Consider the following 125,568-nt stretch of genomic DNA (forward strand, 5'->3'; position numbering starts at 1 on the left):
TGCGTGTGCGTGCATTTGTGTGTAAGCATGCTTTATGAAGTTAACATGAAAAAAATGGTTTGCTTTAGTGCAGAATATTGGAGAAACAAAGTATTTCAAAATGGAAGTGTGCCAATAAGTGGTCTTCTACTGCCCTCTGCTGGCCACTTTTCTTATTAATAGTCTTTTCACTTGCTATATTGTGGTAAACCATCCTATAACATGGTATATCAAGGTAAACTATGGAAACTCATGTTAGATTCATGGTAAATCATACTAGAACATGGTAAATCATGAAAAATCACATTGAAATATGGTTTATCATGGTAAATAATGCTTGCTACATAAAACTTAATGTCTTTTGATGCTTTTGTGCTTAAAGGCCTTAAAGGCCTAAACTGCTTGAACCCCGCAAAATGCTGCTTGCAGCTTTAATTATTATTATTATTATTATTCTCCCCTAAAACGCATCGTGCAGCCCAAACCGTAAGTGCTGGAGCTCTGAAACTTTGTCAGATGGTAGTACAAAAATCGAGGAGAGGTTATCAAATTATGACCCCGATTGGCCCATAGGTGGCGCTATAGCAACCAATTGCGCGAAACTGCTCATAACTCCTAGACCGTAAGTCGTACACTGAAGTGTCTTATATCATTGGAAAGCTGGTCACCTGATGAAAAAAATGTATATCTCCGATTTCATTTCCGTCATGATAGATTTTCCGTCATTTTGAATTTTGTCGAAAAACTACTTTTGCGAACTAGTCCCTGGTTTTTTGCCCGATCGGAACCAAACCAGTGCAGGAATGTTCTCTGGAGTCTGAAGATCAATAATTATCAAAAAAATGTTGAAAAAGTCTCTTTGCGGTCGCTAAGGGGCGCAAAATAAATGTTGTGGGAGGAGCCTATTTTACTAAAATGGCTATAACTCGAGAAGTAAATGAGATATCCTCAACAAACTCGGTACACATATGTATAAGTTCAATTTGAGGTCACAGTAAAAAAATCGCCACGATGGAACACTAGGTGGCGCTATAAAACGAATAAAACTAAAAAAGGGCTCTGACCAGCTGACCGTTAGTCCGATTGACTTGAAAATTGGTATGCAGTGTCTTTGTCCAAGGCCCCATGTATGTGTATGAGGACATTGGTGTATCTCAAAAAACATGGCCGCCATCGGCCAATGAAGTTTGAGCACCTATAAAACAAGGTTAACGAAGGCCGATCGGAACGAAACTCGTTGGGCATGTTTGACTCATGGCCCTAGAGGTCTGTAAGAATTTTGAAAGAAATCGGCCACTAGTTGGCGCTAACGAGTTTTATGGCTCTGTTATCACGTGGTGTTGCACACACCCCCACAATATGTATATCAATTGATAGATCTCCTCATGCTGAACAACTTTGCCTCAAGAACCATTGCTGTCAATCAAATCGTTCGTTAAATATTCACGAATATGTTAAAAACCTACTTTTGCGAACTAGTCCCTGGTTTTTTGCCCGATCGGAACCAGACCAGTCTGGGACAATTCTTTGGACTCTCTAGATCAATAATTATCAAAAAAAGTTGAACTTTGTCATTTGTTTTGCTATAACAGGGTCATTTAAAAAAGGGGGCATGACAAAATGCACCCAAAAGCCTATAAATCCTAAAGGAAAAGTCAGAACTTCACAAAAATTGATGAGCACATGTGTCATAACGTATTCAACAAGCATGCAAAGTTTCATGGAGATCGGACTATAGCTGGCGCTATAATTGTTAAAAATGTTAAAAACAATGTATACCCTATAGTAAATTGCCATTATTGAAACTTAAAACTTAATGTCTTTTGATGCTTTTGTGCTTAAAGGCCTTAAAGGCCTAAACTGCTTGAACCCCGCTAAATGCTGCTTGCAGCTTTAATTTATTTTTGTTACTGTAAAATCGTCAAATAGAAAAAACTTTATTTTTTATTGTTATTGTTATTATTATAGGAACTAATTTTAACAAAAGGGACGGATTTCTCCACTAATTCCTTCATCTTAAACTTTATAAAAAATGCTGGGTTGTTTCAACCCAAATTTGGGTCAAATATGGACAAACCCAAATGTTGGGTTAAAAATGTCATTTAAAAAAAAATACAGTTGAAAGAGAAAGTTGAAGTTGGGTTAAAATTACATTTTTAACCCAATATTTGGGTTTGTCCATATTTGACCCAAATTTAGGTTGAAACAACCCAGCATTTTTTAGAGTGTACTTAGAAGTTTATTTATTTTTATTTTTTTTCATATCAGTAAAAAATGCTGGGTTGTTATAACTCAATTTTGGGTCAAATTTGGACAAACCCAAACATTGGATTGAAAATGCAATATAAATTTTAACCCAACGGCTGGGTTAGTCCATATTTGACCCAAAATTGGGTAAAATCAACCCAGCATTTTTAGAGTGTACCCATTTTTTATTAACATCATAATTAGACAGATGTGATATCCAATCGAACTTCTCTAAGTCCATACGTGCTTCATCATAGTTGGCCTTATTGTAGTTCCATCTTATAGGTACATTATTGAACATTTGTGTATAACAATTTACCTCAACCAACAAGACACAATGATCACTTTTGCCTAAAGGGCTTAGATATTGAATTTCATCTATCATATCTTCCTCATTTGGTACAATAAGATCTAATACATGTGGTGTTTCACCCCCTTGCCACCTTGTTGGATCTAAAACATGTTGGAACAACCATACGTTTTGAATACAATCCAAAAACCTGTTATCTGATATTGGGGTTATTTCTCTTCACTTCTAATAATCTCCAATCTATATTTAGCAAATTAAAATCCCCCATGCATTAATTTGTATGAATGTTTTATCTTTGACACTTCTTCTAGTTCTATCATAGTTGCTCTCCATTCCACCTTCTGACCCCTAAATTAATCCAATAATCCCATTCCAGTTATTACTATTAATCTTAACAAAAAAATACTTTCTTGGAATTCTGAAACTGTTACTATTTATTTCTATCTTCAAAAGATTAGTGTACATAAAGCAGTAAGCCTCTACCTAGGCCTATATCGTTCTCTAGTCCTTGAAAATATATTATTGTCCTCAATGCACTGGAGTTGTATACTGTCTGTCACTTAATAGAGTTTTATTAATCATTCTGACTCTACCGTGGTAACAACAGAAATCAGCGATATTGTTAGAATCACTTTCAGTGGTTCTGTCATTAAAGTTGTTAAACTTTTTTTTTCCCCTATGGAGAAAGAAAATATGCCTTTTTACTGCACTCTATAAGCACCTAGCAACACCCTAGCAACCAGCCAGTACACTCAAGCAACCACATTCCATTCAACTCCATTTTTAACAGCTTGGGAAACTGAGGAAGATTTGACAACATTTTCACCAAGAGTTCGGTCAATGCTTATAGGTTTTACAGTGCATTGTGGGACTTTTTAGAGAGCAAGTATTTCACTGCAAAAGTAACAACTTTCACAGTCCAGTGCACTAAACTAAACTAGGGAGCTGATTAAAGGGATAGTTCACTTTGAAATTAATTTTTGATATGTTTTAGCTTACCTCAAGGGCATCCAAGTTGTAGGTGTCTTTGTTTCCACAGTATTCTCAATTTTGATATTTTTCGGTCAAACCGTTCTTGTCCGTCAGTCATATAATGGAGGTCTATGGTCACCACCTAAAAGAGCATGCACAGAGAAGTCCAGATTAAACATGATTTAATGACTTGTAAATGTAAGTACACATTGATGGCCTAAGACACGAAACGAGCGGTTTGTGTGAGAAAACGAACAGTATTTATATTGTTTTTACCTCATGTATCTACAGCCATGTCCAACTGATCTGAATCAGTTATGCAATGTCCAACTATACTACTAATGTATATCATAGAGACTTGGGCTTTAAAAAAAAATGGTGAATTGAAAGCAGTGTAAAGTCCAGGTTCAGAAAGTAAAAGTCCTCCTCAGTACTTTGTTCCAACCCCCTGTATTTGCTAATTAGCACAGTTTTTCAGCCAGGAGATAGAACTAAAAGTAAAAGTAAAAGTTAGTAAAAGTTCATGGATGGAATAAACACATGGCAGGACTTTTATTTTCTAACCACTGGACTATACACCTCTGATGCTGATTTCAAGTTACTAGCACATTTCATGAGGAAAACACAACTCCTGAAACATGCCACTAGATGTCGGTATTTAACAAGCGGTGAAAACGATCACCAAAGTCGCACAGTGAGGATGGTATGGTCGCACCTGATTCAAATTCAGCCATATCACTAGCATCTCTTTTTCCTGAGTCACATTAAATAATGGATTTATTTGTTTTATTATACACTTTTTACTGATATTTTATTTTAATTACGGTTATGTTTGTATTTATTTTATGTATTATACGTTATATTTATTATTAGACTATTTTATAGGGAGCTCGATCTCATTTATTTATTTATTTGAACATATCAAGCTCGGTGGAAATGTTAGCCAATCCTCACAATGATTCCAGTTTTTTAAAAAATCTTAAAAATTGTATTTATTTAATTACAAAATCTTGTTGAATGTATGAGTTTACCTCAAAGCGGGCCAATTTTACAACAGCCCACACAATGGAGCTGTCATCAACATCCTGCACAATCCCATTTGAACAGCCTGCCACACACCCACGTGTTTTTATGAGGAACAATTAAATTGGCCGAAACCCAAGAGACAAAGCGGCCTGAGAAATCCCTGAATCCCTCGGAAGACACTTGTATGGCTCTCTAGTGGCCGCTGGCTCACGCTCAATTCCCACTGCAGTCCGTTTGCGAATCCTACTACGAAGAAGGCGTAAGAGCCATTGGACGCCAACAACAGAACGTTGGCACTATCTAATTAATATTCATAAGCCAGGAGCGCTCCATTGGAAGGTGGCTCGCGAGCGTCAGCGATAACTAATTAATATTCATGAGCGAAGCCTTGGCTGTAGTAGGACGGTTAGTTTGTGCGCTCGCCTGCACCATTGTTTCCCCTGTCGGCTCTGTCAGAGGTGTATCTGCGGCAGAAGCCGGTTCTGCACGAATCCAGCATTCAAATCTGCGTGATGAGTGTGATTTCCTCTCGCGTGTAGAGTGTATGATGAAACAGGCGGCAGTGTGCGATCATCTGACGTGATATATCAGTATGAATGGTAAGTCGCTCGTTTATTCTCTATTGTCAGGTTTGGATGGAAGCGATAACGGACTGTGACGTGAACGGTGTCTGTTCCCATAGGTTCATAAAGCGCGTTTAAAGGTGTGTTCTTCCCCCTCACTGTTTCATCCATGGAATTAGATATCGGCATTCGATATCGATCGATATTATTTTTTTCCGATTAGTTTTATGTTCGTGTTCCAATATGCATTAGGCTACCTTAAAAAAAAAAAAAAAAACACCATATAAAGTAAATAATTATGGACATTTATAATGAACAATTATAGACACAGTTAAAATATAATAATAATAATAATATGTATCATATTCATAATCATCATCAATTAGACTATTTCACAAGTTTAATTAACAAATACTGTTATTTTCAGGTATTTTTGTGCAGGTCTATAAAGTTAGCTATTCGAAAACACAGTAACAAATAAATAAATACAATGCATGCAAAATTAATTGGCGAACGTGTTTTAGTTTTCTTTTACGTTTTATTTATTTTTATTATATTTTTATATTATATTTATTATTATTATTATTATTATTATTATTATTAAAGTATATACTATTATTAAAGTATAGACTATAGAGGTAGAAATGTCCACCAATAATAAAAAAACTCACTTAAAAATAAATAAATACATAAATACATAAATAAATAAGCAGGCCTGGAATTAAGAAGATAAGCAATTAAGATTGTGTGTGTATGTCAGTGTGTGTGTGTGTGTGTATATATATATATATATATATATATATATATTTTTTTTTTTTTTTTTCCTTCAAATATGGACAAACCCAGCCATTGGGTTACATTTTCTAAATTACATTTTGTAACCCAATGTTTGAATTTGTCCATATTTGACCCCAAATTAGGTTAAAACAACCCAGCATTTTTACAGTGTGTGTGTGTGTTTGTGTATATATATATATATATATATATATATATACACAAACACACACATATATATATATATATATATATATATATATATATCCCCCCCACAGACACACACAGTGCAAAATCATAGTACATGCAACACACAATGTATGTAAATATATATAAATATATATATATATATATATATATATATATATATGTGTGTGTGTGTGTGTGTGCATGGCATGCTTGAGGGAGCTGTATGCCAATAATGTGTGTGACCCTCTCACAACCCTGTTCTCCTGCCACTGAAAGTCAGTGAACCAGAGCGGCAGAGAGGAGGCAGGCTGCCACCGCATCTCTCCCTGAGAATGTGCAGCTGTGTCAGGCAGTGCTCTGCTTTCCCCCTCCCCTGGGAACACTCCCTCCTCCAGTAATGAGGCAGCGTTCATAAAGGGTCTGCATCAGCCCACTCTACTCACAGAGCTGGAATGGCTGCTCTTACCCATTATTGGAGGAAGAAGAAAAAAATAATAAGCAGAATGTTGGTTTTTCGAAAAACGTACACATTAAATACGGGCGCTTGTCATGCTGAACTCTTTTTTCCATGTGCAATCATGACATTATTAAAGGTTTAAATGGAAAATTCAGAATTTTAATAAACCTTCATTTATTTATTTATTTTTGTCTGCAGAAAATTAAACCCTGTTCCATTCTGCATTTAAGGTAAGAGAAAGAATTTTTTTTTTTTTTTTGTCTGTTTGTTTTGTGAATTAGCAAGCGGTTTGTGATTACCTGTGTGTATTATTTGCTTGGTTAAAAATCCGCTGTGACAGTCATGCATCAATATAATAAGCTTGCACATTTTGCAGAATCTTTCATCCAAAGCATTTGTACATTTATCCGTGGGAATCAAACCCATGACCTTGGCATCACTAGCACTATATGCTTTATCAACTGAGAACACGAAAGCTCCTGCAATGCTTTTCATTCCTGCAAAATAGGACGTCAATGTTGCTTGATTCATGAAATCAACCAATCTAGATGTTTTGATGTCTCTATAACTCAAGATTGAGCGTGCATTCAGCGGATTTGATGCTTATAATGCCTCTGCTCAGATTAATAATTGATGAGGGTCATCAGTCATTTGTGTTTCAGAGGAAATGCCCTCAAGTCACAGTTTGCAATCCATTTTGTGACACATTTTTAAGTGAAATGGGGGCAAAAATGGGGGTATGTTAACACGTTTATGTTATGTTTATGTTTATGTTAAATTGCACAATTAATGACAAGCACGTGAAATTTTGAGGTATAATTAGTTTTTTTTTTTTTTAAAAATACTAATTATACCTCAAAATTTCACGTGCTTGTCATTAATTGTGCAATTTACTCACAATTTCTAAGTGAAGAGTGTTTCTATATAAATTTTCAAAATCTAAGGAGGTGCTATTTGATCATTTGTGCATTGATTGGATTGTGAAAAGTTTGACTTTAAAAGCAGCTCTGATTCATCCTTCTGTCACGCATTGAATGCGCTGAATGAAATCCCGTCTGTTAGACTGATTGTTCGTCGCTCGTTCAGTAGAGTGAGTTTGTAGCTGGCTTGTAGTCTGGAGGGACACGCATGGCGTAACTGTGTGACACTTTAACTAATTAAAGCAGTGCGAGGTGGAGAATGTGTGATTGGGAGAAGATTGGCCCGTAGAGGCCAAGCTACGGATATTAGCGAGAGAGAGAGAGAGACTGTGGGTCTAAATGTGCCACTGCAGCTTGTTATGAACTTCCTTTGTTGCAGATCCACCAGCTTCTTTTGACATCAGGAAGAGACCAGCTGAGAGTGGCAGCGCTGCACAGCATGCGCAAACAATTGTGTGTGTACGTCCTTGCAGAGGCCTCCGTCACATCTGTTGTTCTTAAAATAAACTGATTAGGGGTTTTCTAAGGCAAGCATCGTGATTACTATTGCTTATATTTCAATTATTTCAAGTAACTTCAAATAGTGTTTGTTGGGGAAAGAGGTGCCAGTACTTTTTCCAGTGATCAGATTTAGGATTTTTGCTTGATGGATGATAAAAATGGTGCTAATTTTCTTCAAAAAATATTTTTTTTTCTGAAGGCCTAGAAAAAAAAAAAAAAAAAAATATATATATATATATATATATATATATATATATATATATATTTTTTTCAATATATTTCATATTTTTTTCAATTTATATATATATATATGCAAAAATAGACCATAAATATTGCAATTATATAATAAATAATAAATAAATAATAAATATATAAAAAAAATAGTAAAATAGTAAAAATAAATAAATAAATAGTAAAAAAATAAATAAATAAATAAAATATTAATAAATTCAATCAAATTGTCTAAAAATACTAAATTACAAAGAATAAATATTATTGAACAAAAATACATTTACTGGGATGGAGGAAATTTAATTTTTAGGTGTCCGGTCACTTTTGACCAGGAAGATAACAAGTGTGACTCCGAAACGAAGAGCACCTGAGGGTTAAAAGAGGCACCCGGGCATATAAAAACATACCCTAGAAACCACCCAGAACACCCTAGCAACGGGCTAAAAACGCAACTGTGTGGCAATGCCCATGGCAACCATTCACGACACATTAAAATTTCAGTAGTGAGTTTTGCACAGATTTTTATTCAGTTAGAGTTCCCATACACTGTAAAAATGAATATGCTTTATCTAATCAAAAAAAAAAATTGTGGCAACAGATTACAAGCAATATTATTAATTAAATTTAACAAATTAGAATTGAGTACTAAATAATCAAATTAATTCCTTAAAATTTAACCATTTAAAGTGAGTAAAACTTACAACAACAACCAAATAATCAAATTTAAGTCACCATTATGGTGATCAGATGACGGTTTTCTCCTTCAGTGATTCTGCTTGTTAACATCAGGTGTCTTAAATGTTGGCAATACAATTAATTAAGTCTTAAATGTTGGCAATAATTAAGTAAAGCCAACATATTTTTTTTTTTTGAGTGTACAAGCCATAATTAATGCATTAAAATACTTTCATAATGCATTATATAAAGGCTTTAATAAAGGTGTTACCTACATTTTTTTCATTATCATGTGACATACAAGCGACACTTTACCTTCATTCACAAATCCTCTCCCGTGGCCTCGCCCTCATGGGATAGTAAAGTGTCCATCATATGCACACGTCAGAATCTCATCGGAAGTATCCGGGGGACTTCTCTTCTGAGTACTGCGAATTCAGACATACTTCTTTTGTCACATACTGTATTGATTTGACGTCTAGAAAATACTGATTGATCAGTGAATATAAATGACTTACATTTTGGTCTGACGTTCAATCCAACACAGTATCTCTTTTTGTGTTCCAAGGAAGATGATACAGATCGCAATGACACTGTGCGGCTGTGTAAACGATGACATTCCCATGTTTTTGGGTGAACTGTTGCTTTAATCACGACTCCAGCGAAGCAAACGAGCCAGCTCTCTTGCCTACACACCTTTCACATGTTTTCAGATCATGATCCAAGAGGCTCTGTGTTCACACCACTCTTGACTGCATCTGTTTATCCTTTCAAATCTTCCCCATGGGAACATTATTTAATTACTCTATATGACACACTCAAAGGACACGGCAACATTTACAGAACGGATTTCCAGTCTGCTAGGAGGGGCTGATTACGCTGGGTCATTTGAATAACTAAATCTTCCACGCGTGTCTCTAACCCGTGCACAGATGGCAATGCTGCACAATCCCGCACATTAAAGATTCACAGGAAAGGTGGCATGCCGTTTTCCCTGATAACAGCCCAGCGCTCTGTCTCTCTCCACATGACGTCTTCACACATGCACTTACGTGCGTGCAGCCAAATCAATTTGCTTCCCTTTTGAATTGGAACGGCTGAAATTTGCATGTGCATATAAATGCGAGCGAGCAATCTATTCACGTGGACTTGTAAAACACCTTGTGAAAGGTTGGGGAAACATCGTGCCTTGGTGGAAGAGGAGAACCAGCAGAAGCATCGGTTTGATCGATGAACGTGCTCTGTGCTATAACACGCATGCACGCCTTTAGGGGAAAAAAACGATGAAAAGGAAAGAAAAAACAGAAAGCGAAAGAAAGAAAGAACACCGTAATCTGTTTCTGATATACAGAGCAAACGCAATGAGGAGAAACAAAGCTGTTTCCAGCCTGCTGGATAGAGCAATATTGTGGTAGTGAAGCGAAACATACAGGGTGGTTACTACACCCTACACCCTCAGTTCTGGGCCGTGTTTTTATAGGCAAGGGTCCATGCTTACAATTCGTGAAATCTTTCAGATGCATGGCACACTCTGCCTGGCTAACTTTCATTAGAAACATTCAGGACTGGGCTTGTTGGGCCAGTAGTTCAGATTTGTACTGGCCCAGTAAATACAATCACAATTCACCTTTGGCAATTCAGCCCCGCCCCCCTTAGTTACTGTTGCTACATCCGTCAAACTTCATCTGTGCTCTGCATGGCTTATGCTGTGACAGCTCTTCCTGCTGAAATGTTATCAAACTTTTATAAAGCAGCAAATAAAGTGTCCGATAGAAGTAGGCAAAAGGGGCTGCAATATGCGTTCGAAGGCTATATTCAAGACATACAGGCAGTGTTGTAGTCGAGACCACCTCACTCGAGTCCGAGTCGACACCGAGACCAGAGAGAGTCGAGTCCGAGTCAAGACCGAGTCCATAGAGAGTCGAGTCCGAGTCGAGTCCGAGACCAGAGACGGTCGAGTCCGAGTCGAGACCGAGACCAGTGAGGGTTGATTACCTAATTTACTTTTATTTACCTAGAGAAAACCTTTTTTTTTTTTTACTGAATTTACTTAGAGTTTAAAAATATGATCAGTTTAGGGTAAAACGGCCACATAGTAGGTGGTGTTAAAAGTAATTTTATTACAATTTGTCATGCGCAGTTGCGCACTAGAAAATCACCAATCACTGGGCGTGTCAATCAATTTAAAGAAATATTTTATTCACATACATTAATAATCATGAAAAATATTTTGAATTGAACTCGAGTGGACTCGGGAATAATTCCGAGTCCTAAAAAAAAAATGTTCGAGTACGAGTCAATTCCGAGTCCAAATGGACACGAGTCCATGACAAGACCAAGACCATTAAAATATGGTCTCGAGACCGAGACCGAGTCCGAGACGAGTCCGAGTCTCGAGTACTACAACACTGCATACAGGTGAAACGCAAGAAACAACAAGGCATCCAAAATAGAGGCAAAAGCATAACGTTAACGTTACCGGTCACAGTCAAAAAATGAACCACCGCATTTCCTACTAATCGAGACGGAGGCTGGGACTAACAATATCAGGGAGCAACACTGTCCATGCAAATCTGGGTAGGTCTCTATTCACTTCTATAATCGTTATTACAAATCAAACGGACTAACGTTACACGAGTATAACATTGTATTTATTAGCAGCGTGTGCTAGCGTATCAACAACCGGTATGAGAACTGAAATCATAACCTAAAACATTATAAAACGGTCTAACTAGTATAACTTCACAACTCTAACTTCAACTCACAGTAATGTTAGAGCAAAAAAGATGCGCTTGTTGATCTTTGCGTGGTTTAGCTGACTGAGGACGTCCACAAAGTTTAATCCAAAGACGACACTTGTTAGGATTTTACTTCGGTTTTGGGAAGGCAAAAAACGGACACCCCCCTCCAACCTCTCTGGGAAACACGTATCTGTGTTACAAATGCCCGGGGCACAACGTTTAACCATATTTTGGATAAAACAACGACGGTAATAGCCTGCTGAGACCAGAAATATGAGACGCCTGTGTTGAAAGTCAATAGAGCGCTGTGAAAAAGTGTCCGACCTCTTGGCTGCGCTGTGATTGGTCAATCTACATTATAGGGCGTGGCTTAGCCAAAGGTGAATTAAGAACAATCCTTAGGCCGGAAACTTAGCATGTGAGCAAAAACACTTATAGCTAGATGAACCTGAATATGTGTTGCCAACTTGCCATATAGAGTGTATTCGCTTAAACTGTCTGTGTCAATGGCGAGTTTTCTCAACACGTTTTTTGTGTTTTTTTCTCCAGCACAACACAAACTCCACATAAATATTAAAAAACAAAACAAAAATGTATCTGCTGAAGCTCGAGAATCGGATCGACTTAAGACGAAAACACGGATCAACATCAGCAGAGCGTTTGAATTATGGAGAGACCTCCGCTATTTTTATTGTGATAAATTACAAGTTTTCAGATATTCTGAAATAATGGTAAACTGTAATGAAATAGCAAGCTAAACTACATATATGAGACATGAAATGAATACAAAAGACTGTTCCAGGATAACAAAAAGTAGGAGCTTTAGGATGTAACTTTTATTTTATGTACCAGATCTACCGTGTAACGTCACTCATACCACTACTATCATATTGTTTATAATACACATTTCCAGACACGTTCAGTACAGTAATGTAACTTCCTACGATCTTACTGTAACACTGAAATTGAAACTAACCGTTTTTGTTATCATATTATACATTCACCTATGTTGACGTTGCTGATTGTGATTGTGAAATGCCTTATGCTAGATAACACCACAAATGTAACGTTATCATGGTACGAGCATGGAGCATTAGTTCAACGTCAAGCTGATAAAAGTAGCCTATTATTGTAACGTTGCAGTGGGAGTTTACATGAGTTTCCAGCATGTTGTGTGATGCTTTCTCCGGTGTATTGAAAGCCTTTTGTGTTCGAGCACGAGCGCTCTTGTAAAAAATGGTTGCAATCTGAAACCTTACCAATAGAGGCCGCTAAAAACTACATATAGCACCTTTAAGTGGACCATTGAAAATAGTCATTGGCCTGATTATATCATTCCTTTATACACTGAGCGTACATTTAAATATGCAAATAGAGTAGTCTGTCTTTATAACCTAGAAATCGCCTGCCTCAATTTATTTAATAGTCAGTTGATGCATTTGTTGGTGACTGAAAGACTCTTAGAGATCAATTAGAGACGAGCAGTGTTTGATGCGTCTCATCAGTGCTCGGCAGTCGGACTCTCTCTCTCTCATATTCTGAGATTCAGCCATGACTGGTTGCCATGACGCCTGTACGGAATGTTCAGTCCGTCTTGCCTATTATGAGTCTAGAGGAGAGCGCATGGGCTTTTTTCTGAGCGAGCATCGCACAATTACATGGCATACAGAGCAAACACACACAGACACAAATGAAATGATGGATAATAAGTCGCCTTGACCTGCTGGTCTTCCATGTCCCGAGCATCAAATGATTTGATGCTTTCATATAGTGTGTTTGACTTCCGTGTGATGTAGCATGCAGGTTATACTGTAGCCTCGTGCATTTCACTGTCAGCACACAGGTTTCTATGAAACATTGCTGTTGCTTATATTAAACTTTGGCAAGTAACTTGCCTTGCATTGTTTGTGTTACAGACATGGATTGTTGCTGCCTAGGCTATAAAACACCGTGGCTGTGTCCGAAATCGCCCCTTATAACCATAATTAGGGCACTATTTGAGAGAACATAGTGTCCGAATATAGCCGAAACCACCATAGTGGTCGTTATTAAATGCACTCATTCAATCCCACAATGCACTAAAAATAACGAGTGTACAACCGATACCCATAATGCACTGTAAAAAGTCTTCCCGCATTTGACCGGAAGTTTGCGTCCACAGCTGAATCATCCATCCATACATGTTCCAAACCACTGGTCCAATGTGGCTACGGTGTAATATCATACAGGCATTACTTCATTTTTACTTGATTAATAAATACATATAGTTTCCATGACAGAGTTCAAGATAAATCTTTTTCATCTTGCCAGTTTGCTAAGTTTCAAATAATTATTAAACAGCACGCACAAATTATGCAAAAGCAGAAGTCCTTCCGGCGCACTTAGTGTCCGAATTCACTCGTTTTCATTAACTTTTTCAATGCATTGCAACAAGGTCAGTAAAAAAATGTTTGCTGAAGCGAGAAAAAAAAATGACAATTCTAGTTCATTCAATAACTTAAAGAACCAATATAAAATGGTTGAATCTAATATTAAAAATAAACATAAGACGTGTGTGATTCTTATTTTTATGCTTTTTTTGTGGCATTAATTTAGCAACATGCAAAAGAACACTATTTGTGAATTATTGTCTATTGAAAATCAGCCAGATTTGCCTTAGAAAGAAATTATATATATATATATATATATATATATATATAATATGCATGTATGTATGTATGTATGTATGTATATATACTGTGAATATATACACACACATATATATATATATATATATATATATATATATATATATATACTGTATATATTAGGGCAATTAATCACACCCAAAATAAAAGTTTGTGTTTACATAATATATGTGGGTGCACTGTGTATAATTATTTTATATAAAAACACACACATGCTTTTATATATTTAAGAAATATTTTCATGTATATACTGTATATAGATTTATATTATATATAAATATAAATATTTTATATATAAATAATATTTTTATTCATAAATATACATGCATGTGTGTGTATTTATACAGTATATATATACAAAATATTTATACACAGTGCACACACACATACAGTATATTATGTAAACACAAACTTTTATTTTGGATGCGATTAATCACGATTAATCATATAAATATTATAAATATTAATCTGTATATATATATATATATATATATATATATATTATTTAATTACACATAATTAAATATTAATAAAGTAAACAACAGGAGAACATTAGAAGGACAGAGAGACAAATAACAAATAATGGGAATAATCGGATTAGATAAGCAAATGCAGAAAAAATTGAATGGTAAAAAATCATTAAACTTGAGCAATGAACCACCCAGAAACCTCATAGCAACAGCCTGGCAACCATCCAGAACACCTGACTATTGCCTTCTGAAAATGTGAAACTCTAGTTAATTATACTGCAGTGAGATCCTGCGGTAACCGAACTCGGGGATTTATCAACAGGAAGTTAGAGAGTCTCGTCACCTCTCGATCTGCATAGAGTTAATTACAGCTCTCTAAATAACAGCATTGAAATTCAATAGAGCAGCATTGAGGGCCATCATCATTAAAGGTGTGACGTATCTATCTCCATGTCTGGAAGGCCGTCCCAGGGGAAGCCAAAACACACACTGCCTTTTGTTTTCAAGCATAAAAGAGATGCATTAATAAATCTTACGCTGCCTTTTAATTATTTTGAATTATGATGGATGGATGGATGGATGGATGGATGGAAGGATGGATGGATGGATGGAAGGATGGATGGATGGAAGGATGGATGGATGGAAGGATGGATGGATGGATGGATGGATGGATGGAAGGATGGATGGATGGATGGATGGATGGAAGGATGGAAGGATGGATGGAAGGATGGATGGATGGATGGATGGAAGGATGGATGGATGGATGGATGGAAGGATGGATGGATGGAAGGATGGATGGATGGATGGATGGAAGGATGGATGGATGGATGGATGGATGGAAGGATGGAAGGATGGATGGATGGATGGATGGATGGAAGGATGGAAGGATGGATGGAAGGATGGAAGGATGGATGGATGGATGGATGGAAGGATGGATGGAAGGATGGATGGAAGGATGGATGGAAGGATGGATGGATGGATGGAAGGATGGAAGGATGGATGGAAGGATGGATGGATGGATGGATGGAAGGATGGATGGATGGATGGAAGGATGGAAGGATGGATGGAAGGATGGATGGATGGATGGATGGAAGGATGGAAGGATGGATGGAAGGATGGATGGAAGGATGGATGGATGGATGGAAGGATGGAAGGATGGATGGAAGGATGGATGGATGGATGGAAGGATGGAAGGATGGATGGATGGATGGATGGATTCACCTCTTAAAGAAGAACTATTTTCACCGGATAGCAGAATAATGTATCCTCACTCAACCCTCAGTCCCACAGACACATAAATTTAGACAGACAGGAACACAGCGGTCTGGATCTGTCCTAAACATCAACGCTAAACCACAAACTGTGATGCAGTGAAGACAGTTGTAACAACTCTTTACTAACAACTGATGGCTAATTATGATTTATAACAAATTATCTGCCATTTTTAACATCACTGGCACATCAGTCCAGATATGGCAGACAGCGCCAATTAGCATGTTAGTCATTCATATCTGATGGACTGACTGTTGCAGCTTGGTTGTCACTAGCGCAGATATTACCATATGGCAACTGTCTTGCTGTACAGTTTTCCCACTCATATTAAAATTGGTTTCCATAGTAATTGGCAGACAACAAGCAATATTAAGCATTTCTATATTGTGAGCAGTGCTAGACCGATATTTCGGTCAAAAAATTATCTATCTATCTACCTGTCCGTCCGTCTATCTATCTATCTATCTATCTATCTATCTATCTATCTATCTATCTATCTATCTATCTATCTATCTATCTATCTATCTATCTATCTATCTATGTCTGACCATCCATATCCATCTATCTATCTATCTATCTATCTATCTATCTATCTATCTATCTATCTATCTATCTATCTATCTATCTATCTATCTATCTATCTATCTATCTATCTATCTATCTATCCATCCATCCATCCATCCATCCATCCATCCATCCATCCATCCATCCATCCATCCATCTATCTATCTATCTATCTATCTATCTATCTATCTATCTATCTATCTATCTATCTGTTTATCAATCTCTTTCTGACATCCATCCATCCATCTATCTGTCTATCTATCTGTCTATCTGTCTATCTGTCTATCTATCTATCTATCTATCTATCTATCTATCTATCTATCTATCTATCTATCTATCTATCTATCTATCTATCCATCCATCCATCCATCCATCCATCCATCCATCCATCTATCTATCTATCTATCTATCTATCTATCTATCTATCTATCTATCTATCTATCTATCTATCTATCTATCTATCTATCTATCTATCTATCTGTTTATCAATCTCTTTCTGACATCCATCCTTCCATCTATCTGTCTATCTATCTGTCTATCTATCTATCTATCTATCTATCTATCTATCTATCTATCTATCTATCTATCTATCTATCTATCTATCTATCTATCTATCTATCTATCCATTTTACTTTTTTCTAATTTTTAGTTCAAACAAGGCTTCCAAACCAAAGCAAAAATGTATTTAAATGTATTTAAATTCCACATCCTTTTTGCTACCTCAATTCAAATTCAATAAAACATAGATACTGCAAGTTTTAAGTTCCCACAACAAGTAAGCAAGCAAATAAATAAACAACAGCTTCAAAAGAAAATCCACAATTAAACGTCTGGAAAGCAATGAAACACCGTGCGTGTCTCTCACGGGATCATCCGGTGAGGTAATGGCTTGAAATGGTTGTGATGTTTGACAGAATCGGGTTGCAGGCAGAAACTCAGCCGCCACTAGAAAGGGAACGTCATTTCGCTCATCACTCTAAATGCCACGTCTCTATTCACTCGGAGGGAGCCAGGCAACAACACATCTGCCTAATATCCTAGATAAGAAACTGCTGGCGTAACAGTTCTAATTAATATTGAGCAGTTCCCTCATGAGTAAATCTTCCTTTTTTTTGTGGTAAACAATGAAGCGGGCTTGTTGATGATCAGCTGTCCGGAAACTCAGACTGGTCGGGTTGTTCAGTTCTCTGGCATGAATGACGGTTTAGTCATCTTCGTGTGACACACGCTCACTGTCTCAACCCACACAGACACCCGTCTAATTTTAGACCGCGCGCACTCTGTCTGTGAGGGAGCTGCCAATCAGCGAAGAAGCCTCCGTTACAGCTCTTACAACACAGATGCGGAATAGTAATTGTGTGGCGTGTGTGGTATAACATATGTGGTCGACTCATGGGAGTTATTATCTTACCGATGGAATTTTCATCTTTCGAGTCAAGTATTAGAAACGATTCACATTGCACATTCACTGACCTCTCATCTTCTGTAGAGATGGACAGACTGGCTGCGTCTGAAATCACATAGCCTACTTCCCTACTATAGTAGGCGAAAACAGTATGTGACAAAAGTATGTCCCAATTCACAGTACTCAAGACTAGGCAAAAAGTCCCCGGATGACTTACTAGGCTACTTCTGGCGAGATTCTGAAGTGTGCTTATGATGGACACTTTACTGTCCCATGAGGCCACAGGAGAGATTTGTGAATGAAGGTAAAGTGACGTATTGCGACAATTGCGAGTTACAAAGTCAGAATTGCGAGATATAAAGTAGCAATTGTGAGTTATAAAGTCAGAATTGTGTGATATAAAGTTGCAATTGCGAGATATAAAGTCAGAATTGTGTGTTATAAAGTTGCAATTGCGGGATATAAAGTCAGAATTGTGAGATATAAAGTAGCAATTGCGAGTTATAAAGTCTGAATTGTGTGATATAAAGTTGCAATCGTGAGTTATAAAGTCGGAATTGTGAGATATAAAGTTGCAATTGCGAGTTATAAAGTCAGAATTGTGAGATATAAAGTAGCAATTGCGAGATATAAAGTCAGAATTGTGTGATGTAAAGTTGCAATTGCGAGTTATAAAGTCAGAATTGCGAGATATAAAGTTGCAATCGCAAGTTATAAAGTCAGAATTGTGTGATATAAAGTTGCAATCGCGAGTTATAAAGCCAGAATTGCGAGATATAAAGTTGCAATTGTGAGATATAAAGTCAGAATTGTGAGATATAAAATTGCAATCGCGAGTTATAAAGTCAGAATTGCGAGATATAAAGTTGCAATTGCAAGATATAAAGTCAGAATTGTGAGATATAAAGTCAGAATTGCGAGATATAAAGTTGCAATCGCGAGTTATAAAGTCAGAATTGTGAGATATGAAGTTGCAATTGTGAGATATAAAGTCAGAATTGCGAGATATAAAGTTGCAATCGCGAGTTATAAAGTCAGAATTGTGAGATATGAAGTTGCAATTGCGAGATATAAAGTCAGAATTGCGAGATATAAAGTTGCAATTGCGAGATATAAAGTCAGAATTGCGAGATATAAAGTTGCAATCGCGAGTTATAAAGTCAGAATTGCGAGATATAAAGTTGCAATTGTGAGATATAAAGTCAGAATTGCGAGATATAAAGTTGCAATTGTGAGATATAAAGTCAGAATTGTGAGATATAAAGTTGCAATCGCGAGTTATAAAGTCAGAATTGCAAGATATAAAGTTGCAATCGCGAGTTATAAAGTCAGAATTGTGAGATATAAAGTTGCAATCGCGAGTTATAAAGTCAGAATTGCGAAATATAAAGTTGAAATCGCGAGTTATAAAGTCAGAATTGCAAGATATAAATTTGCAATCGCGAGTTATAAAGTCAGAATTGCGAGATATAAAGTTACAATCGCGAGTTATAAAGTCAGAATTGCTAAATATAAAGTTGAAATCGCAAGCTATAAAGTCAGAATTGCAAGATATAAAGTTGCAATCGCGAGCTATAAAGTCAGCATTGCAAGATATAAAGTTGCTATCGTGAGTTATAAAGTCAGAATTGCGAAATATAAAGTTGAAATTGCGAGTTATAAAGTCAGAATTGCAAGATATAAATTTGCAATCGCGAGTTATAAAGTCAGAATTGCGAGATATAAAGTTACAATCGCGAGTTATAAAGTCAGAATTGCGAGATATAAAGTTACAATTGAGAGTTATAAAGTCAGAATTGCGAAATATAAAGTTGAAATCGCGAGTTATAAAGTCAGAATTGCAAGATAGTTTTATACCATGCAATTCTTTTCTTGACTTTATATCATTCAAATCATGCAATTTTTACTTTGTATCTCACAATTCACAATTGTCATTTAGTTAGCTTTTATTTCCTTTTACTACTTCAACCTAATAGTTTTAGTTTTGGTTAACGATAATAACACTAGTCTGAGGTGGTCAATGGCTGTTCAACACATCAACAGAATATGTGTTGTCAGTCCTAAATGTGCCATATATACTTACGAGAAAACCTTATGAGTGAAAACCACATTCTATAATCAAACTAACCATATATATTTAGTGTCCTCTGCATTAAAAGGTTTGAAAACACCTCTCTAATTTTGCTTGGGTTTTTCTTTTGAAGGCAGACAAAACAAAATGTTAGTGTTTCTGTGCGTCATGAATGGGAAAATTTCTTTTGTTCCACAGACATAAACAAGAGTTGCTTGATAGATCCTTCCAGACATCACACTGAAGCATTTTACATATGAAAATACCAGAAGAATCTATTCAAGAAAGTGAATGACTAATGAGACTCTCTCTCTCTGTGTGTGTGTGTACCCCCGACACCCTCAGCCTCCCAGCGCTTGTATTAAAGATGAAAGCATCGCTTGCTTTGCGAGGTTCTGTGCATCTCTGTCTGTCAGAGAGCTCGACTTCCTCCAACTTTTTCCGGTGGCATGGGGGAAATACTGACATAAATAAAATATAGTTTAATGAATAATTCAGGTGTGCATTGTGATTGACATGAGGGTGAAAGTACCTGATTATGCCAGAGACGTACGTGATTGGAATGAGCTCTCGAGCAGAGCAGAGCGGCGGAGCAGCAAAGTTCAAGCTCCTTCTCTGCATCTCTGTGAGATCGAATTACAGCCCGAGTGAGGAAATCAGACCTGCCCTGAGTTTGTGTACATTTCCAATCAGTTCCTTCCTTTCGCTCTTCTGCCATTTTCAGCATGTGGAAAATGTGCTTATTGAATTTGGCCTGTCTAGACTAGTGGATCTCAACCGACTCCCATCATCCTTCAGATCTTCAATGATGAAGGTGCTTCACTTCCCAGCAGTGTCTGAAAAACAAATAGGGCATATGAGTATAGATATCATGGTCAGTCATTATCAAAAAGAAATCCCGACATAATAAATATTTATGTATATATATTAGGGCTGTGCAAAAATTAATTGTGATTAATCGCATCCAAAATAAAAGTTTGTGTTTACATAATATATTTGTGTGTGCTGTATATAATTATTTTGTATATATTAAATACCTATGCATGCATGTATATATTTAAGAATTATTTGCACTTAAATTCTGTATATATATATATATATATAAATACATAATCTATATTATATAAATATAAATATTTTATATATGAATAACACATTTTCTTGAATATATCACTCTAAAAAATGCTGGGTTGTTTTAACCCAATTTTGGGTCAAATATGGACAAACCCGAAATGTTGGGTTAAAAATGTAATGTAAAAATTTAACCCAACAGCTGGGTTAGTCCATATTTGACCCAAAGTTGGGTTAAAACAACCCAGCATTTTTTAGAGTGATACATGCATGTGTGTGTATTTATTTATACAGAATAATTATATACAGCACACACAAATATATTATGTAAACACAGACTTTTATTTTGGATGCGAATTAATTTTTGCACAGCCCTAATATATATATATATATATATATATATATATATATATATAACTAGGGGTGTAACGGTTCACAAAATTCAGGGTTCGGTTCGATACGATACACTTGTGTCACAATTCGGTTCGATACGGTTCGGTACGTTTCCGATACAGCAAAAAGAAAGAAATGGCAAGAAAGAGAAATTTCTGTGATATCATTTTTTTAATTATATTTTTATTAAAAATAACATCATAAAGTATGATATTTTTTAACCTTGAGCAATGATGGAGCTATACTTGACTTTTCTTAGGAGCATATAAAACAAAACAGCTCCTTGATGTTTATATGTAATTTTGTACACGAATACATATTAATAAATTACATTTTGATGTTTGAAAGTCAAGGTTTTGACATAAATTCAGATATCAATGTAATTTAAACTAATAATAATAATTGATTTTCAAATATGGCGTTTATTTTTGCCTATATAGAATTTCATGTCATTTTTATTTTTTAAACAATCGATTCCTGGTGTCCACTACAGAGGTCATAGCATAACATATGAATAAAATATTTTTTTTTTCATGTGTTTGTTATGCTCTAAACAATGTGATTAAAAACTTTTCAGGGTTCAGTCTTAAAAAAAAAGTTGGCAAAACTCAAACAAATTTGAGGTAATTCATTTTTAAGTTAAGTAACTCAAAGTTTTAGTAAGCAGAACTGGCACATTTTTATTTTGTACTCAAGCTCTTAACTTGAAAAATAAGTAAACTAACTTACTTAAATTTTAACTAAGGAGAGTCACGAATACACATCACAGAACAGAGCAAGGCGACCATTTGAGCTTATAAAACTTAAACTTTGTTATTTATTCATTAAATGAGCGATCATTTCGATTGATAAGACCCTTATTCATCGGCTGGAATCATTTAAAGCCCTTTGCAGTTTGCACTGAAACTGTCTTCCGGACCTTGAACCGTTTGGTTCCCATTGAGGTCCATTATATGGAGAAAAATCCTGGAATGTTTTCATCAAAAACCTTAATTTCTTTTGAAGAAAGAAAGACATGGACATCTTGGATGACATGGGGGTGAGTAAATTATCAGCAAAAGCTTTTTTAAAAGTGAACTACTCCTTTAACATGGGAGCCAAAATAAAAACGGACACGCCACGCACTCAGCCAGTGTGTCTCCGGCCTTATCCAACCATTCATGGCAATAAAGAACCTTTACTTTAAGACTGAACCCAGAAAATTGCATATTTTTGAGAAATAAAACAACAAATCACAACATTTTTTTTGTATGATATTAAAAACCAACCAAATTCACCTAACAAACCAATATAATCTTAAATTAGTACATGTTCAATTCACACAAAACAGCAACATTGGAAATAAACCTGCACGATGCCATTTTACAGGCTCTTTAAAACGAGCACACGGGCTTATAGCAGAATTGAACACAGAAAATAACGAGTTCAAGCACAGATCCTGGATCAGACCCCATATGCTCACGATTTGGGTTCACAGCCTCAGTTTGCACATGCAGGCTGACGGAAGAACAGTGTGTTTTCCCGGCGTTGGGGAGGATGAGAAGATCAATGCGATCTGCAGCAGTGTCTGCTCCGTGTGCGGGGTACTGAATACCAGCCAGATATGTCTTCCTCCTTTCATGAGTGTGTGTGTGTGTGGATATATAGTGCCTCGGGCAACAGCAAGTTAACAAATGTACAAAGAGGGAATGAAGCCTCATTTCCATAAAGCACCAAATGTAGTAGAGCGTCTATTTAAATGGGCTTCTTTGTTTCTAATTGCGTTCTGCTTCCTTGCTTGTTGTTCTCCCAAAAACTCTCAAGTCCACCACAAACGGAGACTCACTTGCCTTTTCAAGAAAGCATCTGTGTTTTTACAGTTTAGTCGGTAAACTATCTTTTAATGACAGCTGCTCAAGCCAAATGATCTTCACAGCACAATAATCGAGACGTATTAGGCATCAGTGTGCATTTTTGTAATTGCACTATTGTAGGTCTCTGAATCACTGATTCTTCAGTGCAAATGGATCTGAAGACATAATAGCGCAATAGTCAGTGCAGTAAAATAGGAAAATAGACTGTAATCATCACAAGAGTGTACTTTATGTCTCATTATATTGCGTATAAAAAGTGTTGCGTTTATCATTTTAACTAGCACCACATGTACAGTATGTCATATGCACTCTTAGAAGAAAAGGTTCTATATAGAACCTTAAAAGGTTCTATCAGCGCTATGTATTTGGAACCCCTAAAAGGTTCTATACACTCTTAAAAAAAGGGTTCCTCTGGGTTCTATATAGAACCCTGGGGTTCCGTACTTGGCCAATAGAACATTTTACCAAAAAAAAAATGGTTCTATATAGAACCATTTTGGAGTTCCATATATGAAGCGGTGGTTCTAAATAGAACCATTTCTTCTAAGAGTGTCATAATCTTTTCCCTCCACGTTATTATAAGAGAGTGGGTCATGTTTGAACAAAGGTTAATAAATGCCAGTCACACCATATGATTCATCATGCAGAGTCTCCTCGTTGCATTAGCTGAGTGGGCCACGTCACTGCAGCTAAATTCAATTTTCAATTCACTTTTAGTGCTTCATCCTGTTCTTGACACGCACAGTTCAATCATTTACAGGAGTGATCACTGCCACCAAACACCACTGTCGTGCAAATGAACGGCCAGGACGCATTAAAGTTTTCTGTTTTCAGTCAAAACGGCGTTGTGTAAGTGGCTCCTAAATTAATAACTAATGATTTTTACAACTGAAGTGAATCAATCAAAAAACGTACTTCATCTGAACTTTATTCTAGAGCGGCTGTGCCTGTAAAACAATCTCTGTTTCGTTAATTTCCTGTGATCACTGTAAAGCTGCTTTGAAACAATCTGAATTGTTAAAAGCGCTATATAAATGAAGGTGACTTGACTTCTACAACCGACTTAACTTCTGAAAAATTGAGGAAATGACAACCGCATTTGCAGAAATACAGAATAGAATTAAACAACAAGTTGATAATGACATATTTAAGCTCATATCAGAGTTGTGTCTCTCTTCTTCTTTAATGTGCGGTGCAAGAAATCACAGTGAAAGAGGTACTGTACGTTTTCACTCATTAGTGTTGCCAGATCTTTCCAAAAAAAAAAAGTTTTGGGGATTTTATGAACTGACAAGTTAGAATCGTGTCAGTCATCGCAATCTCGAGAGTGAGTTCTGTTCCGTACACACACACACACATATATATATATATATATATATATATATATTAATTTTCTTTATTATATAAATATTGGTGCCTATTGGAGAAATATTAAAGGATTAGTTCACTTTTGAAAAAACTTTTGCTGATAATTTACTCACCCCCATGTCATCCAAGATGTCCATGTCTTTCTTTCCTCAGTCGAAAATAAATTTAGGTTTTTGATGAAAACATTCCAGGATTTTTCTCCATATAATGGACTTCAATGGGAACCGGATGGTTCAAGGTCCGAAAGATAGTGTTAATAACAGTTTCAGATGCAGCTTCAAATGTCTTTAAACGACACCAGACGATGAATAAGGGTCTTATCATGCGAAACGATCGGTTATTTCAAAGCTTATTCCAAAAATGTAACTTTTCTAAGGACAAATGCTAGCCTTGCTCTATTCTGTGAGGCGCGTTTGCAACGTCACGTAATACGTAATTACATTCAAAAGGTCACGGGCGACGTAGCCAGAACTACAGAGTCAGATTGTTTACAAGTTGAACGCATAGGTTGAACGTGAAAACTAACTCAAACGCCGTTTACAAAAAAGGAATTAAAAGGTAAAACAACGATGTCGGACGTTTTTGATTCTGTACTTCCGGCTACGTCGCCCGTGACCTTTTGAACGTAATTACGTATTACGTGACGTTGCAAACGCGCCTCACAATATATTACAAGGCTAGCATTTGTCCTTAGAAAAGTTACATTTTTGGAATAAGTTTTGAAATAACCGATCGTTTCGCATGATAAGACCCTTATTCATCGTCTGATATCGTTTAAAGACATTTGAAGCTGCGTCTGAAACTGTTATTAACTGTCTTTTGGACCCTGAACCATCCGGTTCCCATTGAAGTCCATTATATGGAGAAAAATCCTGGAATGTTTTCATCAAAAACCTTAATTTCTTTTCGACTGAGGAAAGAAAGACATGGACATCTTGGATGACATGGGGGTGAGTAAATTATCAGCAAAAGTTTTTTCAAAAGTGAACTAATCCTTTAAGTGACGTGATGTGTGAAAGTGTAAGTGACGATATTAAGAATATTTCCATTGTAACAAATAAACAAAACACACAAAGCCAACAATTAAATAAATAAATTATTTTAAAATTAAATCAACAAATTAAAGGTGCAACACTCTAAAAATATTGGGTTGTTTTATCCCAATTTTGGGTCAAATATGGAGAAACCCAAACGTTGGATTAAAATTTTTATTTAAAAAAATTGACCCAATGACTTGGTTTGTCCATATTTGACCCAAAGGGTATTTTTTTTAGAGAGTACCATGATGTATAAATATGTTTGATATTAACATTGTTTTTGCTTTATTTGTTTATGGCATTACAATAATTGAATTGTATAAAACAATATCACACTGCAAAAATGTCTTAATGGTGTTAGGCCAAAAATAGGCCTCATCATTTTCTTAAATATAGTATAATACTTTTAAAAATGACAGTAAAGACATTTATAATGTTACAAAAGTCTATTTCAACTATTTTGTTCTTTTGAACTTTCTATGCAAAGAATCCTGAAAAAAAAATTCTCACGATTAAATTTTAAAATGTATTAACAGTTCTTTTAAATTGTAATAATGTTTTCACTCTATATCTGACCAAATAAATGCAGCCTCGGTGAGCAGAAGAAACATCTTACACATTATGTGTTAGAATATAACCCACAATACACATGTGACATACTAATTTTGTATTTCACCTCAAAAACAAATGAAAGATCATACATATGCAGTACGCATTTGTTTTTAGAGGTGAAAATGGTTTTATAATCAGTAATGCCATTCCAAGTTTCGAGCATCGATTTGCATTTATGTTTATTCGAAGTTCATAGTAAATTACAGTCTCTAAACACATTCCTGAAATGAACATTTCTGTACACCTCTTTAATTTAAACAGATCTCGGACAACACGGCTCCCTCGGGGACACCACGGTAAACATCGCTGTATATTCCACAGCATAACAGCAGCGCCTCGAGTGCGTCTGCTTTGTGAATGCTGCACATGACCTTTTACAAGCATATTCTTCTTCTTTTGGCATTTTCATGCTGTGGATTCTTTGGCATGTGACTCTTCCTAACATCAGTGTGGAGTAGGGAATATATCAAGGCTGCGTTTATGTTTACTTAGCCACACACATCGGCAGAATGACATCAGCTTCGGATATATAATTATTCCAGGCTACAGTTCCTGTCTGTGAGGCTCTCAAGGTTGCTCTTTATGGCTCAGCATCACACATGATTTATAAGGTTAAACACAACCTTTGCAGCGTTTTGGGGAAGCTAAAGCTCTTCTCATAGTTTACAGTTAAACTAACAGTCAAGATGCCCTTTTAATAAAAAGGTAAACAGGAGCTGATCATATGAAAAGTAAAGTGGGAATGTCACAATCTGCAGTATTTAGGCACACAAACAATGAGGATGTCAATAATGTAATAGTATTACTAGAAAACATCCTGATTATATACTACTGAGTCAGACACATAGTGACAACCTATAGGATTTAACTCACACTTAGAAGAAAAGGTTCTATACAGAACCTATCAGCGCTATGTATTTGGAACCCCTAAAAGGTTCTATACACTCTTTAAAAAAGGGTTCCTCTGGGTTCTATATAGAACCCTGGGGTTCCGTACTTGGCCAATAGAACCTTTTACCAAAAAAAATGGTTCTATATAGAATACACTCTAAAAAATGCTGGGTTGTTTTAACCCAATTTTGGGTCAAATATGGACAAACCCGAAATGTTGGGTTAAAAATGTAATGTAAAAATTTAACCCAACGGCTGGGTTAGTCCATATTTGACCCAAAGTTGGGTTAAAACAACCCAGCATTTTTTAGAGTGTATGAAGCGGGGGATGGAACCATTTCTGGTTCTAAACAGAACCATTTCTTTTAAGAGTTTAAGTGTACATTTACACAACAACAACGTACTTTAGATGTAGAAAAAGCGATCCAAGTTCACACGGATATGAGAAAACGACTAAAAACCTGTATTCAGGTGCCAGGCCAGTAGTTGGCGATGTCACTTTGTAAAGAAACACTACAAAGTACTACAAAGCTCCCGTGAGGCTTCAACTTCGGGTCGATGGATTACCCCTTTGGTGAAAATGAACCAATACCACTGAAAATGCTACAAACCATGCAAACACAGAACGTTCCCATGAGGTTATTTTTTTGGGAACCAAACAAGAACGTTACAGGAACGTTCCATGTAGGTTATTTTTAGGTTCCATTTTTATAACGTAAGGAGAATGTTCCGGGAACGTTCCCTTAACCTTAAGGGAAAGTTCTAGGAAAATTCTGGGAACCAAAAACTAACGTTCCCAGAACCTAAATTTGTTTGCTGGGAAGTATCATTTTTCACGCTTGGACCGGACCAATGAACCGAACTACAGATGTGAAAGCACCCTTAAACAGCAAAACTGAGAAAAAGGCTGTGGTATTCCATTTTTACTAAACACTTTAATGGCCATATAATCCACTTTTGATTTTGTCAATCTGATTGTCTATGGGGTGGAAATACAAAAAGTTCTAAGCTTTTAAGCTGTCAAAAGTCCACTGGATGATGCAAATGATGTATTTCATGTCATCTGGTGGACATCTGCTGACTATCTGGATACAAGTAACTCAGAGAAGCAGAACACATAGTTCATTTACATATACTATCGACATTGCAACAATGCAAAGCAAACGCTTTAAGTGCCATCTCACTATGTTTAGGAACAGAGCCTTTGTGCTCATTCTCTCTGCACTCTTCCTCCCTCCCCCTCTGTGATTACCTCTCTCTCTCTCTCTCTCTCTCTCTCTGGCTCCAGTGAGACTGTGTGCTCACTGTACTTTGCGGTTGCCCTGGCTTTCCCTCTCGGCAGGCTGCAGTAAGTGAAAGAGAGAGAGAGAGAGAGAGAGAGAGAGAGAGAGAGAGAGAGACTCGCCTGTCATGCACTGATCTGACGCCTGCTTCTGTGTCCCGAAAACCCCTCAATGTCTGCAGCAAAACACCACATTACTGCAACATAAGCAGTATTGGGTGTAATGCATTATCAAAGAATTAATAACTGTAATTGAAATGGCAAAGTAGGGGATTACTCTTATTTTTCAGTAATTTAATAATTACAGTTGCTTTTGATGTAATTGCATTCAATATGTGTAGAACTATACAATTCAGTACACAAACTGTAGAACAATTCAATATACAACCGTTGATTTAATGTCTAATGAGAGTTAGTTGACATGTAGCTGCAAAGCTACTATCAAAATAAAGAGTTATGTTATCATGTTGACTTTGAACATGGATCTAAATTCGTACACAATGGATCTAATTTCGTGCATTGTGTAAAAAATGATCGTGATTTTAACAGTAAAAGACTAAAAATGCTACAGTGAAAAACTGTTAATTGGTTAACAGAAAGTTTCCTTACTATATACGGTAAATAGCTGTGATATGGTACATTTAATGTCATTTTACTGTAAAATACCGTTAAATTTACAGTTTTTGGAAGTGAAAAAGAATAAGTCATTGTAAATTTTACAGTGAAAAAAAATGTAAATTGGCATTCCCACAATTCCCTGCATGACACTAATCAGTTTTTTTTTTCTAATCAGTTATGTACATTAGGGTTTTATGTTACATTTAATGTTGTTAAATTAATGCTTATCGCATTTTTTTTTAATTTCATCATGTTGCCATGATGGTGTTTAATGTTTGTGTGAATGACACTGTGCAGCTTCTACAGTATATATTAGTATTAACTTCCTTGTGAAGAGGTTTGATTGATCATTTGACTCTCATTACTGCTGTGATTGTGTATTACAATGCAACAAATCAGATATTAATACTTCAAAAGGTCAGTAAATTACGGTAATATAACATGAGATAATGAAATACGGTTTATTGCTGTAAAATTAAATACGGTTAAAAGTCTGTAAAACCTAAACTGTTGCAACCGTATTTTTAACAGGAAAACTCCGGTAACCACAGCTGCCGTTTTTTGTCCTATAAATTTAACAGATTTTTTTTTTTTTTACAGTAATGGATTCACACCCTTTGTGTCCAATTAGGGGTATGATTTGCATAAGATCGTCTTCTAGCAATTGGTTAGTGATATTTAGCTGCAGGGTTAGAGGGGGGAATCATGTTGGACTGCCATGCATGACTCAGTGTGTTGAGTTTCCCAGGCTTAAGGGCAAGGAGAGGTTAGTTTGCTGCTAATGACAGGCCTCAGAACTGTAACATCCCATAAAACATTCAGAAGGGAAGCACAGATACAGAGTGAGGGTGTAGGGATTCAAAAGCCCAACATCCAAGAGAAACATTCAAAGGTTACATCCTCGAGGCAAAGACGTGCTACCTTTCTAGCGGTCACTGTATGAAGACACTAGTTGTTTTGAGCTCTCAGTGACAGACTATTGGATCTGTTCTCCGACTTCAAACGGAGCCAAGAAACGGCATGATTTGTAAAGCGCTCGTGAACTTTAATCACTGCAGCTGAGTCATTGCTATAGTCTCTGAATGAGTTGTTTGAGAATGACATATGATGTGTGTTGTTTTTTTCATCCTGTCAGTCAGGACTCGGGTTATTGTTCTTTCCGTGGAAGTTTATCAGCAACACTTCTACCAGAAAATAGCGTGCTAAAAGCTATCCAGTTATTACAAAGAGCATTTAAACTCCTCAGGCAGCAGAAATAATGACTTTTTTGGCTCCGGTCTTCCATTTTTTTCATGCCGCCGTCACAGCCAATGATTGGATTTGGAACCAGACTCTTCATTTGCATATGGCCTGAATATAGTCAGAAAATGTCTATGCATCAAAGCGCAATATATTACAATTCTCTATATTCGAATTTGCGCAAAATCACAGAATCAAGCAATACGGTCACGGTCTGTAACAGAAGATAGTGATCTGCCTACATGGCAGCAACATACAAATAACTATCATGATGCAAACATTTTTTTTTTTTACAAAAAAGGTCATGCAATTAAAGGAGTAGTTCACTTTTGAAAAAACTTTTGCTGATAGTTTACTCATCCCCATGTCATCCAAGATGTCCATGTTTTTCTTTCTTCAGTCGAAAAGAAATTAAGGTTTTTGATGAAAACATGCATTTTCTCCATATAATGGACTTCAATGGGGTCCAAACGGTTCAAGGTCCAAAAGACACTTTCAGTGCAAACTGCAAACTGTTCAAAGGGCTTTAAACGATTCCAGACGATGAATAAGGGTCTTAACAAGCGAAACGATCGCTCATTTAAAAAAATAAATAATAAAATAAAAAATAAAACTTAAACAAAGTTTACAACGCATTCTCACCCCAAGGCGTCACCTTTGACCATGCTTCAATATTTGACGTTTTAGGCGCCCTTTAGCGTCACTTACATGACGCGATCCTAATGCGTCCTCTAACTGACGCTAAAGGAAAGCGTCTGTTAGAGGACGCGGTTAGGTTTAGGTGTGGGGTGGGGGTAGGGTACACGCGATCCTAGGGCGTCATTTAACTGACGCTAAAGGGCGCCTAAAGCGTCAGATATTGAAGCATGTCCAAATGCTTCCCAAGGCGTCAGTTAGGTGACGCCTTGGGAGTGAGAATGGGCTGAAGTTTAAGTTTCATAAGCTCGCCTTGCTCTGTTCTGTGACGCGCGTTCGTGACTCTCCTGTTCGAACTCGTTCATCAAAATGAATCTTTTTCCGAGTCATTTGGTTCATTCAACGAAATATCTGAAGTTCGGTAAAAAACCTTGCACGGATAAAGCTGGTGAACGAGTGTTTCCATTCAACGGCTTTAAAGCGAATAAAAACCTGTCGCGTGCTGTTTTGCGATCAGATTGTTATATCGAATTGATTTGAGACATGTTAAGGTGTTTCCATTCATTTTCTCACCGAATTGCACAACATTGGCGAAAAAAGTTTTGCTAGACAAAATGGATCGACCACAATAACGCCTCCATCGCATAAAGCCGTATATCGATCAATATAAAATCCGATGAGACCAAACGAATTTCATATTCATATTCATGAAATTCAATCGAATTTTACTGTTTCCATAAGGCATTTTTCATTCGATATCACTTAATGCGGATTAAAACGAGTGGATGGAAACATAGCTAGTGTCTTAAAAGGCAACATAATCATGCTTTCACGTTAAGAGCACTTAAAATGCAACCCGCGTAGGCAGCTCACTAGGTTTTGGTACAGAGCCTCAGTGTGAGTATGTGTGTGGACTGCCAGTCATATGTTTTGCATCTTTACATAATGGAGCTCCTGGTATGATATCCCATAAGAAAGAGAGGGAATGCAAATTAGAAATGACTGTTATACAATAGGCAGCATTCCAAGATAAAGAGGAAACGAGAGGAAATAATTTGATTGTTCTGGTCAAATCAAGTGCTGAGCCATTCATGACTGTCTGTTCTGCTCTCTCTAATGGGTCACAGACCCGCAAGGCCATAGATTCAAGTCGGGGTAAACATTTATAGGCAGGAAGCAATAGTGTGCTACTGTAATACTGCAAAATTCCCCATCTCACAAAGGCTTTTAATGTTTAGTTTTCCACAATTCCAAAAGAAAACCTGGTCCAGGATAAATCCATCTGCGTCCAGAAACTCAGCCAGCGCTCCGATTTAAACCTTCATTAAATCCAAAACACACATAAAAGCATTGTCCTCCTGAAGCCAGCTGGTTTAAAACACACTATGAAATCCGTTATAGGTGGGATTAAGCAGTTTAAAAACGAGCGATCAGTGCTTAAATATTTTTTTATTTGAAGGATTTGTTGAATAGGTCTATCCTTGTTTTAAGCAAGTATAATTGGCAGGAATTAGATGGGCTGAAAATGAATAATTAGAGTATATTGACCTACTGTTCACCACATTTTTAATTGCTGGACTTTCCTTATGAGTTGAGAGAGTCTTAATCAGAGATTTTGTGATAATTAGAGGAGGTCCGAACGCTTCGGTGAGCAGAGGACAAGTCGTCCCGCGCCGCTTTTACCGCGGTGGCCGTCACACAACGCTGCAAGCAATAATCAAAGTGTTTTGACACAGCATTTATTCAGCCTCTAATAGCTTGAAGACCACACACTCTTGTTTTTCTGTGCCGTTTATGTGCCATCGAGTGGAAGGATTTCCTGAAGCAAGAACTGTAATGTTAACATTAATGATAACTCCACAGCTCGACTCCCAGGAGCTTTCAAGAGTAATTTAAGTGCACTCTTAATCCAAATATCTGCTTTATTTACTGATCATGTGGAGGGCTATTATACTGCCATGTTTGATGATGTTCAAGAAATGTAGAAATAACTAAAATTATTCAGAAGAAGAACTTCAACCAAACAGCTATTGTTCTCAAGTAGATTCATAATCATTAAAGTATCGTAAATACAAATACTTGTTTTGCAATTAATGAACGCAAGAAAGAATGATATGTAAATGTAAATAAATGATAAAAAGTAGTATGAAATATGAATATTTAATCGTATGAATTAATAATGTTTACAAAAACATTTTAATATGTGAAAAATGCCACACAAGGATGTCAGTGAACATTCAGTGATGGCTCAAATGAATCACTGATTTGTTGAACAGATTCAGATAAATGAATCAAACGTTCCCGCTCTAAAACTGCTTTTGCTTTAAATCAGGGAGGCTATTAAAATTCATTTTTAAAAGTTATCAAACAAGAAAGTTTTACAGAATTAGTCAAAACTTCATAGCTAAATAAAAAAAAAAATGTATGCATAATTTATGAACACAGGAAAGAATGATATTTAATCATTTTCATTTTTATGGACGTATGTAAATAAATGATAAAAAGTAGTATGAATATTTAATCGTATGAATTAATAATGTTTACAAAAACATTTTAATATGTGAAAACTGCCACACAAGGATGTCAGTGAACATTCAGTGATGGCTCAAATGAATCACTGAATCACCGATTCGTTGAACAGATTCAGATAAATGAATCAAACGTTCCCGCTCTAAAACTGCTTTTGCTTTAAATCAGGGAGGCTATTAAAATTCAGTTTTAAAAGTTATCAAACAAGAAAGTTTCACAGAATTAGTCAAAACTTCATAGCTGAATAAAAAAATGTATGTATAATTTTATGAACACAGGAAAGAATGATATTTAATAATTTTTATTTTTATGGACCGATGTAAATAAATGATAAAAAGTAGTATCAATATTTAATCGTATGAATTAATAATGTTTACAAAATAATTTTAATATGTGAAAAATGCCACACAAGGATGTCAGTGAACATTCAGTGATGACTCAAATGAATCACTGAATCACCGATTCATTGAACAGATTCAGATAAATGAATCAAACGTCCCCGCTCTAAAACTGCTTTTGCTTTAAATCAGGGAGGCTATTAAAAATTAATTTTAAAAGTTATCAAACAAGAAAGTTTCACAGAATTAGTCTAAACTTCATAGCTGAGTAAAAAATGTATGCATAATTTATGAAAAATACAGGAAAGAATGATATTTAATCTTCATCAATATGGACCGCCGATATAAATAAATGAATAATTAAAAGTAAATAAATAAATAGTATGAATATTTATTAGTATAAATGAATAAAGTTGCATATAATATAATGTCTGTGAACATTCTGTGATGGCACAAATGAATCACTGAATCAGAGTTGGGAATCGATTCATTGAAATGATACAGAAAAACACTGTTTTTGCTACTGATGTTTAAATCAGAGAAGCTATTAAAATTTATTTTTTAAAAGTCATCGGACAAGAAAGTTCTGAATATTAGACATTGTGCTTATATTGTTTAATTTAATGAGCAAAATCGTATATGACTCCATGAGTTATTACTCGTCATCTCACAACAACATAGATGTTTTTTTGACTGAAACTCTATGGAAAATAGTTTAAATATTAATCACGTGGTGATGCCTGTTTGGGGATGCCAGCTGTAACGTTTAGTGTGTTGTTTATATGTGAGATTGCTTGCGAGTCTCATCACCCGCCTTGAACGGAGTATTTATGAAGCACAAGTGCAGCACAAGTTCATTAGCACAAATCCCCACTGAGCCAGAGCGTGTGCGTTTGATTGTTTCTATTACTGTTTTTGGCTCATTTGAGGGTGCCCTCGCTCACCTCTACCGATTATGGTGCTGTGCCGGCTATCGACTGTCTCTCCGCTGTCTGTTTTCCCTCTCTCTCTCTCTCTCTCTCTCCCTCCCTCCCTCTCATGATGGTAAAAATATCTGCAGACAGCAGGAACACACAGGCACAGCTCTCTCACTCTCTCACTCTCTCTCTTCCACCCATGTGATCTCTCAGGCAGGCAGGCGTCGCTGTGCACAGTCTCCAGTCCTCAGCTAATGAGTCTTTGTGTGTTTGGAGCGAATGAGAGCGAGTGTTCGGTCTGTTGGAGACCGGGAGTGCACCTCTGCTTTACCTCTCTCGCCCCGGTCTCCTCTGTCGTTCGACTGAAATGGAGGGCCGTCTTTCAGCACATCTCATCTGGCTCTGAAAGGCTCCTCTGAGAGAAGTGTCGTGGGGAGAGGGAGGAGAGTAACGCGCCGGTGGACGCAGGTTGGTGCATTTCGAAGCGAAAGCATGACTCGTGCCCTGTTTCTGTTGTGATGTGTCACGCCTGGCCTGATGGGAAATCTGAGGTCAGCTTCCGCGAGCGCTCTCCTCTTTGACCTGCAGTCTATCGGGGACGCGCTGGCTGAGACGCCGGAGAAATGTGTCAACTGGTTGAGATTCTGCATTATTAACCAGGTAGATTTGTGTCCCAGACTAGTCGAGATGAGGAACTTGTTGTCAAGTTAACTGTTTACAGTTGCTAAGCAACATTGCAACTTGCTGCATTAATATAAAAATCGATTGATGCTCTTCACAGGTGTACCTCAGAACTGTTTTATCAAATTTAGGCTATATAATAAAAAAATATAGAAACATACACACACAAATTTATCATGTATACTTATATATTTTATATTATATATATATATATATATATATATATATATATATATATATGAAAAAGTATATTAATTAATTATTTAATTATATGAAATATAAAACTTAAATATATGTATTACCACATGTATTACCACATGACTGTATTAATATAAAAACAGGTATTACCACATAATTTTATAAATATACAAATATTTTTAATTAAATATAGATTATTTAAAAACATGTTTTACCGAAAATATATGACCTTTTTTATAGATTAAATAAAAATAATAAATATAGATTTCCCCAAATATGTATTAATCTAATATATATATATATATATATTTTAATTAAATATATGAAATATAAATACCAAATATACATCACCACAAAAGTATGTAAATACTGTATATAAAACATTTTTTATAGATTAATTAAATATAGATTATCCCAAAATATGTTTAACCAAAAATATATCACCTTTTATATAGATTAAATAAATATACTAAATATCGATTTTCTCAAAATATGTATTATTGTATTAATATATAAACACTTCGAAGTACTAATTAAATATGTAAACGATAAATGGTCGCAAAATATGTATGACCACACGATTGCATTAATACATAAAAGCATTTTTAGATTAGATTAAATGACCTTTTTATAGATGAATTAAATATGCTTACTACAATTTTCCTCAAAATATGTATTATTGTATTGATATCTAAACTTTTTATAAAAATCCTGAAATAGGTAGTTCTATTACCGCATTTATTAATATATAATAAAACCAATTTTCCAATGAGTGAGCAGCTAAAATTCAGTTAGCGTGATATAAAATTAAAAATGGTGATATAAGATTGTGGTCGTGCTGCCCAGCCCTCTATAGGGCTCCTCATAGCGCTCAGCCTCCGCTGCCAAGAAGTATTGATCTCTATAGGTTGTCAGTGCTGCATTGGCAATGCTGAAGTACATGTATATTTGTTCATGTGTGTGTCCGTGTTGAACAGAGCTCGCCCGGGGAGTGGCTGTTTTGTGTCTTCTGTTTTTTTTGCTGCAGGATTTTCACTTGTAAAATACTGCAAGGGTTCTGTGGAAAACTACAGCAGCTAAGAGAAGACAAAGGGAGAGAGAGAGAGAGAGAGAGAGAGAGGCAGAGCTAGAGATGTACTAGAGGAGAAATAACTAGCTGTGTGTTAGAGTCTGTATCTCTAGTACAGAGTCAGCTCTTGTTACCTCGGGTTAGCTGGAGATGTCATGTCAAGAAAGTTGAGCTCCTCTCGCTGTAGTCGCAGGATCTTCAACATCCACCAAGTAGCATCTTCTGCAAGAAAACAGAACAAAAACGTCACGAAATTTTGCTAGACCCGAGTGATTGTCTTTCACGGTTATTTCATCAATGAGTTCCCTCTGATTACAGATGAGGTGTTGCATGAGCGTTTATTTTCAGATCGTGAGGAGGGTGTGTGTGTGTGTGTGTGTGTGTGTGTGCTGTAGAACGCACAGAACGACTCTCAAATGTGAAATTCACTATTTGTACAAGTGTATTAGCATCTCCATGGTAACCGTTTTGGGGTATTGCAGAGCAGCGCGGCATCCGCAGAGGATGGAAAATGCGAATGGATTTTCAACAAGGGGAACTAATTATGATGATTACGAGAAAATTGACTTACATTGTGTCTCCAAAACTAGAGAAGCCATTTCCAATTATTGCGAGCCTCTTGTATATGGCCGGACCGCTGCGGGAAACAGCGGGATTCAAACAGATCCGGGGCTTAGATCAAGGGAATTTTTTGGTGTTTTCAATACGATCCAGATCTTGAAAGCAGGAAAAATCTGTAATACCTGGAGAAAGATAACAGTTAGCGTTCTCATTCATCTCAATGAATTCACATCTGCAATTCAATGCTAAATCTGATTGGCTAAGAGCGTGTTTTGGTTGGATTAAACGAACCCTGGTGCGATTGCTCTGTTAGCGCGTTTTGATACAGTAAGTGTGAACGCTGCTATCTGAACCCTGGTGCGCACCAAACTGAAAAGATGGGTCCAAACGAATTCTGATGCGGTTTGACTGGACCAAAGGCATGTAAACGAACCAAAAACAGGACATGATGTCATAGGATGAGACCCTAAACAGGACAGAATGCTCAAGCGGACCTGTTTTTTTCTCGTCACAGTTCAGTTCAGGTATCAGAACCGCGTCTCCTCAACTTGGTTTGCGTCTGTGACGGAGGGAATCCCGTCGCTGTTTTGACTCCTTTACACATTTCATCAGCTCCTCTGGTCAAAATATCATCATATGTAGATTACACGCATACAGAGCGGATTTAGCCCAGAACACAGCATCGTTTTGGATGTTCGGTTAGTACCGTCACAAAATATACATTATAAAAGCCGACCAATCAGATTGTGAACATATCCCTGTGCCTTTTGGTTCAGTTTTAAAGGGGTGATGAACTGAGAAATCAAATTTTCTAAGAGGTCATCATATTATAAGAATATCCTGTATAAGTTTCAGAACTGAAAACGTCCTTGTTAGTCCAATAAAAGCTTTTATTGACACCAGGCTCAGCAAACGACTCGTTTTTCAAAGTGGGGAACTACGGGAACGTCGAAGAGGATAAAACACCACCCCCGCAGAAGATGATCAACGCGGCCGCTTTAGCCCCGCCCACCGATTGGTGGATATTAACCCTGGTGGGAACATTGCCTATCAGAATCAAATAGTCTGAAGAAGACTACTGAGATGTTGCCACCAAAGATAGCCTGCTATAATTTTCTAACAGTGTCAGAAATTTAGCATGATCGTCTCATTGTGTGTTTGCTACTATGACCTTCATCTACTGACTAGCCAATTCAAATGCAACATGAAATGGTGTATTGATCAACGCGACGTAGCGCTAAAACTTAAAACTACTTTCCTCAAGCTCCATTTACCAAATTGACATGCTATGCAACATGACATCATGACTTTTGCGTAAACATATACGCCACTTTCGAGTCAGGTGGCGTGTCATCTCTACGCATTTTGAGCTATCCGCGTGTATCCGGGTGTATGCGTATATGTCTACGCCGTTAACGTCCGCATCATTCCGCGTGTCTGAACACGCAGTCAAATCTCCAGTCATATATGCCATTAACCCCAGTGACGGTTAAGTTTAGGGACGGGGTTGAGGTAAGTCATATATTTATATAACGTTAAGTCAACGGCGTTTATAAACACGCTGAAAGGCGATTATGCGTCTTGATAGCACGCCAAAAATGGAAATACGAATTGGCGTGTCATACACACGCTACTTCATGAGATCAGTCTGTGCCATGGCTCTTTTCCCTAGCCATGACCACATCCATATTCTCCTCAGCGCATATTCAAACCTCAATTGCCAAAAGTGCGATTCATCTTGCTCTATTTGTTTACCAATAGCGCATGCTGAAGAATGACGTTTCATTCTTCTATACTAACTTGAGTCGTAGCCTACGCTCAATAGGTGTCATCATCGTACAGTCTGCCCTACATACATGTTGTACAGTGTGATTTGCAATGATCTTATTGGATTGCTGAAATCGCAGGCATTAAAGGTAACCTAGCATGTAGCCTTGTAGTACACACTGTTTTCAGTGGATTCTGTTGCTCCAGGGGTTCAGAGTTGGTCTGTGGAGAACAGAGCCGTGTTCTGTCCTTAAGGGAGGGAGACACATTCCAAAGCGCTGCTGTGGTTTGGAGGCTCTCCAGTTGCTGTCTTCCCCACACACACACACACACACACACACAGAGAGAGGAACAATAGGCCTCAGCTGAGACCCATGGAGCCTGCAGGCCGAGGCTGGTCTTGCCCAGGGGTTAAACTGGGCCAGAACGAGCTGGAACAGCGTTTCGGTGTCATGCAAGATTTGACCCTGTCTTAACCCAAAGGAATTTTATTGTTTTTTTTTATTCAGTATTGGATTAGAAATACAGCACAATTGCTTTATGATGTGAAAATATGATAAAGATTGTCTCACACCATGCTTAACGCTGGGTTGTTGTCCTTCTAAACACCGCTTTTAACCCCATTTCACACTTGTAATTTAAATTAAGATTACCCAGGATTCGGTTTACCCGGGGTTTAGAATAACCCGGGATTTAGAATAACCTGGGGTTAACTATTTCAAGTGTGAAAAGCCCTTCTTAAAACCAAAGCTTCCAAAAGTGGGGTTTCACAGTGATGCCATATAGAAGAAGAGTTCCTCAAAGATCCTTTTAGGTAATTTTTTTTTTTTTTTTTTTTTGCATTGAATAGGTTGAATAATGCCAATAAAAAACATTTTTTAATGTTACAAAATATTTCTATGTCAAATAAATGCTGTTCTTTTGAACTTTCTATTCATAAAATATATTTTTTTTAAATCACAAAAATATTAAGCTGCACAACTATTTGATTATAACAGTTTGATAGTAATCAAACACACACAATATTAATATATATATATATATATATATATATTCTTTCTTTTTTTTTCTTGAGCATCAAATCAGCATATGATTTACTGGAGTAATGATGCTGAAAATTCAGCTTTGATCACAGGAATATATTACATTTAAAATATATTCAAATAGAATATATTTTAAATAGCTCTATTTTAAATAACTCTTCAAATAGAGTTATTTAAAATTTTAATAATATTTCAAAATATTAGCATTAGAGAAATTTTGTTATTTGTGTAATTTTTGTATATATTTTCTCCAACAACCCAAGCATACAGGCCTATGGTGAATAAAACAAATTGATAAGGAAAAAAAAAAACTGTACATAATAAATCAGCTTTTCATAATGCAGAATAATGGCGTTTCATTTAAACACATCACATTTAAACACACACATAACACTCGTGCAACATAAGCAATGACATACATCCGAGTGACTGGATGGGAAGGGCATAAAACACAACCCAGATTTTAGTGTTCCCGTACCTCTAAAATCCCAGTTCATCAGCCGCTCTGCTGGGGCTTCAGAGACACACACGATTGCTCTGTGAGACTTGCAGTGTGAAACAACACACTCCCTCCTTCAGTAATGAGGCTGCCAGCCAGTCGTCCTCTCCCTTCTGCGTGTGCGTATGTGTTTCACTCTTCTCATTTCTGGCTCAATTGTAGCTACAGAAATAAGCAGGAGACAACAGGGAAAAGATACTGTCTGCAGGTTTAGGAAATCTGTGTGAAATCTGTCCAATGATCCAACAGGTTAAACAAGAACAGGTTTATTACAGGCAAGAGCAGAAATCTACAGTACTTTTTATGGAGAAAATGAAACTGGTACTTGCCGTACCTGTGCAAAACTCACCATCACCATCACCCAACCGTGTTGGGCTTGGTTCTCTGGGCATTGCTACATGGTTTCTATTGTGTTTCACATCTAAACACACATGTGACGCACATTCTATATTAATGCATCATGTTGCTTGGCAACCATAAACATCCTTCAGGCTCATTTTAAGTGGAATGATTCAGTTTCTCTTGGGTACTTCACTTCATTGTAAAAGTGAGTGATTTTTTGAAAAAAAAAAAAAAAGTTTTTTTTTCCTACAGCCGTCTCCCGAACACGTCTTTCCAAGCCGCATTGAGTCTCATTTCTTTTCATTTTCAGTCAAGCTGTGTCCTTGTACTATGATTAATAAATTCCTGAAGCTGAGTGCAATTCTCCAAAAAAAACTCATCTCAAGTTTCCAGTTTGTTTTCTTTCCTGAAGACTCTTTATCAAACACAGACAAAAGTGACTTCCTGGAAGGTTGAGGTAGAATTCAATTAGTATTCCCCCCCCCCCCCTCTCTGCTTCCATCTGTGGTCCTGTGAGGCCTGGTGATCAATGGCAGCGAGGAGGAGAGAGGAGGATGTGTGTTCTACCGCTTATCACTAATTGAGTGCTTTGAGGATCAGAGCAAATGGAAGCTTGATATAGAGCATCAGCAGCTGACCACTTTTACAGTGGCCTGGGGTTTCAGACGAATTACATTTAAAGTTTATACGTTTTGTTTAAAGCAAAAAAAAGTGTTTAAAAATTGGAAAAAGTCTTTCATGAGGTAATGCTTATTCTGTGAAGCATATAGCGAATGATGGAATTGAGTCAGAAATGATGATACAATGTTACTTACGCCATTCATTAAACTGAAATAATACACGCATAAGATTGTATAAAATAATATAATAAAATATTTTTATTTTTATTCTTTGGATAAAATATTCTGTGAAATGCGTAATTAAATTAATATAGTAAATTTAATTATACTGTGTATATATATGAAGAGTTCAGATGCAAAAGCCTCTAAATGCCATTTGAAATTTTCTTCTTTAATGATGATTTTTTTATCAAACTTGTATATTTAAGTTCAGTAATTTCACTTAAATAACAATTAATAGGTAATCTTCATTGCCATTTAAGTGAAATCACTGAACTTAAATATACAAGCTTGATAAAAATTATCATTCTAGAAGAAAATTTCAAATGGCACTTAGAGGCATTTGCATCTGAACTCTTATTATATATATATATATATATATATATATATATATATATATATATATATTAGGGCTGTCAAACGATTAATTGCGATTAATCACATCCAAAATAAAAGTTTGTGTTATGTGGGTGCACTGTGCATAACTATATATATATATATATATATATATATATAATATATATATACACTCTAAAAAATGCTGGGTTGTTTTAACCCAATTTTGGGTAAAATGTGGACAAACCCAGCCATTGGGTAAAAAATGTAATTTAAAAATCAAACCCAATGGCTGGGTTTGTCCATATTTTACCCAAAATTGGGTTAAAACAACCCAGCATTTTTTAGAGTGTATATATATATATATATATATATATATATATATATATATAAATACACACACATGCTTGTATATATTTAAGAAATATTTCCATGCATATACTATATAGATTTATATTATATATAAATATAAATATTTTATTTATAAATATTTTTTTCTTAAATATACATGCATGTGTGTGTATTTATTTATACAAAATAATCGTGATTAATCATTTGACAGCCCAAATATATATATATATATATATATATATATATATAGAAGCTAAGAAGTGGATTTTCAAACCTCTCTGTTCCATTCCCACAAAAAAAAAAAAATCCTGTCCCGTCCCAATCCCACGAAAAAACATCTAATCCCGTCCCAATCCCAGAAGAGTGACTCCTATTCCCTCCCACTCCCGTGTTGTGTTTTTTTGACCGGAATCTGTCAGTTACAGTAAAAAAAAAAAACGGTAAAACTCGGTGGTTTGGATGAAACGCGCACTCGCAAGGTCTCTCGCTAGCTTTCCTCTTTTTTTTAAGTGTAGTTGAAATCACAATGAATTGTTGCTCGTGCATCACTAAAATAACACAATATATCATTGAAATGTTAAACATACATTTTCCTATGTAGAAAATAAATGTGATTTTTACTTGAGGAACTCTCTCTTGTCTCGTGCAGCCATGAGTGGGATTCTGAAGAGGAAGTTTGAGGAGGTGGAGGGAGCGTCGCCCTGTTCTTCCCTGAGGGAGTCGGAGGAGGAGGAGATATCGAGCACTGAGAGCGGAGACAGCAGCGACAGCGTCAACCCATCGGCCTCGCACTTCACACACTCTTCATCAGCAGCAGCATCGTCCTCATCTTCAACACACATGCTGCAGCGGACAGGTGAGACAATGAGCAAAACATTGCTGTAGGATTTCCTTTGAAACTATTTTTACTCTGAAATTAATAGTAAATTTGTAGTGACAGTAAAATGACAAATGATCCAAACATTATTACTGATTGAATATTCAAAAAGTAGCCAAGTTCAGGACATAAAAAACTACAAAAAGGCCTTGTTAGTCATTAGTAGGGTTGGGTATCGAGAATCGAGTATCGATTGGAACCGGGACTAACTTTTAGTTTTTCCCGGAATCGTTCAAAAGTTAAAATTTCGATTCCTAGTTTCGATATTCACAGTCCGCCGACCGGAAGAAGAAACCGCTGAACAACACCAACGAAGAAGCGTCTACCGGAAGTGCTGGCATAACCGTGCGAGTCGCTGACGTCGGCGGTCCAAAGTGTGGCTTCACTTTTCTAAAAATAACGAAATCTCGGCAAAATGCAAAATTTGTGACAAAAGGAGTATTTGTGACAGAAGGAGTATTTCCTTCAGAAAGGCCGTTGGTTAGCAAGGTTAGCGAAACTTTTTTGACCCTGCCTCTTAAAAGAATCGGAATCGAGAATCGTTAGGAACCGGAATCGAAACAAGGAATCGGAATCGGAATCAGAATCGTTCAAATTCAAACGATACCCAACCCTAGTCATTAGGGCTAGTAATTCTTCTTTCCCGTTCACCTTCATGTCCTTCCAAAACTCTACTGTTATTTCTTTTTCAGGACACATTTTGAACAATCACACATCATTTCATAGTGAGTGACCACATACAAAATGAAAAATATGCATAAAAGTATCATAAAAATGACTCCATGCGACTATTTTGTTACATTTTTAGGTGAACTGTTCCTTTAAAACTAATGACAACTGGCACAAAACATTGTCTTATGCTGCGTTCAAGTCCTCCTGGAAGGTGGGAAGTCGTGTTTACGACGTGAGGTGCGTTCAAGTCAGTTTCATCGGAGCGAAATGGCGGTGTACCTTCTTTTAAAGGTGCCAAATGGGATTTAAAATCAAATCATACAACATGTTCCATACCAGATGGGGGCAGTATATTACCTCCAGAAATACCTCCACGGCCACGCGCTCTCTCATGTCTTCAAACAATATGGGCGAGTGCTGTGTTGATATGTCTCCCTCGTGCATATTAATCAAATCAATTGACGCGATAGTAAAAGGTTGGAAGACCGCAGTTTCACGTGGAGCATTTGGAGATTTTCAGAGATTAGAGACTTAATGAACAACATCTCAATACTAAATTATAAGGGCCGTCTCATAGACAAGTCGGTGCATTTCGACGATATGGGAAAATTAAAGCCCAGGCTATTATTTCTAGTTATATGATATTCGATTTGTTCATATTACATTTTTATCATTAGTTTGAATTAATTTGACAGACAGCATTCCCTGATGTGGACCAAGCTAGCGTCTTTCAGAGCTGCCAACTCTCACAACACTTTTCACACACTCACGCCACACATCAATTCTGTCATGCACAGAAAAGGACACGGAGACCGATGTCAGCTCTCAGATTCTGTTCATTTTATTACGCAATTCAAACAATAAATACAGTATTGGCGCTTTACACGACAGATCCCTAGCGCACGTGAACCGATCATCTCTACTAGCTAATGGTAAAAGAACACGAACACTGTTGAAAGATACAGTATGCTACAACTTACCAAAATGTATTCCTCATGCATAATATCGACCAATCATTTTTGTTTAACTCTTCCCTGAACTAAAATGTAGTAGTGGGCTGTATTTTCCACACGACTGACGTCAGGTTCAAGTACACACAAGCTGGCGCGAGCGCGACTTACTCGTGTACTGCAGTTTGGCTGGTGGTAACGTTGCCCGCCCGCATACCGCCTCCCATGGTCGAAACTGGTATTACGACACCTGCCGGGCCGGGGCTAGTAATTTAGCATGCTAATTCAGGTTAATATCTCGGCAGCACTGTAACTTGTCCGTTTTTTAATGACATCATCAACCTTATTTCTTCTCAATCTTTTGATGCGTGTTGCTCATTTTTTGGATATTTTAACCTCAATTTTTACAGATGGCACCTTTAATGAATTAAACTAAAATGCAGCAAGGTTTGTTAACTCTGCTAATAAAAAAGCGAAGAACAAAGAATGCGCATTAGGTGTGTTTTTCTTTTTATATTTTTTTAGCTTATGAAGCTATCATTAGGTATAATTTTTTATATTACAATGATATCATATTTTGTGCAGAGAGCTTGCTTTATAAATTAAAAAGCCTTACAATGTCAATGAGTATACATTGAAATTCAATTAAAATTTACCGTCAACAGACGTTGAATGAGCGTTTCTCACTGACACGCCCCCAACTCGTAATTACGATCTATACGAGATGACTTGAACGCAGCATTATTCCATTAAAGCACTGAATTGTGGGTATACAAGAGGGAAGATGGGATATGCAGTTTCCAAGAGAATGTCCCCAGGGAAAATGCTAGCTCGAAATTGGTAGCAGAAAATAGAAAATGGTCCTTTGAAAGGAACATTCATCACTGAGATTTGATATCGATCGTCATCGTGCCGTCTGAAGGGGGCTTGAGAAAATATCCATCACCGCAATAAACGTGAAACAGCTGGCCCAATGCCGCTGACCGTTAAGAAGCGCATGAGTCGGCATTTAACTTTATAATAAGACATTCAAGAGCAGTTCACTTGAAAAGCATCGGTCATCATTTCTAGAAAGATGCATTCAAACTCTCATGTAAAATTGAAATTGCTTCTCAAGTAATTTTTTTCAACCAATCACACACAATTAATTATTTTTCAAGACTCACCTGGGAGCCCAATCACCTCAAAGTGGTAACAAATCGAGCCATGGACACTAGCCAGTGAGATTTGCATGCCGGGTCACAACTATCCGTACGGGTATAAAAATGACCGACATTATTACAAAATTCTTACATATTGTACCTTTAATTAAGGCCCAATAAACCGAGCTGTTCTGTGAGTTGTTTGAAGAAGCCAGTTTTGTCAATCATTCCTGCTCTTCAGCTTTTTGCCCCTGTTAAATTGGAGCTCTGTTTTGTTTTGTGATGCTCCTCCACTTTGATTCGGTCATTAAAAATAATTAGAAGTTTATGTGCACCAGATGTCTGCGGATGACCCACAGTGCAGCGAGTCCCAGAGGACCCCTGTTTCCTCCTTTAGAAAGCGTTGCTCTTTCAGCACAGCTTCAGAGAGAGGTTACGTCTACATTAAGATGTGAAATGTAGCTCATAATCGTAAATTACTGATGTTCAAATCAACCTGCTGAGCTGGATTCCTGGAACTATTTTCAGCAAAGGAAACATGATGAAAAGCCAGTGGCTGTTAGATGCAAACCCTTTGGTGGCATGAACGGATAATACACACGGTGATCACTAAAATGATTGCCATATTCATTTACCTTGGTATGCACATAATACGGCAATGTAAACTACTTTTCAAATGCTTGGGGTTGGTAAGATATTATAATATTTTAAAAGAAGTTCCACCAAGGCTCTAATATTGTGAAATATTATTACAATTTAAAATAACATGATTTCTATGTAAATATATTTTAAAATGTAATGTATTCCTGTGATCAAAGCTGAATTGTCACATGATCCTTCAGAAATATTTCTAATATGCTGATTCGCAGTGCTGTCACATAGACTGTATATACAGTGATGTGAATAAGTTTGGACACCCATGTTAAAATTGCCTAAAAAGAGGAATAAAAAATCATCTTTTGGATGTTGATCTTAATGCCTTAATTAGAAAAATGAGGAAAACTCCAACCTTTAAGGACACCAATTTTCTTTGTGAATGAATAATGTATCATAAATAAATAAATGTTTTTCCTTAAAATACAGGGTGCATAAGTCAGGATGTTAAATTCCCATAGAGTCAGGCAGATTTTTATTTTTAAAAGCCAGTTATTTCATGGATCCAGGATAATATGCATCCTGATAAAGTTCCCTTGGCCTTTGGAATTAAAATATCCCCCCATCATCACACACCTTCCACCACACCTTGAGATTGGCATGGGGTACTTTCCATAAGATCATCTTTCAATGCAAATCAAACCAGCCATTAGGCTAACTGAAGTAAAACTATGCCAATCTCAAGGTGTGGTGAATGGTGTGTGATGATGGGGGGATATTTTAATTCCAAAGGCCAAGGGAACTTTATCAGGATGCATATTATCCTGGATCCATGAAATAACTGGCTTTTAAAAATAAAAATCTGCCTGACTCTATGGGAATTTAACATCCTGACTTATGCACCCTGTATTTTAAGGAAAAACATTTATTTATTTATGATACATTATTCAATCACAAAGAAAATTGGTGTCCTTAAAGGTTGGAGTTTTCCTCATTTTTCTAATTAAGGCATTAAGATCAATATCCAAAAGATGAATTTTTATTCCTCTTTTTAGGCAACTTTAGCATGGGTGTCCAAACTTATTCACACCACTGTAAAAGGAGAGAGGCTCGGGAGCGCGCGTGCACGTCACATCCCAAGGATTTCGCAGAAAATCCGACCCGGAGATTTCACATAGAAATAGGAATACTGGCCTTCAGAGGTGATAGCAAAACCCGACAAGTGGATCATTGTAATGTGTGATTACAACCCCTTCACACACAGGCAATACAAAAAGGATTCATTTGAGAAGAAGCACCTTTAAGTTTTAAGGTTAAATATAACCTGGAAGTACTTTTTGTTTGTTTGTTTGTTTTTGAGAGTCACCTATCCATAGTACGTCTGAAGAAAAAAGACTTTTATCAGGACTTTTATGGCACTTTTAAGTCATTTTCTCAACCAATCGGCCTCTGCCTAATTCTTCTTCAACACTTCGCCCCTGCACTCAGTTTGCTTAGCTCTGCTGGACTTCCTGAGTCAGACTAGGTTAAGCGCAGTACACACATTCACGTGTGTGTGTGTGTGTAATGGATTCTGCTGGTGTTTCTGGGCGGGGGACCGGCAGCAGCAGATGGTTCTTATTTGTCCTGTTTGTGTCAGACATGAAGGGAGCTGTGGGAGAGAGTATCAGGGAAACTCCACTCTTGTGGAGGCCAAAACTGGGGATATTTATACAGGCTATATTTTTAAATGGCCCCCCTTTAAATGGCCCAACAATAGGAGCCATAGGGACCGTGGGACCACTAGAGGAGCAGAGGAGAATTTCTTGCTAATACAGCTGTGATACACTCCTTTACAAACTTTTCATGAATATACACTTCATAAAGCTACATTGTGTAACTCTTTTAGTTTATTCTTAGCTAAAACACAAAAATGTATGTGCTCATTAATGTACATTTACTTCGTTCAAGTGATAAAGTATTCTCGTGAGTGTATAATATGCCATTGAAAATACATACGGTCGCCATGTTGCCCCTCCATCTTGAAAGTACATTAGCCAAAGAGGGACATACCCGTTAATTCAAGCTTCGCCTTTCGCGTTTACGTCCATGGACGAGGTCGTACTGGAAGCCATGTTAATCTTGGGCTACATTGGCCACCGTAGGAGTTAAAACGAAATCGGAATTGAGAGGAACAGAAACTAATATTCACTGGATGATCATATACCTTTTCACCGCTAGATGGGGGTAAAAATCACACAGTGTAGCTTTAAAGTGATAGTAAATACATTTATAATGTAAAAAATAATTTCCAATAAAAAAATGCTGTTCGTTCGAATCTTAAGATACACTATGAAGCAGCACAACTGTTTTCAACATTGATAATAATCGGAAATAAGCAAATCCGCATATTAGAGTGATTTCTGAAGGATCATGTGACACTAGACACTGGAGTAATGATGGCGCTGAAAACTGCTAAAAAAAAAAAAAGCAATATTTATGCTTTTTTTTACTTAATATTTTAAAACAAGCAGTCTTGGGGGTAATGGATACCAAGTAATGTGAGAAGTAATCAGATTACTTTTTTCAAGTAAGTTATCAGTTACAAAAATATCAGTTACTTTTAAGTAACGAAATAAGTAACGAAAGTTATATAAATATGCATATAAATAAATCACTGTGAAATTCTGTATATTGGAAATTTGATATCGTCGACAAAATCAAATATTGTAAATATTTAATCCATCACTCAGCCCTATATCCTAGTCCTCAAATCACTGTGCTGTTAAATGAAAGATGCATATTAGTGTCTTTCAACTTGAATAACCAAAACTTACCTTTAATTGAATGTCTTTTTAGCATCCTCGATACTGAAGCGAGAGAAGCGGATGAGGACGAGGAGGGTGCACTTTGAGAAGGTGACGGTGTATTACTTCAGCCGGCGGCAGGGATTCACCAGCGTGCCCAGTCAGGGTGGCAGTACACTGGGCATGTCCAGCAGGCACAGCTGCGTGCGCCAGTACACACTGGGAGAGTTCGCCATGGAGCAGGAGAGGATCCACAGAGACATGCTCCGAGACCACTTAAAAGAGGAGAAACTCAACTCCATCCGGCTGCGGGTACGCAAAACGCATACGTTTGCTATTGCATAGATTGCTGTGTGAACGTCTTGATGAAATTTGACCTTTTGCATGCTCCTCAGTTGACGAAGAACGGCGCGGTGGAGTCCGACGAGGCCAACGCTCTCACGCTGGACGACATCTCTGACGAAGACCTGGACATTGATAACACAGAAGTGGACGAATATTTCTTCCTTCAGCCTCTGACCACTAAGAAGCGACGCACTCTTCTGCGCTCATCCGGCGTGAAGAAGCTGGACGTGGAGGAGAAACACGAGCTACGAGCCATCAGGGTGTCCAGGGAAGACTGTGGCTGTGACTGCAGACTCTTCTGTGACCCCGAGACCTGTACATGCAGCCTCGCCGGCATCAAGTGTCAGGTGTGATGAGCAAACACACACATATACACATGTTAAACACATGTTCTCACCGCTGAGGAATTTTAGTTATAGAATAATTAATAATTGAATAAATGGTTACACTTTGTTTTACTGTATTCGTGCATTTACCTAGGAAAGTGCTGGTTCATATATAAGGTAACTACATGGGTTAAGGTTAGGTTTAGGGCTAGGTTCAAATTACCTAGTTAGTACCCAGTTATTGCTATTACTTTAATAAGTACATTGTATGTACATGGGGAAAAGTACTGTAAAATAAAGTGCTTCCGAATAAATTACTATTTCAAGTTAATCAAACAAAAATCTCACACATACTCACACCATAAAATGATTAATTAAGTAAAGTATGTCTATGATTTATTGAAATTCAGTCTATTTTATTAAAAAAATATACATTTTACAATGTAAATATTATATAATGTTTATATGTGTACTATTAACATTCAAAAAGCATTATTATCATTTTTGAATAAATTAATTTCGTTAAACCATTAAGATTTTTTTGCATTGTGACATTATTTTCATTACTTTAATGAGAATCCAATTAGAATCATCACTGAAAATCAAAAGTAAAATGAATACATTATTAATGTACTACTCATATTTATACAGTGCATCTATTTTGCAATTCAATATTTTGTTTAATTAGTATAAAGACAAATACGACCATTATGTATAAACATTTTGCAATGTAAATATTCTAAAATATATAATTTGTATATTTACTGATTTATTTTTATTTTGTAATTTTTTTTTTTCAATTTTAATTAATATTTTATTTGATTTATTTGATAAATTGATTAATATAATTTAAGGTATTGATTAAGTTAATAATAATACTTTTCACAGAACGATAATTAACAAAAAGAGGTAAAACGTGCTTAATTGTCATCAAAATAATGCAAAAGAACCTTTAATTGTCATTAAAATAAGCTTCATTAAGCTTTTTTTATTATTTTCTTTTTTTAATTTTAAAGTAAACTATGACCCCAACATGTTCTTGAGACTCATTCAGTAGCACATCAGGTTTTGATTTAAATACCCCTTTAAGAGGGTCCTCCTTCCCTATAATGTAGTAAAGCAAAGCCTATGAAAGAAATCTAGCATAGCAGACTAACAAGCAAAACTGATTAAGATGTCTAAAGTTTAATGAAGGTACGCCCTGTTAAAACTGATTAACATGTTAGACAGCAGACATAGATTCAGCTGGTTACATTTTACGCGGTACATTGAGCCTTCAGAAGAGAGAGGAGCTTAATTTAGATCATTCCTGCTGTGTGAAATTCAAACCATCCAAAACTGGCCCGCGCTCAAGTGTTCTTGGATGTCCACAGGTGGACCGTATGTCATTCCCGTGTGGCTGCACAAAAGAGGGCTGCAGCAACGCAGCCGGCAGGATCGAGTTTAACCCCATCCGGGTGCGGACTCACTTTCTGCACACCATCATGAAGCTGGAACTGGAGAAGAGTCGCGAGCAGCAGCAGAATTCCGGATCCGTCTCGACGGTCGGCAACGGATTCCACGGCGACCCGAACGGTCACTGCAGCCCGATGGCGACGGGCCAGCATTCACTGGAATACGCCATCCCGGATGCAGTCCCGCAGACCACCATCATGCATCTGCAGGCTGGCGACGACATAGACGAGGCCTTGGAAGACGAGGAGGAGGAGGAAGACGAGGAGGACGAAGAGGAGGACGAAGAAGACGACGAAGATGAGGAGAACGAAGATGACGAGGATGAGAGCAGCAGTCTGTGCAGTCTGTCTGACTCCAGCACACAGAGCTTGGCCAACAGCGACTCTGAGGAGGAAGACGACGACGAGGACGAAGACAAGACGGAGGAGTTTGACGCGGGGTTGCCCAATAGCGAGGTGGCTCCGCCCACTTCCGTGATGTGTTACTCAGAGAATACGGTCGCGTCGGACAACCAAACAAACGGCAACTCCTACTTCATCAACTCCACGGCGGAGTACTACCCGATGGAAAACGCTAGCCCATCCGTACTTTTAGCCTCCGCCAACCAATCCAATGAGCCCTACGTAGGGGACACCGCCTCCTATCAAGACCGAGTCAATGACTCCAGTAGGGTCATGTCTCAGGGTCCCTTCAATGTGACCGCTGACCAATACACAGACTTCTCCCAGCAGCCCGAGCAGCCGTACGCCAATCACCACTTGGCCGTGATTGGCTGTTGCGCCCCAGAGCCGGATAAAAGCGTCCAATCCAAAGGGACCTTCCTCAGCCAATCAGGAGAGCTGAACCAGACGGAATTCCAAAACTATCTGAACAACAATACGCAGGATACAGGCTACAACGCCAACGGGAACTGTTACGTAGCTGAACAGCCAAAGGAGATGTCTCGCAATCTGCCCGACGTTTCGCTAGCGGGCAACACAAAAGGACCGACTTTACTGGACGCTTTCCCCGAACCCACTCCGGTTTAGATTAAGAAAGCAGCAAGAGTATAAAAGCAGCCTTCGATGTTTCATTCTGACAGATCTGGATCCAAAAATACGTATTTTTAACTGAACTTTGCAAACGATTGAGTGTACGATAAGCGTTAGGTTTGAAACATTCTCTACGTAAGTACGCAAACGCTTCTAGATTTCAAAAGCACAGTGGGTCTCGTTCACTAATATTTGCATGGATTATTTCGTTTTTGTATGCACAGGAGAATTTGTTTCACGAAATGCACGCCTAATTCAACCCATACACTCAACCTCATTGTAGTGAGGAGTACTCTAGATGAGCGACCCCTGGTATTAAGATGCGTTTTGGTCAATCGGCTCACAAGTAGACGAGGGAGACGCATTCCTGTGTTTACACCTGGTGTTTAATCCGTCTCTATTAGAAATCAGGAATGGTGAGAGAACATTGTGCTTGGTATGTTTTCCATCTTCAAACCAAACTTAGTTCTCTACTAGTTTAAATCCCGTTTTTAAGTCCCGTCTGACTAGCGCACTTCCCATAATGTTTATGGCTGCGTCCGAAACCACGCACTATGTAAGAAGCAGTGTTGGGAGTAACGCATTACAAAAGTAATACATTACAGTAACATTTTACTTTTTGCTGTAACGCAGTAGTGTAAGGCATTACTAATCAATTTTCAGTAATATTTTACTCGTTACATGTTCAGTGAGGCTTGTATTACAGTTGTATTACAGTGTATTGTCTGCTTTTACTTCTTAAAGGTGAAAGTTTTAAAGCAGTCTTTTAGTGCCAGTTCAGAGCGGTCGCGTCTGTAACATTGTTTTTTCCTCATAAATGTGAACACGAAAACTAAAATAAAATGAATATTTTAAGTTCTATGGAGACTTGAGAGCCAACCCTTCCTCATCCGATTTGCGCAGTGTAATTAACAGAATTACAAAAAATATATTTTACCTCCTATTTTTTTGTCACGCATGAATGTGTGTCTTTTCCCTAATATTAAAAATAAAACAGACTGATATTTGTCTAATGTCTGGAGTCCTTTAAGGAAGTAGCCTATATACGTTTCAATACATGTATTTTCTGAGAATTTTTATTTCAAGTTTTGACTGCAAATGTCATCATGTCGATAATGCTGGACTTCCCCAATTTTAAATAATTTATCCTCAACTAGTTTTGTGGTGTAGGTCTACGTATTTTATAATGTTAACTTCAAATGATACTAATAGCCTAATTTAAAGTTAAGGCAGCATTGGATATGGACGGTAAGGAGAATAACGCTGGAGTTGGAAGAGGTGTGCCGCGATTCTGTAGGTTCGTGGATCTGAGTCGTGTGGCAAATCGCGATTTCGGTTTCATATTGCATATCGTTACAGCCCAAAAGTTAAGTATTTCTTAGTTATTTTGGTGAAAGTAACTCAAAAGTAATACATGAGTAATGTAATGCATTACAATTCAGAGACAGTAATATTGTAAGGTAATGAATTACTTTTAAATAACAGTAACAAGTAATACCTAATGTATTATAGTTTGGAAGTAACTTGCACAACACTGGTGAGAAGGTACTATATTTAAATAAGAACGTACTTCGCGACCGTTTAAAAAAAGTACGTTCTATATAGTATGAATACGGGTAGTATGAATGAGTCCGGACGTACTCAATACGCCATGTTGTTGTCGCGTGACATACGCTGTTACAACAGTGCGAAAATTTAAAGAGCCCATTCCAATGACTGCACCAACTTCACACTGTTCTGTTTTCATCTGCGTTTTTACGTCGTCCGAGCCGACAATCGAGTGGAGGCGTCGGTCAGCTGCTCGCGGATCACGCCTTTTGCGGAGTTTCTCAAATAACGTTTATTTACCTAATAAATTTTACCTCATAAAACTCACACACAACCCCTATGAACAATGACAGATGTTGATTTTTGGCAAGGAAAAGGCCATTTATTTGCTTGTGATATTACCATCGATAAATAAATATGAATGAATCAATAGAGATACGCATGTGTGTGTGTGTTTATCTCCTAACGTTACAGCCGCGTTTCCGGTTTCCGCCATTTTCGAATATGTAACGACAACAACTCCTCTGCCGTAGCATCATGGGATAGTAAAGTGTCCATTAGAGCCCGACCGATAAAGGATTTTGAAGGCCGATACCGATACAAATATTTGATGGTTTTAAAATCCGATATTCCGATATATCGGCCGATATTTTTTATTTTATTTTTTTCAGGAACGCACAACAAAACATTAACAGATTTCCCTAACATTAGTTATTTGTAGTTATATATGAGTTTCAATTCAAATAAAATGATAATGCATTTTAAAAATAAACTTGTTTCTTTTATTGTCGCAACAGAAAAGAGGAGGAACCAAACCTCATTAATTAACAACAATGTGGCATTAGCTAGCTTTGTGGTTAGCTAGAATGTGTTGCGCGTTATAAACGAGTGTTGCCAACAGGGACGGTGTAGAGTGCCCTCTGGTGGACAAACTATACAACTCCAACATTACAATGGTTGAAGCGTGTTTCGTTCGTTTTTATTTTATTTTTGAAATATTCATTTAATCGGCCATTATAACTGCCGATACCGATAGTTTGGAAAATGCCTAATATCGGCCAATAATATCGGCCTGCCGATATATCGGTCTGGCTCTAGTGTCCATCGTATGCGCACTTCAGAATCTCGCCGGAAGTAGTGGGTCATCCCGGTACTTTTCGCCGACTGTTTTTCGAATTCTATGATTTTGGACATACTACTCTGCTCATGTACTGTTTTTCGCATACTATATAGTAGGGAAGTATTCGATTTCAGACGTGGCTCATGTGTTAGATGTGTAGACGGAGAGTAGCTGGTATTTTTCGGTATTGGACAACATGAGCGTTTACAATACAAAAGCAATCCGGTCGAATTGGTTTTCGACTACCTCTGGAAGTGGTCGAAAGTGGACAAGCTCAAAACGTTGACCCCGTTTACACCTACTTGTGATCCGATTGACCAAATCAGATCTTAATATGAGGTGTAAAGATGGCCTTTGTGTTAGTCATTTGCATAAAACACACCCAAACATCTCCCTATAAGGGCTTTCCGTACAACATTTTCCGTACAACAGCCTTTCGTCACTCTCAGCAACCATTCGACGCTTTCTAAAGACAGTTTGTGCAGTAATATCCTCATATCTGCGTTGTTATACAGGGAAACCTAGCAACTTTTAATATATTTAAGATGACATATCTACGTATGAAATGTAATCTTAACCCAACTATAAAGCCACTCTTGAGAATGGGATTTTTGCGTACTTGTAGTTTCATTTGTTTATTTTCTTGCGAATAGGATTTTGAATCGGAAATTCATGATTGTTCATGAAAACGTTTTAAAAAACAACATTTGGGCGTACACACGTTTAGTGAAGGAGACCCATTGTTTTGAATGCAAAAGAAGTTATTCCAGCGCCACCTTGAGTTGCGTTACCTCCAGAATGAGAACTTAAAGGGATAGTTCACCCAAAAATGTATATTTTGTTTGGATTTACACACCTTCATGTCATTCCAAACCTCTTCTGTGGAGGACAAGACATTATGAAAAATATTTTTTTCAATGAGGTCCAATTTCGCTTGGATTCTAATGGCGCTTTTCCTTTACACAGTACCAGCTCGACTGGATCCTCTCTTCAGCTTTGTTTGGTTGCTAAAGAGAGGATCCAGCGAGAGCTTGATAGGGCAACGAGGAATGCAAGGCGTTGCTATGACGACCGGGTAATATTTGTGGCGGCAATGGAAAACGTAGCGAAAAGCGAGCCGAGTCGAATCGAGTCAAGCTGGTACTGGTAATGGAAAAGCGGCATAACTTCACAATATCTTCTTTTGTGTTCTGCAGACGAAAGTCATGCAAGTTTGGAATGACGTGTTGGCGAATAAATGATGAACGAATCTTAAAGGGTTAGTTCACTCTTACCCGCCGGGACTCGACTCGTGTACGACCGTTACCGGAAGCCAGTGATTATAAGTTATATAGTTATAAATATGGATATTTTTCTTGCACAACCGCATCGCTTCACTTCAGAAGGCTTTATTAACCCCCTGGAGCCATATGGATTACTTTTATGAAGGATGGATGCACTTTTGGGGGCTTCAAAATCTCAGGCTCTACTCACTCCCATTATAAAGCTTGGAATAATGGGCTTTATAAGTTTGAATAATGGGCTTTATCGTTGGAAGAGCCAGGATATCTTTTACTGTAACTCTGATTGTGTTCGACTGAACGAAGAAAGTTATACACACCTAGGCTTGAGGGTGAGTAAATCACGGGATCATTTTCATTTTCGGGTGAACTATCCCTTTAATTTGTGGGAGAACTGCGAGCGTTTACATACTAGCGTGAAGTATATTCCCGATCTTCGGCTCGCGCAAGGTTTCTCGTCATTTCAGAAGTTCTAGTTTTGAGCAGAAATGTGGATAGAACTTTTCTATGTGTCCGTGTTCGTGGTGCAAAAAAAGAAAACTGAAAAAAGATTGTTGCTGTTAGTGTTCTGAAGTAAGTGTATATCTAAATGTTTGATAAAAGCATGTTTTTTTTTTTAGCTTTCATCGCTGGTTTATGGTTTTGTAAGAGTTCAATGTACTGTAAAAGAGAAAATAATACTGTTGCGTTTTCGTACACATACGTCATGCTTTTAAAGAGTTGGTGAAAGCATGAAAACGGCTCTTAAAATGTGTGCTGGTCATTTGCCTTTGCTTACAAAACCAAAACCATGATATTTAAGTTGTGAACACAATACATTTCCTCAACATAATTGCACTTTTCCATTGGCTGACGTTACACAGAACCGTAACCAATCGTTACCTGAGCACTGAAGGGGGCGGGGCTATCTGGTGTGTTCCCAATACTGAATATTGCTTAGTATATACTAGCTATGTTTTTAAAAGGTTCATTTACATATTTTCATATGTCTTAACATACATGAACATAATGTTTTAACATTTGATGAGTCAAGAAAGACACGTTCGCTGCACTGTATTTTTGGATGCAGTGCATTAAATACACGCATACTGCATACATACATAGTATGTTAGCATGCTATTCTGAACACAGCCTTAGATAATGTTTTTACAACATGTCTCCAAGTTTTTAGTGGAGACATAAAGGATGTTTTTTCCATGACACTAAAAAGAAAATGATATATCATATCTATCTGCATTTGCGTTAAAAAGACAGATAGAAGACATAAAGTAGTTAGATAACAGATTTAACTTTTTAAACCAGATTACCATGATGAAAATGGTCAAACTCTGTCTTATGAAACTCTGAGATACTAAAGTCTTTGGGATTATGCAGGGATTTCTGATGAAATGCACTTTGAAATGCGTCAAGTTACTGCGAACGAAGCATTCCGTTTCCGTCAGGCGAAGATGATTTAATTAAAAAATGTGTTTAGAATACAAAATAACTAATATTAGGTTTGTACACTAAAATACTTAAAATGTATTGCATAATTGAAAGTATTGAATGGATGGAGGCCAGGAAGGTGAACAGATCTTTCTCAATTTATAGAAAATATTTTATGGCATGATGTGAAAATATTCTCTCAATGACTGTGCTTAAGATTTTGAGAATAATTCTCGTTACGGTTATTTAATTTAAACATAAGCTATGACTGAACAAAGTTGTTTGTGAAGTGCACTAGTTTACAGTGTGATAATGCCACACATTAAAGCTAATGTTTATTCAAACGAGTGAATTCATTTCGCATCAGATTTCCTACCGCGTTAAAGGAAAAACTCATCTTGAAATTATTTACGCACCCTCATCCATATCGTTCCAAACCTGTATTACGTTATTTGCTTTCCCCCCAAAAAAAACTACTTTAAAACAACAGATATACATAAACAACAGTTTAAATGATCACTTAATATTAATTTTTGTGTGAATTATTACCTTAAAGCATTGACGAGTTTAGATTTAAAGGCGTTTTTAACGCACAGACATGATGCCTCTGTCAGTTTGTTTATCCTCTTGATGAAAAGAGAGTCATTGTCCAATGGAGAATGTCTCTCAATAAGTTCAAGACGGGACAATCAAATGCCTTTTACGCCATCAACATTGTAGCATGACCTTGTGGGGCGGTAACAACATGATCAGATCCTTAAAGGTGAAATGTGTCCTTAAAAAAATTGTATTTCATCGTAATATTGCAGAGACAACTATTAGTCCCCCACGTATTAATCCGGACAGCAACTCTTTATGCTACAGACATGAATTATACCTCAAAACATTTGGCCTGGAGAGGTGTATGTTTACTCTCCCCTGTGGAGAGCCATTTCCGACGCATGATAAATGTCATAATTTAGTCATATTTATTACATGCTCAATCATAATTATGAGATAAAGGTCAAAATTGACTTGTGTAGAAAATCAAAACTATGAAAAAAGAGTCAAAATTATGATAAAATGTCATAATTATGATACTTTAACTTTTTTCTTGTCGAAATTGACAAAAACAATAATTACATCAAAAATCGAAAGTGACAGTCATTATGATTAATATTATGATTTTTTGTCACTTTCGACTTTTGAGGTCATTGTTTTATCACAATTCATATTCATAGTCATAATTATGACTCTTAATCTCAATTTCCACAGTTTATCATATAATTATAACAGAGATATTACCTGTAAAGATCAAACAAACGGAGTGTGTTCAGATGGATGTTGTGATCACTGCCTTGGCTTAAGTAACCAGTGGTTTACTTAATCGCGAATGCCTTCATTTTCGCCATTGTTTCAGATCCTACGAAGGCAAATTCACACTGTCTTTATTTCACCTCTTGACTTACACACACAGTGCTGGTACAACAGACCTCAATCTTTGATGCATTATGGGATACGAAAGACTCGTGTACAGATGTAATGTCACTAAAGCGGGACCGGATGAACTGGCAGCAGACAGTTGTCGTCATATCATGATGTTACCAGTTAGAATCGCAGTTCTCGTTCTGTTTTCAGTATTTCTTATGAATGATCTATTATAATGTGTATTTATTGTGCGTTACTTAAACGGTATGTATTGAATAAAAATTCTCTTTGTTAAAGCGCTCCTTGTTGGGTCATAAATCTCTAAGTGGGAAAAAGTCTGATTCAGAACTTGACAAACCCTTGCCTCAAAAAGTCGTCATGAGTTCAGACAGACGGATGGATGGATGGGTGGGTGGGTGGGTGGAGGGATGAACAGATGGAGGGATTGGATGGAAAGAATGACTGGATGGAAGGACTGAATGGATGGAAGGATTGTATGGATGGAATGAAGGAATGGATGGATGGATGGATGGATGGATGGATGGATGGATGGAAGGAATGGATAGATAGATAGATAGATGGATGGATGGATGGATGGATGGATGGATGGATGGATGGATGGATGGATGGATGGATGGATGGATGGATGGATGGATGGATGGATGGATGGATGGATGGATGGATGGATAGACAGACAGACTAGATAGACAGACAGACCAGACAGATAGACAGACAGACCAGACAGACAGACAGACAGACTAGATAGACAGAAAGACTAGATAGACAGACAGACCAGATAGATAGATAGACAAATAGATAGATAGATAGATAGATAGATAGATAGACGGACGGACGGACGGACGGACGGACAGATAGATAGATAGGTTGATAGATAGATATGGATGGTCAGACAGATAAATAGACAGACAGATATATAGATAGATAGATAGATAGATAGATAGATAGATAGATAGATAGATAGATAGATAAGCATCAAACATATTACATTTCTCCATCTTTAATAGAGACTATTAATAACTTTTCTGTAATTCATAAACACTCTCCATTTGTCTTTACAAAATATATTCTAAAGAACATTGATCTACATCAATTCAAGGCAATATTATGGTTTATAAGCCATATTCAGCACAATGTTTGTGACTGATGTAAACATTTGATGTCATTTTTAAAAGTACCAATAGAGTTTATCTGTTGTTTTGCTGTTGACAGTCTGAAGGCAGAGTAAGAGCGCCCCCTGCTGCCAGATTGTGTTCATCATTCTTATCAAATATTCAACGGAAACCTATAAAGACATACGATACTGAAATTTGGTCAAATAAAAAAAAGAAAAAAATATTCAATGGCTAAAAACAAAAACATCCTACCGAAATTCCATTTAAAATGTTTGACAGAATCTCTGATCCCGGTCATTCCTGTTATGCAGCCCATTTTTATGTCTCCATCACATGACTTATTATACGAGATAAAATATTAAACTTGATCAAATAATTTTACTACTCATTTTTGCCATGTTTTGCTGCACTTCTACAATAACAAATACATATATTTTGCTCTAAGATTTTAAACAAAACAAAAATTATTTTGTTTCATTTTGGTGATAAATGGATTTTAATGTCAATCCCTCACTACTTTAGCTTTTAATCTCCATCTTTGTTAATGTTCTTCCCACTGTTAATAATCACAATAATCAAATTAAAATGAATACACTTGAAGTGTCTTACTTTGACCTGAACATATTCCTGAAAGTCTGCTAAACCCTTTTATAGACATACTCCCTAAAATTACAACACAGCAATATTCTGTTTTCAAAAGGGGCTGCAGAACAGGAACAACCAGGAATGTGTAAGGAAAAAATAAAACCACAGTTAAAAAAGGGAATTTGGAGAAAATACTTTGAAAAGTCTTTGGTGCTGTGAAATCTGCTTGCATAATATTATCTGAAGAATATTAAGGCCTCTGCTCTTGATAGACGTCCATAATCTGCATTTCACATTCAAAAAATGCAGCTGATATCGAGCATCACTGTGCTTGAGCTTTTCCGGTAAAACATTTTTGTAGAAAAGCAACTGCGCAAGGAAACATGTCCTGTAGTCCTTCAGACACAATGGAATGAAATATGACAGATAATAAAACTTCACTGTACATTTTTGCGTGCCCACCCAGAAGGTGTCTTGGCCCCAATAGAAGAGAAGGTCCTCACTGCAGAACACGAAATCCAGGGGGAGGAGTTGGATCCAGATCCAACTCCTCCCATCTTACATATAAACCTACCTATCTACGCCCCCTGAACCTTAACCCCACCCCTAATCCTACCCATCTCCACCCCCTGATCCCTAACCCCACCCCTAATACTACCCATCTCCACCCCCTGATTCCTAACCCCACCCCCAATACTACCCATCTCTGCCCCCTGATCCATAACCCCACCCCTAATACTACCCATCTCCACCCCCTAATTTCTAACCCCACCCCCAATACTACCCATCTCCGCCCCCTGATCCATAACCCCACCCCTAATACTACCCATCCCCACCCCCTGATCCCTAACCCTACCCATCTCCGCCCCCTGTTTCCTAACCCCACCCCTAATCCTACCCATCTGGATCCAACTCCGCCCCCTGGATCTCGTGTACTGCAATGATGTGCTACTGCTATAGACTGGAATGTCTGTGAATGCAATGTTTTTGGTCCAATAGATATTACAACAGCAATATTTTCCGCATACAAAAATAAATTAATTTTTTCTCTGTGTGTGTGTGTGTGTGTCAGTGTTTCTGCCATTCAAGTGAAGACCCAGAGCTGGTGTTTATCGGCTGGATTGCAGGGCACTAGAGAGGGGTTCTCTTGACGAATGCCCAGGCACTGTTTCGAGCCCTTGTTATAGAACAGCTGATCCTGCAAAGGGAATAAAATAACACAGTAGGATATATCACTACTGTCCCGCCAAATCACAAAACCAAACATTAGCAGGCTTAAATTAGCATTAGACAGGAAGCCATGCACTTAAACTAAGCTCTTGGCTCTTGTTGTCTTTATTCTTGAATGTATAATTTGGGTTTTGCCTGCTCAGAAAGTTTATTTTAATTTTGCACAGGTGAGATGCATTTGTAGGCAGTATTTTAAAGGGTTAGTTCACCCAAAATTCATCTTCAGAACACAGTTTAGATATTTTAGATTTAGCCCGAGAGCTTTCTGTCCCTCCATTGAACATGTGTGTACGGTATACTGTCCTTGTCCAGAAAGGAAATAAAGACATCATCAAAGTAGTTGATGGATGGATTCTATAGATAGATGGATGGATGGATACTATGGATGGATACTATAGATAGATGGGTGGATGGATGGATGGTTGCATACTATAGATAGATGGATGGATAATATAGATGGATGGATGGATGGATAGATACTATGGATGGATACTATATAGATGGATGAATGGATGGATGGGTGGATTCTATAGATAGATGGATGGATGTATAATATAGATGGATGGATGGATGGATGGATGGATGGATGGATGGATTCTATAGATAGATGGATGGATACTATAGATAGATGGGTGGATGGATAATATAGATGGATGGATAGATAGATACTATATAGATGGATGGATGGATAGATGGATTCTATAGATAGATGGATGGATAGATACTATGGATGGATACTATAGATAGATGGGTGGATGGATAGATGGATGGATACTATAGATAGATGGATGGATGGATAATATAGATAGATGGATGGATGGATGGATGGATGGATACTATGGATGGATACTATAGATAGATGGGTGGATGGATGGATACTATAGATGGATGGATGGATAATATAGATGGATGATGGATATATACTATGAATGGATACTATATAGATGGATGGATGGATGGATGGATACTATGGATGGATAGATGATTTATGTAGACTATGAATAGATGGATGGATGGATACTATAGATAGATGGATGGATGGATACTATAGATGGATGGATACTATGGATGGATAGATGATTTATGGATACTATAAATAGATGGATGATGGATGGATGGATGGATGGATGGATGGGTACTATACTGTAGATGGATGGATGGATGGATGGATGGATACTATAGATAGATGGATGGATAGATGATTTATAGATACTATAAATAGATTGATGATGGATGGATGGATGGATGGGTACCATACTGTAGATGGATGGATGGATGGATACTATAGATGGATACTATAGATGGATGGATATTATAGATGGATGGATGATCCTATAGATAGATGGATGGATACTATAGATGGGTGGATGATGGATGGATGGATACTACGGATGGATACTATAGATGGATGGATACTATAGATAAATGGATGGATGGATACTATGGATGAATACTATATGGATGGATGGATGGATGGATACTAAGGATGGATATTATAGATGGATGGATGGATGGATACTATAGATGAATACTATATGGATGGATGGATACTGTATAGATGGATTGATACTATGGATGGATGGACACTATAGATAGATAGATGGATGGATGGATGGATATATACTGTAGATAGACAGTAGACGGTACTGTAGACGGGTGGTTGTGGAGTCGAAGATCAGCGGCGTGTGAAGAAGAGAGAAGGGCTGTGTGAGAAAGCGTGTTGTTTTACCTCTCTGAGCTCCCATCTCTGCTGAGGTCCAGTGACGGTGCCGTGACCTTTATACTGGCACTCCTCTAGTTTGACGACTCCATCCGTCCCGTGCAAACAGAGCTCCTTCTGAATGTTGTGCCTGATCTCATGATGGGTCGAGTACTCAAAATACTGTGCGATCAGAGGAGAGAAATGACCTTCACCATCCAGAAAACATTTCATTAAACAGATAAAGATGTTTGCCTGGAAACTCCTGAGAGCTTCTGGAACACATTTCAAGGGAACTAATTAAAATGATATTTGCGATGCACCCAGAACAAATCTCTCCCAAATATCATTCGTGCTTGTGTTCAGAATCAGTGACGCACAAGTTTTGATGACCGATTGGCTAATGACATTTGAGATCTCATTTTGAGTGAATAACAGCATAAATGTTGGTCTGTTCGTCACAAAACACCATCGCATGACTTCAGAACTTGGAATATAGTACGTGAATTATAAACACTGTAGGGTTAGGGTCTCTAAATAATTTTTAAATAAAAATATTTTTTTTTTATTTGAAGTAACTGTAAAATACCATACAAATAGTGTATAATATTATATTTTTACAGTTACTTTAAATAAAAAAAATAAATACATGTAAAATATTATAAAATATAATATAATATATTTTATAATATATAATAATATATTATATTTTATAATATTCAGTGCTTGAATTGTATGAACTTTTTTTTATCGTTTTATTTACTGCTCCTTCATGGAAAATAAATACATAAAAAAAAAAAAAAAATACCTCAAAAGCACCTTCACCTAATTAAAAATATTATACATCGAATTGTATGGATTACCTTTACTGTTTGTTTTTTACTGTTCAAATTAAAATTTAAAATATTATTTAATAACTTTTTTTACTGATCCTAAATAAAAGGCACCTTTATAAAATTTTAATTATTATACACTCTTAGAAGAAATGGTTCTATTTAGAACCAGAAATGGTTCCATCCCCCGCTTCATATATGGAACTCCAAAATGGTTCTATATAGAACCATTTTTTTTGGTAAAAGGTTCTATTGGCCAAGTACGGAACCCCAGGGTTCTATATAGAACCCAGAGGAACCCTTTTTTAAGAGTGTATAGAACCTTTTAGGGGTTCCAAATAAATAGCGCTGATAGAACCTTTTAAGGTTCTATATAGAACCTTTTCTTCTAAGAGTGTAATATATGCTAATATATAATAAAGAAAAGAACTGTCACCTGACTTCAATTATTGTTATTATATTGTCCCAGATTTCTAATAACCATTTAAAAACGAATAGGTTTAGCCTATATGTGGTTTTGTCTATTCACTTGAATTATTTCCAGGACACACTGCTCCTGCTCCGATCACCTGGTTTCCTCCCATCCCGTGGCAGGGGTACATGATGAGCGGTTTCCCTCCTTCATTGCTCTCTCCCGCGTCCAGACAGGCCTCCTTCCCCACGTTCTTTATCTGGAGGGAGAAGGAGGAAATGGAACGGATTGTGGCGTCGTAACATGAAAGCTGTTAAAACAAGGTTTTACAGAACGGCTTTCTCCGAGATCCGCTGCATGGTGGGAAACCACAGACACAACACCAGAGAGGGAGATGAATAAAGAGAGCGACACACACACACACACACTCACTGCGCCAAACTGCAGCGGATTGAGATCAGGCATGAAGACCTCCGGATAGACGTTCTTCAAATACCAGGAAAAGCTCTTACACTGGAGCTTTTCTCGGAGATCTACACGCTTGGAGACGTCTCCAAAAGACCGCTGTGAGAGAGAGAGAGAGAGAGAGAGAGAGAGAGAGAGATGGTAGCTTCATTAGAGAAAGTGTCTGTCTCATATTAAAGCTGTCTGAGGCTCCACTTTAAAGCTGTGTGTCTACGGTTATGGACCAGCGTCAGGTCTTGGCACACACTGGGAATGTTGAGGGATTTCTGTGGTGTAGTTCGCAGAGGACCAGCACAATGAAAGCCTGGCGAAAGGCCTTTAACTCCAAACTCCAAACTAATGCAGGAAATCCACCCTAACACACGTAGGGTGGCAGTTTTATTATTTAGGTAAATAAAAAAATATTCAAATATAATCAATTATGAAATAAATTAATTAAATTTAATTCAAATTAAATAAAAAAAATATTTGTAATAATTCAATTTCTTAAAAATAATGCAAATGATTATTTTATACAAATAAAATGATACAAATCTTTTTCCGAGTCATTAGGTTCATTCAACGAACAAAACGAACGAATTGATTTGGGAAAAGATTTGTTCATTTTGATGAACGAGTTCGAATAGGAGAGTCACTGTGCTTATAGCAGACGAGCATTTGTGCTTATAAAACTTAAACTTTGTTATTTATTTATTAAATGAGCACTCGTTTCGCTTGATAAGACCCTTATTCATCGTCTGGAATCGTTTAAAGCCCTTTGAAAAGTTTGCAGTTTGCACTGAAAGTGTCTTTTGGACCTTGAACCGTTTGGTTCCCAATAAAGTGCATTATGAGGAGAAAAATCCTGGAAAGTTTTCATCAAAAACCTTAATTTCTTTTCGACTGAAGAAAGAAAGACATGGACATCTTGGATGACATGGGGGTGAGTAAATTATCAGCAAAAGTTTTTTTTAAAAGTGAACTACTCCTTTTATGCAAAAGTGTGGAGTGTCCCTTTAAAAACTTTTCCATAAAGACTATAAATTATAGGAAATTGCCTGTTAGTACTTATGAAGCACATTTCCTACATCCCTTAATCCAACCCAGTACCTAAAATTAACTAGAATACTATTAATAAGCAGTAATTATATTTATTATTCTATTATTAATAAAACATATATTAGCCTTTATTTTATAGGTCAGTTGGGAAAAACTGAAGAGGGGGAATCGGACTCGGAGAGCTCTTCAAATATTGGGAACCTTGCTAAATGTCTTATTGGAACTGGTACAGTAATGAGGGACTGGGAATGTTGGGAGTTGTACCTCTTTGGCGATTTGAGCGGCCTGCTGGTTCCTCCGGTAGAAGATCTCTTTAAAGTCGTCCATCCAGACCTCAGCCAGACGCACCTGGTTGCGAGCGATCACCTGCGTGCCTTTGGGGAAGGTGTGCGGACTCTTAGTGCGAAACACGTGCCCAACGACTGAACAGGGGATGATCTCCAGCTGCCCGCCGCACTGCCACACCTGAAGGACGAGAGCAGGGGTCAACACCAGACAGGCTTCCTATGGGTTTCTTCAAGTCTTTTTAAGACCATTTATATAGAATGTACTTAAAATAAATGCCACAAGAAAGTTTGCCGAACAATGTCAAGTTACTTATTGGGAACTGAGAAAATGGGGAACTGAGAGACTCCTGAACAATAAACATCGAAAATCATAATAATCGTGAAACTTTTGAGGAAATACACAATACGGAGAAGTTACATATCATACAGCACAATTTTGAAGACCCAGACATCAAAATTTAAAAGTCTTTTGAAGGTATTATTTCCAAATTAGTCAAATTCAACGCTTTTAAGGCTTTTTAAGACCCGACGGGAACCCTGCTAGAGATAAAGGAAGAGCTTTATTTATCCAATACACACACATTTTTACATTTTATACCCAGATTTTTATATAAAGACAGTGTCGTTTAACTAGTTTCCCAATCCTTGCTTTTCTAGAGTCACTGATATAAACTTTTAAAGCAGAAATGTCATTAGAGTTGGACTGATTTCTGAATTGATTCAAAATTCTGACTCAATGATTCATTTGCATCACTATGTTCACAAAAGTAAGTTAGTTACATACACACATATTTTACTTAGTTTAACAGTTAATGTGGTAATTTCTCAAATAACTAAAGACTTAGATACCGAGCAATTACAGTAACGGACAAAACTTGCCGTGGATCTCTAAAAGTGTTTGATCTATTACATTACAAATGCAGAAATCAGTCTTGCATCATTCAAGGTTGACAATCAATATACACTGCCATTCAAAAGGTTGAGGTATTTTGCTCTCCAAGGCTGCATTCACTTGATAAAACAACAGTAAAAGCTGTAATATTATGAAAATGTCTTATTATTATGGATGTTGAAAACGGTTGTGCTGCTTGATAGCATCAAAGTTTAAAAGAGCAGAGTTTATTTGAATCTTTTGTAACATTGTAAATGTCTTTACGGTCACATTTTAACAATTAAATGTGATCTTTCTGAATAAAACTATTAATTTTGTAACTTTTGAAGGGTTGTGTGTATTAAGAACGACCTAAAGATGTTCATAAACAAGGATTGTTGACTCACCCTGAAGGACATTTCAATATTTTCTCCTCCCCAAATCTCCATCTCCTCATCATAGCTTCCTACATGGTAGAAGTAATCTCTGGAAATGGAGAATAATCCTCCTGCGAACGTTGGCGTCCTGCGAGGACAGATGAGATTACAGTGTAAATGTTTCTCTGCTTTTGAATGATTTACATTAGATAGAAAATGACTGAAATGTATGTGTGTGTGTGATAAAAGCATTTAATGGAAAACAAACAATTCGCTCTATCAGTAAAAGCATTTAAGGAATGGTCATGTTGTTTCAAACCTTTTTATTTTCCACTGAACATAAAAGAAAACATGTATTGTAACAATAAAAAATTTTTTATTGTAATACTTCCCAATATTATTGTTTTACAGTATTTTTGATCAAATTAATGCAGCCTTGGTGAGAATAAGAGATTTCTTATATATATATATATATATATATATATATATATATATATATAAAACATCACCAACATTAGTTTTATGGCTTAGGAAAGTCAAAGAAATTGTCATTTTTGGGTGAACATTTCCTTTACTGTAGGGGGGTAATGGTTCAGATTACTCACGGTTTGGTTTGTATCATGGTTTTAGGGTCACGGTTTTGGTACGGTTAGTATGTGCTATGTTCAGTAAAGAAAATAAGAACAAATATTCAAGCTATAAGCAACAGCACAAATAAATACAATAGAGCAAATGATACAAATAAAATAAACAGTGCTTTTCAGGCAACCGTAGTTTTCAAGTAAATTGAATAAAGTAATCAAATGTAAAACCACTGCATATAATCTCCACTGTAAAAATTAAATAAAGATTTTTTTTATTATTATTGTTGTTTATTTTTTGTTGATTCTTGGTGTTTATGTTTTTGTATTTCTTGTATGTGGAGGGGAATGTTTGTTTTTATTTAATGTTCAAAATTTATTAAAGAGATTGATGGAAATTAAATAAAGATTTACCATTATTAAGGTTACAAAAGCAATTCAGTCGAGAGCAGCGTCTTTTGTTGTTTGATTAACACCAAATCACAAACAGCAGGGATATTAGGCTGCTGTCACTTTAAGAAAATGCATGGAATAATGCAAGACGCATGTGTTCTTTCTCTACTGTTCACGCTCACTTAAGACATAACCTACTATGTTTGCTAGGATACTCGCCAAGATGGGCATGATGACATAAGAGAACTCAGTATTTGCGAGCTTTGCATGTGCTCACATCCGTATCCATCGACAGAAACATACATTAGCCAAACTCTGTTTGTTTATTTTATGTGTTGTTATTTTCAACAAAATATTTTATAGATGCGTATGCGAGGTCAGATTTGAGATTGAGAACCGTTACACCCCTACTTTATTGTAAAGCTGAGCGTTTCCTTACTTAATTGGGTATGTCTCATCTTTGCGCCTCTGTTTCTCATGATCTGGAAGGGTTTCCCAGCCAAAGGACAGGCCCCAGTCGAAATTCCCCCGGTTATGGTGCTGTCCGTACGGTGAGGGTTTCATGAACTCAAATGTGTTCAGGTCAATGGTGGTGATGTCAGGACTGACTACTGCAGTGGAGTTCTCCGCTATCCTGGCCAGCAGCGGCTCAAGCCATCCGTGGAAACATTCACCTGAACAAATGAAGCATGATAAAGCTGAGGCATCTTCAGAAGTCTGAGAAATCAAAGAGGGCCTAGTTTGCTTTTTAAAATTAAATCTTTCTTTAGTTTCTAATGTTGCTGTTTGAGCATCTAAAAGGTCTATGAAGTTACAAAGTCCATATTATATCAGTGTCACTGTTTTTGAAGTCCTTGAAACGCCTCCCTCGTAGTTTTGAGTTTTAATTCTGGGAATATTGCTCATTTAAATAATTCCCGCCACAGGCATGCACAGAATAAAGGGGCGGAGCCTTATTGAGGTAGTTAGTAGTGTGTTGAAACTTGTCAAGTTATGTATATGTAAATAGCACTTTTCACAATATAGATTGCATCAAAGCAGCTTCAGAGTATCAATCAAAACATAATAAAAATATTCGTTTCTTAGAAAAAATATCCACGTTTAGTAGAGCTGATCAACGGTATTGGTGATGAATTGGTTAATTAATTTGAATATCCCCAACTGAGCAAACCAAAGGCAACAGTGGCAAGGAACCGAAAAACTCCATCAGGTGACCAAATGGTGTCCTAAAACTCCATCAGGTGACCCAATGGTGTCCTAAAACTCCATCAGGTGACCCAATGGTATCCTAAAACTCCATCAGGTGACCCAATGGTGTCCTAAAACGCCATCAGGTGACCCAATGGTGTCCTAAACTGCCATCAGATGACCCAATGGTGTCCTAAAACTCCATCAGGTGACCCAATGGTGTCCTAAAACTCCATCAGGTGACCCAATGGTGTCCTAAAACTCCATCAGGTGACCCAATGGTGTCCTAAAACTCCATCAGGTGACCCAATGGTGTCCTAAAACTCCATCAGGTGACCCAATGGTGTCCTAAAACTCCATCAGGTGACCCAATGGTGTCCTAAAACTCCATCAGGTGACCCAATGGTGTCCTAAAACGCCATCAGATGACCCAATGGTGTCCTAAAACTCCATCAGATGACCCAATGGTGTCCTAAAACTCCATCAGGTTACCCAGTGGTGTCCTAAAACTCCATCAGGTGACCCAATGGTGTCCTAAAACTCCATCAGGTTACCAAGTGGTGTCCTAAAACTCCATCAGGTGACCCAATGGTGTCCTAAAACTCCATTAGGTGACCCCATCAGGTGACCCAATGGTGTCCTAAAACTCCATCAGGTGACCCAATGGTGTACTAAAACTCCATCAGGTGACCCAATGGTGTCCTAAAACTCCATCAGGTGACCCAATGGTGTCCTAAAACGCCATCAGATGACCCAATGGTGTCCTAAAACTCCATCAGGTTACCCAGTGGTGTCCTAAAACTCCATCAGATGACCCAATGGTGTCCTAAAACTCCATCAGGTGACCCAATGGTGTCCTAAAACTCCATCAGGTGACCCAATGGTGTCCTAAAACTCCATCAGGTGACCCAATGGTGTACTAAAACTCCATCAGGTGACCCAATGGTGTACTAAAACTCCATCAGATAACCCAATGGTGTCCTAAAACTCCATCAGGTGACCCAATGGTGTCCTAAAACTCCATCAGATGACCCAATGGTGTCCTAAAACTCCATCAGGTGACCCAATGGTGTCCTAAAACTCCATCAAGTGACCCAATGGTGTCCTAAAACTCCATCAGGTGACCCAATGGTATCCTAAAACTCCATCAGGTGACCCAATGGTGTCCTAAAACTCCATCAGGTGACCCAATGGTGTCCTAAAACTCCATCAGATGACCCAATGGTGTCCTAAAACTCCATCAGGTGACCCAATGGTGTCCTAAAACTCCATCAAGTGACCCAATGGTGTCCTAAAACTCCATCAGGTGACCCAATGGTATCCTAAAACTCCATCAGGTGACCCAATGGTGTCCTAAAACTCCATCAGATAACCCAATGGTGTCCTAAAACTCCATCAGGTGACCCAATGGTATCCTAAAACTCCATCAGATGACCCAATGGTGTCCTAAAACTCCATCAGGTGACCCAATGGTGTCCTAAAACTCCATCAGATAACCCAATGGTGTCCTAAAACTCCATCAGGTTACCCAGTGGTGTCCTAAAACTCCATCAGATGACCCAATGGTGTCCTAAAACTCCATCAGGTGACCCAATGGTGTCCTAAAACTCCATCAGGTGACCCAATGGTGTCCTAAAACTCCATCAGGTGACCCAATGGTGTACTAAAACTCCATCAGGTGACCCAATGGTGTACTAAAACTCCATCAGGTGACCAAACGGTGTCCTAAAACCTAAAACTCCATCAGGTGACCCAATGGTGTCCTAAAACTCCATCAGATAACCCAATGGTGTCCTAAAACTCCATCAGGTGACCCAATGGTGTCCTAAAACTCCATCAGATGACCCAATGGTGTCCTAAAACTCCATCAGGTGACCCAATGGTGTCCTAAAACTCCATCAAGTGACCCAATGGTGTCCTAAAACTCCATCAGGTGACCCAATGGTGTCCTAAAACTCCATCAGGTGACCCAATGGTATCCTAAAACTCCATCAGGTGACCCAATGGTGTCCTAAAACTCCATCAGATAACCCAATGGTGTCCTAAAACTCCATCAGATAACCCAATGGTGTCCTAAAACTCCATTAGATGACCCAATGGAGAAAAAAAACCTTGGGAAAACCCAGGCTCAGTCAGGGGGCAGTTCTCCTCTGGCGTTTATGAACTAGAGGCCGGATTTACAGTAACTGTAAGGTAAAAAATGTATATGAGTGTCTCTAAACAGACTTTAAACGCAAACCTGTAATAAACGCTGATGGTGTTCACATGTGCATTGAGAATTGATTCTATGTGCGTTTGAATATATGTGCGCAGGTTTGTAATCACCTACAAAACCATGCCTGAACAAACTACTTGTCTTGCCTATAAATTCGATACAAAATTTTGTTTTCAAGGTAAGGGGCGGGACATTCCAGAAACACACTGAAGCGTTGGACCAATCACAACACACTGGTTCAGCCAACCAATCAGAGCACATTGTGCTTTTGAGAAGGAGGGGCTTTGTGGAGACAGGAACTAAACAGAGCGTTACTGACAGACCGGGAAGAGAGGTGCTGCAACAACTTTAAATGTGGGGAAAATAATGTGTTTTTTGAACATTCAAGCATGAAATGTTTCTAGTAGAGCCCAAAAATAAAGATCAAGACTTTGGGCAAATTATGGCCTCTATGAGTGCTTTCAAATCCTTAGGCTAAACCATCCCCTCTTATTCTCATTAACTTGAACGTATTTGCTTGCAACTCTCAGATGAATAAACACAGCCGATATGAATAAATAAGACTGTGTTCTAAATCAATCTGAGCAAATTGCTGCATTCTGCCTGATTGTTTCCCAGCCAGCCACACCAGCGGAGGATGTAAACACGGCCTTTATAACATCATGAATGTTTAACAAGCCTAAACTCAAACGGAATTAAAAAGCGTCAGATTCTTTCCAGCGTAGAGCAGCTCTAACTGACCACAGGCTTATAAAGAGCATGTTTTTATTAGGAGATGAACCCTATTAATGTGAATCCAGCAACTTGAGTGGGAGTGATTTACTCTTAAAAATGGCAAGTCGCTCATATAACTCAGTGATTTCACATGCCCGAGTTTGGCTACTCACAGTGGGCATCCAGGAAGGTGAGAGTGTCCCCTGTGGACACGGAGGCCCCGAGGAGCCGGGCAGTGATCAGGCCTTTTCGCTCACGCTGGCGGACCACGCGCACGATGTGGAGCTGTTTCAGATACTCGTCCAGTTCGTCCTTTAGTCGCTCTGTGAGAAACAGAAAAGTCCAAACAATTTTACAATCAATTGTTAAACTTCTTTACGCAAAATTCAAGCATGCATCCTTTCAGAGAGAAGGGAATCCCAGAATGCATTGCAACAAGCTCAGTGCAAAATGCATCCAGATGGAAGATGAATTTAATATTCTGTGGCCGCTAAGATTTTTTTTTTAAAGAAAAGAATATTGCTATTCAGCCAGGATGTGTTAAATTGATCAAAATTGACAGTAAAGACATTTATGTTACAAAATATTTTTTTTTTATTTCAAATAAATTCTTTTAACCGTCAAAGAATCCTGAAAAAGTGTCAGTTTCCTAAAAAATATAAAGCAGCTGTTGATAATAAGAGTTTCTTCTTGAATGATGGTGAAAATTCAGCTTTGCATCACAGGAATAAATTACATTTAAAAAAAAAATCATATTAAAAACAGTTATTTTGAATTCCAATAATATTACCGCTTTTTTGTGTATTTTTAATGTCTTGGTGAGCATAAAACACTGCCGTCAAAAAAAAAAAAAAAAATATCTTACCAAATCCAAACTTCTAAACGCTAGTGTATATTTAATATGTGTGTGAGCACTATAATAATGCTTATTACTAAAATACCAAGCATATGTAGAACAAAAAAGCATGCGTCTTTAGTTTGGATGCTCCCTATGTAGTCAGCATGAGGTAGATTCACTAGACTAGAGCAAAGCTGTTCACTAGTTTTTGGAGCAGATTTGAGAGTCGTTTTATTTATATCATGTCAGTCTGTGCTCTTTCAACTTCTAAATGTTACTGTATGGTTAAATGTCTTACATTTTGCCTTCAAACCAATTCAGTATACAGGGACGGCAGATATAATAATACCTTTTTACCAAAAGAGCAGGACAAAGCACAAGCAGTGCCTTTAATCTAGTAGATATGGGTGTGTACATATTCATTAGGCATAAATATCTCCTTTCATGAGTCTGCAGCCCTCAGGGTTACATCACTGACCAGCACTTTGGCATAATATTATATATTATACAGAACTAGCTAAAAATAGTAATGAACACAGTGACGTCAAACAGAAGTGCATCACAACTACACTCTTAGAAGAAATGGTTCTATTTAGAACCAGAAATGGTTCCATCCCCCACTTCATATATGGAACTCCAAAATGGTTCTATATAGAACCATTTTTTTTTTTTTGGTAAAAGGTTCTATTGGCCAAGTATGGAACCCCAGGGTTTTATATAGAACCCAGAGGAACCCTTTTTTAAGAGTGTATAGAACCTTTTAGAGGTTCCAAATACATAGCGCTGATAGAACCATTTAAGGTTCTATATAGAACCTTTTCTTCTAAGAGTGTAGCAGAAATCAGACCAAACGGCACGCCACCTTTTCGCATTTCTTTTTGGTGAAAAACCCAACCATTGCAACAGACCAGTCGTAGTCTTTTTCAACACCTTAGTCTTTTTTATTCTCTGCTTGACCATTTTAACTACTTTAAATTATGAGTTTCTTGGGAAGCTGCAGTTTAAGAGTAGCTTTCCCAACACAGACATTGTGATTTATGATATCAAATAATGTGTATTATCCTCTTCAGAATCATTTAAGAGTAAAGGTGTAAAACACAAGCCTGCTGAAATGATTCACAGCAGCGCTGCGGGACGTCCTATAGGTTTTGGCTGCCTCTGAGGGCGGGGGTCAACACACAGAAGACTGGTCTTTCTCAGCGGAAGCTGGAACTGCTTGAGAAGGAGAGACGGAGGGTGTAATTAAAAGAAGAGGGAGCGTAAAAGAATAGCTGAAAGCCAATTCCCTGGCTTTGATTCCTCACGTTGGCGGGCTGCCAAGAGAGAAAGTTCAGTCCCTGCGGGACTCAACCGGGGCAACGGAAAGGTGCTTATACTAGTGCAGTTCTTCTCAACCAAAAAACGCATAGGTTTATTTTGATCTGTTCAGTAGGGTAAAATTGATGCAAAATTCAAATAACCAAACAAAACTAATTATATAGACTATCAATAGTCTGGGGTTAGTATGATTTTTTTTTAAAGAAACCAATACTTTTATTTAGCAAGGATGCAATAAATTGACCAAAAAAGTTAGCCTGGCTAACGCCAGACCACGTATCATTGAGATTGAGACTTGGTCTGGAAACCACGTTCATTTTCTCGTATTTGAGGCGTGGTTTACGAATGCCCAGAGCCGTATTATAGACCTTATTCAGAGCAGCACCATGACAGGTATGAAAGTGAGGCTGTGAGGGATAGACTTACCATGTTTCCAATGTCATCCGCTGTAAAAAGCTGAATAAAGCGGCTAGATTACTTACAATTTTCCACAGCTTACATTGTCGGGAGTTTTTTGTCAACTGACATTTCTTTGAAAGATATTTTTCCAGTGTTTCATGAGCAGAACAATCCGAAAACACATTAAATAACAGTACAGCCCATTGAAGAGATGCAAGTCTATCCCTCACAGCCTCGCTTTCATTCTCATTAAAAATCAAAGATGGCGCTGCCGTGAATAAGGCGTATTGAGTGCTACGAAAGTCTATCAAATGCGCCTGTACGTAGCTCATAGCCAATCGGTTCAGTGATACCAGATGACATATGTAGAGCGACAGAAAATAGAGTGCCGAAGTTACGACGTCACTCTGTAGGCCAAAACGCGGAAGTGAGTTAGCATTTTAGCACTACCGGTTCCCTCACTCTAAAGCCTATGGGATTTTTGAATGGGTTTTTGCTAAATCTGTGGTGAACAAAGCCTCTAAATATTTTCACGTTTTGATCTATGACATAAAACACAGTTATAACCTGCTTGTGGTTTTTTAAACTTTATTGTGTCTGCTTGTGTTTTTAAAAAACTTTATATATGCATCAAAATGTATAAATTTTGGATTAACTAGTCAAAACGTGTAAGGGTCACAACTCTTTGTTAAACACAGATCTTATTTTTTTGCGATTTTCCAAAAGTCTATGGGAAAAAATGCATTGCTTTTCGATCGAGGGAACCCATGCGCCGCTAGCTTACGAGTTGTCCTACAAAGTGACGTCATCACTTCGGCACTCTATTAGACGAGGAAGAAGACGATGGATCAGAGATTTAGGAGATTTATGTATACGCAAAGGCTGCATCGAAAGGTAACTTCGCGTCCGCTGCTAAGATGGATCCATTGATGTAAACAAACTGCTTCGGTGTGTCGCATGTACGTTGTCATCAAAACGAACAGTATTTATATTGTTTCAACTCTTGTAAGCACAGCCACGTCCAAGTGATCTGAGGGCGAGTGCGCTTTGCGGTAAAAATTATATAATACTGTTAGTTTTCTCACACAAACCGCTCGTTTCGTGTCTTAGACCATCAGTGTGTACTTACATTTACGAGTCATTAAATCATGTTTAATTTGGACTTCTCTGTGCATGCTCTTTGAGGTGGTGACCATAGACCGCCATTATATGATTGACAGAGAAGAACAGTTTGACCTAAAAATATAAAAATTTAAAATACTGTGAAAACAAAGACACTTGCATCTTGGATGCCCTTGAGGTAAGCTAAAACATACCAAAAATTAATTTCAAAGTGAACTATCCCTTTAAGGTAAAAAATTTTTTACTTAGTATTGCTTTAAACCAGTCGCTCTAACGCTAATTTTCCTATTTGCATTTGTTCCTTCTGGTCCGCCTGTCACAGATCTGGTTTTTAAGAGTCCACTGATACCCCCCTATACCTCACTGACGGAGCAAAACCCCTCAGAGGACATTCCCAAACAGCTCTGCTTCCCGCAGTAACAAGCGGCCAGGTGTCAGCCGGCCTACGCGATTTCTTTAAAACGGGTTGCTTGAGTGAAACCGGACGCCCATTAAAACACATGATGTCTCGAGGGACTACAGGCTTGAGGTGAGTTACCGTCAACGCTGGCGTCATCCACGAGGATGATCTCTTTGAGGAGTAGAGCCGGAGAGGTGTGCAGGACGCTGTAGACGGTGCGCAGTAACGTACTCCACGCTTCATTGTGGAACACGATGATCACGCTTGTGGTCGGCAGGGGCGGACAGCGCCTGAACGTCTGCTCGATGCATCTGAGAGAGAAAAGCATGTGGCATATTAATTATATAAGGCATTTAAGTCAAGACTGAAAGGGCATTCATTTTCCTAAAGACTAAAACCTTTTCTAGAAGTCTTTCATTCCTTGAAATAATAAATAAAATGGAAAAAATTCAAAACAAAAAGGCTTTCTAAAATAACTAGACCTGAAATTAAAAATTAATAAAACACTATACTGTCTATATATTTAAAAAAAAAAATAAACAAATAAATAAAAATGACAAAAACAAAAATTTGCAAATGACAACACCTCAATATATTAACTAAATTACGACAGTATCTCAATTATACTAAAATAACATCGCCGATTGTAGCAAAATCAGAATTAGAAAAGAAAATGAAAGTTTAATTCATTTCAATGAGTCAGATTAAACAGCCAAGTCTATTATTCAGTTCAACACTGATTCAACATTTTATTTCCATTATCTCTCAGGATTTGTTTTGGCATATAATTATTGTACATGTGTTAAAACATTTTAAGATATTTTAAGATATTAGCACTTTATTTTACATTCCTGTTCCTTGTGTACATGCTATGTACTTATTTTAGTGATTACTATATATATATATATATAAATGTTCATGATTTGTAATCACATTTTTTCTTCTGTCAAATCAACTTGAATTAAGAATTAATGTGGTTCAGATAACATAATATTTTGAGTTTCTGATGAAAAAAATCAGATAACAATATTTTGAGTTTCTGGAAAAAAAAATATAAAAAAATATTCATGATTTGTAATCACAACATTTTTTCTTTTGCCAAATCAACTTAAATAATTAATGTGGTTCAGATAACATAATATTTTGAGTTTTGGATGATTAAATCAATCTCCTTCACTGTATTAACTCATTTTTTCCATTTCAATGAACAATTCCCTTTTAAATTTTAAGGCAACCAGGTTACTTAAATTTTTTAAGTTAAACCAACAATATTTGTTTACAGTGTGGGTAATAACTAACCCTTAACCATACCTTAACCCTTATATTAACCAGTACTTTCTTAAGTAAATAAACTGTAAGTACACGTACCGTAAAAAAGTGCAACTGATATTTCTCTACGTCTCTATGTAGTTTTATATTGGTTTTTTTTTAATTATTTTAATTTCTATTTTATACCAGTCCTAGTCCGGATGTTATTTTCCAGTTGACTAATTGTGTGTCTTTGTAAAACAATGAGCACCAATAGCAACTCCGGGCTTGGTTTTATGTATATCAAGGCAAGAACAAATGTCTTTAATTAGAGAAAAGCTCATCTTTGTCTCGGTCTGTAATTAGACGCAATATCTGCATAGACAGGTTTAAATAACGTGTCTGAGGAGAAAAGCTAGTCTGTAGTTTCACATGGCCACTGATTATCCAGACAGATTATATGCAAACAAACACTTTTGTATAAAGAATTTAGAAAAATGTCAAGAAACACTATGACATGCAAAATAAGAAATATTTTAGATTCTGCACTATTTGTAGGTGACTAATCAAGTAAATGATTGACACTGATCATCTGACTCGTACAAATATATTATATAAAGCAAATGTCTAAAAAAAAACTGCCACATAAAAATATGCTAGATATTAAAAAATATTTTAATTAGTATAATGCTAAATAAACGTCTCAGACTTATATGCAATTGAATTATACAATTTCGAATTTTCAAGGTGACCTTCTCATGTTATTTTTTGTTGGTTTTGGCTTCAGAAGGTGATTCAGCAAAAAACAAACAAACAAAAAAAAAACGGATCACACTTTTGTGTTTAAATTGCACAAGGACCCTCTAAAATGTTTACTACACTAGAGTTTCAACATGAATATTTTCTAATATATTATTTATTTTAGCTGAACATTTATAATAGTAAGGATACCCACACTTTTTGACTCATGAATCTCCACTTCTACATGACTTTTCCAGGTTATGACTACTGGATTATTGTTTATAGATCTAGACTGCATTCAGGGCTTCTTTTATGAAACATGAAAAAAGTTCTGTGTAAATCAACATCCTATTCTTGCATAAATACTGGGCTGAATGTGAGAATTTATGCAAAAAAAAGGTTCAATCACATCTGTTTTTCTCATGTTTCATGAATGAGTGTTATATCCAGCAGATTAAAGGGGTGGTTGATTATGGTTTCACTTTTCTAACTTTAGTTAGTGTGTAATGTTGCTGTTTGAGCATAAACAACATCTGCAAAGTTACGACGTTCAAAGTTCAAAGCAAAGTCAGATATTTGCTTTCAAAGAAAACGTTGTTTAAAGACTACAACAAACAGGACATTCCTCTCGTTAGTGACATCACCAGCCCTAAAATGTACATAAGCCCCGCCCGAACACAGGACATTTAGAGACAGGTGTCCAGTACATTTGTGAGTCAGCATGTCTTTTCACATGCAATATAGTACGGAACACAAATGCAATAGCATCTTACAGTTCCCACACGGGCGATTTTATAGATTATCCTGACAGAATATGCTAATTAAAGATAGTTAACTTCACATCAGCAACATAAATTCATCAACTAACCATTCAGAAACGTCCTGTTGCATCCTACATGTTGTAACTTCTTCAATTTCTTCAGTTTCTCTCCAGTTTAAACATAAAAGGCAGAACAGTTTCTAACATTTTAGTGTTTGTCTGCATGAGGTAATCGGAGCTGCTAACACACACGAGCTCTTGAAGCTCCGCCCACTGTGTCGGGAGCAGCAGCTCATTTGCATTTAAAGGGACACACACGGAACAACGCGTTTTTATGATTGTTCAAAAATTAACCATTTTAACATGATGTAAAACATTATCTGTATGGTATTTTGAGCTAAACCTTCACATACACACTCTGGGGACAACAGAGACTTATTTTTACATATTGTATAAAGGGGAATTATAAAGTCAGTATGAAACGGAAGCTGCGATTGTCTTTTTTTCCCTATTATGACGAGTGAAACGACTTCTCTAACTAGAAAAAATATAGGGCGGGACTTGATTTTGTCATCCGGAATTGATTGGATGGGTTTAGATTTGCTATTGGTGGATCTCATGTGATTGACAGGTGGTTGTCCCACCCTCACCCCACACACATCATCAGAGAAGAGAAGAGATGTCGCTGCAAAAGGGGAGGGAAGTTATTTGGATTAAAGATTTGCAGGCCACATACATTTTAAAGAATAATAATACTAATTTATAACAAACACTGAAATGTTCTTTAAAAATAAATAAATAAATAAGAGTTGTCCGCTTTGATTTAACGGTGACTAGAAAAATGTATATATTCACGTAATAAATGTCAGTGACCATGGCTTTTTAAAATTCCTTGATATTTCTGTGGAAACCCTGAATATTTAAATATAAAAGAGACAGCCAGTTCTCATCCCAAAGCGTCATATACTGACGCTTTTGCCAATGCGTATATATCCAACGCACATGGCATCCTTTAGCGTCATCATGAGACGCAGATATTTATGGGCCAAAGGCGCCTCCTAGTGGTCTAACCCTAACACTACCCCAGACCTGAACCTACCCATATTCACACTAAAGGGTGCCATGTGCGTTGGATGTATACGCATGGGCAAAAGCGTTAGTACATGACCTGTTCAGGAGTCTGACTAACCTCTCAAACAATCAAATGCGGCTATAACTGAAAGACAAACATAAAGCAAACCGGTGGTACGTACTCTGGAGGTCTGGTGTCAGGGCCGAGGTCTCTGCTCAGAGAGATCCGATCACTGGCGTACAAGTTAAAGCAGTGCTTCTCCTCTCCTCTCTCCTTCTCTTTTTGCTCTGCCGAGCCCAGATTGTCCGTGTGAAACGCCTTCCCAGAAGCCCCCGGGGCGCTGGGGTTTTGCGGTGGCCTTTCCAGGACCGGTCGGAGTTCAGCGGCCGTGTAGTATCCGGACAGACAGGCCGGACTGCCCTCGCGCTCCTGCTGCCTCACAGGAGCTTTGATCTGCATCTTTGGCATGGCGTCTCGGAAGTTATTCACCGCCCCCATCACCATCCCGAGAACGCCATCCCGTTTCTCCACTATCCCTTTGAGCCAGGGTTCGTCCTGGGGGTTCTGACTGACCACCTCTCGCTGCATCAGAAACAGGAAAGTCACGAACACTAAAGCCACGAGGGCGAGCTTCCATGGGTGCAGTCGTCTGCGCATGAGCCTGCGGAGGAGTGGCATTCTGTGGACGAGTTCAGCGAGTGGGAAACAAAGCTTCACCTGACACGCTCTCTGTGCCAAACATCACCGCCCGTCCAACCTGCGAACGGGAGAGAAAGGTGAGGACTAAAAGATGACTTGATAAAAAGTTAAAGGAGTAGTTCACTTGAAAAAAAAAACTTTTGCTGATAATTTACTCACCCCCATGTCACCCAAGATGTCCATGTCTTTCTTTCTTCAGTCGAAAAGAAATTAAGGTTTTTGATGAAAACATTCCAGGATTTTTCTCCACATAATGGACTTCAATGGGGTCCAAAAACTGTTCAAGGTCCAAAAGACCTTTAAGGGCTTTAAACGATTCCAGACGATAATAAACGTCTTATCAAGCAAAACGATCGCTCATTAAAAAAAATAAATAAATAACAAAGTTTAAGTTTTGTAAGCACAAATGGTCGCCTTGCTCTGTTCTGTGATGCGCGTTCGTGACTCTACTGTTCGAATACGTTTATCAAAATGAACAAATTTTTGTGTCATTTGGTTCATTCAACGAACGGAATGAACGAGTTGACTCTGGAAAAGATTCGTTCTCAAACAGGAGGGTCACGAACACGCATCACAGAACAGAGCAAGGCGAGCATTTGTGCTTATAAAACTTAAACTTTGTTATTTATTTTTTAAATGAGCGATCGTTTCGCTTGATAAGACCCTTATTCATCATCTGGAATCGTTTAAAGCCCTTTGAACAGTTTGCAGTTTGCACTGAAACTGTCTTTTGGACCTTGAACCGTTTGGTCCCCATTGAAGTCCATTATATGGAGAAAAATCCTGAAATGTTTTCATCAAAAACCTTAATTTCTTTTCGACTGAAGAAAGAAAGACATGGACATCTTGGATGACATGGGGGAGAGTAAATTATCAGCAAAAGTTTTTTTTAAAGTGAACAACTCCTTTAAACACTTCTGACAAGTAGCTTCAGAACGGAAAAGTTTGGAACTCCGATTCTGAACATCCAACATAAATGTTTTCTTTGATATTTAAGCCAATTTTAGGTGGCTGGGAAATCGTTCTTCACATGAGAGGTAATTTGGGGAATTTAATTACTTTAACAACACTGCCTTGGGGTAAAACTTTCCAAATGATAATTGGGACTTTTAACCAATGGAAAAGTATTAATCATTTTACAAACATCAGACAGACGAAAAAATTTCATTTTGATTTATCATAATATTTTTTTTTCTTTCAACCCTCGAATGCATGTTGAGGTTTCCTAAGCCAAAGTAATGTGAATCAAAAGTTATGCACATTCCCTTTATTTTTGTCAATGAAAAAACATTTTAATGACCACTTTTACATGTGAGATGGGGGAGTGTTGTCACAGAAATTTAGAGAAAAGCAAATAACTAAGATTTTATTTTAGTGTCATTGTTATATATTACTAGTAATAACTATAAATGATGCATAATTACATGTAACCGAACCAAACCCTAATTCCAACCCTTTACATTTTACTAAGTAAATGTATAATTACAGTGTAACAAAGACACCTTGAAATAAGGTGTAACCACACTTTACTATTTACTTTCTTTCCAATTAAATATAAACCTTAACATGAAAATGATAGGCTATTTAATAAACCATTTGATCAATATATGTAAAAACAATTAGTTCACATGCTGAGGTATTCCTGATGACAGATAAAAATCAATTTAATGCGACACATGTTGCTTTATGGGCGTCATTTTGAGTAATTTTAGGGTTAATCATTATTAAAGCACAATAACACCATCTGCCCAAACTATCAGTGTCCAGTTAGCCTATGTAAACATCACGTAAACAAACGTTATAAAGCGGAGACAGTAAAGAAACAGAAAGACATACCGACTGCGCTTAAAACTCATTTCCAAAAGAGTTCAGAACTTCAACAACGACTGTCCCAAAGCAGAAGTGCTGACCACGGCGATGTCAAAGTGGAGCAATCTCAGCGGGACTTCCGCGTCGTGGATCCAGGTGCGCGTATTTCAGGTAAAAGGGGCGGGGCTTGCGTAATGCGTGCGTAAATGCCACATCATGTACATTCATTCTCTTGTAAGGTGAGTCCAGCAACGTCAACATTAAACAAAAATGTTGCTCTTCCACTGAGAGAGTGGGTCATTTTTTTAGAGGAACATTAGGCTAAAAAAAACCACACATTTGAAAGGCACTTGACAGAATTTCTTTATTCTGAGCACCCTTCATACTTTTTTAGCTTTAGCCTATATGAAAAGAATAATTTATAAAAAAGAAAAATCTACTTTTTGTACTTTTTTAACTGTATTGTCACGGACATGCCCTCCGCTGGAGCAGGAACGCGTAAAATCAAGAAGAAAGGAACAGCGTGAGAGGCGCTATGGCTATTCTTTACATCATTTCTTTCTGGGCGCAATCGGTGTTGCCTTTAGGGGTGTTTAAGCATTAATTAGTTAAGTCAGAGCATTAATAACAGGCTACAATATTTATGTTACTCAAACCTAACACATCCACAACCGATATTTGTCTCAAAGCAGCGTGCGGTTCATGCATAATAGCTTCAGTGATGCTGCTGTCAATCGACAATGATAAACTCACTTTAGACATATTACCACAATAAATTACCCCTATTACATATATGGTAGATGTAGAAAACACTTACCAGACATGCTCAGCCTGAGGATTTTAATCACCGGGTCCCCATGCACATGGAGTTATAAAGAGCTTCTGTGTTTGCAGAGCAAAGAAAAGAAACCGGACACGAACCGGACAAGAGAAGAATACCAGAGAGGCTCAGTGTTCATCTGTAGGGTCCTAGAAATTTAACTTCCCACTGTGACTGACTCTTGGAGGTTGACATATGAACATATGCCATCTGATTATATCGCAAAGTTTATTATTTGACATCAAGCTGATGTGGATTTATTGCACAACTGAAATTCTTTACCACTGCCAATCTAAAAGTTTATTCTATGAACCTTGCAGAAATCCATATCTAAGAGACTATATTAGGATAATTCAAAGAAAAAATATCCCTGTCTGTGTGTCTGTCTAGGGAGATATATATTATATATTTAGGCTATATATATATATATATATATATATATATATATATATATAGTAAAAAAAAAAATTATATATATACACACACATATACATATATTTAGAAAAAATATCCCTGTCTGTGTGTCTGTCTAGGGATATATATATATATATATATATATATATATATATATATATAACTATCCTCGTCTATTTGGAGTATTATCATTTTTGTCTGCCATATTGAATATATGCTGTCATAAATTAAAAAATAAACAACACACACACACAAGCTTTTTCCCCCATAGATCTCTCAATTAAGGTCCCCAAGGTAACACTGACTCCCCATGAGTCATTGTGCATTAAGGCTGAAAAAACAAGCACACAAACACGCAGGCGCGCACAGTGGTGTTCTAAAATGAGGAGGCAAAGTCTATATATATATATATATGGGAAAATGTGACATTACTGGGTGTACATTTTATATATATATATATATATATTAGGGCTGTCAACTTTAGTCGTTTAGTCGACTAATCGGTCGATGCCGTCGTGGTCGACTGACATATTATTGGTCGACCAGTTGCATTTTTTTTTTTTTTTTTACCAATAGAAGGAATTTTTCAATGACTTACTCCTTGATATTTATTCATTTATAATCAGTTATTTATTACTGTATTCTAAATATAATTAGCCTATGTTTTGTCCCCAACTTTAAAATGCTTTAATTTAGGCTATTTTTGTAACTGCGCCACAGTTTAGCGCACACACATAATACACTCGGGAACCGCACCTGTGGCTGGCTGCGCTGCTGCTCGCGCTCGGTAAGGGATGCTGTATTCATTCTGTTAGAACGCTGCTTGTTTTGGCTTTAGTCGACAAAATGTCCAGGAAATATAAATCTTTTGTCTGGCTGCATTTTAAAACAAAGACGACAAGACTGTGGAGGGAGGTGATCGCGTTGCCATTATGAGCGCGCAAGTCGCGCGCCTACATTTAAAATCGAACTTGAGCGCGCAAAAGACTTGAGCAGCCTTTTAACGGCTATATCATGCTGACTCAATAGATTGTGTTTTCTTAATGTTTTCGTTTTTATTTGTACACTTTACGCATTTGAAAATAGCCTAAATAATGCAACAAAACGAAAATAAACCTATACGCGGTACAGCCTATTATAGGATTGTTTTTAAGTTATTTGGGTTTTTTTGAGTGTTGTTTAAAACGCCTTGATCGTCAGGACTAAAGTTAACCCATAGCTTTGAAAGTAAAGAAGAATATAAAGCCTGTATAAACGAGAGCTTTTGTTGGGATTTTTCATTATGTGGCAGATAGCAGTTATATTTTTTGCAGCGTGTGGTGTGGTCAGGTGCGCGATTGGGACTGTACTATAGACCTAGGACAGAGCTCTTCACTTTTTGCAGTTAAAAAATCACTTAATTTTCAAAGAATTATATTATTATTATAGTTTTATTTATTTGTGATGTTTTTTCGTTGTTGTTTTATAAATGCTCAATGACAATTGTTTAAAAAATGTTTAATCAAAATATCACGTTTTTTTTTTTTTTTTTTTTTAGTCGACTAATCATCGAGCAGGACTCGACTTTGGTCGACTAAGGATTTCTTTGGTTGAATACAGCCCTAATATATATATATATATATATGAACACCCAGTAATGTCACATTTTCCCAGTTAATTAAACATACATATATATATATATATATATATATATATATATATATATATATTTGGGAAAAAAATAAATAAATTAAAAAAAAAAAATATATATATATATATATATTTATATATAGCACCTAATATATATATATATATATATATATATAGCACCTAATATATATATATATATATATATATATTTTTTTTTTCCCCAAATATATATATATATGGAAAAAAAGTGACTGCTAAACGAATAAATATGTAAATGTAAATATAATACAATTCTATGTTGTAATCACTCACTGTTATTAATGTTCTTTTTTATTAAAACCACATATAAATCTCAAGTTAGTGTTTTTAAGCATTTTTACATTTATTCCAAAATAACTATCTGCATAAGAATGTAAACAATATATTTTATTTGTGAATTAATGTTCACCTGTTTTTTAATAGTAAACTTCTGTCATCAAGCTCAGTAAACTGTCAAGCTTGCTCACTAAAAATGACCCACATTCAACACGTTTTCAGACTATTTCAAGTTTGATTTTGATGTGACAAAGCAGTGATGCCGACGGAAATAAGAGGCGGGATTTATCGCACAAACCAAATCATGTGGAGGCATACACTTTCCAATGTCACATTTTGTAATTTTTTCGATGTTTTATTTTTGTGAAATGGGTTAATTTCACATCGATTTTTTTTAGGAGGCGCCCCCTCAGAGGAAACTGATATAATAACAATAGCCCAAGGTCAGCCATGTTGTTTTGGATGTAACGTCACACTCTAAACGGTTAAAAAGGCTTTTAAAGATTTGCAGTGAACACCAGCATCAGATAGTTGTTTATCCGTAATGGAAAATTAAGTTTCAATTCTTCCCTGAGTTCAAGCACCATAAACAACACAGATTTAGGGCCATTTCCATTTCATGCTCTTGAAGTGAGAAGAGAATTACTGACTCATTGCGCAAAGCCCCAATTCAAAGCCATACATTGTCACTTTATTTATATAACGGTTTTAAGTGTTTATCGTTGCATTCGGTTTTAAAACACAAGTAGATTCATTATCCAGCATACTGTGAAGTGTGAGGTAAGCAGAATGCTAGTGTTCCATTTAGAACACTTCCAAACAGTAGTATGCTTCATTGTTCTCACATGACCTCACTGAGGCATAAGAATAGCAAGTAATTATCATCTTAGAAATAAAAAGTTGCATTTCTTATTCAACTTTAGGCAAAAGAATTGTAACATTTGCCAGTCTGATCAAATAAAGAGTCAAAAAGAGACACATTGGAAACGCAAGGTCAAGCACACTGCATTGTGGGATACAGTACACTGTGCTCTATTGTAACTGCACATTTTGACAAAACAGAAAGTGGCATTAGTATTTGTTTCTGTGTACACTACATAATAGGAAATATTGCATCATTACCAATGCTTGTTTTAATTCTCAATTAACACTGGATGTTGTCATATCAAAACGTTTCTAATAAAGTGCATGTATATGAAATTCTAGATGAAATCAGGATGAGCAACAGCACACCGCTCAATATGTCATGATCTTAAAGCCACTCTTGCTTTGTCCAAGATGTCTTTTCTGATCCGTGGATAGTTGGGATGCGCGTCCAAAACCTGAGGGACATTCAGACAAACACAGATGCAAAAGATGCAAAAAGCTTAATCATATTTGCATATGAATCACAACAGTGAAGGTCCACTTTTGCAGCAGCCTTGGCTTTTGCAAGTAATTTTCCATAGACATTTAAAAAAGAAAACGGTTCAAAACCATGCATGAACCAAAAGTTATTCACAATATTTCAAGATTCAAAGCAAAATATATTTAGCAAAGAAAATATACTTTGTAACCCTAGCAAAAATTCTCCCATATTAGAGTGAGTCTGTGATCTATGATGCCAGAATTATAACTCTCCTTCACAAATTCAGATTGCGTACTCACTTTATGACACACATCTATAGCATCCACATGTCTTTTGGCCTTCAGGTAATTGAACGCAAGCTTGTAGCCTGTTAAACAAACAGGAGGCTGATGTCAATGAGGGATGTGCACGCACACACACACACACACACAGGAGGTGCTTTAATCTTACCGATAGTTGGGTTGGTTTGATTGCTGTACTTCCAGGCCAATTCATAATTCATGGCAGCATCTCTGAATGACTGCTCCTTCTCCATAATGTAACCCATGTACTCATACGCCTTGCAGCAGGACTATTGTAAAACAGGATTCAATAGCCTGTTATTGACATCAGTACTTCATCATGTCAAATGAAGAGCTTGCCTGCAAGTTGTGATGTTCGAGGTTCAGCACACTTTTGTCTTTTGTCCATCAAGTTAAAAATAAACACTGAAAATGTATCAAAATTAAGGGAGTTCATGTTCATGTCATGAATTCAAAGTGAACAAGCTTATTTTTCTTATCCTATTGGGAGATTTTTGTTTTGTTTTGAGCAAAAAACACCTAATTTTGATTATTTTTGAGACAATAAGACGTCATGTATAGCATCTCAAATAAATGTATCTTGATTTAAGAATGTCTCGATATTTATACTGGTGGACAAGACAAAAATACTGAGGAAGAACATATTTTTTTATTTAAAAAGAGCCATTTTACCACATGTTTGGATTTAAATGTTCTAATTTATCCAAATTTTTCAGTTGAATTTCCAACAAAAAAATGTATATACCATTAGGGGTGTAACGATACACTTGTTCGTACTGAACTGTTCGGTACGAGGCTTTCGTTCGGGTTTTTGGACCATTTTTTTTCCTGAAATCGAAATTTGTGTCAATACCCAGCCCTATATACCATGACTGTGATAAAAATATAAAAAACGGCACCTTGTTGTGGCGTAGGCACCTCTTCAGCAGCTCTCCGGCCATGTCATATTTCCCCGACTGGATGTAGATGTCGGCCAGGAGCAGCCAGCTCTTTTCAAACTCATCCGCATCAATGATGTTCCAGTTCATCTTGGCAATGCGTTTGAGCTGATTCCGGGCCCGAGGGGTTTGCTTCAGGATCATGTAGGCAGTGGCCATGGCCAGCAGCGCAGGAACGTGATCTTTCTGCACAGAACAAACAGATATCAGTGGATAGTTGAGTAAATGAAGGGAGAGGATTCACCTCATATCTGTGGCTATTAACATTTCGTTAGGGGTCATTCACACAGAACAGGTTTTTGCACTGAAAGACAAGTAGAAGCTTCAAAAGAACAGCATTTGATGTATTTAAAAATAGACATCTTTATCTTTACTGTGACTTTTGGTCAATTAATGCTTCCTAGCTAAATAGTTCGTACAGATACTGTAAAATGAAAAAAAAAAAAACTTTAAGCACTACTTTCTTGGTTTTCAAGGACTGAGATCTCACTTATCAAACAATATCTTTATTATATTTTTAATCCTAAAAAAGGGAAATAGATAAATAAAAATAATCTAATAATACAAAATGATAAAGTAATAAAGTGCAGCACATGGAATAAAATGGAAATTAATCATTGAAAGGATCGCTTCCCTTATTCAAACCGATTTATTTCCATTAATATATATGATTGACATGAAGAATAAAAGCTAACATATACTTGGATATTTATTAGGGCTGTCAAACGATTAATCGCGATTAATCGCATCCAAAATAAAAGTTTGTGTTTACATAATATATGTGGGTGCACTGTGTATAATTATTTTGTATATAGAAATACACACACATGCATGTATATATAAGAAAAAAATATTTATATATAAAATATTTATATTTATATATAATATATAAATCTATATACAGTATATACACATGACAATATTTCTTAAATATATACAAGCATGTGTGTGTATTTATATATACAAAATAATTATACACAGTGCACCCACATATATTATGTAAACACAAACTTTTATTTTGGATGCGATTAATCGCGATTAATCGTTTGACAGCCCTAATATTTATATGAGCAATATCACGCTCATAGCCATGTAAAATGCCTCTAGAGTATATCTGTCTCATTTTGTGTGAAAAGATTGTTTTATCAATAAAATTAAACACTAATTTTACTGTCTTTCAATAATTCAAGCACCTTTTCTTAAATATGGCTGATTTCAAGGATTTTCCAAGACTTTAATTTTGAAAAGTAAAATTCAAGTACCTTGTACAAACCACGATGCATGCAAATACAAAAGGGCTGTGTCTGCGTGTATTCAACATCCGTCATGTGATGCCCACACACCTCATTGTTTGCGGTCTCGATGAAGACGTTGAGAGCTCTCTCCACGTTGGCTTTCTGCTTGGTGGCCAGATAGCAGTAGTTCTCCAGGATGCGCAGCTGAACGTGTCCCGCTGGGGTTTGTGGCTTCAGCTCCTTCAAGAGCTTCTCCGCTGTTCTCACGGCCAGCTGCTCGGACTCCTGCTTCTCTGTGGAGTTCCTGAACTCCAAACAAATGAAATGCATCATTAGTAAGACTGAATAAAACTCAATAACAGCTTCTGTAGTATAAAAGACGTATTGGTGAAGTGAAGATGGTCCGAGGCACCTGGTATTAAGATCGGCAGGAACATGCATCTTAAATGCATCTCTGGTGACACTTGTGGACGTTTCGAGTGTCATTTTATTTAAGCAGATGTTTTAAATGGGTAATTCACCACTGGGAAAGTAGGCTTTCAATAAAACCTGGCTGTCTATGCTACAGAACGGCACAAAAAAGTGCTACCTGACTAGAGAAAACATAGCAAATGGCTATATACCTTTTGCTAAATAAATAGGAAAACCCATAATGCACTGGTCATGTTGCCTTCAAGGCCATTCCCAGTCTGCTCCTATTGGATAGGCTTGATCAGTCAAATAGTGGCTTGCTCGAGTAGGAAATATTTTTAGTCTAAGTTTAAGTTTTATAAGCACAAATGCTCGCGTTGCTCTGTTCTGTGATGTGCGTTCGTGACTCTCCTGTTCGAACTCGTTTTTGAGTCATTTCGTTCATTTTGTTCCTAGAGAAAGGCGAGCATTTGTGTTTATAAAACCTAAACTTTCTTATTTATTTTTGAAATGAGCGATCGTTTCGCTAAATAAGACCATCATTCATCGTCTGGTGTCGTTTAAAGCCCTTTGAAGCTGCACTGAAACTCTCATTTGGACCTTGAACCGTTTGGTTCCCATTGAAGTCCATTATATGGAGAAAAATCCTGGAATGTTTTCATCAAAAACCTTCATTTCTTTTTGACTGAAGAAAGAAAGACGTGGATATCTTGGATTACATGGTGAGTAAATAATTAGAATTTTTTTTTTTAAAGTGAACTACTCCTTTAAATGCATTTCTCACATGGCTTAATAATGTTGGACCCACCCCATGTCTCCGTCCAGGTTTTCGAACACCTCTCCTCCAATCGTCTCATTGTCAGGGTTGAGGCAAATCTCAATCATGTTGTACACTGCATTCTGGCCCCAGTCGTTGTCCTTCCGGGCTTTGTTAAAGTGACGCAACCCATCGTTCGGTTCACCGGTGTACCTTTGAGAAGCAGATGATTCATATTCATGTTCAAATCAAATTTGGGGGAAAAAAAAGAATTTTTTTTTGAGCCATTGAGATGACTGGGTAAAACTGTCCCAATCAACCTGAATTCACCCCTACTTTAGAGTGAAATGTGACCTGGACATGTTTTCATGAGATTCTCTCTATTTGCTTGATGAACCCTAGTGGATAACAAGAACATAATTCCTATTGTATTCAATTCAGCAACCAAAAGGTTGTTTTGTTACATTTTAAAATGTAAAGTGATGTGATGAAAAGTTGAATTTTCAGAAATCATTCTAATATGCTGATTTGCTGCTCAAGAAACATTTCTTAATATTATCAAACATTTGTGCCGCTTCACATTTTTGTGGAAACCGTGGATACATTTATTCAGGATTCTTTGATGAATAGAAAGTTCAAAAGAAGAGCATTTATTTGAAATAGAAATATTTTTGTAACATTAAAAATACATTTAATTTTTTTTATTAATTTAACCCTTATGTTGTGTTCAGGTCATTTTGACCCGAAGAGAATTTTCTTTTTCCTGAAAAAGTTAGTTAATGTTATAGCATTGGACTAAAACTTACTGACTTTGCTCACACGGTATAACTACTTCCCAAATATTTTGGGATAATTTGTGTACTTTTTTGGGATATTTCCACTTTGTTACAGGGTTTTCAACACAGCATTAGGGTTAAATACATATTTTCTGAATAAAAGAAATACATATTTTCTAAATAAAATAAAAAAACTGACCCCAAACTTTTGAACAGTGTATAACGCTGTCCCCTTTGCCAAAATATTTACTTACCCCTGAGATTTTAAGTGAATATTTAAATAATTTAACAACACATTCACATGTTCACGGTTCTCTGATGTCATTTAATGGTCACATGACATGCAGGTAAACAAAATGTGTTTTATTTTATTTATTTATTTTAATTTTATGTTTTCATTTATTTCATTAACCCCTTTGTGAACCCCAATTTTGGATCCATCATCATAAATAAAATAAAATCATAACCCCCCCCCTCCTCTATTTTCTTATTCTATAATCTTACCACAGGTAGAGCCCTTTGCAGTAGTTGTATCCCGGCTCAAACTTGGCCCTCGATGAGTGTTTCTCTGCCATCTCAAGGAATCTTGGAACCTCCTCCAGTTTGCCGGCTCTGCGCAGCAGATCAATGAGGCGGGACAGCGTTGGGTAGTTGTCTGGGGGAAGAGATCAAATGAGTTCATTAGAGCTCCCTGGTTTCTTGGGTTTGCTCTGCTGCCGTTTGACAACTCAGGAGATGAATGACACACCTGGTTTCTTCTCCAAGAGCTGCTGGAAGTGAAATACAGCCTGTTCATAGTCCTGCTTCCGGAACATGAGGTCTGCCATCATCTAACAACCAACGCGGAGAAGAGACGATCACCAAATGCCAAAACTACCAAAGACTACCAAAACTATTTAAAAAAAAAATATTTGAAAATTATAAAAAAGAGATGTGGGAAAATATGTAAAAAAAAGTCTGTTTTGGTGTAAAAAAAGAAATGAACAGAACTGAACTAATTTTTTTTTTTGTCTTGTGGCATCTTTAGAGGCTGACTTGAAAGGTTTGTTTATTTAAACATCAATTTCTCTATTGAATAAAAAAAATAAGAATTTTCCCTCCAAACTCTACACACTCGAGATGTCTATTCTGCCTCTGGATTCATCTGATTGGTCCACAGTGGTGAGGTTATGAGAGAGGGCTATCTGCTTAGGGAAACTGACCAGCGTGGCGGACTCGTTGACCGGATCGTTCTTCAGAATGGCACTGCACTGCTGTTGACAGGCCTCGACATCATCCAGGGTAAGATACAGCTGAGCCAACTCCAGCATCACCTGATTAAACACAAACACACACATTTACTTGCACAGATGGACACTGAAACGCACTTTTGAAAAGAATCATTATATTCTAAGTTTCGCATTTTTTTTATGCAGTAATGCATGCATTTGAAAAACATAATTTATTAACATGCACATAAAAAAAAAGAAACCATATACAGTGCAAGACAAATGTCCTCGAGACATTCTGGGAAGAAGTCTAGGCTCAGTCCTTTATTCATTAACCATAAAAAAGTGTGCTGCCAATTACACACATTTGACTGATGTTTCTCATGATCTCAAAAATAGTTTAAATGGAAACATTGGATTCTTAAATGTTATTTTTTATTTTTCAAGTAAATATTTTTTTTGCTGTAATAACTACCCGTAATATAAATAATAAATAAACAGTAAATAAACTCTACGAAGGCGTATTGCATTCACTTGAAGAAAAAAAATCTCCCCTTTTTTTCTGAATTAACAAGTTAATTTTTCATGAGAAAAAAAAAATTCTGTTTTTCTGAATTAATGAGTTAATTTTTCATGAGAAATATTTTTTGCTCTGTTTTTCTGAATTAATGAGTTAATTTTTCATGAGAAAAAAAACATTTTTGCTCTGTTTTTCTGAATTAATGCGTTAATTTTTCATGAGAACATTTTTTTTGCTCTGTTTTTCTGAATTAATGAGTTAATTTTTCGTGAGAAAAAAAGTTTTTGCTCTGTTTTTCTGAATTAACGAGTTAATTCAGAAAAACAGAGCAAAAAAAAAAAATCCATGAAAAATTAGCTCGTTAATTCAGAAAAACAGCAAAAAAAAAAAATCCATGAAAAATTAACTCGTTAATTCAGAAAAACAGAGCAAAATATTTTTTCTCATGAAAAATTAACTCATTAATTCAGAAAAACAGAGCAAAATATTTTTTTCTCATGAAAAATTAACTCGTTAATTCAGAAAAACAGAGTAGATTTTTTTCTTCAAGTGAATGCAATACGCCTCTGTAATAAACAAATAACATTATTTGTTATATCATTAAAACAGAACTGAATTAGCACCTTTCATTTGTAATTCCTTAGATTATCCAACAATTATATATATATATATATATATATATATATATATATATATAAAATAAAATCATTTAATAATATATACATTGGTTTTCTACATTACATGTTGCAAATACCAGGAGAGCATTTTTAACATGGTCTATCTATGTAGTAATTGATTGGTGATGGTTTGCAGTGCAAATGTAGCTCTGTGCCGTGTTCAAATGCAGCGCACACACACACACACACACACTGACAGACGTCTCCAGGCTCGGCTGGACCCATCCAGCTGCAGAGGAACACACTGGACTCACTGATCCGGGCCACACTGACCTTGCTGTCACTTTCACTGTACACAAGCGCCTCTTTGTAAAACTTGACGGCCCGCTCGTAGCCGCGCTGGCTGCTGCAGTGTTTGGCGATCTCAGCACAGATCTCCGCGGCGAGCTGCTTCTGCGCGGGCACCGAGTCGGGCTGCTCCATCTGAACACGCTTCAGAACCTTCGCCTGCACATCTCTCGCCTGAGCACGAAGCACAATTTCACAAAAAAGTCAATCAATTGCTTAGGGCATGAAATTAAAAACACAACATTCTGTTCTGTTTTTTTTTTTTTGTTTTTTTGTGTGTGTGTGTTTTACAAAAATCGATATAAACCAATAAAAAATAAAAGTTAAAAAAAAAACCACAACATTCTGTCATTATTTACTCACCTTCCAAGACCTTTTGGCAGAGCGACATAGTTGACATGTATGTGAAACATGAAATTGTAAATTGGTCTTGTGGATTTAAGGTGAGCTGTTGAAAGCTTTCAGAGGAGTGTGATTTTCATATTTAGCAATATTTGAATTAGCTTTTATTTTTATATTTTAAGTTTTTAGTAATTTTTTGATGTCTGTTTATCATTTTTATTTCAGTTTAGTCATTTTAGTACTTTAACTTAAAGGAGTATGTCCATGTCTTTCTTTCTTCAGTCGAAAAGAAATCAAGGTTTTTGATGAATCCAGGATTTTTCTCCATATAATGGACTTCAATGGGAACCAAACGGTTCAAGGTCCAAAAGACAGTTTCAGTGCAAACTGCAAACTGTTCAAAGAGCTTTAAACGATTTCAGACGATGAATAAGGGTCTTATCAAGCGAAACGAGCGCTCATTTAATAAATAAATAACAAAGTTTAAGTTTTATAAGCTCAAATGCTCGCCTTGCTTTGTTCTATGTGACTCTCCTGTTAAAACTCGTTCATCAAAACGAACAAATCTTTTTCCGAGTCATTTGGTTCATTCAACGAACGTAACAAACAAAGTGACTCGGAAAATTTTGATGAACTAGTTCATTTTGATGAAAATCCTGGAATGTTTTCATCAAAAACCTTAATTTCTTTTCGACTGAAGAGAGAATGACATGGACATCTTGGATGAGATGGGGGTGAGTAAATTATCAGCAAAAGTTTTTCTATTTATTAAAAGGAATAATTTCTTGGTGTATCATCTAATATTTATATTTTATTTCAGCTTTATTTACATTACCGAAAAATGATTAGTAATAGTTTTAGTTAACAAGAACAACACCGTTTCAGAGGAAAAGACATTCAACTCACTCTCTGTAGGGACAGTAACGCTTCATCGTTTTTATTGACTTTGCTCTGAACCTTGGCGAGAAGCACAAGATAACGACAGTCTTCGGTAAGTAACAACAGCTCATTCACTGAAAAAAACAAAGACAGAAAGACGTCACTGATAGCACATGAAAAAGAGCAACTGCATTGTGCACTACACAAGAATTGACTTTTAAATTATATGAAGCTGAACCACCTTCCAATCATCAATTAAAAGTGCACACCCATGCTTTCCCATGACACACCCAAAGGACTTTTCTGACAATCTCAATTTCATTTGTCAGTTGTGTAACAGGTTCTTGAATACACACAGTCCTGAGACTTAAAAATACCCAGCAGACAATATTCCTGATCAGATGTCTGTGTTTGATGGCTGCCAAATCTAAACAAGCTAAAATCTCCATTAATCTAAAACAGCACTTTTTGGTCATTTTGAGCTTAATGTGCTAATAAAAAAATATGAAATCTCTTTTCCAGGGTACCTGAACTGAGGTGTTGCCATTTTACAATACCTTCATTTCTGAGATATTTCTCACCAGGATCATGTGTGAGAGCCTCTTGCAGGATTTTTTCACAGCGTTCATACTGCCTGAGCTTCATGAGCAGATCGGCCAGGTCATAACGCAGGAAACTCTGATGCCCGCTCTTCAGTGCCGCCTCGTAATAGTTAATTGCCTGGGAAGGGAAAAGATATAAGAAAGCTAGTTTTACTCTTATTGACAATCCCCTCCAAATAAGAGCTGTTTTTGCATTTTAAAATACTCCTCTCACAATGAGCAGATGTGTAACAAGCTTCCATTTTGAAAACAGTACTTACCTTTACATAGTTGTGGGTCTTGACGAGTGCTTTTCCAATCTTACTGGCCACAGCTCCATCTTTGGGGTTTTTCTTTAAGGCCTGTTCATATACTTCAATAGCCAGCTCTGGCTGTCGATAGAAAACATTATTTTCAGAAATAAGTCAACATAATACATCCTCCACAGCATTACACCACCACCACCAGCCTGCACAGTGGCAACAAGGCATGATGGATCCATGTTTTTATTCTGTCTCAACAGAAATCGAGACTCATCAGACCAGGCAACATTTTTCCAGTCTTCAACTGTTCAATTTTGGTGAGCTCTTGCAAATTGTCGCCTCTTTTTCCTATTTGTAGTGGAGATGAGTGGCTTCTGCTGTTGTAGCCCATCCGCCTCAAGGTTGTGCGTGTTGTGGCTTCACAAATGCTTGTAACGAGTGGTTATTTCAGTCAAAGTTGCTCTTCTATCAGCTTGAATCAGTCGGCCCATTCTCCTCTGACCTCTAGCATCAACAAGGCATTTTCGCCCACAGGACTGCCGCATACTGGATGTTTTTCCCTTTTCACACCATTCTTTGTAAATGCTTGTGTGTGAAAATCCCAGTAACTGAGCAGATTGTGAAATACTCAGACACCAACAACCATGCCACGCTCAAAACTGCTTAAATCACCTTTCTTTCCAATTCTGACATTCAGTTTGGAGTTCAGGAGATTGTCTTGACCAGGACGACACCCCTAAATGCATTGAAGCAACTGCCATGTGATTGGTTGATTAGATGATTGCATTAATGAGAAATTGAACAGGTGTTCTTTATAAAGTGAGTGTATAAATTAATTATATTATATCAATTTGTGTAAATATTTTTATGATAATGAAATACATTTTCCTCCCATTCACATCACAATACCATAATGCAAAATAAATAAATAATAATATTGTCCATCGTATGTAGTATTTGCTGATAAAAGTGCAAAAAAAAAAACAACCTATAATGTTCCTAAAAAAAAGAAAAAAAAAAAGATCTGGAATTTCAACGACGGTTCCATTCTTTAGATAAGGATTCACTGTTTACGCTGTGAAGTAAATATTTGTGTGGTGATAGAGGCAGACATCTTATAAAAAAAAAAGAAATCCATATTTGAGCTTCTAAACAAAGATCTTCACTAACACAAATGTAAACAAAAGAATAAACAGCAAGAGCTCTCCCACCTCCTGAATGTTTATGTAGGCATCACCGAGTAACAGGAAGGTATGAGGGCTCGGCAATTTATCCACCAAGTCCCTGATGAGACAGAAACGTTAATGCGTAATGCAACAGTAATAAGACCAGCGCGTATGTACAGTATATGAGTGTTTGATGATTATTTGCACAGCTGTATCCGAGCTTGTTGTTGAAAACTGTCAACACACGTGAATAACATTCAAGGCACTAGAATACAGAGCATTAAAATGCAGGTTCAGCATTTCATTCAGGTCTCTAAATCATCAAATATTAAGGCGAGACACGGCAGGCAAAACCATAGTTTTTTTTTTCACTGGTCAATTTTGAGATTTTGGCATATTTGTCTTCAATAACATGTCTTCTTTCAGACTTGTGGTGAAAAAAGTCTGAAATACACATTTAGGTCTTTATTTTACTACACTTTGTCTGTTTGTGTCTGTAGATTTCTCATAAATTCTTCAAAAGTTGTTGTTATAAATCATTTTCTGCTCAGCAATCGTGATCTGCACCCTGTCATCACATACACAGTTAGAAAGCTCTCTTTCTCTTGTACAACGCTGTCGGATCCAAATATGGTCATTTCCTTTTTATCAGCAACCAATCGTGAAAGTAAAAGGGGGATTTAACTTTTCTCTCATACTCCAAGTCTGAAATCTCCGCTTCAGAAGCACCTATATACACCAAACTTTTCCAGTCTTGTACCTAGTTATATTATGAAGACATTTACAGAGGGATTTGTAAATATCCTATTTCTAGCCTGATTTATATAACATTTTATTCCAAAAAACAATGGCGAAAATCATTTTTTAAGGCAATTGGCTGTATATTCTGATTTACAGGATAACAAAAGTAGACATCCATAAATCCCTCTGTATTTTTTTTTCTCATCTAATATGTGAACACATTGAAAAAATAATTTTGAACCTGGCTTTATCCAATACTCAGATTTCGTTTTTTAAATACATGCAAATTAGTGCGTATTTAATTAGATGATGCCTCATTTGCATATTTAAACATTAAATTACAGAAAACTTGTAATATATATGTTTTCTCATCTTAATGTAGGTAATCAACTGGGAAAGTTTCATGATGATATCTGCTAGTTTAAAAAAATTACCCTATTCACCCGTAGTGTCTCACCTTAAAGATAAATACTGGTGCCTATTTTTAGAAACATGAGGATATTTGCAAAAATATATAAATATATATAGAAAGAGAGAGAGAGTACTACATTAAAGTTACTGTAGAGAGTTACCTACTACAATAAAATACTATATTAATAATACACTCATTATTCTGATGAATTAGCTGTATGTTCAAGAGATATTAGGGGAAAATGTGACCTGGACATTCACCTATATGCTGAGAAAAACATATTCTGTAAGCTATAATCAGTGTTGTGCAAGTTACTTCCAAACTGTAATACATTAGGTATTACTTGTTACTGTTATTTAAAAGTAATTCATTACCTTACAATATTACTGTCCCAGAATTGTAATGCGTTACATTACTCATGTATTACTTTTGAGTTACTTTCACCAAAATAACTAAGTAGAACTTAACTTTTGTGCTGTAACGATATGCAATATGAAACCGAAATCGCGATTCGCCACACGACTCAGATCCACGAACCTACAGAATCGCGACACACCTCTTCCAACTCCAGTGTTATTCTCCTTACAATCCATATCCAATGCTGCCTTATCCTTAAATTAGGCTATTAGTATTATTTGAAGTTAACATTATAAAATACGTAGACCTACACCACAAAACTAGTTGAGGATAAATTATTTAAAATTGGGGAAGTCCAGCATTATGGACATGATGACATTTGCAGTCAAAACTTGAAATAAAAATTCTCAGAAAATACATGTATTGAAACGTATATAGGCTATTTCCTTAAAGGACTCCAGACATTAGACAAATATCAGTCTATGTTTTATTTTTAATATTAGGGGAAAGACACACATTCATGCGTGACAAAAAAATAGGAGGCAAAATATATTTTTTGTAATTCTGTTAATTACACTGCGCAAATCGGATGAGGAAGGGTTGGCTCTCCAGTCTCCATAGAACTTAAAATATTCATTTTATTTTAGTTTTCGTGTTCGCATTTATGAGGAAAAAACAATGTTACAGACGCGACCGCTCTGAACTGGCACTAAAAGACTGCTTTAAAAATCACATAGTCTGTTGCCTTTAAGAAGTAAAAGCAGACAATACACTGTAATACAACTGTAATACAAGCCTCACTGAACATGTAACGAGTAAAATATTACTGGAAATTGATTAGTAATGCCTTACACTACTGCATTACAGCAAAAAGTAATATGTTACTGTAATGTATTACTTTTGTAATGCGTTACTCCCAACACTGGCTATAATATGTGTAGTGAACATGAGGAGAACATTTGACAAACGTTCAAGACGTTACCTATAGCAGCTCACGTAAAGCCGTTTCTCTTTCCTGTGGTTCAGGTAGATGTCTGCCATTTTTTCTTTGGCCTGTACATAGTATGGCTGCTCTGGCGTGATGTTTCTGAGCATGCTCAGTGCCAGTTCAGTATCTCCTCGCATTAGAGCAAGGTCCGCATTGGCTATGGTGACTCGTAGCTCCTCTGGAGTGCCCGTAAACTCATTAATGGCGTCTTGCATCACTTTAGCTGCCTCGTGCTGGAAGTCAAAACTACTTTTAATCCCCAAAACAAGGTACTAGCAAAATAATACACATTTTTACTGACAAACCATGCATAATAATGAGCAGATGTAGAAAAGACGTCATTTGAAAAACACAATTTTTCTTCTAAAAGTTCAATTCACATTCATGAATTCACAAAATGCATGTCTACATTACAATTTAGAGTGATCTTTTATAACACGTGACCGTGTCCAAGTTATGAATTTCATAAATGTACATATACAAGTCACATTTAAACAATGTATTAATGTAAGGCAGAAACAACGAGCTCATTAAAGTAATGAACATGTTTATTAACAAATGATTAGAATATATAGACCATTTTGCAAGATGTAAACAAAACTGGTCCAGAAGCACTTCCTGTTTCAGTTTTTTAACACTAAATAAAAGCTGGGATAAAATACAACCAACAGAACATATAAAACTGAATCAAAAAGTTAAACAAACATCTTTAAGATGTTTTCTTTACATGTGAAATAAAGAAAACAGTTACAAACTGAAACAGGAAGTGTTTCTGGACCAGTGTTGTTTACATCTTGCAAAATGGTCTATAGAAAAATGCAGCATTGGTTGTCCACTAACCTGTTCTCCATTGAGCCACAGAGCCTCAGCTAGTTCCAGGAACACAGATACGCAGTCGGCCGAGTTGAGCTCAACTCTCTTGCTCTGTCTTTTGGCTGAAGAGCCTGCTCTCTTCACAGCGCACAGACTCATGGCCATCTGCAATGTCTGAATGGCCTCCTGAAGCTGCCCCATCTTCCTCTGAGCCTGAGCCTTTATCAGGTGATACAGAGGATGCTCACGGATCTAAGAAAAAAGGACCAGCCCCATCAAATCCAATGATACATTTAAACAGGTTTGACTCTGCACTAAGAGAGTCCGAGATGGCTGGCAGTGGTGATGCGTCACCTCAAAGTTGTGGCTGAGGCAGAGTTCCAGAGATTGAGCGGAGAGCTTGAAGTTGCCCTGCATGAGATGTATCTGAGCCATGAGGAGATGGGCATCAGCATGAGCCGGGTTCTGATCCAAACAATGCTGCAGACTGCTGTGGGCCGCCTCCATGTCTCCTGCGGGAGGACAACTCAGCTTAGCTGGGTGATGAAATCACTGTTTTCTGGACTCATTTCCTAACTGATGTACTTTAGAGTTACTGAACTGATTTCAACTGAATAACGACTGTTTACTGTTGTTGTTTTAGAGCTGCTTAATAGCAGAATTTAATTCTGTTTGCATCATTGAATTTTATTTTCCTGTTATTAATGTGAAGCTGCTTTGAAAAATGAATTGTATAAAGTGCTATATAAATAAAGGTTACTTGACTTGACAACAAATGAAGAGAGCACAAGCCTGACTAACTGGGTGAATTGACCAAAAAAGGAAACAAACAATCATATTTTAAATGAAGAATAGTTATTAAGCTGATTTTAAGACTATTTTTGCATTGTAACACTATTTTTGCATAGCAAATATTTATTTTTTTTACTTTGTACCCAAAATTACTGTAACAGTTATTATTCAACTTAAATTAACCAGCAAATAAAACAAATAATGGATAAAACACTTTGCGATTTGTGTACATGATTTTTTTCTTTATGATAATGATGCATACACCAGGAAATTATTTGCTTATTTGTCATGCAACAATAATGTCAAAATGACATTAACATTTTTTTTTGTTAAGTGAAATAAAATAAACGTCAAAAGAAAATAACTTAAACCTAATTTATTTTAGCTAGCTGCCAAAGAAAAATGTCTCATTTCTATTTAGTTTAACTTGTACTAAAATAACACATTAAAATGATTAAACAAAATTTATACACACATTTAAAAAAAACAAAAAAACTAATATAAATGTCAAAAAAATAAATATATATATATATATATATATACACACACACACACACACACACACACACATACATATATATATGTGTGTGTGTATATATATATATATATATATATACACACATACATATATATATGTGTGTGTGTATATATATATATATATATATATATATATATACAGTATTTATTTTTTTGACATTTATATTAGTTGTTTTTGTTTTTTAAATATGTGTGTGTGTGTATATATATATATATATATATATATATATACACACACACACACACACATATTTAAAAAACAAAAACAACTAATAAAAATGTAAAAAAAATGTAAAAATGTCAACAACACTATTTGAAAACAGAAGATACAAAAATAAAAACTAATTTATATATATATATATATTTATATATATATATATATATATATATATATACAGTATATGCTATAACAATATCTCAAAGATAATATAATACCTGCCTGGAAGTGAAAAGCTTGAGAGTCAGGACATTTGATTTCAGCTTGTAAAATAAAAGAAAAAAATAAAATCAGACTTATCAGAAAAGCACACACCTGACTGAAATCGGACTTTGGCCATTAGAAAGCCGGCCTGCAGCAGACCAGGGACTACTTTCAGCACTGTGTCCAGCACAGACGCGCAGTGCTGCAGCTGAGGGGACGGAGGCTGACCTGGAGCTGGAGGCTGGAGAGAGAACATCAGTCAACAAACTACAACAGTAACAGGAATCATGACAAACTCCAAATGAAGGCTATTCTGTCTGATCACCAGGGTGTTGCCAGGCATGTTAAACGGATAGTTCACTTTGAAAAGCGCCCTCAGAGTACTTGGGCATGGCTGTGATTACAAGAGACGAGTCATTTACGAGTCATTAAATCATGTTTAATTTGGACTTCTCTGTGCATGCTCTTTGAGGTGGTGACCATAGACCTCCATTATATGACTGACAGACAAGAACAGTTTGACCTAAAAATATCAAAATTGAAACTACTGCAGAAACAAAGACACCTACATCTAGGATGCTCTTGAGGTAAGGCAAAACATACCAAAAATTAATTTCAAAGTGAACTATCCCTTTAAGGGTGGGTGCTATTGCCTTGCAAGGCAGTTACTAGAGTGTTCTGATTGGTTGACAGGCAATTAATAGAAATCTCAGAGTATATGCAGCTTCAGGTTGGTAGTCCAAGGCTGTCTATTTGTTCTTCCGGGGTTCTTCCCACCGGAGCCTCGCTTTCGATTTCAAAATGGGGGCTGCGTGAAATCAGCGTATTTGGTATTGCTTTGCATGATATTTGCTAAACAGCTACTAGGCTTCTGATGGCTTGTTAGGCAGCGCATGGGAGGGAAAACCTTGGCCGGAGACAGTGCCAAGTATTCCTTGGCGATCTCGAGCAGGAAGTCGGGGTTGAGCTTCTCAAAGTACTCGACGCTGAGAGGCAGACCCTGCAGGGCGGAGAAATGTGTGTCCACTGTGTCGTTTAACAAGTTGGTCGCCTCGTCTGGGGGCCGACGCTTTTTCACAGCCAACAGCGCTCGCAGATACAGCAACTCCTAACACACACAAACACACCATAAAAGATCATGCATGTGCTTTAATATGTCATGTGGTAGATCATCGATTCACTAATGTCTTGTGCGGTTTTTGTTTCGTTTTTACTAAATTCTGTTCCTCTACAAATACAACATGGCAGCTGTTTTTTGCTAAGCAGATGTGCATTTGTGTAAATGTGGGGCCTCGGTTTGTGTAAACAGGCCCTGTTGCGTACTTTGGATGACTTTGACAGGAAAACACAGCATAAGTGGATTAATAAACCAGGTCTCTGTTGAATATGAGTCAAAAGATAAATATTCTACAGAAAAACACTTTATCTCTTGATTCTGTGAAGAGAATTCTGGAAACAGTCCGTGTGTATGGCAAGCCATTTTAGCTTTTATTCATTTCCAGGATATGAATTCTTGATATCAACAATTAAATTCTTGATATCAACATTTTTGATATCAAGAATTCAATTGTTGATATCAAGAATTACATTTTTGATATCAAAAATGTAATTCTTGATATCAAAAAAGTAATTCTTGATATCAACAATTGTATTTCACTTGTGAAATGTCACCATAGGCTGCCATTCAAAACCAAATTGTTGATATAAAGAATTTAATTGTTGATATTGTTGATATCAACAATTAAATTCTTGATATCAACAATTAAATTCTTGATATCAAGAATGTAATTGTTGATATCAAGAATTCATATCCTGGAAATGAATAAAAGCTAAAACGGCTTGCCATACCGTGTGCAACATTGTTCGAGAGCTCATGTTGATTTTTAAAGTAAGATAGTATGTGATGTAAATGCTCTCTCACCCCTGATTTGCCAATGGACTGCTGGATCTCAGTGAGGAACTCCAGCTGCTGTTCTGCATCCTCTAAGTGTCCCTCCATGAGCCGACACCTGATGATACCTGCACAAACACACCAAAGTCAATGCTCTTTTCTGCTATTTTAATGCTCTATCCAGTAATGAATTTTAAGCGATTAAAAATGTTTATGTCAGGTATCCTAGATAGAGATGTTTTAGTATTATATATATCAGCCGTATTATATAGATCAGCAATGTCGTTGGCCGTATTCAAAACCTACTTATTAGATGTAGCCTCGGGGTCAGTCTAAAGTAGCTTGGCTTTATGTGTGAAAGGGACATAGCTTGTATTTGTTTCCTGTTTTAGGTTTATATTCCACTGTTTGTCTGTATGTAAATGTAGGTAAATTGTTTTATATCGTTTTATTTTCCCTGATTGTGAAGCACCTTGGGCAACGTCTGTTTATATATATATATATATATATATATATTAGGGCTGTGCAAAAATTAATTGTGATTAATCGCATCCAAAATATTCATATATAAAATATTTATATTTATATAATATAGATTATGTATTTATTTATATATATAAATATATACAGAATTTAAGCACAAATAATTCTCAAATATATACATGCATGCATAGGTATTTATATATACAAAATATGTTTATGTAAACACAGAATATGTTTATGTAAACACAGACTTTTATTATGGATGCGATTAATTGCAATTAATTTTTGCACAGCCCTAATATAAATATAAATTTTTTGGAAACTTTTGTAAACTTTATTAGTTTTTGAATATTTCAATTTAGCTTTCATTTTTATTTCAGTTTTAGCAATTGTAGTACTTCAAACTAAATAAAAATCAGTTCTCTGATATTCATTTTTATTTCCTACACATTTTCCATTCTAATACTTTTCCAGAGTCAAATTTCTAAACCTTTCTTTTCAGACCATATTTAACATAAATAGTTCATACAGCATTACATTTGTTATATAGACCATTTCACAAGATGTAAACAACACTGGTCCAGAAGCACTTCCTGTTTCAGTTTGTAACTGTTTTCTTTATTTCACATGTAAAGAAAACATCTTAAAGATGTTTGTTTAACTTTTTGATTCAGTTTTAAATGTTCTGTTGGTTGTATTTTATCCCAGCTTTTATGTAGTGTTAAAAAACTGAAACAGGAAGTGCTTCTGGACCAGTGTTGTTTACATCTTGTGAAATGGTCTATAGTACAGTCATCTGAAAATATTCTTATTTTCTCATGTTTTTTTCATTAGTTTTCTCGAAGTGATGACTTTATAACCTGCTTATATTCCACTCTGTTTGATACTGTAATTGTGGTTTGATGTTGAAAGTACAAAAAAAAAAAGTTTGTTTGCTCCTTTATCTGTTGCTGTGAAGTTCAAAAGAGACTTGCTTATGGTAAAAGACAGAGCTTGCATAATAAAAATTTGTGCCTTGAATTTGTTCAATTGTGTTTAAAAAATTGCCTTAAACACTCTGCTTTCATGATACATTTATTTTAAATTAAATTCTTAAATTTATATTTTAGAAAACTGAATAGGGCCAATAGCCTGGAAACGTCTGGATATTTTTCCATATTTATCCAGACCTGGAAATGACTCTCAAATGAATGAAAAATCCCATACTTTTCCAAACTGCATAGGAACCCTGTGTTTAGAACTTTTAGTTAACACACTGATCTTAGATAATCCTCTGATTAAGTTATTAGAAGATGAAAAATCATTTAATAGATGGTTTGATGCTTTTATGACATGATGGCAACAGCAATGATAAAAGATATTCCAAAAACTCAACATTTAAAATCTGAATAAAAATGTATTCCATATAGTGTAAGTGTAGCCTGTTTTCAATTGCCACTTTGCAAATAATATAGAATATACAGTCACATATGTGCATTTATTAACATTTTGTATGCCAACTCTGAATGTGACCCATGCACTTATTTTATAGTTTATATAAGTATTCATTTATTTCTCCTTATGGCTTTCAAACTGCTCTCACCCATCAAAGCAGGGACGCTGCTCTCATCGAGAGTCATCGCTGTCTTGTACCATTTCATGGCCTCTTTCACCCTTCCCAGCAGAACCAGTTGGTAGCCCATCTCTGTGGCCAGCTCAGAGTCGCCCGAGGCCTGTGTAAACACCCGCTCCACCATCCTGTGAGTGTGCTGAAGAATCTTCTCAGCTCGTCCACACTGCAGAGGGATCAAATATTCACAATATTACATCTACATGCAGCATCTCTTATTTTGTCCGACAGGAATTTTTCACAAAATGTGTTATTTCCCATTGAATGAATACGGCATTAGGCACATTGATTATTGTTTTCATTCTACACATGCCAGATGTCAGAAGGTCACTGTGAATCTTTGTGTGTCTGTTCCCTATAATGTCATATTTAGGAGTGAATCACATTTATATGAAGTGTATATATAACAAAATGTGGCAAAAGCCAGCTGGTGTGTGACTCAAAGGATTCTAACATTCAAGTGAAAATGAATCTTAAGTGGTGTGATGACTTTAATCTGTTTGTGTAGTTGAGTGTCTCTAATCGGAGTATTACCACTCGAGTGAACGCTAAAGACATCCTGTAGAAGAGCTCCGGATTGTTCAGTTCTTGAATGTCCAGATTACTGATCAGATTTGATAGTTGGTTTACGGACTGTAAAAAAGAGAAAGAAAATGAAAGAGAATCATTAAAAAAAAATCTTGCTAGATCTGCAGCTTTTGACACTGTTAATCATCAGGCATTACTGGAACTCCAGCAATATAGAGAAAGGGAAAGAAAATGAATGAGAATCATATAAAAAAATGTATAGGTAGGCTTTTGAATCTTACTGGCCCACAAAAGCTGCATTTATTTGATCAAAATACAGTCAAATCAGTACTACTGTGAAATATTGAATACATATTTTCTATTTAAATATGTAATTTATTCCTTTGACGCAAAGCTGAATTTTCAGCATCATTACTCCAGTCTTCAATGTCACATGACCCTTCTGAAATCATTCTAATATGCTGATTTGTGCTGCTAAATATCATGTGAAATTCATGAAACATCATATTTTTTAGGATTTGTTGATGAATAGAAGGTTCTTATTTACTTAAGCATAGCGCCCTCAACGATATAAAGAGGTAAAAACGATATAAATACTGCTCGTTTTCTTACACAAACCGCTCATTTCGTGTCTTAGGCCATCAATGTGTACTTACATTTACGAGTCATTAAATCATGTTTAATTTGGACTTCTCTGTGCATGCTCTTTGAGGTGGTGACCATAGACCTCCATTATATGACTGACAGACACAAACGGTTTGACCTAAAAATATCAAAATTGAAAATACTGTGGAAACAAAGAAACCTACATCTTGGATGCCCTTGAGGAAAGCTAAAACATATAAAAAATTATTTCAAAGTGAACTATCCTTTAAGCCACACTGAAATATGAACAAAATTCAAAGCAACTAGGGTTGGGAATCGTGAGAAATTTTCCGGTTCCGGTTCCGATTCCGGTTCCGCCAAACGATTCCGGTTCCGGTTCCCATTCAATTAAAAATATTAGTAAGAGAAAAATCCACAATCCTTTTTGTGTTTATTTCTTATAGAACATGACAAATTAGTTTAACAGACTGGTAATGTAAACAAACTCAAAATATTATTAAGCAATCTTTGCACAAAAAAAAAATATATATATATATATAAAGGAAATTAAAAAATTCTGCATTCTCTATAATAATTTAGACCTCTCCTTTATTGTATCTCCAACAGTGAAGAATACCCTCTCAGAAGGAATAGTATATGCTTTAACACACATATGTGTGTAGAACAGATTATTTTTTAAAACGGTTTGAATGATTGATTCATAAAGACTTTACTTATTTCATTACTGGATAAATCGGCGCTCTAGCAGTTAATAAACAGAACTACATGCGTCTTGCGGAAGAACATTGTTGCCGGAGCTACTTCTCTCTGTTTATGTCCATGACGAGTCACGCAGGCATTGGGCTACTCCGCAGCAGCTGCGATCCGCCGGCCAGTCTAAAGAAGTCCGAGTATTAACGCTTATTACAGCAGGGTTCTCAAGTCTCACGCATTGGCCGTGAGACACACGCATTTCGACCGGTTCACACGCTCACACGCCACACTGTGTATTTCTCACGCTGAAAAGGCAATGCCAACCAAGTTGTCCTGGCTGAAAGCTTTCTAACGTTGTATACGAGGCGCAGGCAAACAAAGTGAAGTTTCCTGCCGCCAGCGCGTATCTCCGCCAGATTGCGTTCGTTACTAGGCAACATATATGCGCGCTGCGTGCACCATGTCATTCAGTAGCTCGAACACACGGAAATGGACGGAACATCCTCGGTCACCGTACGTTCGTTACTAGGTAACCAACAACATCGCGCGAACACATGTGTCGTGATGGAGAAGAAGGTAAGTTGGAAGAAGCTCGTCTAACATTGTTGGGCTAGAACATTTAATATGTAGCCCATCGTACATTATTATTGATGCAGTCAAAAACTCTACAATGCAACCAGGCTCAGTTTGGCTATCTTACGTTATCTGAAACTTAGAGAAATGTTAGTGGGTATGGAAAGGAATGAAGATTTACTGATTTTATTTTAAATTATATTATACTGTAATATTAATAGTCTTTCTAGTTACATTAAGGATGTATTACAGCAGATTGCTCTGGGTAATATTTAATCATTGTCATAATGTTGCATTTGTATTTTTCAAAGATGTCAGGAAAAAAGCAGAAAGATATTTTGTCATTTTGGGCACCAAAGGGTAAGCCCCCTAAAAAGGTTGCCAGATTAGAGGAGGAGACAGTGGAAGAGGTGGTGCACTCTAATCTGTCCATTTGTTCTCAATGTCCCACCACACAATAAATCATTCGTCTAGATTAGAAGACGCATTCAAAAATCAAAATGCAATTTTTAAAGATTTGTTTGAAACTGTTTGGAGCAATTTGTTATATTTTTGGTTAGCTATATTTGTAATACTGCATTAAAGAGTATATTTGATGTGATGAATTGCTCTGTCATTTATCAGATTTACTAATTGTTATAATTTTAATTTGTTCTGGTTAATTATGAACAATGGGTAAAATTGGGGGCGGGGATGGGTGGGCGGGGCTTCATTATGGCTCCTCCCCTAACCGCGTGTGATCTCACTCCAAGCTTTTGCTCAAACTTGAGAACCCTGTTACAGGCTTTACGTAGTGATTCAAGATAAGACAAAAACACGGTTTGAAAAAAAACATTATGATGCACTCGCTCATTGTATATATTTTGTAAATTCTGAACACAAAAAATATACGGACTGCATCTGTTTTGACCACTACCGTCAATGTTTACTCAAACTATAATCTCACTAATTCTGTAACGGAAATCATTTGAATATGTGAAACAAATAAATATTAAGACTGTGTGATTGTAAAGCAGTTTCATATCGACAACTGCTCTCTCTCTCTCAGCGCAAACAGATTTGAATGTAGGCTAGAGAGTGACTCGGCGGTCGGCGCGCGCAGCGTGCGTGTGTCTGTGTGTGACAAATGCAGCGCGTGTGAGAGCAAATCGCAACTTCAGTGGTGAAGTTTTTGTCATTTAGGAATAAGACGGCGTCTTCTACTCCCAGCACTTCGCCCACATGATGATATCGCATCGGCATCAGAACCGTTTTCGGAACCGAAACTTAGGAATTTTGCACGGTTCCGGTATTTTTTCAAAAACACAACCGGTTCTAGAAAAGAACCGGTTCTCGGTTCCCAACCCTAAAAGCAACACTCACTTTTTATTTGCAATCCACTAAATAAGAATTTGTGAATTATACTGAGACTATCTATAAATGATGCTTCCGGCATTTGATCTGTGTAAACAAACGTATGGTAGTAATGTCATACCTCTGCAACGTCTCCTTCCCTGCAGAGAGAGTGCAGGGCCAGCATCCTCAGAGCCTCCAGGTTATTTTTATCTCGTTGGAGAAGCCTGGAAAATTTAGAAGATCAGGAAATTTAAAGTATGTTTGTGTGTAACACAGATATTCTGAGACATGCATCCATGTCTTTATTTAACATTTAGATATACATTTTGAATATCCATAATAATCATTACTTAATTCTGAAATGCACACCACATTGTTAAATTTGAGCGAACCTTTTAGTAACTTACACACAGCATCTGCTTTATTCAGACTGATGTGCCTGTCATCAGTTTTAATTACAGGAGAAATCCATTATATTGTTTTCATGTTACAAAAAAACAAACTTTTGACAGACAATTTTGGCGTTATTTCTGTGAATCAGTTCAAACTGTCAATTTCAATGAATAATTTCAAAGCAAATCAGAGGTGTGAAAGTTCTTGCATGGGATTTTTAAATATTAAAATGTTATATGAGGTAAGTATAGCCATTCATTACTATTTATTGTTGTATTCATGCATTTAAAGGAGTAGTTCACTTTTGAAAAAACTTTTGCTGATAATTTACTCACCCCCATGTCATCCAAGATGTCCATGTCATTCTTTCCTCAGTCGAAAAGAAATTTAGGTTTTTGATGAAAACATTCCAGGATTTTTTCTCCATATAATGGACTTCAATGGGAACCGTATGGTTCAGGGTCCAAAAGACAGTTAATAACTGTTTCAGATGCAGCTTCAAATGTCTTTAAACGATATCAGACGATGAATATCAGGTCTTATCATGCGAAACGATCGGTTATTTCAAAGCTTATTCCAAAAATGTAACTTTTCTAAGGACAAATGCTAGCCTTGTAATATATTGTGAGGCGCGTTTGCAACGTCACGTAATACGTAATTACGTTCAAAAGGTCACGGGCGACGTAGCCGGAAGTACAGAATCAAAATCGTCCGACATCGTTGTTTTACCTTTTAATTCCTTTTTTGTAAACAGCGTTTGAGTTAGTTTTCACGTTCAACCTATGCGTTCAACTTGTAAACAATCTGACTCTGTAGTTCTGGCTACGTCGCCCGTGACCTTTTGAACGTAATTACGTATTACGTGACGTTGCAAACGCGCCTCACAGAATGGAGAAAGGCTAGCATTTGTCCTTAGAAAAGTTACATTTTTGGAATAAGCTTTGAAATAACCGATCGTTTCGCATGATAAGACCCTTATTCATCGTCTGGTGTCGTTTAAAGACATTTGAAGCTGCATCTGAAACTGTTATTAACACTATCTTTCGGACCTTGAACCATCCGGTTCCCATTGAAGTCCATTATATGGAGAAAAATCCTGGAATGTTTTCGTCAAAAACCTAAATTTCTTTTCGACTGAGGAAAGAAAGACATGGACATCTTGGATGACATGGGGGTGAGTAAATTATCAGCAAAAGTTTTTTCAAAAGTGAACTAATCCTTTAAATGAAAATGATTAAATATAATTATTTCATTAATGTAGTGGAAAACATTCCTTGCTTATTTTACTTCTTGCATTAAACATTTAGATAAATCTTACAAATGTATCTAAATTTAGAAAAATTTGACAATAATGACTGTTTAGTTACTCAGAGGGACCATAATCACTCTTTTTAGCCATTTCAGAGCAAAACAAAGCATCCAGCTCCACCTGAGAGAACTGGTTTTCACACAGACCCTTTGAGGTCTCGGCGTGGAGTTCGTTCGCACCGCTCTTAGACCCTTTTATTCTGTCGCTCACTGGCTCTCATCCTACAGGGTAAGAGAAACAATGATCCAGTCTCTCGGTTCAGATCTCAATTAATTTCCATTTGCACTTGAATGCAGCTCACCTCTGAAAGCCTTTGAGAGCATTTGGAGTGTATTTAAAAAGCATGAAGATTACCCGAACCATACAAACAACAACATCAAATAACATGAAGATCTGCGATGTTATGGAGTCTTACCTCTGAGCGGCATCAACGGTTTGTTCCCAGTCCTGTAGAGTCAACAGCAGCTTCATCTTCTTGACCAGGGCAGGTAGAAAGGACGGGTAACTCACGATCACCTGGTTAATGGTCTCTAAAGCCCCAGAATAATTCTGACGAAATTCATAATATTGTACCTGACAGAAAGACACAATTAGAACATTACAAAAGAAGACCTTTTGCAAAAAAATATTGCATTTGTTGCATACTGCCTTTAATTTATGCACAAACTTTTTTTTATTGTCAAGAACATAGTCACAATGCAAAAAAAAAAAATTACATTAATTTTACTTAATTTTTCATAATGCATCACAAAATTTCCTAGGTTTCTATTTTTATTTTGTGAGAAGTGATTATGCTGAGATTCACTCTAACATTTTTTAGGACATCAGCCACTGAATGTTCCCTTTTAACTGATTCTACATGGTATATACAATGTATTTTAAATTTAAAAAAACTACAGGTCACCTTTAAGTTGCAAAATAAAAATCAAAAATGTGCAAGCATCTTATAAGTGAACATCAATCTGTATGTTTCTGTGTGCTGAATTATTAAATGGTCATGAGAAATACAGTTACCTTCCCCATCAGAGCAAAGATATCACTTTTCTCCTTCAGGGCCTCGTCAAAGTATTTCCCAGACTTCTTAGCATCTTTATCCGATCGCAGATCAATCCAGCCTTTCAGAACAATTCCCTACAAAACAATGATAAATAAGTGCTAAATAAGTGACACAAAATTTCTTTCATTTTATGTCTGAATAGTTTTTATTAATTTTTATTTCAGTTTTAGTTATTTTATTACATCAAGACATTTTATTTTATGTCAGTTAACGTTCATTTTATTTCAAGTAACAAATATGTGGGGTTTTTTATGGTTTTATTTTTAGGCCCCCTGAAGTTTTATTTAAAGGGATAGTTCACTTTGAAATTAGTTTTTGGTGTGTTTTAGCTTACCTCAAGGGCATCCAAGATGTAGGTGTCTTTGTTTCCGCAGTATTTTCAATGTTGATATTTTTAGGTCAAACCGTTCTTGTCTGTCAGTCATATAATGGAGGTCTATGGTCACCACCTCAAAGAGCATGCACAGAGAAGTCCAAATTAAACATGATTTAATGACTCGTAAATGTAAGTACACATTGATGGCCTAAGACACGAAACGAGCGGTTTGTGTGAGAAAATGAACAGTATTTATATCGCTTTTACCTCTTGTAACCACAGCCACGTCCAAGTGATCTGAGGGTGCGGGCGCTTTGTGGCTGTGGTGACAAGAGGTAAAAATGATATAAGTACTATTCATTTTCTCACACAAACCGCTCATTTCGTGTCTTAGGCCATCAATGTGCACTTACATTTACGAGTCATTAAATCATGTTTAATTTGGACTTCTCTGTGCATGCTCTTTGAGGTGGTGACCATAGACCTCCATTTTATGACTGACAGACAAGAACGGTTTGCCCTAAAAATATCAAAATTGAAACTACAGCCCTTGAGGTAAGCTAAAACATATCAAAAATGAACTATCCCTTTAAACCATCATTCACTAAATTTCACCCAAAATGCATCTTAATGCATATAATTTTCATCCTGCTATCAGACTTATGCCACTGACCACTATGATACTGGCAACTTTATCAGGCTTTTCCCATCATGAAAAGCTCCTTCAGGTAGATACATTAGAAAAGTTCACCTCTTTAGAGCCGTTGGAGATCTTGATCATTCTGTCCACATACTCTCTGGCTTTGTCATTGCGACCCAGAAGCCACAGTAGCATGCCAGCATAATACAGAGCTTTAGGACTCGCCGTCTTCCTCTCCTCCTTCACCCTTCCATCCAACTCCTGGATGACATCGCGGTCTGCAGGCAAGTCATTATTTATTCATTCTTGTGTCTTTTCAACCCAGTTTGCAAATATAATCCCATGCAACACAAATGATTTTAAAGAAACAAGACGCAAACGACCTACCAGGGTTTGGTCTTTTCTTGTGGGCATAAATCAAAGCCATGAGCACACAGAGAGAGACGTCTCCTCTCGCCTTCAGTTGCTCCAGCTCCTGAATAGCATCTAACACTTGATCTGCAACCATAAAATAACAAGGTACACATACACAAAGGGTATTAGACCATTTCTCAAGATGTCAAATAAAGGCAAACAGTGTTGGGGGTTGCATGATCAGATTACCTTTTCCAAGTAACGCAGTACTTTTACATTTACAACAAAATATCTAAGTTCTTATATCATACGAATAAGAAAAAAAATGTCTTTAGGCATCATTTGCTGAAGAGGCTGCGTCCGAAATCACAGACTCTTTTGAGTAGGTACTTATTTTGAATAAGTTATAACTTCACAACCGCTAATAATTATGTGCTATGTGTAATATAAATGTAATCTGGACGTACTAAATTTGCTATGTTTCCCTTATAATATTACCAACCCGCGTCAGTTGTATTTTTGGCTTTAACATTTGCCAAAAATACAACTTTTTATTTTTTTTTATGCTTAGGCATTAGGCTACTTTCCATAAAAAGTAACTAAGTAACGCAATTAGCTACTTTTTAGGGAGTATTGCAATATTGTATTGTATGCTTTTAAAAGAAACTTTCCCCATCACAGAAAAAGATAGTAAACAGTGGGGTTTCCTCACCTTGCATGATCAGCCCATAAGCATGGAGGAATGTGAAGATTGGATCATGACTGAATTTCCGTTGAGCTTCACTGGAAACATCTACAACATGACAGGAGTATTTTTCCTGGCAGTAGTATAAGATCAAGGCCTGAAATTGGCAATAAATTCAGCAGGGTTAACTGAAAACATCAGCTATGTTGAATCAATGACAATAAAACAGACTTTTGCTCAGTCCTACATTTTTAAAGATAAAAATCAACTATCAATTTATTAAAATTGCACATATAATGCACACTGCAAACTTAATTATAAAGCATACTTTATTATATTTTATACATCATTTTCTAAGGCCTCTATTTTATTAACATGATCTACTACATGCCTTCTGATTGATAGTTTAATACGTTGATTTATACAAGTAAAAGCCTCTTAATATACTTGTTATAATTTTAACTCTTTCCTCTTCAGCTCGTGGTTCATGTGTATTTATTTATTCAGTGGAATTTTTAAAAAAAAATTGTAAAGTGAAGTTAAATGTAGGAATAACTTTTATATTGTTAATATTTCAAGATCAACAACTTGATAATCCATACATAATTTTATTGATCATTAAAATGTCATCAAATGATCCATCAGGCTTTCGAGGAATGTATGTATATTTGTTCATCTCACAACTTATATTTATATGCATTTTACAGAATGTCAGTAACCTTCTATACTGTTATAAAGATATCATTGACACAAGAAATGAAATTTTCATCTTACTTTTGGCCATTGGAATAACAACATCTGCTCCCAATTTCACATTTAGCTCAGTTTGGCAATAAAACTCCATATAGTATGAGCTCCATATTCTCTTTCACGATATGAGCCACAACAGACTGATGCATCAAATATGACACAAAACATGAAGCACACACAGTTTCTTCTTTTCTAACATGTTTTGCAACAAGGCTCGAAAAACTGATCCAATAAAAATATAATTATCTGACTATTATTTCATATGTCATCAATATCAAAAATGTATGAAACAAATGCTTTAGTGAGTTGTTTTAATTGGTATTTCTTCACCATGCCTTTTACAAGTATTTCTACATGTTCATGCTCAGCTGCATTATGATTATTATGAGTGTTATGCGACCGTATTTCATGACTTACAAGCGTGCACTCCTCATCATCAACACCCGCCATAGTGTCACACACTGCAGCTGTCAAAACAACCCAGGAAATATACAAGAGACGGGATTTTCCACGACGATACTCTCAAGGATTCTTTTTTTCCTTTCTTTTACTGTCTGTTTCTATCCCGTTTTCGCCATCTTTGTAGTGGAGGCATCATAGTAACCAAACACGCTCCGCTGTTTCCGCTTGGAAACCAGGAAGTGACGAGTGGCGTAATTCCTCTTATCACCACAGACGCCATAGACATATACACTAGACTTCACCTTGGCTACGGCAGTTCATTGGAACGAATGCGTCAATAGAGCCGCCATCTTGAAACAGGGGAGCCCCTCCACTTTAATGCATCAGCATCAATAGTAGACACAGGTCTAACGGAAATAAAATCACCATGAATCATCATGAATGCGATTTTTCTTGTTTTTTTGGTTTGTTCCAACGGTCAGACATGTATTTATCATTGATTCCAGAAAGTATTTATTTATTTATTTATTTTTTAAAAACATTCTTCCTAGTTCAGATTTCATCCGTGAACATCATACGCTGCATAAAAGTCCGCCACCATCAATGATTTCGAAGTAAAGGCAGAGATAGCAGCGTTAACTGGCTACTTCCTATGACAAGACCCCTGTTCCAAGATGGCGGCGGTTTTGACGCATGCTTAGAACCCCAAGGTGAGGTCTAGTGTATATATCTATGCACAGACGCAACCACACTCTCTCATCTTTATTTGAATGGCCTACGCGAGTAGAATATTGCATTTATGAAGTGTATAAGATCATTCACATGACGTTTCCAGCCTCAAAATATTTTAAAAGGCAGCAACTGCACTTAAAGTTTTAAGTTTAAATAGCTGTTATTAATTTATGTATTGGGAAACTGCTCCACACTTCTTATATTTACCACAAGATGGCGGCCCACTCCCTTTACATTTCTTCAACAAGTGTGACGCTGCATGATTTGAACCCTTTGAAATAAATAACGACTGCAGTCTAAATTGTGGAAAAACGTGTGTTGTTAATAAAGTCTATAAGAGTTCAAATATGTGTTGTATTTGTAATGGTATTTGTAATGGTTTAAACTCTGTCTTTTGAGCATGGGATTTTGATTTGTGAATGTGCCGTTGTGCGTTTAAAAACTACAAGAGATAAAACATTATTTTATTATCAGACTCTTTTCATAAACAACATAAGGAACCAGGGTTTTAACAAAATGTATTAGACTAAACACAGGTGAAAAATCATGCACAAGACAAAGGCCAATCATAATACCTTTACTGTTATGCATTGTAATATTTACACAGTTTCCAATTGAGAAGAACAGCGCAACAAAAGAGAAAGAGAGAGAGTGTGTCTCAGAGGTTTACATGGTTTACTCCAGATGTCAGAGGTCACAAGAGTAGTTTCAGTATGTGTATCCATAATCATTTAAGTCTGTTCACTTGGATGATCACCTGACATAACTCGTTCACTGAGATGCTGGCTGTTTTTGCATTGATGAAAGTGCATGTAAAAGTGAGGCTGGGCTGTTTTGAATAGATGCAAACTGTGCACAGGGTTGCCAACTCTCACTCTTTCAGCATCAATCTCACACACACGCAAGAAATGTCACGCCAAAATCAAATTTTCTCCCCTCTCAATACTTTAATTGTCTAGTCTGTTGATGACTAGACCACAGCATATTAATGACAGGAGAGGAGTTTAAGGCCTACTACGTCGTTCGCACCGTATTCTCTGATCGTTGATTCGCTGAAAATCTTGCACCTGATACGTCAAAGTTCAGAGAAAGTTTAGGGTGAGGTAAACTAACCCTTTAACTTCACTTTTTGAATAAAGTATTAATTTCTTTAAAAAAAAATAAATAACAGAAGGCCTTTATATTATATCTAATGTTTTAAATAGCCTAATATGCAATATTTATGACAGGTAAATATATAGATGCATACATGTCTGACAGGTTGATTTATGATGAGTCATTTCATGAACTCTAAATCATGTTTGACTCCTGTTGTCCAGTTTCCATTGTCACATGCATGTGAGATGGAAATGTGCTCAGATCCTCATCAGTGTTAATGAGAGACTCAGTGTTGCACAACACAGTTTGAACTCATTGATCGTGAAAGCCAGCGCTGGGTCTGTCTAAAGCAGCTGAGAAGAGCACTGTGACCTGGACACCGGCATCCCAAGCCCTGATCCCAGCTGACACACACAGGGCCGAGTCCTGTCCTAAAGGGGGCCTTTCCCCGGCCTGTCCGATAACATTCCATACACACACTGACAGATAATCATTATCAGCAGCAGTCGTCAAGCACACAGTGATCAGGCTGCTGTCAGCACATGCCGTCTAGTGATGATACTTGTAGATTTCCCATTTTTAATGACGGAGAAGGTTTGTATTTTGGATGATCAAGATTATGTGATGATTCTCTGCACATACAGTACAAGGAATCAGGAATTCTCTCTAACCGAGGACTTAAAGGAGTAGTTCACTTTTAAAAAAAAAACTTTTGCTGATAATTTCCTCACCCCCATGTCATCCAAGATGCCCACGTCTTTCTTTCTTCAGTCGAAAAGAAATTAAGGTTTTTGATGAAAACATTCCAGGATTTTTCTCCATATAATGGACTTCAATGGGGTCCAAACGGTTCAAGGTCCAAATGAGAGTTTCAGTGCAAACTGCAAGCTGTCCAAATGGCTTTAAACTATTCCAGAAATAAAAAAATAAAAAAATAAATAACAAAGTTTAAGTTTTATAAGCTCAAATAGTCACCTTGCTCTGTTCTGTGATGCGCGTTCGTGACTCTCCTCTTCGAACTCGTTCATCAAAATGAACGAATCCTTTTCGAGTCATTTGGTTCATTCAACGAACGAAAGGAACGAATTGACTCCAAAAAAGATTCGCTCATTTTAACGAACGAGTTCGAACAGGAGAGTCACGCAAGGTCTGAAAATTCAGCTTTGCATCACAGGAAAAAATTACATGTTAAAATATATTCACAGAAAACAGCATTTTAAATAGTAAAAAAAAAAGAGTACAATTTCTACAGTATTTTTGTTCAAATAAATGCAACTTTGTTACTATTACTAAATGGAATATACTGTATTTATATTATTTACTGTACGATAACAAATATGCTGTCAGATTTATTAAGTGCATTGAACATAAACCTCTGCAAATATATAAGCAAGCGGAGAAACCTATGACTCTTTTTTTCATAATGTACTTAGGCTACGTTTCCATACTATTTTTATTCGATAGCAACTCCAAAATTCACACACAATATGTGGATGGAAACAGTGAGAAGGTTGGCTGCTGGTGAAGATGTTACTCTCTCATGACCTCAGTGTCAAAAGCACTTAAACACGTTTAGGCCAATATATACAATTACTCGGACAGCCCTGGCTCTGATCAATAGCATATGAGTGCTCTTAGACATTTACAACAGCTCCTTAAAGAACATCCTCAAACCTTCTGACCGTAAGTCTGGTGGTTAGATGCTCCTCTCAGCTCCATTTGCTGGATGGATGTGGTTTTCCTGTAGTTATCCTTCTCAATAAATCTGGTGACCTCCACAGGACACACTGTAAGTGTCTCAAAGAGTTTCATAGGCCTTTTAATAAATAAAAATGACATGAAGTATTTAAATGGATCATTGAATGTGCAAATAAAACTTTAATGTCTAGGATTGACATGTATCAGTCAATAAGCATCAGTCTGCTATATGAGCAACTTTTCAACTGCAGTTTGTCTGTTTGCTGAACACTGTAGTAATTGTACTGTATAGTAACTAAACTATATTACCAGTGTTGTGGTACTCGAGACTCGGACTCGTCTCGGACTCGGTCTCGAGACCATATTTTAATGGTCTTGGTCTTGTCATGGACTCGTGTGCATTTGGACTCGGAATTGACTCGTACTCGAACATTTTTTTTTAGGACTCGGAATTATTCCCGAGTCCACTCGAGTTCAATTAAAAATATTTTTCATGATTATTAATGTATGTTAATAAAATATTTATTTAAATTGATTGACACGCCCAGTGATTGGTGATTTTCTAGTCGCGCATGACAAATTGTAATAAAATTACTTTTAACACCACCTACTATGTGGCCTTTTTACCCTAAACTGATCATATTTTTTCAAACTTTAAGTAAATTCAGTAAAAAAAAGGATTTCTCTAAGTAAATAAAAGTAAATTAGGTAATCAACCCTCACTGGTCTCGGTCTCGACTCGGACTCGACCGTCTCTGGTCTCGGACTCGACTCGGACTCGACTCTCTATGGACTCGGTCTTGACTCGGACTCGACTCTCTCTGGTCTCAGTGTCGACTCGGACTCGAGTGAGGTGGTCTCGACTACAACACATATTACCATTTCTCTGCTGTAAATACATGAATACGTTCTAGGTAAGTTTAAGAACCCAAACTTTATATGTTCAGAATTTAATAAGGAACATTTTAAACAGGTTCATGCTACGTTAGTATCTCGTGACCTCATCACATTGCATGTGTGTGTCAAATCCTTCTCATATTGTAAATAAATACATTATTTTTCCATTTTCAATTCAGTGCTGTTCAATTGAACTGCCCCATAACATCAGTTATAGACTTGGAGTAATGAATGATACTGAAAATTCAACTTTGCATCACAGAAATAAATTACATTTTAAAGGGGACAGATATGTAGAGTTCAGAAACCTGTGTTATTAGTGACACCAGTGGCCGTAAAGTGAACTGCACGCGTGCATACGTAACAAGAGACTCAACATGATTTAATGCACGACAGACTAGACAAAACAAAGCAAATGGATTTAAAACACTTGCATGCAAGCCTGCTGGTCATTTGGTGGTGAGAAGAGCAGCAAGCAACATGAGAAAGAGCTTTAGTAGTGAAATTTTAGAGATGATTATGCAGTTATCCTGGTTCCCTTTCATTGTCACGAGTACCGTCGGATAACGACGAATGGGGTTTCGATTAGAAAGCCTATCGACTTTGAGTATACAAAACCTATGAAAAACTTATGAACTTGGTTCAAGAGTTAAAATCCTGATTTTTTTTTAACATTTAGTAGTTTTGATCAGGACTGAGATTAATTAATTTATGCAAAAAAAAAAAATATACACTAGACGTCCCCTTGGGGTTCTGCATGCGTCAAAACCGCCGCCATCTTGGAACAGGAGTCTTGTCATAGGAAGTAGCTAGGTAACGCTGCTATCTCTGCCTTTACTTCGAATTCATTGATGGTGGCGGACTTTTATGCAGCGTATGATGTTCATGGATGAAATCTGAACTAGGAAGAATGTTTAAAAAAAAAAATCTTTCTGGAATCAATGATAAATACATGTCTGACTGTTGAAAAAAAAAACAAAAAAACAAGAAAAATCGCATTCATGATGACTTATGGTGATTTTATTTCCGTTAGACCTGTGTCTACTACATTGACGCTGATGCATTAAAGTGGAGGGGCTCCCCGGTTTCAAGATGGCGGCTCTATTGACGCATTCGTTCCAATGAACTGCAGTAGCCAAGGTGAGGTCTAGTGTATATGTCTATGAGTTTAAAGTAGCCTAGCATCTGTTTTCAGCCACGAACATAACGAAAGGGTAGTGAATTTGAACAATGCACAAAGTAAATGTTTACTAACCAAGTTCCATTGCACAGCTAAAACTGAAATGATTGACAACCTAAAGTTAGCTTGACGTACACTAGTTTAAGAGATTTAGGACAAGCTCTATCCAGAAACGCTGAAGGATTAGAGCGCAGTTCTGCCTTGCAAACACTGTAACCATAAACATACCTGATGTTGCGTTACTAAGCAACAGCGCAGCACAAACTGCAGCATCACTTCTCATCTGAAGAAGTGTCTGGGACCAGAGCTTGGGACATCCAATCACGAGGAGCCATTAGCTTCTGCAAATATAGGCCTACTGACTCGACCCACACAACACCATCTGTGTGCGGGTCATTTAAGACCTGAAACGTCTGGGATTCGGCCACTTGCTTAATTGTGTTTTTCTTAAATTATTTAGTTACTGTCTTACTGATGGGGCTCAAACGAGAGCAGTATGTGAAGCTAACTGAATTATTCTGCATTATCTAAAATGACCATTAGTGGAAAACGGAAATAAACACCACAAATGACAGGATAATAACCGGTTGTGGTGTGGTGAAAAACGAGAACGTTGGGGGAGACTTATTGAATAACCCGAAAATGGCAAGATCTTTATTTCTTTATGTTAGGCTTGGGGATTGAGTCATCTTCAAATAAAAGCTCATCCCATATCTCATATTAATAATTAATCAAATAATAATAGATTCAGCTGGAAGTTTCTGAGCCATATTGTCTTCATGGTTTATTTGAATGTATTTTGTGTATTTTATAATTATTTTCTCTTCAATATTTGTTTTGTCTAATGAATTCTGGACTGAAATGATATATATATATATATATATATATATATATTGATATTGATATATAATCATGATTCTGGGACTTTTCTTTACATTTTAAAATATTTTTATTGTTATTATTAATCTGACATGTTTCAATCAAGAAAACAAAAATATAATGATAATGAATATACAGGTAGTTATTAAATGTATTAAAATTTTTATTCATGAAAATATTTTTATTTATAATCATATTAAAAATAATTATTATTATATGAATTCATTTATGTATTAATAACATATATTTATTATTTTAATATAATAATAAGTATTATATTTGTTCATTAATTTATTTACAAATATAAAATTATTATTAATCTGACATGATTCAATCAAGGAAACAAACAATATAGAAAATATTATTAATAATAATTTAAAAAAATCTTATTTTGATGCAATAATATTATTATTATTATTACATTTGCTAACAACCCTGCAAATTAAACAGAAGCAAATGTGTTTTTCAACATTTTTGTTCTGTTGTGTTAAATTCTGGATTTGATGTAATTGTTCATGATATAATATAATATAATTATGAGATCTGGGACTCTTCTGGAAAATCTCTCTCTCTCTCTCTCTCTCTCTCTCTCTCTCTCTCTCTCTCTCTCTCTCACACACACACACACATATATATGCATTATGCACACACACACACACACACACACACATAAATAGATATATACACACACATAAAATGATATATATAATTATGAAGATTTTATAATAATCATAATAATATATATATATATAATTATTATGATTTTAATTTGCTCCTCAGCCTGCCAATGAAACAAGCGTTAGTTGGCTATATGTGCGGTCAGAGGAATAGAAAAAGCAGCAGTTTGACATAAAAGCTCATTAGCAGAGAAACGGCGGTGTCCTGCGGAAGTGGATCTCGTCTAATGTTTATTGTGGTGGAGTTGAAATGGTCAGGACTGAAGTTACAGGAGCTCTAATGTGCTCCTAATTAGAGCGGACAGTCACTCAAGGCCATAAAACATCTCTCTCTCCCCAAGAAACATTACTATGTGTTTACGAACAGACATCTGGGCGTACAGAAGCTGTAAAATGTGAACACAATTAGAGGAATCGACACTTAGCAAACGGCCATCGTTGCCAAGAACATTCAAAATGTAAATATGAGAAGATTCAAGACTTTTTAAACTTGATTTTTACTCTTTTTACACACATTTGAAAACTATTTTGATTAAAAGTAATTTTGTGAAATTTATTCCTGTGATGCAAAAAGTTCGTGTGTGTATATATGGTGTCACATAAATAACACACTTTAACTTTAAACGCTCTCAAACTCAAAAGTTGTGCAGTGTTAATTTAGCTTTTATTTGAGTATTTATTCATATTTTGAATTACTTTTTATATTTTTAGTTTTCATGTAATTTAATATGTGCTTTTGTCATATTTTTATTTTTTTTAAATATGGCTATTTAGGTTTAATTTATTTTTATTTCATTTTAGTTTTTATTTATTTCAGTTAATCATTTTAGTGCTTCAAATTGGCAACATTTTAAATTTTCAACTAAGATTTATATTTTTTTAATTTCATTTCAGCATTCTTTCAATTTAAAAATATGTTTCATAGTTTTAGGATACTTTTACGTG

At 36.6% G+C, this 125,568-nt stretch overlaps 3 protein-coding genes across 8 annotated transcripts; 1 reads left to right on the forward strand and 2 right to left on the reverse strand.

Moving 5' to 3' along the window:
- Window positions 1–4,935: 4,935 nt before the first annotated feature.
- On the forward strand, window positions 4,936–58,474 carry csrnp3 (cysteine and serine rich nuclear protein 3). 4 transcript variants are annotated; one of them, XM_089133432.1, is made up of 7 exons: window positions 4,937–5,133; window positions 6,716–6,747; window positions 35,052–35,306; window positions 43,174–43,380; window positions 49,598–49,857; window positions 49,941–50,237; window positions 51,590–58,474. In XM_089133432.1, the coding sequence occupies exons 4-7, from the start codon at window positions 43,176–43,178 to the stop codon at window positions 52,697–52,699; spliced, it is 1,872 nt and encodes a 623-aa protein (XP_088989558.1). In that variant the 5' UTR covers window positions 4,937–5,133; window positions 6,716–6,747; window positions 35,052–35,306; window positions 43,174–43,175; the 3' UTR covers window positions 52,700–58,474. The 4 variants fall into 4 exon arrangements, with proteins under 4 accessions (XP_039539613.2, XP_088989558.1, XP_039539614.2 ...); XM_039683680.2 differs by lacking the exon at window positions 35,052–35,306; XM_039683679.2 differs by lacking the exons at window positions 6,716–6,747; window positions 35,052–35,306 and having other exon boundaries at window positions 4,936–5,133.
- A 3,608-nt stretch (window positions 58,475–62,082) lies between these two features.
- Window positions 62,083–84,903, reverse strand: galnt3 (UDP-N-acetyl-alpha-D-galactosamine:polypeptide N-acetylgalactosaminyltransferase 3 (GalNAc-T3)). Of its 3 annotated transcripts, none has more exons than XM_039683359.2 (11): window positions 84,726–84,903; window positions 81,582–82,157; window positions 77,718–77,890; window positions 73,677–73,826; window positions 69,826–70,060; window positions 68,443–68,560; window positions 67,142–67,342; window positions 65,807–65,938; window positions 65,532–65,633; window positions 64,160–64,312; window positions 62,083–62,398 (listed from the first exon to the last, which is right to left on the reverse strand). In XM_039683359.2, exons 2-11 carry the CDS (start codon window positions 82,076–82,078, stop codon window positions 62,285–62,287), a joined length of 1,875 nt encoding a protein of 624 aa, XP_039539293.2. In that variant the 5' UTR covers window positions 82,079–82,157; window positions 84,726–84,903; the 3' UTR covers window positions 62,083–62,284. The 3 variants fall into 3 exon arrangements, with proteins under 3 accessions (XP_039539293.2, XP_039539292.2, XP_088989559.1); XM_039683358.2 differs by lacking the exon at window positions 84,726–84,903 and adding an exon at window positions 83,936–84,127; XM_089133433.1 differs by lacking the exons at window positions 62,083–62,398; window positions 84,726–84,903 and adding an exon at window positions 83,936–84,136 and having other exon boundaries at window positions 64,170–64,312; window positions 65,492–65,633.
- A 2,847-nt stretch (window positions 84,904–87,750) lies between these two features.
- Window positions 87,751–117,676, reverse strand: ttc21b (tetratricopeptide repeat domain 21B). Its single transcript, XM_089133434.1, has 29 exons — window positions 117,478–117,676; window positions 116,338–116,467; window positions 115,659–115,769; window positions 115,383–115,549; window positions 114,273–114,389; window positions 113,674–113,831; window positions 111,696–111,780; window positions 108,356–108,454; window positions 107,795–107,987; window positions 105,760–105,857; window positions 104,746–104,946; window positions 103,950–104,079; window positions 102,443–102,600; window positions 102,116–102,340; window positions 101,270–101,508; window positions 98,823–98,895; window positions 97,630–97,740; window positions 97,349–97,487; window positions 96,795–96,901; window positions 95,532–95,720; window positions 94,056–94,166; window positions 93,602–93,683; window positions 93,358–93,508; window positions 92,129–92,290; window positions 91,018–91,213; window positions 89,636–89,860; window positions 88,885–89,005; window positions 88,734–88,801; window positions 87,751–88,408 (listed from the first exon to the last, which is right to left on the reverse strand). The coding sequence occupies exons 1-29, from the start codon at window positions 117,508–117,510 to the stop codon at window positions 88,331–88,333; spliced, it is 3,957 nt and encodes a 1,318-aa protein (XP_088989560.1). The 5' UTR covers window positions 117,511–117,676; the 3' UTR covers window positions 87,751–88,330.
- Window positions 117,677–125,568: the final 7,892 nt, after the last annotated feature.

The sequence above is a fragment of the Pimephales promelas genome, chromosome 7 (genome assembly GCF_988280905.1).
Source record: "Pimephales promelas chromosome 7, fPimPro1.hap1.1, whole genome shotgun sequence".
Lineage (NCBI taxonomy): Eukaryota > Metazoa > Chordata > Actinopteri > Cypriniformes > Leuciscidae > Pimephales > Pimephales promelas.

Excerpts from the sequence above, each read along its gene's own strand:
- csrnp3 (XM_039683679.2), top strand. Across the intron at positions 49,858-49,940 it reads TCAACTCCATCCGGCTGCGG|TTGACGAAGAACGGCGCGGT; the intron begins GTACGCAAAACG and ends CATGCTCCTCAG. Across the intron at positions 50,238-51,589 it reads TCGCCGGCATCAAGTGTCAG|GTGGACCGTATGTCATTCCC; the intron begins GTGTGATGAGCA and ends GGATGTCCACAG.
- ttc21b (XM_089133434.1), bottom strand. The coding sequence starts at position 117,510 with ATGGCGGGTGTTGATGATGAGGAGTGCACGCTT. Across the intron at positions 114,390-115,382 it reads TCTCCAACGGCTCTAAAGAG|GGAATTGTTCTGAAAGGCTG; the intron begins GTGAACTTTTCT and ends ATTGTTTTGTAG. Across the intron at positions 102,601-103,949 it reads CAAAGTCCGATTTCAGTCAG|GAGACATGGAGGCGGCCCAC; the intron begins GTGTGTGCTTTT and ends GTCCTCCCGCAG.
- galnt3 (XM_039683359.2), bottom strand. The coding sequence starts at position 82,078 with ATGCCACTCCTCCGCAGGCTCATGCGCAGACGACTGCACCCATGGAAG. Across the intron at positions 70,061-73,676 it reads CACCTTCCTGGATGCCCACT|GTGAATGTTTCCACGGATGG; the intron begins GTGAGTAGCCAA and ends TCATTTGTTCAG. Across the intron at positions 65,939-67,141 it reads CCGCTCAAATCGCCAAAGAG|CGGTCTTTTGGAGACGTCTC; the intron begins GTACAACTCCCA and ends TCTCTCTCACAG.